The sequence below is a fragment of the Miscanthus floridulus genome, chromosome 6, assembly GCF_019320115.1.
Source record: "Miscanthus floridulus cultivar M001 chromosome 6, ASM1932011v1, whole genome shotgun sequence".
Lineage (NCBI taxonomy): Eukaryota > Viridiplantae > Streptophyta > Magnoliopsida > Poales > Poaceae > Miscanthus > Miscanthus floridulus.
Window position 1 is genome coordinate 126,548,231 of NC_089585.1, and position 143,057 is coordinate 126,691,287.

At 48.3% G+C, this 143,057-nt stretch overlaps 9 protein-coding genes and 2 pseudogenes across 9 annotated transcripts; 5 read left to right on the top strand and 6 right to left on the bottom strand.

The window, feature by feature from the left end:
- Nucleotides 1-4,128, bottom strand: part of LOC136461195 (serine carboxypeptidase-like 51) — a 6,557-nt pseudogene extending 2,429 nt beyond the window's left edge.
- A 28,789-nt stretch (nucleotides 4,129-32,917) lies between these two features.
- LOC136459513 (putative UDP-rhamnose:rhamnosyltransferase 1) lies at nucleotides 32,918-34,649 on the bottom strand. The gene has a single exon (XM_066459362.1). It carries the CDS (start codon nucleotides 34,556-34,558, stop codon nucleotides 33,128-33,130), a length of 1,431 nt encoding a protein of 476 aa, XP_066315459.1. The 5' UTR covers nucleotides 34,559-34,649; the 3' UTR covers nucleotides 32,918-33,127.
- A 7,279-nt stretch (nucleotides 34,650-41,928) lies between these two features.
- Nucleotides 41,929-44,210, bottom strand: LOC136461196 (zinc finger BED domain-containing protein RICESLEEPER 2-like; annotated as a pseudogene).
- A 9,956-nt stretch (nucleotides 44,211-54,166) lies between these two features.
- LOC136459514 (E3 ubiquitin-protein ligase PUB23-like) lies at nucleotides 54,167-55,448 on the bottom strand. The gene has a single exon (XM_066459363.1). It carries the CDS (start codon nucleotides 55,445-55,447, stop codon nucleotides 54,224-54,226), a length of 1,224 nt encoding a protein of 407 aa, XP_066315460.1. The 5' UTR covers nucleotide 55,448; the 3' UTR covers nucleotides 54,167-54,223.
- Nucleotides 55,449-61,891: 6,443 nt separating this feature from the next.
- On the bottom strand, nucleotides 61,892-63,328 carry LOC136459515 (E3 ubiquitin-protein ligase PUB23-like). Its single transcript, XM_066459364.1, has one exon. The coding sequence runs from the start codon at nucleotides 63,325-63,327 to the stop codon at nucleotides 62,104-62,106; it is 1,224 nt and encodes a 407-aa protein (XP_066315461.1). The 5' UTR covers nucleotide 63,328; the 3' UTR covers nucleotides 61,892-62,103.
- A 15,426-nt stretch (nucleotides 63,329-78,754) lies between these two features.
- On the bottom strand, nucleotides 78,755-80,413 carry LOC136459516 (uncharacterized). The gene has a single exon (XM_066459365.1). The coding sequence runs from the start codon at nucleotides 79,994-79,996 to the stop codon at nucleotides 79,001-79,003; it is 996 nt and encodes a 331-aa protein (XP_066315462.1). The 5' UTR covers nucleotides 79,997-80,413; the 3' UTR covers nucleotides 78,755-79,000.
- An 11,429-nt stretch (nucleotides 80,414-91,842) lies between these two features.
- LOC136459517 (RING-H2 finger protein ATL72-like) lies at nucleotides 91,843-92,812 on the top strand. The gene has a single exon (XM_066459366.1). It carries the CDS (start codon nucleotides 91,912-91,914, stop codon nucleotides 92,578-92,580), a length of 669 nt encoding a protein of 222 aa, XP_066315463.1. The 5' UTR covers nucleotides 91,843-91,911; the 3' UTR covers nucleotides 92,581-92,812.
- Nucleotides 92,813-97,891: 5,079 nt separating this feature from the next.
- Nucleotides 97,892-100,964, top strand: LOC136456899 (actin-7-like). The gene is made up of 5 exons (XM_066456900.1): nucleotides 97,892-98,045; nucleotides 99,022-99,091; nucleotides 99,208-99,601; nucleotides 99,678-100,291; nucleotides 100,387-100,964. The coding sequence occupies exons 2-5, from the start codon at nucleotides 99,035-99,037 to the stop codon at nucleotides 100,450-100,452; spliced, it is 1,131 nt and encodes a 376-aa protein (XP_066312997.1). The 5' UTR covers nucleotides 97,892-98,045; nucleotides 99,022-99,034; the 3' UTR covers nucleotides 100,453-100,964.
- Nucleotides 100,965-121,659: 20,695 nt separating this feature from the next.
- LOC136459519 (histone H3.2-like) lies at nucleotides 121,660-122,357 on the top strand. The gene has a single exon (XM_066459367.1). The coding sequence runs from the start codon at nucleotides 121,749-121,751 to the stop codon at nucleotides 122,157-122,159; it is 411 nt and encodes a 136-aa protein (XP_066315464.1). The 5' UTR covers nucleotides 121,660-121,748; the 3' UTR covers nucleotides 122,160-122,357.
- A 318-nt stretch (nucleotides 122,358-122,675) lies between these two features.
- Nucleotides 122,676-126,394, top strand: LOC136456901 (VAMP-like protein YKT61). The gene is made up of 6 exons (XM_066456902.1): nucleotides 122,676-123,026; nucleotides 123,422-123,519; nucleotides 123,992-124,096; nucleotides 124,625-124,690; nucleotides 125,214-125,300; nucleotides 126,316-126,394. The coding sequence occupies exons 1-6, from the start codon at nucleotides 122,801-122,803 to the stop codon at nucleotides 126,364-126,366; spliced, it is 633 nt and encodes a 210-aa protein (XP_066312999.1). The 5' UTR covers nucleotides 122,676-122,800; the 3' UTR covers nucleotides 126,367-126,394.
- Nucleotides 126,395-127,811: 1,417 nt separating this feature from the next.
- On the top strand, nucleotides 127,812-130,666 carry LOC136456900 (fructose-1,6-bisphosphatase, cytosolic-like). The gene is made up of 11 exons (XM_066456901.1): nucleotides 127,812-128,251; nucleotides 128,388-128,458; nucleotides 128,538-128,599; nucleotides 128,708-128,774; nucleotides 129,129-129,242; nucleotides 129,334-129,420; nucleotides 129,518-129,588; nucleotides 129,717-129,782; nucleotides 129,915-130,001; nucleotides 130,106-130,181; nucleotides 130,309-130,666. The coding sequence occupies exons 1-11, from the start codon at nucleotides 128,041-128,043 to the stop codon at nucleotides 130,426-130,428; spliced, it is 1,032 nt and encodes a 343-aa protein (XP_066312998.1). The 5' UTR covers nucleotides 127,812-128,040; the 3' UTR covers nucleotides 130,429-130,666.
- The last annotated feature ends 12,391 nt before the right edge of the window (nucleotides 130,667-143,057 follow it).

Genomic DNA, 143,057 nt, shown 5'->3' on the forward strand with positions numbered 1-143,057 from the left:
GAGTGCGAGATGGACCGCGTAGTTGACTGCCCGCCACCTGCGGTTGGAAGAGTTTCTCGTCAGGAACGGAAGATTCGTCACTGCCGCCGCGACGTCTGATTCCGAGCGGCGAGCTCAGCGAAATGGTGGCCAGCTCACTTGAGGTCCTTGGGGATTATCTTGAGCCTCTCCTTGACGACGCCGTTAAGGATGCCCTCGACGGTGTTATTGGAGCCCGACGTGGAGAGGTGCTCCGAGTACCCCGTCAGCTGGACACCAATCGTTGCCGATGGCTTCGCCGCCGCCGATGGAGCCACAGCCGTTGAGTCAAGTATCGAGCAAGAAATTGTACATATACTGCAACTGCAAGTGCGCGAAAAAGCCAGCCAATTGATTTGAGTTTGTAAATAAATAAATAAAAACTTACTCGAACGAAGGCATAGTATTTTAACTACCACATGGCTGCTGCTGCTGTCGAGCCAAATGTACAGATCGTTAAACGCCGCGTGTGCGGCGGCCCACTCCCCTGCTGCGATCAGGTCCTTCGCCGCCTCCGCTCTCCTGCTACGTACCGACGTACGGCACCACCGTGACAACATCGCCGACCGGAGGGATAGTAATCAGCTAGTAGATGCTGGATGGGATTACCTGTTTGCTTCGTTGGCGCCGGCGCTGTCCAGCCTCGAGATGTCTTGGAGAAGCCGGCCGTACGAGAGCTGCATCACCCCAAAAATCGATCGGTGACGAGATTTGGAACTCTAATTTTTCTTCCTTGGGAGTAGGGATGCAAGTGGGCGCGGGCTGACCTGCTAGCCTGCTAGGCTTACCTGCCAAAATAGCATGCCTGATGCGGGCTCAGCTGGCGCAACCTGCAAAGCCTGTTGGGTTTAAACACGAGAACCTGCAAGGTCTGCAATCGACGGCCAAGCCTGCAATGCCTGCAACTCCATAGCTCCTCGTCGTCGCCGTCCGCCGCAGCCGCGGGAACGGTGGCTTGCCACACGGTCTGGACATGCCGTCTCTCGACCGTAGCTGCACATGTACGCGCCTGTCGTGGTATGTGGGTGCAGGACCTCGTCTTCTCCGGTCGCGACGTCCCGGACGCCGGCCACCATCTTCTACAGAGGTCGGCGGAACATCGTCTAGGACCTTGTGTCCCCTACGGCTGTTGCGCGGGGCTTGTTAATTAATCAATTAGCAACACGCATCTGCACGGGAACGATGAGTCGATATCTTCTTTTCATCACCAACGACGGAAACGAGGAACCGGCAGCTGGGGCAAGAACTCGTCGCTGTACAAAGTGGGCTGTGGCAGGCATCCGCTAGTCTGCTAGTCTTCTCCTGCAAAAGCCTGGCAGGGGAAATGCAGGCAACTAACGCAGGTTTACGGGCGCCTGCAGGATAGTGGATTTCCGTATGCAGTTGATGCGGCGGCGTGGTGGGCGCCCGCAGGCTGGCCCGCTTGCATCCTTACTTGGGAGAGTCGCCTCACAGTGAAATCTTCCGGCGAGATCCAGCTGTCGCCGAGGACGACGCCTGTCGCTGAACAGTAAGAGCTGAGAGGAGTGGAGGACGGAACAGGAGAGAGAAAATTCATGCTTGCTTCGTTACTGGCTGTCTGACTGAATGGTCGAGATCTTTACCTCCGAGCGTGAGGTTGATCTCGCCGGCGCTGATGGCCCGGGCGACGGACACGCGCAGCGTCGCGGCGTATTTCCCGCCGTAGGACTCGGCGACTAGGAACAGCGGGCTGCTCTGCAGGGTGGGCAGTTCCTCTACTAGTGCCTTGAGCACCACCATCATGTCAGCCGCCGCCTGCCAGTCGGTCGTCACGAGCAGGCCGTCGTCCCCCACGTAGCTGTACCCCACGCCCACCGGGTTGTCCTGCCAGTGCCACAAGCATGGCAAATCTGCGCAAGTACGTACGTGTAATTTGCAAGGAAGAAACAGAGACATGAAGAAGATTGTCCCAGGAGCAGAGAAGAGGGAGGAGGCAGGTGATGGAATGTTTCTTCTGACCACGAAGATGCGGTCGGCCTTCTGGAGCCACGTCGAGTTGCGGGGTTGCATGTCGGCGTCCAGCGGCCCGATCTCCACGAAGTTCCCGGCACCAATCCCTGACACACCCTGAAACGACGCACGTCACGCGCGCACTCAAGCTAGTGAAGCGTTGGTTCTGAATCCTGAATTTCTCAAGCTATCGCTACACAGTTCTCGCCGGAGAGACCGGCTGCGGCTGACCAGTCACGACTCACGAGCTACGTACCGGGCCACCCTGCAGCCAGAGGACGGTCGGCCATGGCTTCTCCGGCGAGTTGCTCGCCTTCTGCCTCTCGGGGCTCTTGTAATACCACCAGAAGAGGTGCGCCTCTAGAAAGCATCAACAATAAAACGCAGACGAACAGACAGAAAAAAATACTCACGAACAAGCTAGCGAAGAGCATGGAGCATGGTGTGTCAGTTACGTACTCGGTCGGACCTCAACGTATCCCCACCGCTCCGTCGTCGTCCGTCCCGGCTGTGTGATCGTCGACAGTTCCACGGAGTGACTGATAGTTTCTGCCACATTTAATAAATATTTTTTTTTACGGGACTCGCTGCTCTCTTTTTTCTTAAGATTACACGGTATAATACATACCCTTACAATGCACGTACACTCGTTCCTATGAATACACACACGCAAATCTACCCCTATGAGCACCTTCAAAGACTGGGCCGACAAATTCTCAAGACGAGATGCGCCTCGCTATCGACGGAAACGTTGCCAACCACTAAAAACACGATGCCTTAAATCGTGGAATATTCGCTCTCACGAGGAGTTGAACTCAAAACCTCATATGCTACTTGTCGGTGTTTAGAACAGCCGACTAGTAAATTTATATAGTGCGCGTCTGATCCGGATGATGTGCTAAGAGGACGCAAGGATTATACTGGTTCGGGCCGAATGTCCCTACATTCAGTTTCGGGCTGCTCGTGTTACCAGCACTGAGTTTGTAGTAGGGAGTCACAAAATGGCGAGAGAGGGAGGAGCTCCCAAGTCTACGTGGTTCGATTGCTCGATGCTTCTACTGCTCGATCTATCGATCGATCGATCTCTCTTTTTGAACGGTGCCCTGCCTTCCCTTTTATAGACCAAGGGAAGAGAACAGGATACCCAAGACCGAGAGAAGGGAAAAGGAAAAAAGATAGAGAAATAAGGCTCCCGGAGGTGTGCCGTCCTCCTCTTCGCGTGGGTCCCGCTAACCCTGTAGATCGTGGTGGCAGCGGCGTCGCACCGGGGTCCTATTGGCCACTGCAGCATACGTGCGGGCATCGTGCGTCGTTCTTGTGTTCCATCCCATCCGAGCGAACAGAATGGTCAAAGGGTCCCCTGACAGAGGCCATACGGGGGGCTAGCGGTACAGTGCCAGTCAACTGACGCCGATCGACTAGCGTTGGACGGTGGTCAGGCAGGGTGTATACTTGGCCATCGGGCCGACCTGGCTCGGCACGGCACGGGCCCGTGCCAGGCACGGTCCGGAGGATGTCGGGCCGGCACGGTACGCGGGCCTCCCGGGCCGTGCCCAGCCGGGCGTCGTGCCTGACCAAGGGCCCAGGCACGGCCTGCCAAGCGTGCTAGGCTGGCCCGAGGCCCACAGAGAGAGGGAAGGGGAGAGCAGGAGGCAAGGGCAGCCACGGGGAGCGGCGTCCGCCGCCAACGCGCTCGCCCTGGAGGCTGGATGTGGGGCCGCGCGGGGAGGTAAGGAGGCGGCGGTTGCTGGCGTGCTTGAATCCACCCATCATTGTTCGAATCTAGCCGCGGATGTCATGCGGCGCGTGAGGGAGACGCCGCCGCGCGCGGGGAAGGCGGAAGAGGCACACGGGAAGCGGCGGCCGCCGCCGGCGCGCTCGCCCTGGTGGGGAGGGGGCTACGCGGGTGGAGGGGAGGCAGCCAGGGCGCTTGATGCCAGATCCGTCCGGGTGAGCGAAGAAGGGAGCAGGGCGGAGCTCGGGGTCGGAGTCCCCTAGGTCGGCACGCTTGCTCCCGAGGAAGCCACTGCGGTCAAGGCCGATTCCCCCCGCAGGTGGCAACGCTTCCAGGTGCGCCCACGCAGCGGTGAGGAGTCCCCCATGGGTGGCTGTGCTTCTAGCCTTCCAGGGCGCGGCCATAGCGAGGTGGCGTGGTGGCGAGCAGGTGGGAAACGAGACCGTGACTCTGAGTGTGGCGCGGGTACAGGGACGGGGCTGCGCCTACGCGTTGGGAGGGGGGATTTAGGGTGAGGGCGATAGGCCTTTTTAGCAGGCCATGGCTTGCATCGGGCCGTTGTCGGGCCGATTGACTCAGGCCAGGCCGTACCGTGCCAGCCCATGGGCCTAAGCAGTGGCCTAGGCAGCCCATGGGCCTAAGCAGTGGCCCAGGCACGGCCTGCTCCCTCGAGCCTGGCCAGCCCAGGCCCGCATGTCATCGAGCCATGCCGTGCTCGTGTCAGGCTAAAAAAGCGGGCTTCGTGCCATGCCGTCGTGCCTCGGGCTGCATGGCCAAGTATAGCAGGGAGTTGGCAGCACAGTGCTGGCCTATTGACGTGGTGAGCGATGTGAGTCTCCCAGCATGGCCTGATGCGATCGTCAATCACATCAGGACGTGCCCAAGACGTGCTCCCGGGCGTGCGCCTCCATGTCATAGTGGTTGAAGCGATTTGGGTCCCACCTTGGGGCCACTATTTTTGGCCGGTAGTAAATCCGACCCCCAAGGAACGGGCGTGGCAAAAATCTTGCCCTAGGGGCCAGGCGAGATGGAATCTGACCCTCGGGGGTTGGACGAGTCAGAGCCCACGCCCTAGGGTCAGAGGAGTCTTAGCCCACGCCTTGGGGTCGGATGAGGCGGAAACCTCGTCCTCGGAGTCGGAGCCCATGTCTTAGGGTCGGACGAGGCAGAAACCTTGTCCTCGGAGTCAGAGCCCATGCCTTGGGGTTGGACGAGGCAGAAACCTCATCCTTAGAGTCGAACAAGGCGTGGCCTAGCCCCTAGGGGTCGGACGAGGCCACAGTTGCGTCCTTCACCATCGAATGAGCTGTCATGATGCTTATTAATCCTTTGGCTCAGATACCTAGGATATAGATATCCAACAGTAGCCCCCGAGCCTTTGGAGGAGTGAAATACTCCTGCAAAGACTTTTTGCGATCCGTCGTTTGAGAGCACACGGGAGTACTGTTTGTTACTGTCACTTTGCAGTCTGTCTATGGTTTCCACAACCAGAGGTGACTCGTCGCTTGTCTGCGACCGCATGTTCAGTCTCTTTGCGATGTCGAGCCCCCACGCGTAGCAGGGGTCCGGTCGGGGGGTCGGTTCATCTTGTGATCATCGTCCCTCAAGCGTCCATTTGCTAGAACGGAGGGGCTAAGCCGTGCCGTGCTTTCCTCGCTGGATGGAGCACGGTGCTCGATGAGTTGTTAACGAGCTTGTTCGATTGGTGCCCTAGCATCGCCTTCGTGGGGGCCTAGATCAAGATTAGCTGGTGACTGACTCCATATTCTTGGTGGCCAGTTCATGTAGTTCTTGGATCTATTCGACCGGTCTGAGGGCTCGATGCCTTTCTTCGGAGGAAAACCATGGACCTTGCATCATCCAAGACTCGAAACGAGGGTCAGGACACCAGTGGCGCTTTGCGCGCCTTGGGTATTGGCCGCTAGCGGGCCTGTCCTTAACGTCCCCTCACTCTAGGGTGCCCTAGAGCGGCCATGAACCCACTGGTGGGCTAGCCTTCGAACTCCTAGGCATTAATGGGCCATGGGAGCTTTTTCAGCTCTGTATCCCACTTACCTATGGCGGCCCATAGCCTTTGAAGGTGAACCGTAGCCCAGCAGATCCTTCGTGGGGAAGATTTGGATAGGCATGCGCTCGTCTCTCGAGGCAGCGATGCGACTGATGCCGCATGGAGTAGTGAGGGCATGACCCCCGAAGGAAACAGGTCTGGCAAGGCATGGGGCACGCTAATTTAGGCGGATGGTTCACCCCTCACCCATTATGCCCTTACCTTATAAACAGCCGTTTCTCCCTAGCCTCCATACGAGCAGCCGCATCCTTGCCCTCCAGTCTTTCTGCCTTTCGCTCTCAAGTTTTGGCCTTCGTTCCCCTGTTTCTGCTCCGTCGCTGGCGAAGTTCTCGCTCTCTAGTCCTACGCCACCGTTGAATCTTCTACATCGCCATCCCTGTTCCTTGATGGAGCCGTGGCTTCGCTCCAACGTTCTCCACGCGTGCATGGAGGGTCTAGTTAAGAAGGGCCTTCTCCATGCAAGGACCACGGCAATGGAATGGATCGTACCTGGTGGCAAGGATGAGCCATCGCCGCCCAATGGCTATGTTGTCTCCTTCGTCCCCTTCCATGAGCGTGGGTTCATGACTCCTCCCCACCGATTCCTCCGAGGGCTGCTGCACTAATACAGACTTGAGCTACAGCATCTGAATCCCAATGGGATTCAGCACATCTCGGCCCTCGTCGTGCTGTGCGAGGGATATCTAGGGATCGAGCCCCACTTTGAGTTATGGAAGTATTTCTTCGCTGTCGAGCTACAGAGGAAGAAGGAGAGAAAGAAGCCAGACCTAGCGATGTCGATGGGACGTGCAAGCATCTGTCTTTAAGGCAATTGGTCATTGGAGTACATGTCCATCCTGTTGTTGAAGTTCAACAAGGGGTGGCATAAGCTCTGGTTCTACCTGAGGAACGACGCTGCCACCCCCCCTGTCGATCTTCACCGGTCGCCTGATCAAGGAGGCACTGGACGCGTGGAGATACGGGCCCATCGTGAAGGAGGAGAAGAGGCACGGTGACCTTCTTAGAGCCATTGCATCTCTTAAGGGCCATAGTCTTTGTGGGACCGGTGTTGTCAGAGCATACCATGTCAGGAGGCTAGCGCCGCTGATGGCGCGCGCTCTTCCGATGTATAAGATGACGCCGGATTCTGCGCCCAAAGGGACGGTGATGGTCACTGGTGAGACCCTTAGCGGTGATGAAATGGCACAATGCATCAAGGAGGCAATGGAGTGCCTGGCGGATCCGCCGGTGGATCTCGCCCTGGTGTACCCAGTCCTGGGGCATGCCGCGATGCGACTGGACATGGGTTTCGTCGAACTGGTAAGCCTTCTTCAAATTTCTTTCCTTAGCCGACCCTCCTCTATTCTCATATTCTAAGCGTCAGGATTTGCAGCCTGGCCTCTTCGCCCGTGAGTCCGACCCGCCACTGCCAGAGGACAAGGTTAGGAGGGCGACAAACCACGCTGTGGCTGAGGCGGTGAAGGCAAAGAAGGAGCGAGCAAGGCTACAGCGTGGAAAGCACCGGCAAGGCTCGGAGGAGAGCGACGGCGATGAGAAGGAAGAAGAGGAGTCTGACCCCATCCCCTGGGGTGCACTTGCGCATGAGGATGAGCTGACCGATGCAGGGCAGGCCAACCTGACCCCAATTTCGCAGCACGCCCTGGCGCAAACCGAAGAGGATGCGCCTCCAAGATCGACAGGGGAGGATGTGCCCCCGAGGACGGAGGAGCAAGTCCGCCCTACTCCAACCAACCCTACTAGGGGATGGAAATGACCAATTGCCGATGTGGTGGAGTCAAAGTCGAGCGACCAGCCCCCAAAACATTCTTGGATAATGGCATCGAGGTGAGTTAATGACTTCTTTGCCCTTTCGTTGCGTTCTCAGATTTCGTTGTGTGATGTTGGTGCTTTCTGCAGGACCAGCTCTAGCAACCACCTAGAGTTGGTGCTAGGGGCGCGCCATGATGGCGCCGAGGCGGACATGGTGCCGCCTGAGAAAGCGGGGAGGCGGAGGCGCCGATTGTGCTGGAGGAGGCGCTCATGGAATCAACGCCCGCGCCGATCGACGTGCCCAAGGTGGGGCAGATGAGAGGAGATGCGACCGAGGTGTCCCCTGTGGATGCGGCGATGGCTCAAACTTTAGAGCCTGAGCAGCCAGCCTCCTCTGCCATCGGAGGGTCTGCTCCCAAGGGAGCATCGGTGACGGAGGAGGTACCATCGACTCCTGTAGGGCCGACACCGACGGTTACGACGGTTGACCCCTCGGTTGGGGCTGGGCCCTCCCAGTCCATTATCCAGTCGAGCGACGATCCGCTCACATGGGAAAGAGACCAGCTCCATTGGGCTAGGCGGCTGGACCCAAGCAACTTGATGTTCTTCACCCTCGATGACCCGGCGGAGGTGAAAGACTAGACGTGCATGCGCTCGGGACTTGAGTCCACAGTCCGCTCTTTGACTGACGCATTGGGGGTGTTGAAGGATGACATTGCCCCGGTCGGCCTGGTTTGTCGTGTCTTCACATTTTCTACATTCGAGCCCTGTTTATATAATTCAAACTTGATTTTTTCATAGTCCCTTGTGATGCGCAGCCGGGAGAAGTCCCTATTCCTCCATTGTGAAAGGGAGGTCTGGGGGCTTGCTGCTGAAGCACCGTGGCTACAAAAGGAGGTGGTGAGCCTCTAGACTAAGGAACGGGAAGCCCGTCAATAGGCCGATGAGGCCAAGGACAAGCTCAAGGCTATGGTTGCCAAGGCTGGGGAAGATGCCGCGGAGCTTGGACGACTCCGCCCGACACTCGACCTTGCCCATCAAGAGAGCGCCGATGCTTGGCGTGCGCTTGAAAATGAGCAGGAGTTGAAGGAAGAAGCCGAGGGCCTAGCCGTCGCCTTGACAAGGGATGTTGACGTGCTCTAGAGGGAGAAGGCGGTGCTTGAGGAGCAAGTGAAAGGTGAGGCTCTGGTTATCTTTTTGCTTGACGTTTGCAGTCGATTTCTAATGCTCTTTGATGTTCGGCTTGGGCAGTCCTACAGAGGCAACTCTCCGAGGTGCGGGGTCAACTCCAGTCGGAGAGCGATAGCCACGACACCTTGCGCGCTGCTGTCGGGTTGGTCTTCAACGACCTCGGGGTTGCCTCGGCCGTGGAGATGAGCTTGCTCACAGTCTGGGTTGCCTAGATCCTAGATCGGGCGCGCGCACTTGTAAGGGAGGCCTTGTACACTGGTGTCCATCATGTGTTCGCCATCGCCCGCTCCCACTACATCAACATCGACCTACCAATTATCAGTGAGGGCTTTGCGCCTAGCTACACTGACGCTAAGCTAGACAAAATTGAGAAGGAAGCGGCTCCCTCGACGTAGGACCTAGCGGACATGGTCGGAGAAGAAATCCTACCCAAGGGTGTTTAGTTAGATATCTGAGTCCGGCGTCGATCTTTTTGTAAAGACTTTTATTATGGCCAGAAATGATATATATATATATATATATATATATATATATATATATATATATAAAGTTTGTTGTGATCTGGCCCTTATTTTATGTTAAGGCATTAGAAACTTAAGTTGCGAGCGACTAAGTAATGATCACGCTAGTGAGCAAGTGATGTCGTAGCCGTCGGGGCATAGGCTTTTTGCATTCCAACCAGTTTTACTCATCATTAGTTTTTGGCAACTCTTATTTTTAGGTCTTGTCATAAAAAGAAAGGGTCGGATGGGAAAATGTTCCTGAGTATATGTACTCTATAAAGTTTGTTGCGATCTGACCATTGTTTTATGTTAAGGCATTAGAAACTTAAGTTGCAAGTGACTAAGTAATGATCACGCTGGTGAGCAAGCGATGCCATAGCCGTTGGGGCGTAGGCTTTTTGCATTCCAACTAGTTTTACTCATCATTAGTTTTTGGCAACTCTTATTTCTAAGTCTTGTCATAAAAAGGAAGGGTCAGATGGGAAAATATTTCTGAGTATATGTACTCCTATCAGCCCTCAAGTAAAACCCGACCCCAGGTAGTTGCAGGGGTCGGGTGTTACTGAAGACCGATCATATCCGAAGCGAACCCGATAGGAGGTAACATTTTTTTTGGTTTTTGTAGAAACATTACTTAGTTTGATAAGCATATTGGAAGCTTTGGAACGGAAAGACTAAGGGTTAAAGTGACATAGCTGCTCGATGTTCTAGGCATTGGCGATGGCTTTGCCGTCATCAGTCTTGAGCTTGTAGGTGCCGGGTCGGAGTACTTCTGCGATGATGTATGGTCCTTCCCGCGGCGCTGAAAGCTTGTGGTGATTTTAGTTGCTCTAGATACGGCGAAGGACTAAATCGCCTATGCCGAAGGTGCGACCCCGCACGCGTTGGCTATGGTGCCGTCATAGCGCCTGCTGGTATTTGGCCGAACAGAGCAGGACGATGTTGTGTGCTTCGTCAAGTAGGTCCATGGCGTCTTCCAAAGACACTTTGTTTCCCTGCTTGTTGTAGGCCTTGACCCTTGGCGCTCCATAGTCAAGGTCGGTGTTGATGCAACGCTACGGGATTCCAGTGTGGCTATGCTTGTATAGCTCCCCTTTGATGACGACGAAGGACTTGGCGCGACGCATGAGCCATTAGGCCTTTGTCTTATCAGTAGGGAGCACCTCATGGAGGAGGCAATCGAGATAAGGTGTTCTCCAGTCGGTCGAAGGGTTAGGCTCTGCCACTGGGTCTTTGGCAAGTTCCATGACCTCAGGGTTAGATGGAACTGAGGGTTGGTTAGCCCTCGAGCCCAGAACTAGTGGCTCGTTGCCAATCACTAGCGAAGATGCCGGTGGGGACCAGCTCTCGGCTCGATGCCGTCTTTGCTAATTTGTCGGCTGCTTCGTTGAGCCGCCTCATAATATGGTTGAGCTCAAGGCCGTCGAACTTTTCCTCCAATTGTTTGACCTCATGACAATACGCAACCATCTTGGTGTTGTGGCGGCTTGACTCCTTCATGACCTGGTCGATGACTAGTTGCGAGTCGCCTCGAGCGTCAAGCCGTCGGATGTCCAACTCAATGGTGATGAACAAACCATTGACAAGTGCCTTGTACTCAGCCACATTATTTGAAATCGGAAAGTGGATGCGAATTGCATACCTCATGCGTACCCCAAGGGGGGAAACAAAAACTAGCCTGACCCTGACGCCCTTCTTCATCAGTGATCCATCGAAGTACATCGTCCAGTACTCCTGATCGATGGCTGCCGGTGGCATCTGGATCTCGATCCATTCGGCCACAAAGTTAGCCAGTACCTGAGACTTGATGGCCATTCATGGGGCGTACATGATGCCCTAATCCATCAGCTCGAGCGTCCATTTCATGATTCTCCCTATGGCCTCCCGGTTCTGGATAACCTCGCCGAGGGGGAAAGATGACACGATGGTCACCTTGTGTGAGTTGAAGTAGTAGCGTAGCTTCCTCTTGGTGATCAGGAAGGCGTATAGGAGCTTCTAGATCTGGGGGTAGCATGTCTTGGAGTCAGACAAGACTTCACTAACGAAGTACATGGGGCACTGTACCTTGAGGGTGTGTCCCTCTTCTCCCTATTCTACAACCAAGGCGGCGCTGACCACCTGAGTCATAGCTGTGACATAGAGTAGGAGCGGCTCTCCCTTAGCCGGTGGGACCAGAATTGGGGCCTTCGTTAGGAGCACTTTGAGCTTGTCAAGCGCCTCCTGAGCCTCAGGAGTCCACGCAAATCGGTTAGTTTTCTTTAGGAGCTAGTAAAGGGGGAGCCCCCATTTGTTGAGGCACGAAATGAAGTGACTAAGTGCTGCGAGGCACCCGGCAACCTTCTAAACTCCTTTTAGGTTTGGAATCGGGTCCATCTTCATGATGGCTGAGATTTTTACCGGGTTGGCTTTGATGCCATGCTCGGAGATGATGAATCTGAGCAGCATGCCCCTTAGGACCCCAAAGATGCATTTCTTAGGGTTGAGCTTGATGCCATTCTCCTAGAGCTTCCTAAAGGTCTGCTCTAGGTCAGCCACAAGGTGGTCGGTCTGCTTAGACTTGACTACGATGTCGTCCACGTAAGCCTCAATAGTCCACCCGATGAGGTCTCCAAAGCATTTGGTCATGCAACGCTGGTACATAGCCCTAGTGTTCTTGAGTCCAAACGGCATCGTAATCTAGCAGAATAATCTGAATGGGGTGATGAAAGAGGTCGTGAGCTAGTCGGACTCTTTCATCGTGATCTGATGGTACCCAGAGTACGCATCAAGGAAGCATAGGGTTTTGCACCCTAAGGTCGAGTCAACTACCTGATCTATGCATGGCAAAGGAAATGAATCCTTCAGGCACGCCTTATTGAGGCTCGTGTAGTCAACACATATTCTCCATTTCCCACTTTTCTTTTCTACTAGAATGGGATTGGACAACCACTCTGGGTGGTATACTTCCTTGATGAAATCGGGCGCCAAGAGCTTAGCGATTTCCTCGCCGATGAGCCTCTGCTTCTCCTCGTTGAAGCAGCACAGGCATTGTTTGACTGGCCTAGAACCTGGCCTGATCTTCAGGGCATGCTCGGTGACTTCCCTCGGAATTCTCGGCATATTCGTGGGTTTCCATGCAAAGATGTCTCGATTGGCATGGAGGAAGTCAACGAGTGCACCTTCCTACTTAGGGGAAAGGGCAGTGCTGATGCGCACCATCTTATTGGTAGAGTTGTTAGGGTCGATGAGGACCTCCTTAATGTTCTTCGTAGTCTCAAAGGATCTAGCTGTCCACTTCGCGTCGGGTGCTCCTTCAGCAATGCCCTTCTCGATGGCTGCGAGCTCCTCGAAAGCGAGCTCATAGCTCTCGAACTCACACTCGTAAGCCCTCTGGAAAGAAGTGCCGATGGTGATGACCCCACATGGGCCCAGCATCTTGAGCTTAGTTGGGGATGGTCATGAACTTCGTGTAGCATGGTCATCCCAGGATGGCGTGGTAGGTTTCATGGAACCCAACCACTTTGAAGGTGAGGGTCTCCTTCCTATAGTTGGATAGAGACCCGAAGGTGATAGGCAGATCAATCTACCCAAGTGGCATGGCCTGCTTTCCTGGCATGATGCCATGGAAAGGCGCTCCGGTCGGTCGGATGCGCGCTCGGTCGATGCCCATGGCGTTGAGCATCTCGGCGTACATGATGTTGAGGCCACTGCCTCCATCCATCAGTACCTTAGTGAGCCACTTCATGCTAATGATAGGGTCAACCATGAGTGGGTACCTGCCTAGGTGTGTGATGCTATCTAGGTGGTCAGATCAGTCGAAAGTTATGGGAGACCCTGACCATTTAAGGAAAGCGGGCATGGCGGGCTCGGCTTCGTAAACCTCTCAACGTGCGAGCTTCTGTTGGCACTTGGAGCCATATGCCCCTAGCCCACCAAAGATCATGAGACAGCCATCCGGCAATAGAAAGCCACCGTCCTTCTCTCTGATGTCATTAGCTTCTGCCTTGGGCTTCTTCTTCTGCTCCCATTTCTTGGAGCCACTGGTGAAGTAGCGCTTCATGAGGGAGCAGTCCTTGTACATGTGTTTGATGGGGAAGGCATGGTTTGGGCATGGCCCCTCGAGCAGCTTATCGAAGTGATCAGGGGTGCCCTCGACTGGCACTCGATTAGCTTTTTGGTTCTTCTTCTTTTTCAAACAGTCAGAGGGGCCTTCATCGGCATCCTTGTTCTGCTTCGTCTTGCCTCTGGAGCGATCGAAAATTGCTCCAACCGTCTCCTGATCGGAAGCATGGCTCGTCATGATGTCAAGGACTTCCTTGGTAGTCCGTGGGCTCTTATGTCCCAACTTATGGACCAAGGACTCACAGGTGGTCCCTGATAGGAAGGATCCGATGATGTCGTCATCGATGACATTGGGGAGCTCGTTGCACTGCCGGGAGAAACATCGGATGTACTTGCCGAGAGTCTCTCCTAACTTCTACCAGCAGTTCTTCAAGTCCTAGGGGTTCCTAGGGCATGTGTAAGTGACCTAGAAATTCCCCACGAAGATTTGTTTTAGGTCTGCCCAACTCTGAACGCGGTTGGGCGAAAGGTGCTCTAGCCATGTTCACGCCGAGTCGGCTAGGAACAGGGGGAGATTGTGGCTGATGAAGTCATCACTGACCACACTGCTGGCCTGGTAGGTAAGCCAGTAGTCCTCGAGCCACAAGCTAGGGTTTATTTCCCTGGAGTATTTTGGGATGTTAGTCAGCGGGCGGTATCGAGGTAGGAGCACCGCCTTGAGGATATACCAACAAAAGGCATGGGGCCCTGTTGGTTTGGGTTTATGACTCTAGTCCTCCTTGCAATCATAGTGTCTGCCCCATCGAGGGTGGTAACCATGGCTAGCTTCCTCCCCCACATCGCTGCGGGTACGCCAACGGGCGTCGAGGGTGTCGCGCGCGTCACGGTTGCACCCGAGATGCTCCTGCACCGGAATAGTGATGCGTGGCCTACCACCGTGCGGTGCCAGGTGGACTGATGCATCCTTGTTGAGTCGCATTGAGGGCATGCGCTGGCTAGCATCGAGCTCCAGTTGCTGAGACAGTAAGCTCTCGTCCTGCTGCGCAGTCGCACGCTCAAGCAGCATGCGAATTTTATGGTGGGCCCATTGATCCTTGGGCGTCGCAGGCACCGAAAGCCCCCTGAGCAAGGCTGCCATAGCAGCGATGTTCTTGCTTGCCTGGGTGAAGTGCAAGAGCACTTGATTGTCCTCGATGATCCTCCAGTTCATGTCATGGGCCATGGCTCGTGCGCGCCTCCCGTCTCCATAGCGCTCGATCTCATGATCGAGCTCCATGCATTCCTGCTCGAGCTAGAGTCACGCTTCCTCAAGCTCTAGGTGTCAGGCCTTTAGCTACTCCACTCGCAGGCATGGTGGGGCTCCTGTATCTCCCTTGACCTCATCGTCGAGGTCATTGGTCAGGGTAGCCTCCTCCTCGTGGATGCTTTCGACATGTCCCTCGGGGGTACCTGTCATGAAGCATTTACGAGAGGGGTGATGGCTCCTCTACATGGAGGTCATGGAATGACTCTGCGATGTGTTCGATCACCCCCATGAACTCATCGTTCATGGGGGATGGAATCATTCATTATGCCACAAGGTGGCCAATGGTCTCTGCAGCGTTGCAGAGACCAAACAGGAGCACTGTTGAGGCGGTCCGGATGAGGTATTCTAGGGAGAATGGCTCTCCCCTGGTAAGCTACACTATGACATTGGCAAACGAGAAGGTGAGGTGGCATAGGCCCTCCTAGGACAGTTAGGGTCTCAGGATGACGCTGAGCTGACGCTCCAACCTCCCGTAGTTGAAGTCGAGGAGCTAGCCGCTTCCGGGGGCGCGGGCCTCTAGTGCATGCAGCCGTAGCTCCTCAAGTGCCTTGGCGATCACATTGAGACCGGTGGAGTGGAGAGGCTGAATGATGATGGGTGCTCGTGCCAACTCTCCCTCCATCGTGATGATGAAGTCTAGGTCCCTAAAGCGCACATGCGTGCCCAGGACCTAGGTGATGCCATGACTAGCCATCCGAGGCCTAGTGTTGATGTCGAGATGCGCAAAAGGCCCCTACCTAGCATGCCAACTGTCGATGTTTGGAATAGCGAACTAGTAAATTTGTATATTGTACATCTAACCCAGATGGTGTGCTAAGAGGACACAAGGATTATACTAGTTCAAGCTAAATGTCCCTACGTCTAGTTTTGGACTGCTCGTGTTACCAGCACTGAGTTTGTAGTAGGGGGTCACATACTGGCGAGAGAGGGAGGAGCTCCCAAGTCTCTGTGGTTTGATTGCTTGATGCTTCTACTGCTCGATCTATTAGTCGATCAATCTCTCTTTCTAAATGGTGCCCTACCTTCCCTTTTATAGACCAAGGGGAGAGAACAAGATACTCGAGACCGAGAGAAGGGAAAAGGGAAAAAAGAAAGAGAAATAAGGCTCCCGGTGGTGTGCTATCCACCTCTTCGCATGGGTCCTGCTGACCCTGTAGATCGTGGTGGCAGCGGCGTCGCACTGGGGTCCTGTTGGCCACTGCAGCATACATGCGGGCGTCGTGCGTCATTCTTGTCTTCCATCCCATCCGAGCAGACAGAATGGTCAAAGGGTCCTCTGACAGAGGCCATACGGGCGCTAGCGGTATATTGCCAGTCAACTGGCGTCGGTCGACTGGTGTTGGATGGTGGTTAGGCAGAGAGTTGGTAGTACAGTGCTGGCCAGTTGATGTGGTGGACGACATGAGTCTCCCAGCATGGCCTAATGCGACCACCAGTCACATCAGGACACGGCCGAGACGTGCTCCTGGGCATGCGCCTCCACGCCGTAGTGGTTAAAGCGATTCAGGTCCCACCCTAGGGCCACTGCTTTTGTCCGATAGTAAATTCGACCCCTAAGGAACAAGCAAGGCAGAAATCTCGCCCTAGGGGCCAGGCAAGACAGAATTCAACCCTCGAGGGTCAGATGAATCAGAGCCCACCCCGTGGGACCGGACGAGTCGGAGCCTGTGCCCTAGGGTCAGAGGAGTCATAGCCCACGCCTTAGGGTCAGACGAGGCGGAAACCTCGTCCTTAGAGTCGAAGCCCATGCCTTGGGGTCGGACAAGGCAGAAACCTCATCCTCGAAGTCGAACGAGGCGTGGCCCGACCCCTGGGGGTCGAACGAGGCCGCAGTTACGTCCTTAACCATCGGATGAGCCATCATGACGCTTATTAATCCTTTAGCTCGGATACCTAGGATATAGATATCTGACACTACTAAGGTTGTTGTAACCACTTGATGGACCTCACGAGAAAGCGCCTCAATGCAAGCTCTCTGATGATGCCGCATCCTACCCAAAGATCCTCTCCTGGGTTTTGAGGCCCAAACCCAGCAAACCTGCCGTCCATGGTTTCGAGGCTGAAACCGCCAAATCCTGCTAGAGTCCCATATCCACTACGCCTCCTCCACGATCTTAGCACATGTCCTACTTGTCCTTGACCACCTGATCACCGAGTGCTTGTGCTCTCACCTTGACTTGGTCAATTGCCATCTTGACTTCGATCAACACTGTCTACACCTCCTCACATGCACACTTGCTCGTCGACGTCGCCAAGTGCTAGCCATCCAAGGTCCATCTTTGGCCCTCTATCCAAGCCTCCAAGTCCATCCTTCACTGTTCTTAGTCCATCTGCATGAACTCACTTTATCTTCTCCATTATCATCGACCATCTCAATGCTCAACAGTTGCACATCAAGAGACAAGAGACATATTGTACATACACCAACTCACGCAATGGTTAGTCTCAACACAGTAAACTCAAGTTCGATCACCTCTTGGCAACCACTCATCATTCTCACACATTGGCACATATTCACCATGTGTTCGCAACTAGTGAAAACCATTCCTCCTGTTCCACCTTCCAAAGGACCTTCTAAAGGCTAATTTCATTACTTTTTAGCACATTGTAGAAAGGGCAATTGCCTAGCCAAACATCGATCCAAAATCTTGCTTTCTTCCCATTATTTACCACATATATTAAACCTCTATTACAAGCCTATGAAATCTCATGCAGTCCTGTCCAAAATTGAGGTCCCCCTCTACTGCAAGAACAGTAAAAGCCTTTCTCTCCCAAATACTTAGGGTCTGTTTGGATCCCCTACTCTAAACTTTAGAGGTCTAAAAGTTTCAGAGCACTTTAGCTCACTTTTGAGCTTTAAAGCTCTAATGTGAGGTAGGCTAAAGTTTAGAGCTAATTTTAGTCTACTTGTTTGGAGCTTTTATCTCTAAAGTTTAGAGCTCTAAAGTTTATAAATCCATTTACATAGCAAACATTGATTCATAATCCTAGTGTTAGTGAATCCCAAACAATCTCCTTGTTTGGGTGAAGCTAGAACTTCCCATTTCATCATATGGTATTTCTTCTTTTGTCCAGGACCATGACAAAAGAAATTAGACCTTGTTGTCTCCATTTTGTGGTGAGCCTTCCCATTTCAATTGAAACATACCCATAATTAGGTTGGAATTGAACTTAGGCATAAGTCTGACTCAGTTAAAGACATCTTTCCTCCATATGACAAAAGACAACTCTGCAATGTAGGAACTCTCTTTTCTACTTTCGAGAAGTAGACATAAGAGAAATCAATTGAACTCATATAATATCTATAACATTATACCCAAATACTTTAAAGAGAAATCTCATGTGTTACATGTAAACATATCTGCCACTTTTCTCTCCTCCTTTACAGTTGCCTGTAGCACAAACACCTCACTTTTTTGGTAATTTATCAAACTAGGCATAGCTTCAAAACAGTACAGGTGGGGGGTACAACCCCGGATACCCACGGTAGACCACATGGGCTACGCCCCTAGGGGCGGCCCAGCCCATAAGACGAAGCCTTATAGGGCACGACTCTGCTCAGCACCTCCCGTAAGACACCGGGAAGATATCCTAAAGATACTACGAGATCTATTAGGATACGTATGATCCCATGATTTCTATATTTTGTTATTACTTTCTAGTTATCTCCCAGATCTAACCGACTTATAACTCTGCCCCCTAGACTATATAAGGCGGGTAGGGACCCCCTCCAAACTCACGCAATATCATACGATAGTCAATACAATCCAACAAACCAAAGGAGTAGGGTATTACGTTATACTGATGGCTTAAACCTGTCTAACTCGTGTGTCTCTGTTGCCTTCTTATTCTCGATTACACGCATCTTTGCCGATCAATCTACCTTCGTAGGATACCCCTCAAAGGACTGCCGATAATATTCTATCGATAATTGGCGTGCCAGGTAGGGGTGTGTGTGCTATTTCTATATTGAACAAGATGGTACATTCCACAGGCTCTTCGTCCCTCCCATAGCCTAGCTAGATCTTCATGGTCAGATCAATCTCGTGGATCATCAACGCTGATGGAGTTAGAGAGCTCAATGAGCTAGTGTAGATCAATGCTGTGCCAATCACCCCAACACTAGTGACTGCAGATACAATCTCAGAACTACCTCCAAGGTCATCTTCGCCGACAACTCGCTGCTCGCTTCTCGGCTACCAGAGGAGGCAAATCAACAACGATGATCTGATCGCATCTATCAATCAGGTTGGCCAGAAGCTCGCCGTTTGCCTCTCCATCACAGAATTGGCTCTGGACACTCTAGTTCAGTGTCGATCACCCTCCGATCTAGATCTATCGGAGGCTGCTTGGGAAACTCTAGGGCTATGGTGCTACCCTTTGGCTCACCGGCGTCGTCGCCACCTACCAAGATGCCCTAAGGGGCAAATTCACTGACTAGGTTAGAGATGCCCATCCTCTCACCGACCAGATCACCGACCAGTTCCCACTGACTGTCAACATGCTACATGTCGGCTGATGCCCTAGAGCATCCCTCCAAACCATCTTGGAGGAGAATCCAGACTTTGAGTCCTAGGGCTCTATGGAGACTGCCGCTAAAACCACCACCAAACAACTTCCTCTCCTTCCTTTCCGTGGTGGTGCAATCATCAATGTCAGCGTCGACAACCCCCAGCAGGAAGGGGAAACAGAGGAGGACGGCGCCACCCATGTCAATAGGAACATCAACTGTGCATAGTGTCAAGCAAATGAGACTGCCCTTGTGATGGCCGAGGCTCATCTTGACTCGCAAGGAAGGCCACAACAACTCCAATGCAACCTCAATGACGAGTTTGTCCGTGTTGACGACCACGACATCTATAAGACCCCAAGTGCCAACTTGGTCGTGGCCGCCAACGAGCTCGCCTAGCTCTCGTAGACACTAGAGGTCGCCAAGGTCGTCACCATGCTTAAAGCGGTGCACTGCTAGGTCAACAAGATCCGCCAGGATCAGAGACCTTCATACTCCACATGCTTAATTCACTAATCAGCCGCGCCGAGATCTGATCATCGCTCAAGTCGTTTCACTGACCAGCACCACGACGACAGACAACCCCTCCAGGGGGGAGTTAGGGGCAACCGCATCGAGCATCACCGCCAACACGACCAGGAGGTCAACCAGGACTTCCGAGTGCACCTCAACAATCTCTGAGATGTGCGACGATGTATCGATGAACACTGCTTCGGTGGCCATGAAGAAGAAGTACAGCACCGTCAAGAGTACGAGCAAGAGTTTGGTAACCCAGACTCAGCTCTCGAGCCGCTCAATGATAGCAACGCTATAGATCATGGCGCCGACAACCCTGAAGGCCCCCCAGCATTCATGAGGGAACTCCGAACACTTCAGTGGCCCCGTGGTTTCAAAATCACTAGGGTCGAGCCCTACAAGGGAAGGATGAACCCCACATAGTGACTATAGGCTTACTCCACTGCTCTCCATGCCGCTGGAGGAGACACCAGTGTCATAGCAAACTATCTTCCCGTCATTCTAATGCCAACCGCCATGAACAGGTTCACAAGCCTCGCTCTAGATTCCATTGGATCCTAGGAAGAGCAGAAGAAGGTCTTCACCGATAACTAAATGGCTACGTGTACTCGGCCGGGCACCAAGCATGATTTGAACCGCATCTATCAGAAGCCATCCGAGCTCCTTCGTAGCTACATCGGACGCTTTTTCGAGATGAGGAATTCTATTCCAAACATCACGGAAGCTGAGGTCATCATCACCTTCGTTCGAGGACTCCATCACCACGATCTTTGCTCCAAGTTCAACCGCAAGCCACCCACAGGGATTGGCGAGTTGATTACAACTGCCAACCAGTACATCGACGCCGAAGAAGCCGAAGTGCGCTTCAATGAGGATGCAGGCATTCATCGCCCAACTCGCCGCAGCGATGATCGCCTGATGACCGATGCCACAAGAATCGCTGCTACGACGACCGCAGTCACCATCAGGACAATGACCGTGATTGGCCAGAAGGGACCAAGTCTGGTCAATATCATCGCCGCTGACCAAACCATATCATTGCCGCTATCGACGAACTTTGCGCCAAGCGCAACTATGATGAGCAATACAAGAAGATCCTCGATGGCTCATTCCCTCTCCACAAGAACGCCAAGCATAAGATGAAGGATTGCCTCGGCTTGGCTAAGGAATTCTAGGCCAAAAAGCCAGACGACGACAACAATGATGGCGCTGGAGGCTGCTGACCACCTAGGGGCAATAACAATGCCTTCTAGGATCATGACAAGATGCTCGCCACCATCTTTGAGGGTCTCACCTCCACCAAGAGCAGAAGGGAACAGAAGCTCGCCGCCCGCCGGGTGCTCACCATCAACACAGAAGACGCCATCGCCAACCCCAGCTATTGCCCCTGGTCTGAGGTCCCTATCACCTTCAGTAGGGCCGACCAGTGGGTGGACATCCCCTACACAGGGCGTTTCCCCCTCATCCTTGATGCAACCGTCTAGAAAGTGCTTTTCAGAAAAGTGCTCGTCGACGGTGGAAGCGCTCTGAACCTCCTCTTCGCCGAAGCCCTAAAGGAGCTGAACCTCGAGATAACAGATCTCACACCCTCCGACTCCTCCTTCTAGGGTATGGTACCTGGCAGGGCATCCAAACCGCTTGGAAAGATCACTCTACCAGTACAGTTTGGCACGGCAAGCAACTACCACATCGAGCACATCAACTTCAACGTCACCGACTTCAACACTGCCTATCAAGCCATACTTGGTCGGCCAGCTCTGGTCAAGTTCGTGGTTGTACCACACTATGCCTATCTTTTGCTAAAGATGCCTTCGCCTGCAGGAGTCCTGGCCCTATGGGCCAACCTCTCCATCGCCTATGCCTGCGAGACAGATAGTCTCGCCCTCACCAAAGCCACTAACCTCTCCATCTAGATGGCTAGTGTGGTCACCAATGCTAAGATGGTGCCCGCCGACAACCTAGAGATCCCATCGTTGGAGCCTCCTCGTGCCTCCACCAAGTCCAAAGAAACCAAGGAAGTCGGCCTTGGCCTCGACGATCCTTCCAAAACCGTAAAGATTGGGGCTCACCTTGACCCCAAATAGGAAAGCACGCTCATCTCCTTCCTATGTGCCAATGCCAACGTGTTTGCTTAGAAACCTGTAGACATGCCGAGGGTACCACGGCAGAAGGTCGAGCACTCCTTGAATGTCTCACCAACCGCCAAACCGATCAAGCAAAAACTTCGATGATTCATGCCAGACAAGAAGGAGGCTATTAGGGTAGAAATAAAGTGGTTCCTAGTTGTCAGATTCATAAAAGAAGTGTACCATCCTGAGTGGTTAGCAAACCATGTTCTCGTTCAAAAAAAGAATAAAGAATGAAGAATGTGCGTTGATTACACTAATCTTAACAAACACTGCCCTAAAGACCCCTTTGGTCTACCTCAGATAGACGAGGTTGTAGACTCCACCATCGGCTATGAACTGCTCTCCTTCCTCGACTGTTACTTCGGCTATCACCAGATTTCCCTCAATGAAGAAGACCAGATCAAGACATCGTTCATCACGCCTTTCGGTGAGTACTACTATACCACTATGTTCTTCGGACTCAAGAACGCTGGGGCGACCTACCAAAGGGCCATCCAGATGTGCCTCGATCAACAAATCGGCCGCAACATCGAAGCTTACATCGATGATGTGGTCGTCAAGTCCAAGACTGCCAATGATCTTATTGCTAACCTCGAAGAAACGTTCGCCAATCTGAAAAGGCACCGATGGAAGCTGAACCCTTCAAAGTGCATCCTTGGAGTTCTATCCGGTATACTCCTAGGCTACATCATCTATGCCCGTGGCATTGAACCCAACCCCGACAAGGTCTCTGCCATCACCAACATGAAATGTCCGACCTGCGTAAAGGACATATAGAAGCTTATAGGCTGCATGGCTGCTCTAAGCCGCTTTATATCATCCCTCGGTGAAAAGGGACTATCATTCTTCAAACTCCTCAAGACCTCTGAGCGCTTTTCCTAGTCGAAGGAGGCAGATACAGCTTTTGAGTAGCTCAAGTTGTTTTTAACGAATCCTCCGATCATGATGGTGCCTTGGCCAGATGAAACTCTACTGATCTACATCGCCACCACCTCTCTCGTCATTAGCACAGCTATCTTCGTCGAACGCAATGAGGCCAGGCATGCCTACAAGGTGCAACATCCGGTCTAATTCATTAGCGAGGTCCTTAATGAGCCCAAAACTCATTATCCTTAGGTCCAAAAGCTGCTATATGCTATTCTAATCACGTCATGCAAGCTCCGCCATTACTTCGAGTATTACAAGATCGCCATGGTCACCGAGTCCCCTCTGGGGGACATTCTCCACAACAAAGAGGCCAATGGCCGTATCATCTAGTGGGCTGTCGAGCTCGGCACTTCATCAAATTCAGAAGTAGGCCTACCATCAAGTCTCAGGCGTTCGTTGATTTCATCACTGAGTGGACCGAGATCCAAGAGTCCATTGCCGCTACTTGCCCAAAGCATTGGGTGATGTACTTCGACGGCACCCTCAACATCAATGGTGCTGGTGCGAGCATTCTATTCATTTCACCGACCAAGGATAAGCTCTGATACATTCTCTGAATACATTTTCTAGCCTCCAACAACGCCGCCGAATATGAAGCATGTCTCTAGGGACTCCGTATAGCCGTTGAGCTCGACGTCAAATGCCTCATGGTATACAGAGACTCCGCGCTGGTCATCAACCAGCTCAACAAAGATTGGTCCTACTCCAGTGAAAAGATGGATGCATATTGCGCTGAAATCAGGAAGCTTGAAGGAAAATTCTATGATATCGAGTACCACCATGTGGTACGAGATCAAAACCAGCTCGTCGATAACCTATCCAAGATAGGCTCTTCTCGCATCGTGATTCCTCCTAGGGTCTTTGTTCAAGATCTTTTGGCGCCATCCATTAAGGAAGAGAAGGAAGTTCAAGAAGTTCCCCCCGTTGAGCAGCTGGTACTTACAGTACCTTCACCAGCCACCGATTGGTGGGAACAGTTCATCAAGTACCTCACCAGCGCCGAAGTACCCACCGACAAGACTGAAACCAAATGCCTAATCCATCAAAGCAAGCATTACGTGCTGGTGGATGGCAACTTGATGAGGAAAAGTGCTAAGGAAGGGATACTGTAGAAATACATCACCCAAGAAGAGGGAGTGAAACTACTTCTCGAAATTCACTCTAGTTCTTGCGACAACCACGCGACCTCAAGAAACCTGGTCGGCAAAGCTTTTCGAGCTAGTTTTTACTGGCCCACGGTCATCTCTGATGCAGAAGACCTCATCCGATGTTGTGAAGGATGTCAATTCTTCTCCAAGCAAATCCACGTGCCGGCACAAGAACTGCAGACCATCCTAGCTTCCTGACCTTTCGCATGCTGGAGACTGGACATGATCGGGCCTTTCAAGCCAGTGCCAGGTGGTTTCTGGTACATGTATGTCGCCATCAACAAGTTTTCCAAGTATATTGAGTACAAACCGCTTGTCTCAGCTACTGCAAGAAGGCAATCGAGCTTTTTAAAGATATCATCCATAGATTCGATCTCCCAAACAGTATTATCATCGACCTCGGAACCATATTCACTGGTCATAATTTTTGGGACTTCTACGAAGACCGATGCATCTCCGTCAAATACGTCTCTATTGCCTATCCTAGAGCTAATGGCCAGGTCGAACGGGCGAATGGCATGATCCTTGATGTCCTCAAAAAGAGGCTATATCAGAAAGAAGAAAAGCATCTGGGCAGATGGCTCAAAGAGTTACCAGCTATGGTCTGGGGACTGCGCACTCAAGCTAATCACAGCACCGATGTGTCTCCATATTTCTTGGTCTACGGCTCAGAAGCCATATTACTAGAGGATGTTGCCTTCCGAGCACCTAGGGTGGAAAATTATGATGAAGAGCAAGCCACAACTGTTCAGACAGAGGACGTCGATAGGGCCGAGGAAGAACGCCTAATCACCTGCGTCCGCATGGCCAAATACCTAGAAGGCTTGTGGAGATATTACAACCGCAACATCAAAGGTCGTTCATTTGCTATTGGCAACCTCGTTCTCTGTAGAAAACAGAAAACTAAAGGGATGCATAAGCTCTCCTCCCCTTGGGAAGGGCCCTACATAGTCAAAGAGGTTACCCGACTAGGGTCTTATCGGCTATGTAACTTGGACGGAATCGATATCCCCAATTCATGGCACATCGAGCACCTTATATGTTTCTATCCTTGAAACGCTCCAGATATGTATTCTCCACTCCATGATGAATAAAGTTTTGGTCACCATAGTTTGTCTCCATTATTTCTCCGTTATGATTTAATCCACACTTACGGTCGCCAGCTCTAAGCTACTTCTTAACGAACTCCAATACGAGATCTCCATAAATGCCCTACCATGTTTCTCCATATCTCCAATATGTGATCGCCATAAATGCTCCGCCGCGTCTCTCCATATCTCCAAGTTAATTCGCCAACCAACGAGCAGCACATGTTATGTTCTATGCTCTATGGAGAAGACCCAGTCTCCGATCTCTCCCTACACGTGCCACAGGCTCCATGCTCTACATTATGGGTGGTCGGCTAAGGTTCCTTGGTCACGCCTGTTCCTCCTACACATGCATGGGCTCCACGCTCAACGTTATGGACTATGGGCTAGCCAAGGCCAAGAGCTTAGTAAAAGAAATAACTGCTCGGACGCCACTTATACTATGTATATCTCTAAGTTATTTCGCCAACTACCGAACAGCACATGTTTCGGTCTATTCTCTATGGAGAAGACCTAGTCTCTGATCTCTCCCTATACGTGCCACGGGCTTCGCGCTCTATGTTATGGGTGGTCGGCTATGGTTCCTTGGTCACACCTGTTACTCCTACACGTGCATAGGCTCCACGCTTGACGTTATGGACTATGGGCTAGCCAAGGCCAAGAGCTCAGTAAAAGAACTAACTGCTCGGATGCCACTTATACTACGTATATCTCCAAGTTATTTCGCCAACCGCCGAACAACACATGTTCTGGTCTATTCTCTATGGAGAAGACCCAGTCTCCAATCTCTCCCTACACGTGCTACGGGCTCTGTGCTCTACGTTATGGGTGGTCGACTGCGGTTCCTTGGTCACGCCTGCTCCTCCTACACGTGCATGGGCTCCACGCTCAATGTTATGGACTATGGGCTAGCCAAGGCCAAAGAGTTCAGTAATGAACTAACTGCTCAGACGTTACTTATACTATGTATAATTGCGTTAGGGTTAACACTACAACGATTCTTCAATGAAGAACTGGGAAACTGCATAAACATGCACATAACATTTTACAACATTTATACATATATATAAATGATTGTCTGCGCCCTAGCACATTTTAACTACTCTCTCTAGTTATTATAGACTTTTCTCCGAGCAGATCATCGGGCTTCGCCATCGCCGTCCATCTCGCCAAACAGGTCGACGTCGCTGGCCAGCTTCTTCACCGCGTCTTCCACCTCATCTTCTAGCTGCTGGTGCTCCATTGCGCCTGTCCCTTTGGCGAATCCAGCCCCTATCGCTTGAAGGTCAATGGTAAGGTAATGGGATCGGACCACCGCTAGGTCATGTGTAATGGCAGTGGCGATGGCGTCGCAGTTGAAGCTTTTGAAGTTCTCCCACGCCGCCTTGCACCTCTCGATGATGGTGTTCAGACGTGGTGGCCTACCGTCGGGTTGAGGAGCCACCTCCAGGTCGACATAGTCAAGCACCAACATGATTCCAGCAACTATGGTGTTGAGCTTGCTCTGCTAGGTTCTGGCCTCCTGCTCTAGCACATCAAACTATGACTTGACCCTCCGATAGTAGTCTGTAGGCATTATAAGGGTCCATCAAGCAAAGAAATTACTCCACCAGTAACTCCGACCATGAAGTACTCACCTTTCAGCTCCTCAGCCAGTTTGTCCACTCGCCCTAACTCCTTTGCCTTCTCCTCTCGGAGTTGCTCGATAGTTTGGCACAGCTGGCCGAGCTCTGTATCTTGCTCTACAAGCACAATGGTCTTCAGTAACAATAATACTTCAGCAATGCCAAGCAAGTTCACCGATACGCTATACCTTTTCTCTGCTCAGAGACACTTCTGAGTTGCTCGGACTTGCGTTCTAGCTGCTCGGTAAGTCTCATCGCCTACTTAGAGCTCTATTCCAGCTGCTCGGACCTGCCCCATAGCTACTTGAACATGGTCGCCAGCTGTTCGGATAGGACACCCTTCTGGTGTTCTAGATCCCACGCGTTGGATTCGGCAAGATCCCTCTCGTGTTGGGCTCTATGGACATTTTTCTTCATGAGCTTCACCGCCTCCTTCAGTTATTCATTCTCCTTAGCGAGGGGCTCCATCCACTTGATCAGCTGGTGTTGTTGCTTGGTAGTCTGAGTTATCTCCTGCAAATGCACCAAGACTATGAAGAACTCTGATCTCCAACGTCAAAGATGAGCATGGCAGACGCAGTACTGACCTTCATCTGTTTCATGACTCCAGAAAGAGAGGACTCCAATCTCCTGAGCTCCCTAGTGGCGTCCTCCTCTTCAACAACCACCACTTCATCGCCCCGCTTGCGGAGGATTTGGACAACTTGGGGTCATGATTCCTCATGTTCGCTCTCCACCTCGTCCTCCTCCGCAGCTGGAGGCACCACCTGGGGGCTTAGTGGCCGGATAGAGAGTCCGACCACACCCTCTAACACTTTAGGGAGCGTCGTTTGCTCCCCTAGCATCGTAGGCTTCTCTGCTCTAGATGCCGATGTGGCATGGGATACTCTAGTCTCCGCTCTCAAGGAACTGGTGGCCTCCGTCATTGCTCTAGGCACTGCCGTCGACCCATCCACCATCGGCGCCAACCTTTCGTCACCACCAAGTCCACCAGTAGGGGTGGTAGACTCCTCCATAGGCCGCCGAGCACCTAGGGACTCCAAGACGGGAGCTACCGGCGTCGCCTCCACGTTGGGACCAGCCCTCGGCTGCTCGCCGGTCTGGACGGATGGATTCAAATCCCCCGTACGCTTTGCTCTGCATCAGATTTGCTCGTCACTCACCACTGTGACAAGGAATCCAACAACAAAAAAACTCCAAGGCAAGGATACTTACGTGTTGGCCTGTTGGTACACTTTTCTAAACTAGTGTTGCCTACACGAGCCCCCAAGCGTGGCCTTGGGGTCGATTCCCGTGCCTTGGGGTGGAGGTCTAGCAGTCTTCGCCGTTGGCCTCTCCTTCGCACGCCGCTCTAGGACTCCCCTCGCTTGCTGCTCGGGGACTCCCTTCGCCAGCTGCTCGGGGACTCCGTCCTTTCCTTTCGATTGCTCCTCCACACGCGTGTTATGCGGAGGCGCGTCAGTGCTTGATGGAGGAGCCACTAGAACTTTGTCGTCATCTGACCACTCAGACATCGTCGCACTCTACGTCCGAGTGGTCTGGTCGCCGCCAAGAGAGATGCCGCCCGGCTTGCGGGGGACAACACCCACTGTTTTCCTCTTTTTCTGGGTTGGCTCATCCGCAGCTGCCCTCTTCCCTATACTTTCTTCGACACTCAGGGGTACTCTCTGTTCGACCAGCGTACACGCCTCTAGATTTCGACGAGGCCCTGATGACACCCTTCTCAGGCTACGTTGGTGGCCGGGCATCTACTGCCTGCGACCAATCGCCCCTCGGTACGCCCGAGAAGTACACCGCTCTTTCCTACGAATGGATCTTTCCATAAGTGAATCAGTTCACTATTCGGCAATGACAAAGGATAAAAAGCATCAGGAACAAACAATTGAGATATTTACCTGATGATGTGGATTCTTGCAGTGAAAGGGTCTCGTCTGCCCGGACAAGTTGAACGAGACAAATGGAATGAATAGCTCTGTGGCCCGCTCTTGCGCATCATCCCTCGACAGCATCTCCATCCTCTCTCGGGTGTCATCGGTCTCCCCCTTGAAGTCAAAGGCTGTGTGCGCCCTCTCCTTATAGGACTGGACGCGGCGCACTATGAAGCTCACCGCCACCAATCCACCGTTGGTCTTCACTCCCATTATTAAGCCAAGGAGCTCCCTCGCCTGCTCCATATCAGCACTGCTCGGTTTTTCCGACCAACACTTCTAGCTCTCCAGGACGTGGTCGACGTCGCAAGGGATGGCAGGCTGGCTCTGCTTCATGTAGAACCACCTAGCGTTCTACCCCTTTAGCGACGTGTTCAGCGGTACAGTGAGGTACTCGCCTACCATCCCATCATGGAGTTGCAGATAAACACCGCTGACCACCATGGAACCACCGCCACCCTTTTTCTTTAGCTAGAACAGATGACGGAAGAGGTTGAAGTGGGGAAGGATTTTGAGATATGCCTCATAGAAATGGATAAAGATTGATATGTGCAATATGGTGTTTGGGTGGAGGTTGCACAGACTGACTCTCCAAAACTCCAACAAATCCCTCAAGAATGGATGAATAGGAAATTCTAACCCACGCTAGAAGTAATCCTCAAATACTACAGCTTCGTCGGTATGAGGCAATGGGTAGGGCTCACCGAGGGTCGATCGCCATCCGACGGTGACGCAGTCAGGAAGAACACCTGCCTCTACCAATCTATTGAGCTCCGCCTCCCCCGTGCATGACGAGACCCATTCTTCGTCACGACTGACTCCGGTGCTCGCCTTCTTCGGGTTACCAGCTCCCTTCTTCGGTGCCATTTCTCAGATCTAGTTTGGAGATTGGCAGTGGAAACGTATGTGAGTATGAATCTAGAAGCGTGAGGGCTAAGAAGGAAGATGAAATGGCAAAGTGGCAAAGATGGGAGCATGGGGTGTGGCGGCACAGTTACAAAGTGCTCCCCCCATGAAAGCTCTAGTTTGGTTTTGGTGAATTAATGAAACCCTAAGTGCTAACCTAGTGTATCAAAGTGATTATGAGATAGGTAGCACTACTCTACATGGTGAAGCAAATGAAGATCATGATATGATGATGGTGATGCCATAGTGATGATCAAGTGCTTGGACTTGAAAAGAAGAAAGAAAAACAAAAGGCTCAAGGCAAAGGTATAAGTGGTAGGAGCCATTTTGTTTCGGTGATCAAGACACTTAGTGAGTGTGATCACATTTAGGTTCGATAGCCGTACTATTAAGAGGGGTAAAACTCATATCGAAATGCGATTATCAAAGTGCCACTAGATGCTCTAACTCATTGCATATGCATTTAGGATCTAGTGGAGTACTAACACCCTTGAAAACATTTGTGAAAATATGCTAACACATATGCACAAGGTGATATACTTGGTGGTTGGCACATTTGAGCAAGGGTTAGAAACTTCATAGACGGAGTATCCGCCCGTAGAGTGTGGACAGTCCGACGGTATCACCGATGCCCTATACAGAAAAGATAGGATTTCACAGAGTGGACCGGATGATGGCCTCGATTGGACCGGCGTGTCCAGTCAGTGGAAAATGTGAAGACACTGGCATCAGTCTTTGACCGGATACTGGGTCACTTCGTGACTGGACGCTGATGGGGTGCATCCGGTCCTACTGACGTGGCAGCGCACAGAGGAGACAGAGAGTGACCAGACACTGGGTGAGTCTGATCGGGCATGACCGGACATGTCCGGTCGTGATTGGAGGCTTACTGGAAATAACTGAACATTGGGGTCCTGCGTCCGGTCGTGGCACTATGCTGCGTCTAGTCATCACTTGACTGTTGGGATTAGGCGCTCAGTATTTGAAGAAAGGAATGATGTGGCAGCCATCCGTTCATCGGACGCTGGCAGGGTGCGTCCGGTCGATCTGACCAGAGCGTCCGGTCACCCCGAGCAATGCCCAGTGAAGGGGTATAATGACTCTATTTCGTGGGGGCATCTATTTAAGCCCCATTGCTGGCTCTAGCTCACCCTCTTGTCCATTTGCATTGACATAACAACCTTATGAGCTTAGCCAAAGCCCTCCCACTCATCTCCATCATTGATTCATCATCTTTGTGAGATTGGGAGAGAATCCAAGTGCATTGCTTAAGTGTTTGCATCTAGAGACACTTGGTGTTCGTGTTTTGCTATGGGATTCGGTTGTTACTCTTGGTGGTTGCTGCCACCTAGATGGCTTGGAGCAGCGAGGATCGTCGAGCGGAGGTTGGTGATTGCCTCCGGCTTCGATCGTGGTGATTGTGAGGGGTTCTTGACCTTTCCCCGGCGGAGAGCCAAAAGGTACTCTAGTGGATTGCTCGTGGTTTGTATGATCCTCATCTTATGTTGGTTGTGTGGCACCTATTGAGGGTTTGGCGTGTGATGCCAATTAGCGCGTGAACCTCTAAGTGAGTGAATCGCCACAACGAGGACTAGCTTGTTGGCAAGCAAGTGAATCTCGGTAAAAAATCATTGTGTCATCATTTAATTCCGAGGTGATTGGTCTTCATTGGTATTCATCCTTGTGGTTGATTGGTTTACTCCTCGACACGACGGTATAACTATCTTGCTCTCTCTCTACATTACCGCAAACTAGTTATCAAGCTCTTTAGTGTAGCTAGTTGTGAGAGCTTGTTAGTTTGGTTAGTGTGGCCCTTTAGTTAGCCTTTGAGAGCACACTAACTTAGTTTAGTGACATAGCTATTGTGTGGATAAAAACTATACAAACTAGAATTGCGGTAGGTGGCTTACAATTTTAGTAGGCTAGCGCAACACTTACTTCGCCTTATAATTTTCTAACCAGTTTGCTAAGTGTTGTTGTAGAAATTTTTAATAGGCTATTCATCCCCCTATATCCATTAGGACCTTTCACCACACCTTTCCACATTCGAGGGTTTTTGGAAAACCGCTCCCACGATTTGCGCCTCTCCGAATTCTCCGCAACAGCGTGGTGGGCCGTTACCTGGGCTTTCGCGCAACTGCAGCCCGTGTCGCCCATTTATCGCCGCAATTTATTACTGCTCACCGAATATTCGCCGACTTCTCTGCCATCTATTACGACTCAGTAATAACTACTGTACAGCCATTACTCCGATTTTTTCTCTAGGATTTATTTTCTCCAAGGTTTCCTCTTGTGGCTCGGGGACTGCGTCGTCAATACGACTTGGTTCCTCACCGCACTGGGGACTTTCTTCTGTTGACTGTTGTTTCTAACCCTGGCACAACGTGACCACGTCACCTGCTGTCAGGCTCGAGGACTAAATGGGCACACTTCACCTTGCGGTGAATGTGTTTTTCCCATCTTGAGGCTACGTCCGGAGACTGGCTGCTTGCCTGGCTGGTCTTTTACTTTTCTCCTACTTTGGACCGTGGCACCACGTGACCATGTCACCTACTGTCAGGCTCGGAGACTAAGTGGGCACACTTCACCTTGCGGTGAGTATGTTTGCTTTAATCTGAAAGACTCCACGCCTCTTGAAGCTGAAGAAGATTATCTCCCTTTCTTGTGGTCGGACTAAGTGGGCACACTTAGTCCACTGCGAAGAAATTTTTGACTCTGAACTTGAGCTCCTTACACCTTTATGGCAAGCCGTACTTGGGTTCACACTGCTCGGCGACGGTTCACACTGCTCGGCGACGGCTCACAACAGCTCGACAACTCATTACGGTGGTCGGACCATGAGTTTGACTGCTCGGCTTTGTTCGCATCTGCTCAAACATGCTCAAGACGACGTTGCACAATGAATACAAGGCGCTCGGGGACTAGCTGTGGGGGTACAACCCCGGATACCCATGGCAGACCACATGGGCTGTGCCTCCAGGGGCGGCCCAGCCCATAAGACGAAGCCTTGCGGGGCACGACTCTGCTTGGCGCCTCCCGCAAGACAGCGGGAAGATATCCTGAAGATACTACGAGATCTGTTAGGATACGTATGATCCCATGATTCTTGTAATCTGTTATTACTTTTCAGTTATCTTCCAGATCTAATCGACTTGTAACCCTGTCCCCAGACTATATAAGGCGGACATGGACCCCCTCCAAACTCACGCAATATCATACGATAGCCAATACAATCCAACAGACCACAGGAGTAGGGTATTACGTCATATTGACGGTCTAAACCTGTCTAACTCGTGTGTCTTTATTGCCTTCTTGTTCTCGATTACACGCATCTCTGCCGATCAATCTACCTTCGTAGGATACCCCTCGAAGGACTGCCGATGTTATTCTGTCGACAATACATGATATATTTTGCATTAAATATTAGCTTATATGCTATGTCTTCTAAGATTGTAACCTTTGTTTGAGCATAGATTGATGAACTAGTTTTTAGCTATTTATGTGTCGTTAACAGCGAGGCAGTCATGCTAACTTCATCAATCTCAAAAACTAGGTGTACATCTGTTGGAGACATTATTTTTATTGGTAATAGATGTGCATACATAGGTATAAGGATCTATATACTTGTTCTATTCTTTAGGAGAAAATAAAGCAAGCATTTTTTATTACTTTTTTTTTTGTTTATTATCTGAGGGTGTGTTCTAGTTCTCACTCAGTCGTAGTGAACCTTTCAAAAGGACCCTTATCCAAAATTGGACATTACCAGCCCTATAATCCAACTACTGACTGTCGCTGCCTGGTGTATTCCGACAGGCACTTGAGAAAATCTCGCACGCACTGATCATTCATCTCGTCATTTCCAAACAACTTGGCGAGCTCTTTGGCCTTATCCCCGAACACCTCGCATTCTTCCTCCACCACGACCCTCCTCAAAGCAGCTGCAATATCTTTGGGCGCGAACGAGCCATCTTCCTCGTCTCGCGGCACCTCGACGCTTATCTTCTTCTCCGTCAGATGCCTCGCGTTGAGGCCCTGATCGAACATCAGCGGTAGCAACACCAGCCTGACGCCGCGGGCGAGGCCTTCGATGATGGAGTTCCAGCCGGCGTGGGTCAAGAACCCTCCGACAGATTCGTGGGCCAAAAACCTGGCCTGAGGCACCCAGCCGCGGCAGACGAGTCCGCGGCCGTCGACGCGTTCCTCGAAACCTTCCGGCAATCCGCTCTTGCCTTCGTTGGCATCGGCCGGTTGCCTGAATGCCCACAGGAACGGCAGGCCGGAAGCCTCGAGACCGAGCGCTATGGTCTGCAGCTGTGCGCTCGTCAGCTTCGCCTCGCTGCCGAACGCCGCGTACACAACGGAGCCCCGCGCCTGCCTGTCCAGCCATTGCAGCGCTGCCTTGTGGCTGCCGATGTCTTGTGTGGGTGGTGGAGGGAATAGGCCGACCGGGATTACCGGCTTACCGTATAGCCCGCCGAGCACCTGCAGCCACTCCGGCTCGAACTCCGCGCTGCTCCTGATGCCCACGAGCTGGCTCTCTTCGATACACTTGGCGAACCGGTAGCCTTCCGACACGCCAGATTCGTCCGGGACCAAGACTGGCGTGAAAAACTCGCGCGCCTCGAAGCCGCGGAAAGCGACGGTGGTCGGGAACGGCACGTAGTCGGGGACCACGGTTAGCTGCTCTGGCTTCGTCCTTGCGTACTTGCCGCGTCCCAAGAGCCCCTCCGCGGGGCCATAGAAACTGACCGCCGCGGCGCCGAACAGGCTCAGGAACGCGCATGGCACTCCGTGCCTCGCCGCGGCCGCGGGCGCCCAGTACGCGGCGTAGTCGATGATCACCCAGTCCGGCTTCCGCGGCCCCGGCTCCTGCAGGATGTCCGAAAGCTTGTCGGCGAAGGCCGCGTCGTAGGCCCGGCGCAGGTACGGTCGGAGGTCGTCGGAGGGTAGGTCGATGCTAGCCTCGGCGTCCTCCGGCAGGCGCTCCACGCGCGGCAGCTGTACGTCGACGGCGCGGACAAGGCCAGCCAGGTCCGGTGGGATGTGGATAAGCCGTCGAGTGTTTCTTGGCGTCGAAAGGATGGTGACCTGGTGGCCCTGCCGAGCTATGCGTTTGGCGAGCTCGGTGAACGGGAGGATGTGACCGAAGGCCAGCCATGGCAGCATCACAACGTGCATGCTCCCGCCGCCGGCGTCCATTCGAGTGGCTTTGTCAAACGCAAGGCAGAGGTTCTTTTTATGAGATTGGGGGAGATGGTCTGGCACTGTGCCACTCTCCCTGTTCTTATAGGTGCGTGAGTGTGTACCGTGTGTACAGTCGCACATTCAGATATGAAAAGTTCAGTTTGAGGACGATCACTTGGACTGTTCAAGATTGCTGTTCGAGCATAGAAAAATAGAGCCAAACAATCAGTCACAGCAGAGTCAGCTTATGTCATGGATGATGCACTACGCGCGCAGTACGCGCAGTACGCCACAGCTGACACAATCACCACAGCGGAGTTTCCATTATCTTTTTTTAGAGTTGGCTTAGCATCGCAAAGACCAAAACATTCGTACAGCATTCAGATGGGTTACATCCTGTATAAAACACATTCGAAGAGAAAACAGCAAAACAGACTTAGTCACTCTATAAGTCCAATTTTTTACAATTTAGTCTTTTTTTTTAAAAAAATTTAGGTTTGACTTCTCGGGAACGTAAACTCATCTTTGGACCCTGAGATCGACGTTAGGACCCATGGCTCAAGGTAACATGTCGTGGCGTCACAGATTTTGGCTGCGAGGTGCCTGACCGTGCACAGCAAGACATCCTAGATGATATTGACATGGTCGGAGCCACAGATCTCGGCTTTGAGCTCGAAGCCATAGATCCAAACGTTGAGCATTGATTCAAAATCTACGACCAAATTCAGAACAGTTAAACAAACGACGAGAGGATGACATCCAAGGCTCCGCCCGGTTTCTCAACGTTTCCCGGGGAGGCCGCTGTCTGCAGCGCCGGGCTCAGTGCCGGTCGCTCTCGCCCACGCAACCACGTGGGCAGCTGAGCGGATCGGCTGAGCAGAGCAGCGTGAGCCAGTGACAGTGAGCACTGACCACCTCGCTCGCTCTCGCTGAGACGCTGACGCTGTGACCCCGACCCCGGGGTCAAAAGACCGGAGGCCCGCCCGTGGCCAGCCAAGTTGGACGATGATGGGTGGGAGGACGGGACGACGAGAGGAGGCCTGCCTGCTGCCTGCATTATTGGCGTTATTTTACAGCGTGTGCGTTGTGCTTGTGGAGTTGTGGTGTGGAACCAATCATTCATGGCTGTCAGGTTCCGGCATGAATCGCCTCCGTCTTTGACCTGCTGTGCCTGTCAGGTGTAGTAGGTGGTTTGCTTTGCTTTCACTCCTGCGAGGCTGTGTTTAGGCTCCGTTTAGATACGAAAATTTTTAGCTTTTGGCTACTATAGCATTTTCGTTTGTATTTGACAAAAATTATTCAATTATGGACTATTTAGGCTTAAAAGATTCGTCTGGTCAATTACGGGCAAACTGTGCAATTAGTTATTCTTTTTACCTACATTTAATGTTCCATGCATGTGCCGCAATATTTGATGTGACGGGGAATCTTGAAAAATTTTGGATTTTGGGTGGCATCTAAACGGGCCCTAGTTTTCAAAAACTTTTCAAAAAAGTGCTACAGTAGCCATCACATTAAATCTTGTGATACGTGCATGGAGCATTAAATGTAGATGAAAAAAAACGTTTTAAGCCTAATTAATCTATGATTGAACACTAATTACCAAATAAAAATGAAAAATATTATAATAGCCAAATTTCCAAATTTTACGAACTAAACACAGCCTAAGATCAGCACTAACGCTGCCACGCTGCACTATCGGTGATATTTCTCGATGTTTATCCCTTCTTTTTGCAGCTTTGGGAGGGAGGGAGATATCAGTGAGGAGGATGGATCGATCTTCCTTCTTGGAGTATTTTCTTTCCTTCGAGGGGGGATGGATTCAGATTTGACAAAAGAGTACGCTCGCCGGATTTAGGCCACTGAGAAGAGATTCTATTGTGCTACTGAGGTCATGTTTAGTTTTAAAAAGTTTTTCTAAAAAGTACCATAGTATCTATCATATAGAATTTTATGATACGTGCATGTAGCATTAAATATAAACGAAAAAAAACTAATTACATAGTTTGATTGAAAATCACGAGACGAACGTTTTAAGTATAATTAGTCTATAATTAAATACAAATTATCAAATAAAAACAAAAATAGTACAATAGCTAAATTGTCAAATTTCGTCCGACTAAACCAGCCCTAAAGATGTTGAGGCCCGTCTGCCGAGGCCCGTCCCGTACGGACTCGAAAGAAAAAGATGGTGCATCAGATGCCGGCATATGCCTAGCCCCTGGCCCTAGTGCGATAGTATACTCCTATCGTGCTGCTGGTACGCTGATAGGGAAATTTCCCGTTGGAGCACGGCGCAATGTTCTCGACACCAGGCCAACTTTTCTAGCTTGATTTCCACGAATGCGTTGACATTTGACAGGGTACCTGTAAACAAGGAGACAGGAGATGCAGAATTCTATCGGAGAGCTGACTTTTTAATATGGCACTGTACTATAATACAGTACTTCAGTTTTCATGTAGCATCACATCAGGCTATCTCCAACCGAGCGGACCCAAATTTCACCGTTTGGGTCACGTACAGGAAACAAGGGAGCTACCCAAATTCTTTCGTCTCCGACAGCGAAGGCAAATCCTCTCTCCCACGCGGCTGCCTTTCTCTCTTCCTCTCTCCCACGCGGCACATGGCGACGGCGACGACGTGGGGCGACGGTGCGCGCTGGCGCTAGCGCGGCGCTCGGAGCTCACCCCCGCGGCCCGGATCCGGCCCCCTCCCTCCCCTTCTTCTTCCCCGACCCTCCCTCTCCCGGATCCGGCGGAGCTCGCGCCCGCGCCTCGGCGGAGCTCGCCCCCGCGGCCCGGATCCGGCCCCCTCCCTCCCCTTCTTCTTCCCCGACCCTCCCTCTCCCGGATCCGGCAGAGCTTGCGCCCGCGGCCCGGCGGAGCTCGCGCCCGCGCCTCGGCGGAGCTCGCCCCCGCGGCCCGGATCCAGCCCCCTCCCTCCCCTTCTTCTTCCCCGACCCTCCCTCTCCCGGATCCGGCGGAGCTCGCCCCCGCGGCCCGGATCAGGCCCCCCTCCCTCCCCTTCTTCTTCCCCGACCCTCCTTCTCCCGGATCCGGCGGAGCTCGCCCCCGCGGCCCGGATCCGCCCCCCCCCTCCCCTTCTTTTTCCCCGACCCTCCCTCTCCCGGATCCGGCGGAGCTCGCGCTCGAGCTCTTGCGTCGTCTTACGGCAGAGATTTGCGTCGTCCGCTGCCGAAGACGCTTATTTGCCTTTCCCTTCGGCTGCTACGCAAAATCGGTCGGCTGTCTGGGTCTTCCGTTGGACAGCATTTTCGACGATGCAAACCATTGTTGATGACGCATTTTGCGTTTGCGTTTCGTCGTTGGAGACAGTCTCACAAGGACCACTCGCAAGTCACCGAGACCACTCCCGTTCCCAGGCCCCCAACATCTTGGGAATGCCATCGCGGAAGACCATTTCAGAAGATCAGGAAGGGAAATCAACGTATTAGTGCCAACTCCTACACGGGTAATGGGTACTCCGTGCTTTACAACGGCAGTTGTAGAACCTCTGTACATCACAACCCTTGGCCAGCCATCGATTTCCAATCGAACTGTTGCCAGAGCTCACACACTGACACGTGTGGCGTCATCACGCCATAAACAGCCCCAGATAAAAATTCGAGGAAAAACATTAATAAACATAATAATAGTTCGGAAAAGGGGGGGGGAAAGGTGGGTCGAAAGCGATGCACAGTTAGACGCAGCGCCTGTTGGCCGCGGCGACAACGGCCGGCGTCCTCCGGCCGCAGCCTGCGCGGCCGCCTCCGCGCTCGACGCCTTCCACGCCCCCGCCGTCCAAGCCCAAGCCCAAGCCCATGTATCGATCTCATCCTCTCCTCGCTTGTTTAACTGTTCTGAACTTGGCCGTGGGTTTTGAATTTATGCTCGATGCCAGGATCTATGGCTCCGAGCTCGGTGTCGAGATCCACGGCTCCGAGGTCGGAGCCACAAATCTTAATGCCGAGCTCGGAGCCAAGATCTGTGGCTCTGAGGTATCGGCCACGTCAACGCCACCTAGGATGCCCTGCTGTGCATGGCCAGACACCTCGGAGCGAAGATTTGTGGCGCCGAGGCGTGTTACCTCGGAGCCATGAGTCCAGGCGCCGACCCCCAGGGTCCATTGATAAGTTTACGTCTCCCAGAAGACCAAACGTAAATTTTCTTAAAAAAAGACCAAATTGCAAAAAAAAAAGGCTCTATAAGCAACCCTTGCATCACTGTGAATAAGTGAAGCCCAAGCCGCCATATTTTGCAGCTTCCTCAAACGAGGTAGATGTTGATAGCATTGCCTGAGCTTTCAGGTGATCAAGTGGTAACTTCCTCCTTCCAGTTGCAAGCACTTTGGAACAGAAACTTTTCTATTCATCATCAACATGATTTATCCAGTCATACCTTTATGGGCATGTGGCCAATTTCTTCAGAGAGGTTTGCCTTGTATTGGACCCCTGAAGCTTGTCTGCAGGGCAGAGCGTCGGACTATCCCTCCAGACGGAGGATGATTTGGAGCCCAGCAAAAACAGTCAACAGTCCACAAATCTAGTGTTTATGCACCATTGATTTCGGTTGGAATCAATGATTGAGATCATTTCTTGAGAAGGGGTGAGAAACACAAAACCTCCTTTTCACCTGCTGCTGCACTTGGACAGTGAGAAAGCAGAACACATATAGAACGCAACGTGAGAGAAGAGAGGAAGAAAAAAGAGAAGCAAATCTATCTAGATTTGGTGGCTCTGAACCAGTCATGTTCAAGCTTGTGATTGGAGGCTCAAACATATTTGGATAGGCATCAAACTTGGTGAGCTCATTCTACACTTACTTCAATATGTTCAGTTGGTTTGAGGATTGGTTGAGTAGAACATCATATTTGAAAGGGGTTTTGTCAGTTGAAGTTACTATAGTTTTAGAACATAGTAGTTTTGGTAGATGATTGATTTGGGTGGTGAAACGGTGTTCGATTGAGCTGAAACTTGGTCAGTGATTAGGGACTCATGGATCTACCAGCCTACCAAAATTTGTGCACAATAGCGGAGCCTGTGAGTCCGTTAGGTGTTGTCATGCATCTTATTAGACGATTGTGGTTATAGTTAATGCCAAGTTTATAATTTGATAAATGTTTTGCTGTTGTTGTAAATCTCTAGATGCTTTAGAGAAGACTCATTGTATCCATTGTTGATTATAGTTAAAGTTTGGAGTGGACTGGTTGATCACGTGTTTTTTACTCCTCACCTACATCACACGATCGATCTGATGGTAGACCTCATTGTTTAACCTATCTCAGCAGTTTTCTAGACCATGTAAGGCTTCGTGGTGGGCTTCAAGCTAACAAGAAAAAAAACATGTCTGATAAGTCATGACTAAAAGTACTGTTGACTGATTTATTATGGGAGAAAAATACTATTCGTTGACTGAAAAAATACGGCTTATAAGCCAATCGAACAGGGCGATGGGCCGGCTAACGTGTAGGCTCAAAATCAGATGGACCAACTACTGCATATTCCCTAATGAAGAACGCAAAGTTCTCTAGTCCGTACTGCACTAGGCTTATAAATTAAAAGTAGCCCAAAATCACTCAGCTTGCCTTAGATGATCCCTGTTCATATTGCGCACTAAAGATTTCAAATGCTCCTTTCAAGCCAATGTTCTAGAAGGAAGGCAATCCAACGTTTATGATGCTCATAATGTAGCTATAAGTGGAAAGACACCAACACCAACACCAACTCACTCTGGGCGTTCGGTTTTAACTGATAATTCGGTTCGGTTAATTCGGTTATTTAAAACTTCGGTTTTCATATTTCAGCCCTCTGATCGGTTTTCCAGAAAACAGAAAACCGTAGAATTCGGTTTCGATTTTTTCTATTCGGTTTTCGATTTTAACCGAAATAACCGAAACTCCAGAAAACAAGCTTACATAAATTCAAGCACTCCAGAAAACAAGCTTACAAGCCTCAAGTGATATATTAGTACAGTGTATGAATTCAACAAATCAACAAACTTACAAGCTTACATAAATTCAAGGGTTAAGTCCAATTTACGCCCTCCAACTTGCAGCAAAGTTCGGATTTCAACCTCGAACTTCAAAACCGGACAACTTTGGCCCTCCAACTCTCGAAAAAGTTCAACTTTCAACCTTCTGGGCGGTTTTGTGGGTGAACAGTAACTTTTGATATTTTTGGGTGGCGCCGAAATTTTATATTATTTTTTCAAGCATCTTAACGTCCTCAAATGAAAAAACTCAAAACTACAAAGTTGTAGATCTCGTCGAGGTCTACAATTTACGTATAAAAATTATCTTCATCCGACATCGTATTGAAGGGTTTTCTATTTTTTGAAATTTGAGTCTCATCACGCGATAAAATATGGTGCTGAAATTTTATATTATTTTTTCGAGCATCTTACTGTCCTCAAATGAAAAAACTCAAAACTACAAAGTTGTAGATCTCATCGAGGTATACAATTTACATATAAAAATTATCTTCATCTGACATCGTATTGAAGGGTTTCTATTTTTTGAAATTTGAGTCTCATCACGCGATAAAATTGTTTCACGCGTGATGAGACTCAAACTTCAAAAAATAGAAAACCCTTCAATACGATGTTGGATGAAGATAATTTTTATATGTAAATTGTAGACCTCGATGAGATCTATAACTTTGTAGTTTTGAGTTTTTTCATTTGAGGAAAGTAAGATGCTCGAAAAAATAATATAAAATTTCAGCACCATATTTTATCGCGTGATGAGACTCAAATTTCAAAAAATAGAAAACCCTTCAATACGATGTCGGATAAAGGTAATTTTTATATGTCAATTGTAGACCTCGATGAGATCTACAACTTTGTAGTTTTGAGTTTTTTCATTTGAGGAAGTTAAGATGCTCGAAAAAATAATATAAAATTCTGACGCTCCTGAAAATATCAAAAGTTACTGTTCACCCGCAAAACCGCGCAGAAGGTTGAAAGTTGAACTTTTTCGAGAGTTGGAGGGCCAAAGTTGTCCGGTTTTGAAGTTCGAGGTTGAAATCCGAACTTTGCTGCAAGTTGGAGGGTGTAAATTGGACTTAACCCAATAAATTCAACAAATCAACAAGCTTACAAGCTTACAAGCCTCAAGACAACAGTACAGAATTACATAGATTCAAGAGTTCTTCATTATTCAAATAGAGAAGTAGCCGCAGGCCAGCAGCAGCATCATATGCTAGGATCCATTCCATACACCAAGACATCAAGTGGCGAGTGGGCAAGTACTGCTGTACTGGAGCATCAGCAGTCCTGCAGCCATCAAGTGATCTCAGTTAGTGAATCTCAGCAATCCAAGAAATATTAAACAGATGAATGTACTTATGTACAAAACCTGCAATATAAATTTACCTTTTACCAAGTGATCAGGACTCAGTAGCTGTAGTAGCTTCCTTAGAAATGGACAGGCCACCAAGTTCTAAAATAAATAAAGAATAGATGATCTAAGTTAGTACAGTGTATGAATCATGAAGCACATTAGAAGCAACTAATAATTTAATATGTTACCTTCCTCAAGCAAAAACATTTGTTCGCTGTCCTCTTCAACACTAACATAGTTTCCTCCACGAAGCCAATCATTTGCACAAACGAGGCGCTCAACCATTTTTGGGGTTAGTGAGGTCCGAAAGTCATCAAGAGTTCGGCCACCAGCACTGAAGGCTGACTCAGAGGCAACTGAGGTGATAGGAATCGTCAACAGATCACGAGTCATTCTAGATAATATTGGGAATCTTGTTGAATTAGCCTTCCACCACTTTAGAATGTCAAATCTTTTTGTGTCCGGCTCATTATCTTCTGATAGATACTTGTCTACCTCAGATTTGACAGTTCCACCCTCACTGTTAATCTGCTCAGTAATTACTGACATCCACCTACTCACTCTTGTGCTGGTTTCAGCTGATTCAGATTCAGTAGGTTGTGGTGCCTTATCTTTTGGTGCATACATTTCCTTGTACTCTTCAAACAAAGCACGAAAATAAGTGTTCACTGTATCCCACAGCTTTTCTCCTATTGTATCCCCAAACATTACCTTAATTCCCATTCTAATGCATTTTGAAAGTTTGTATCTAGGATCAATAGCAACACAGAAGAAAACAATGAAGTTGAGCAGCTGATCCCCCTTATCTTTCTCTCCTCTCTTCTCTCTGTCTCCCAACCTCTCACCATACTTATCTCCCCAGTACTTGTAGTACTTCACTAACATTCTCATACCCATTTCCTTACATAGGTTGTCTTCACTATGACACCATTCTCTCAGCAGAAGTAATACATCAGTAATCTCATGAAAATAAGTGTGAGATGTTGGACGACTTTGTACAGAAACACGGAGAGTGAGGTCATAAAAGTGTTCAAGAAACTCAGCCATCTTCCTAGCCTTCTCCCAATCTGTTTTTGTTGGTACCCCTGGACCATTCTCTCCTTCTATTTCTAATTTGTATTAGAGGGTCTTCATCACTATATCTTTCAAATGCTTTTTGGTACTTCTGTGCAGCATTTAACATAAGGTAGGTTGAGTTCCATCTAGTGCAAATATCTAAGTTAAGAAATGCTTTGCTCTGTACCTTGGCTAACTCAGCACATTTCTTAAATTTTACCAACCTAGATGTTCCACACCTGATAAACTTAACAGCAGCACGGACACGCTGAATTGATATATCAATTTCCTTCAACCCATCACCTACTATTAGGTTGATAATGTGAGCAGCACATCGCATATGCAGGTACTCTCCTTCAGCAAAACAACCTTTTGACTCATTCAAGATCCGCCTCACATACTTAATTGTGTTATTGTTTGCACTAGCATTGTCTACTGTTATTGTGAAAACCTTGTCAATGCCCCACTCAGCCAAACAATTCTCTAATGATTTCCCAATGTCCTCCCCTCTATGGCCCTTAACCAAGAAAAAACCAATAATTTTTTTCCTTAGGTTCCAGTCATTGTCAATAAAATGGGCTGTAACACACATGTAGTTTTGGCTATTCTTTGCAGTCCATGTGTCAGTTGTGAGGCAAACTCTTTCACAATTTTCCTTAAAAAATTTCTTAAGCTTTTCTTTCTCATCTTCATATACTTTAACACAAGCTCTAGTGATTGTTCTTCTAGATGGCAGAATAAACCGTGGACATGCTTCTGCCATTAATTTCCTAAGACCAGAACGTTCAGATAACACAAATGGTTGTTCATCTTCAATTATCATCTCAGCAAAAATCCTTCTAAGTTTATCAGGATCAAATTTCCAAGTGGTTACAATACCCATACTACTAGTGCCAGCACATGGTGTCAGTTGCAAAGTTGCTTGATTATCAACTACGGGTTTGTTTGGATTCTTTTTGCAAATCTTCAGATGAGCTTTCAAGGATGACGTACCATTTGTTCTTGAGCCACAATGAAACAGCTTTTGACACCACTTGCATTTGGCTCTCTCTTCCCCATTATCAAGTTTGACCTTGCTGAAACTATCCCATACATCAGATCTTAGAGCCATGGGTTTCCTTTTCCTGGATTCTTCATCCGCTTTCTCTCCATCCTTGCTCTCCTGCTGCTCCTTGCTTGCATCTACCACTCCAGTCGTTGACGCTCTAGCTTTAGTTTCTTGAGTTTGAGTCTGATTAATCTCACAAGCAACAGTTCATCTGTGTCCCCCATCTAGAAACGAAATGTTTCAAATCAGGAATTAACAACAGCAAGGAGAAGAGGAGAAGACCAGAAGAAGAATTGAAGCTCGATCTAAACTTACATTGGAGGACTGCTCTGTCCGTGCCGCCGTTGTCTTGGTCGGAGAACTTCACGAGGGTGTTGCCGAGCGCCTGGCCGCCTGCCGCGCCTCCTCCCTGGTCCCTGCGACTGCTGCTCTCAGCCTTCCGCCTCCTACCTCCCTTCTCCTCGTCGGCTCGCCGTGACCTGCTCCAGTCGCCCGTCGGCCGCCACTCGATGATTTAGGGTTAGGGAATGGCGAGCGTCCGAGAGAGCGGGATGAGCGGCTGTGGCGCTGCCTCTGCGCGCTGAGCTACGGGATGGGGGTTTCCTTTGCGTCTTGATGGGCCGTGGAACTATGGGCCGTGAGGGACTGAGGGCGTGAGGCGACGATCGGCGGAGTTGTTTCCAGTTTTCTGGTCTGCAGCATGCACTTCGGTTTGTTCGGTTCCTCGATTCGGTTTGAGTAAAAACCGAAGCCGAAGCCGAACACCGAACAGTGCAAAACCATAAACCGAACCGACAACAGAAAACCGAACAAACCGATATTTCGGTTCGGTGCGGTTCGGTTCGGTTCGGTTCGGTTTGCGGTTTACGGGTAAAAAGTGCCCAGGCTGAACACCAACTGCTCAACAGCCACCGTCGCTTAGGCCCTTCGCGTCGCCACCGTCTCAGTCCCCCTACTCTCTCCCTACAGACAACCTCACTAGCGGCTAGAGGAGCGAGGACCCGCTCCTTTTGTAGATTTTTTTTGTGCTTGTATCATTTAGGATTATTTTCTAGCACCATCGATGAGGTCCTGGCGATGATGGCGCATTAGGCCCTCTGCAGTGTGAGTGCTGCCTACTACTATTTGCATCTGCCATCACCAAAAAAGCAGCACCGCTCTTCATCAGCTGCAGTGGGCATGCAAACTGGGCATCACTCAGGCCCACCATGCGCAGGTGATGGGACTCCCACACAGACTTAAAAAGTACTACCGAACCTGTCACCTCCTATTTTTTTATCGAGTTAGCACCGGCGCAACTACGTGATACGCTCCCGGATTTCTTGACATCGGTAGAAGTTAGCACTATCTTTTGCAATGTGATAGAGTGACTCCTCAATCCTCTCTCTCCTCTTCAAGCTTCACTAAGGCGACACACTGCAGAAGGCCTTAGAATAAGATCTTTTTGGTCTCTTTCTACCTTGATGGTGTCCAATCTATGCTAGAAAGGGCCAGTGAGACTGTGAGAGCAGGGGCGAAACTAGCATGCAAGGCCGCCGGGTCAGTAGGCTTGGCCGACAAGTCAAATAGCATGATGCACAGTGCTAACAAGTGATTTCCCCTTGCTTTGGCCAAAAGTGGTCCGGTCTCGAACTCTCAAAATGTTTTGTTTGGAGCCTACCACTGACAACTGCACCTCCGCTTCGCTCTATGCCTGCTCCCTGCTACGTTCCACCTCTATCCCTTCATCATAGGGCCGGCTCTAGGGGAGGGGCAACCCGTTAGATCGTTGGGGCCCATCAAACAGAGGGGCCGTCAATATATATGTAATTAGTAGATATATTAGGCAGATTTGATTTGGAGGCCCAACAATTAGCCCAGTACGTTGTCGATGGTTCCTATTCCTATACGTACTATGCCAGTAAGCAGTGACTTTTCATCTTTCAGGCCACGACATCTAATCGCCCGAGTCCGATGCAGCTTGCGGTGACGCTCTACCCCGACACGACTCCTCTCGCCTTCACAGTTCTTGCCGTTGCCGACTACCGAGACCGTGAGACACCGACTCGGTTATGAGGACACGTCTACGATGCCCAAAATATTTTCCCACTTTCACGGTACAATCAAATTAAATAACCCACTTCTGGAATGCCAATCCCATCAATTCAATATTCAGATCAGTGATTGTAGTTACTCTGTTTATTTGATGGCTAGCCGCACTACAATAAACCAGCAGAAAAATCTGACGTACTTGATCAACTGAGTGGACTCAACTATCGGAGAGGGCAACAGCTAGTTTGAATTAGGGGCTATTGTGTTTTTGCTCCTACTTTAAACCTCAATTGTGATTTTATCTCTATTTTCTTCTACTTTGTATTTTTACCTCTAGTTTTCCAAAACGAAGGTTCAATTTACCCCTATTCCGTGAACAGCAGGTAACTATGTTAAAAAAGTTGAAAGATGACAAGTTTGCCCATCCGAATATTGCGTTTCCCCCTATTTTAAACCCCAATTGTGATTTTACACCCACTTTCTTTCACTTTGTGTTTTTACCCATACTTTCCCAAAACGAATGCTCCGTTTACCCCAATTCTTAACTTAGTTATCTATATCCGGATTAAAGCAATTAAAAATTAACAAAAGCCCTGTGAAAAGACAAACTTACCCCTTATCTCTCGGTCGTCTCTCTCAGGGTCGTCCATCTCAACGCTATCAGGCAGCGGGCGGCTGGGTGCGGCGGCGGTGACGGTGGAAGGACAGCGTTGGGCCGTCGGGCGAGCGGGCGCGTGCGGACAGGCGAAGGAAGCGGCGCGGGCGTGCGCAGCTTAGCCTGACGTGGGCGAGCAGCCAGGCACGCGGCTCTGCTTGGCGCGGGCGCGCATGGCTTGGGCGGCGTCGCGAGCGCGCGTCTCGTGAAAACAGCCGACCATGGAGCCAAAGACCCGCCTCTCGCTCTCAACTCTAGCGGATGGCTGGATGCGACGGCGGCGGAAGGCCAACAGCGGGCCCGTTGGGCGGTGTGAGGCGAGTGGGCGTGTGCGGCCAGGCAATGGAGCCGGAGAGTTGAGAGAGAGAGGCGGGTCTTTGGGTCCATGGTCGGCTGCTTTCACGAGACACGCGCTTGCAACGACGGCCAAGCCGCGCGCACCCACGTCGCTTCCTCTGCCTGGCCGCACGTGCCCGCTCACCGCGCCCGCCCGATGGCCCGACGCTGTCATTCCGCCGCCACCGTCGCCGCACCCAGCCACCCGCTGTTTGCTAGCGTTGAGAGGGGACGACCCTGAGAGAGACGACCGAGAGATAAGGGGTAAGTTTGTCTTTTCACAGGGCTTTTGTTAATTTTTAATTGTTTTGATCCAGATGTAGATAACTGAGTTAAGAATTGGGGTAACCGGAGCCTTCGTTTTGAAAAAATAGGGGTAAAAACATAAAGTGAAAAAAAGTGTGGGTAAAATCATAATTGGGGTTTGAAATAGGGGCAAAAATGTAATATTCAGAAGGGCAAACATGTCATCTTTCAACTTTTTTAACACCGTTACCTGCTGTTCACGGAGTAGGGGTAAATTGAACCTTCATTTTAGAAAAGCAGGTGTAAAAACATAAAATGAAAGAAAATAGAGGTAAAATCATAATTAGGGTTTAAAATAGGGGCAAGAACACAGTAGCCCTTTGAATTAAATAATCTCAGCAACACTAGTATATATATGCAGTCGGACTCTGATATATCCAAAGGAAATCACATCATCCCAGGCGAATTATTCCAGCAAATCAACTCAACGGATGGATCACAGACTAGTATACTAGTAGCGAGAGTAGCAGGAATAAAACAAGAATAAGCCTCACACCAATAGCAGCACCCATCAACACGCCAATATCTGACGCCCACGGGGAACCAGCAGAACAGTATTAAAAGGAGGGATCGGCCTACAGAAACTGGAATCCGAACCTCGATAGAAGTCTTCCACCCGCGATCACAACGAACCATGATCAGAGATAAGGAAATTCGAGAATTCCAAATGACAGCACCTGAGTTGTAGCAATCACGCACTCCACACAAATCCGTACAAGAATAAGCTTCAACTCTTGATAATAGATGGAGACACCAATTAGGGTTTTCGGAGCGACGGCTCAACAGGGATTAACTCTGAATAAAAATCCAATCTAATATATTACGGAAATGCTAGGGTCAGGACGTCCAATCGTCTGGGCTCCACCCACCCTCTGCGCCACTGCTGCCATGCCCACCAGCCCTCTGTGCCATCGCCGCACGTGCCGCCCCACCCCATCCTCTATGCGCCGCGGCCCAACTCCGCGTTGCCAGCGAGCTCCGCACCACCGGCGAGCACACCGGTGACTTCCACACGTCGACGAGCCTCCATTCGTCAAAGCAGCAAGAAGATGTTTGCGTTGAAAGAGTTTCAAGTGTTTCAGATAAATGTTGCAAGCGTTTTTTATTGATGTTGAAAAATAGACCGGGTTGTTGTAAAAGTAGATCAGTTGTAATGGCTATACACGTATGTTTTCAAGTGTATGTTCCAAATATTTTATCTATATCAGACATATGTTGCTAGTGTTTCATATGGATGTTGCAAAAGTAGATCTGGATGTTGCATATATATGCATGTTGCAAGCGTATGTTTCAAGTCTTTCAAGTGTTTCATACATATATTGCAAGTGTTTTTATCAGGATGTTGCATATGTTTGCAATGACTTTTAAGTGTTTTTCAGGTGTTTTGCAATTGTTTCAAACATATGTTACAAGTGTTTCAGCTATTTTAGACGTATGTTGCAAGTATTTCGTCTGGGTGTTGCAAAACTCGATCTGGGAGTTGCACATGTTGTAATGTGACCCACTTGCTGCAGCCACCTACTGTAGGTGTTGGCTGACGACCGAGCAGCGCGGGCCCACTGCTGGGGCCAGTGGCGGATCTATGTGGCCTCTCAAGTTTTTCTAACATGCCTTCAAACCCTATTATAAAATTACAACAATATATATATTAATTGTACTGATTAGCTTAAAGTCAATAAGTTTCGCCTCTTAGGTTTTGAATCCTAGACCCGTCATTGGCTGGGGCGCCATCGAGTAGGCGCAGACGGGGGCGTGAGAAACCGAGTGCAGGCATGAGGGCCCACGCGGTGGGGCGCGAGAAAATAGGCGGCACAGGCTCCATTTCTCTTGCGCACGTGGCGTCGTTCCATGCTAGCGCTTTAGATCGGATATCTGGGCGTTAGCAAGTCCGAAATCTATTACAAGGCCAAACCTTAGCCTTATATGTGGGCATAGTCACGGCGGTCCGACTCCAACTTGGGGCGCACAAAAGCACCCTGACTCGACCACATATGCAGTCAGGCCTGACCTGCCTCGACACAACCATGCGTGTCCGACTGCAGATCAAATAAAGAAAGGGCTAATTATGAAACCATCTCACACAACTGTTATCTATTACTTTCTCTATCCCAAATTATAAGATATTTTGGCATTTTTAGATTCATAGCATTTGCTATATATCTAGACATAATATATATTTAGGCGCATAGTAAAACGGCGCTCCTAGCGTCCGGACGCCCGGATTCAGGGGCGCGTCCGAACGCACCTCCGTCCCCGTCCGAGTGTCCCGCCCCCACGCACGAAACCATGCCCCCGCCACCCCCGGAACAACAGACTCGTTTTGATCCCCGACCAAAACAACGGAGCACCTAGCGCCCCGCCGCCCCATGGAACAGTAGACTCGTTCCGTCCTGCAGGCGCCGCCATCCCGCCCATCCCACCGCGCCGCCCGTCCCCCCCCCCCCCCCGCCATCCCATGCGCCGCCCATCCCCCGCCGCGCCCACGCTAGGTGCGTGGCATCCTCATCGAGCTCCCATCAAAAAGTATTATTACTTGTTTGCATCATCAAACAAAAAGCAATGCAAAATGCAACATCAGAACAAGTCTACTACAATATTAGAATAAAGCGACTGCAACAACAGAACAAAGCTACTGCAATACGAGATGCAACATTAGAAAAAAGAAACTAATGCAACAAAAAATATTACTTGTTGCAACACCGTAACAAGGCTACTGCAACAAAATCAGAACAAAAGCACAAATGCGAGAAATCAACATTAGAAAAAAAGATTAATGCAACAAAGAAAAAATATTTATTGCAACAGCAAAACAAAGCTACTGCAACAACAAGAAACAAAGCACAATGCGAGATGCAACATCAGGAAAAAAGACTAATGCAACAAAGAAAAAAATACTTGTTGCAATAGCAAAACAACGATACCGCGACAACAGAAACAAAGCGCAATGCGAGATCCAACATCAGAAAAAGGTTAATGCAACAAATGAATATTACTTGGTGCAACAGCAAAACAAGGCTACTGCAACAGAGCTCGCCGGAACCCTAGCCACCGCGGCGTCCATCAGATCCAGATCCAGAGGTGGAGGAGGAGGAGGAGGAGGAGGAGGAGGTGATCTTAGATGAAGAGGAGGAGGTGGAGGAGGAGGGCTCATATCCACCTACCTTGCCGAAAGCCGCTGCCATCGCCCTCCTCTCCGGTGACATGGAGGTCGCAGAGGGAGGGAGGGAGGGACGGCTCGTCGGAAGCCGCCGCCCTCCTCTCCGGTGGCATGGAAGTCGCGGAGGGAGGGAGGGGAGGCTCCCCGGAAGCCACCGTCGTTGCCCTACTCTCCGATGGCATGGAGGTTGCAGACGGAGGAAGGGAGGGAAGGAGGGAGGGGCGGCGGCGCACGAGCGCTGCGTGCCAGCAGCGGGAGAGTGGAGGAGCGGGAGGAGGTGCGGGCGAGCAGAGCGAGGCACGATCGGTCGTGCAGAGTGGAGAAGCGGGAGGAGGACGCGGGCGAGCACAGCGAGGCGCATCGGTCATGTCATGTGGGTCCGTCCGGACGGGACGGATGCCCGTACAGTAGCAATATCGATTGTAAAAACTATGAATCTAGAAAAACCAAAACATCTTCTAATTACGTCTTATAATTTGGAACACCACTTCCACTTAAAAATACACGGACGGGTTTCGTCCAACGGATTTTCCTGTGCGCGCCCGATGTCAAACTCCCTTCTTGTGCGCGCCCGAACTCCGAGTTTGATACAATTTCGAGCCTATCGATCAACACCACTAGGAATACGAAAGGTAACCGCATGCGCGTTCTCGCTTTGCCCCGCTCACCCCTTCGTCCCTCCCGCGCCCCTCGTGCGACGCCGCCCGCGCCTTGGCTTCCACCAGCAGTTGCAGCGCGTAGCGGAAGGGCCTCCGGCAGAGCTCCACGGCCGGCGCGGACGCCGCCGCAAAAGCGAATGCGTTGCATCTTAGCGCGGGGCACCAGCCGGCGGCTCCGGTTCCTGACGGGGGCGTTCACGAATATGTGGAGGCGGGACGCCGTCGTCGGGGTAGAACCAGGGGCGGATCCAACAATATGTTGAGCTCTGGCGGCCGCCAGACCTACCCTCCGGCATGGGCGGACCTGGTGTTGTGCCCGGGTATTCCCGGGCATACCCAACATTTTTACCGCAAAAACTAGTATATATAGGTATACATATATGCACAATATAGTTAAGCTTTAGTATCGCAGTTTTCTTTATCTTGTTCATCCAAAAACAGCCCACGAAACCACGTTGCAGCCCAATACCTATCTGCTCACCCGGCCATCAAGGCTGATTCTAGTCCATTCTCCTCCCTTGGTCAAGAAACTCGTGAGGCAAAGCGCAGGAGCCGCGGGCCCGACGGATGCTCCCGCGAGACGAAATCCTAGCGCCTGCCTAGCGAAGACGTTGGCCACGTCGCCCGGCAACATTAAAATAACCCGAGTGCGGTGTCGCCCTAAAACGCACAGTGTTGTAGCTGATCTACCACTATTGTGGCTCGAGCACTCGGCAAGCAGGCAGGTGTAGTTCAACCGCGGGCCGCCTCACACCCCGCTAGATACCAGCGGCTAGGATGGCACGTTGGTCGCCATCACAGACGCACACCCCGCTAGAGCCGTCTGGAAGCGCAGACAGATCTTGATTCGGTATCTTTCTTAACCAAATTCAGAGGCAACAACTCAAGTTCTCCTTTGATCTTTGCTCAATTTATAATATATTTTCTTTAGCATGGGGCTTGGGCATACCCAACTTTGAAATCCTGGGTCCGCCGCTGCCCTCCGGTGAACCCCCTGTCCCTGCGGACGGAGAGCTCTGCCATGGCCCGATGTCTGTTTGCGACGAAGAAGACGATGAGTCGTTGCAGTTTGCGGACGATGCGACGAGCGAACTGGACCGACTGGGCCTATTGGGCCATATGTTAAGCCCAGGCCCCAAAAGGACACACATGCTGATTTGGAAGACCATCTGCGTTGCGTTTGTGGCTGTCATTCAATTCCAGTATTCCACTGTTTCTGGCTTCTGCGGTTCCGACTTCCACCGAGCGCCGATCCTGATCGAGTGAAGGCTCCACCGGCTAGTGCGACTGCGAGTCTTGGTCACTTCGTGCAGCTCAAAAACAAGCACAGACATGTGCTGCTCATGAACTATAAGCCCAGGCTATTGGTGCTCAAGAACTAGAAACGACTGGAGAATGAAAATGCCACGGTCCTCCAATGACATAGTCTCCATTCACCATTAGTATAATCTTCCGGTGTTTAATTTCATATTTTAGTTATCTTTGTTTTTCCACATTAATATCTCTTATGTTCTATATGATCGTCAAGAGTGGAAAAAGAGGCAAATGATGCGGGGAAGTGCATAGAAAGGGAATATGGTTCGAATTGAAAAATAGTTTAGAGTTCCCAATACAAAATCGTTTATTACCTTTTTATTATCTTTAAATTGATCAAATTTGTCATCGGTGCAACGCAAGGGCATTTATCTAGTTATATTAAAATATTCCGGCTAGAAAACTAACCACACACAAGATAACGTGACGTCCATTGACTAATTTTGCATGCTTCGTGATAGCACAATCATATCAGGCCCAAAATTATTCAAGTGGCATATCTTCCATCTCAGTAAGCATAGAACCAGTATTGATATATTTATTTGATTTCTATGCTTTCTTGAACAGGTGAATTCCTTTAGAAATTAGAATGCATAACAGGATGCTATCATCCTCTTCCTTGTCACGTTTCACGTCAATATAAAAGGCACCAAGCTTGATAAAAGATGAATCTTTCATATTATTACCTGATAAATCAATTGGAGTTGCAATACTTGGATCCTTGTAATTATTTTCAGAAACAATACCTGAACTAACTTGAGGAAAACAACACATATATACTAGAAATCCGAATACATGTTTTGTGATAAAAAAGATCTAATAGCTAAATCTATCTTAACATATTATACATATAAATTCAACATTTCAGCGTTAGTACGACATGATTCTTTTCTTTTTGTATGTGTGTGTTATCATTTTTTGTAGTAGCAGCAATTTCGTTTCATCTTTGACCAGCTATTTCTATCTCCAATGAAAAATATTTAGTTCAAATTCAGTACATTGGCTTACGAATATTAATGGGATTTGCAATACCACACAATATGTAGCCTAATTAGCTTTAGTACCCGGTCATAGCAATCATCAATTAATAGCTTACGTGCTTATCTACTAATGCTTTTTTCTGAGTTAACTAATATAGTTTAATTCTCCCTAAACCATTTTAGTTCACATTTTGTATGTTAACCGAAGGACCAAACATATGGAATTTGCATCTTAGTTTAACAGAGCGATTATGTCGGAAGTGGAGAAGTCCACCTCAACGCAGGTCTTGGTGCAAATCAGGTCCATGGAAAATGGAGCATGGATCGCGCATGAAATGCTCGAGTATGATTTAGCTTTTCCATTTTCATCCTGCGACTCCTTTCTTGATTTTATCAGCACTTGATTCTTCGTTCAGTGAATACGAAACGTATTCTCCATCTCAACAACTTGGCACAAATCAGGTGCGCTGAACTGAACAGATGATCAAGAAGATTACATCATCCTACACTAATTCGGTAACCAAGCAAAAAGAAATCACCTCAGATGTGTCCCTCTTCCGCAGGCACCAGGGGCGGACACAGCGGTGGAGCGGAGGCTCAAGCCCCCCTATCCATCTCGAAGCAGTGGAACCCCTGTGGAGCCCCATGAATTTTTAGGCAAGTGTCTATAGTATAGGGGGCTAAGACTTAAGATCGAACAGCAGTGCTGTTCAGCCCCCTGAAATATTTTCTCCGCTGGCAGGCACAATCTGATGCCTAGATTGAAAGAATGAATCAACACGAAAAAGAAGCCCTATCGTCACGAAGGGTAGAGCTCCAAAAATTTTGGAGACAGGCAGGACGAGCTCCTCCAGGTCCTGGAATGCAGCTTGAGCACCTCATGCGCCCTCTCCTTGGTCCTCACCCCGCACTGCTCGGACCGCAGCGCCGCGCAGAGCTTGGCCACGACGCCGGACTGCGCCATCTCCTGCAGCACGGCAGGCGTCGCCGCGTGGCGCGCCACGGAGCGCAGCACGCGCACCGCCCGCTCGCTAGCGGCCTCCGACACCCGCAGCACCTTCTTGCCCACCACGGCCAGCCCCGCCGCGTGCACGACCAGCTCAGCGCGACCCTCGGCGCACGTGCACAGCCGGTCCAGCGCCACGAGCGCGATCTCGTTGACACGCCTCTCGGGGTCGTCGAGCAGGAGGTCCACGATCGCCGGCACCGCGCCAGTGCCCACGATCTTGACGCGGGTCCGGCCGTAGGGGCAGAGCGCCACGAGGGCGTGCAGCGCTGCCTTGGTCGCCTGCGTCGAGACACGGTCGCGGACCACGCGGACAACCTCGGCGAGAAGGTCCTGGCTCAGCCCGATGACCCAGGCCGGCCAGGCCGCTTCCGAGAGGGACCTAACGAGCATAGCGGCGTTCGCGCGCGGCTTCTGGTTCGGCGAGCGGAGGACGGCCGTGAGTGCCTCCCCCAGATTGTTGTGCCTGGCCACGACGGCGGCCAGCTCCAGCTCCGGGATCCGGAGCGACGCAAGGACCCCGACCGCCTCCTCGCGCGCCGTCGAGGAAGCATCGGCACTGCTCACGACGCGAGACAAGGCGTCAAACACACCGTCCTGGGACTCGAGAACCGCCCGGTTGTCCTCGCACTCGGCCACCAGCTCCCGCAGCCTCTTGAGCGCCTCAACCTTCGCCGCGGCCGCGTCGGACAGCAGCGCGGCCACCTCGGCGCCGGGCACGAGCCCCCGCAGCGCAGCTACGTCCTCGTCGACCTCCGCCTCGGGGGAGAGGGACACGAGCCAGGCGTGGATGAGGCGGCGGAGGGTGTGGTTGGGCGTCAGCTGGGGCTGCGCCTGGAGCGGCACGCGCGTGACCGGGCAGGTGCGGCCGCCGGCGGGCGCGGGCGCGGCCAGCCAGCGGGAGATAGCGGCGCGGTCGTAGGAGATGCCGGTTGGCAGCGTGACGGGTTCCCGCATGAGCTGCAGCGAGATGGGGCAGAGGAAGTGGGACGGCACCTCGCCGGGCGCGCTCGCCATTGTCCACGGATCGGGTTTGACGAGAAGATGTGAGGCGGAAGGAAACTTTTATACTGCGGGGAGGAGAGGAGGACGGTGAGGGCGCGTTGCGGTAGCGCGGGCGGTTGTCGTCGATTAGTTTAAAGGCGGAGTGCTTTTTTTATCTCTAAAGGCGGAGTGCTGGATTCGCTCTCGTCTTGGTGGTGTTCACATGCGTCACATCGCTGTGGTGCTCTTCCGGTTTAGACCCTTAGGACACTACAAATTAAGGTCTACTAGTCCTTAGTTCTCCTATAAAGGCTGAATTTGCTGCATAAACAGAGGTAGTGAAATGTGTGAAGGGAGCATACTCTGACTTCTCCTTGTTTTTATGAAAAGTTTGACTCGCAGCGCAATCTAGATAGTTCAATGAATACGTCTACGAAGAAAATCAAACATATGGCATTGTAGTTGTTTTGCAAGAGGGTCAGAGCTAAACTCGGGTTGATCTATGTAAAGTCTAGATGGCACGCCAAAACACAAAAAAAAAAACAGAAATGCTATACAACACACATGTGTTTTAGCATAGAAAAAATACATGGATTTTTTTTATCTCTCTCCCTCTCTCTTTCTCACCGGTGACCACCGGCGCTGGCGCCCGCGGTGGCGGTGGCGGCGGCGGCGGAGGCGGCGGATCTGTGATTTGTCCTTCCATAGAAAAAAAAAATTGTGATATGTGATCTGTGATCTGTGGAGACTGGAGGCTGGAGGTAGAAGAAGGGTGGAGACTGGTGCAAAAAATTTTATGTGTTGAAATTGCATAAAACACATGGTTATATAGTAGACAGACTAAAAAAATCACCATATATGCATCCATAATATACAAATTTATGAATCCATAACACCCGTTCCAATTTGTTCTAGCTCTGCTTCTGCAGCTAAAAGTCAAAGAACACCTTCCAACTTCTAGGTAGGAATGGTTTGTTCACGTATTGCTTTTAATTTTAATTGTTCACGTATATCTTTAACACAATAAGGGCCTTTCGCTATTAGTATTTCCTGTTAAAACTCCAGTTCACCAAATGCAAGCACATAGTCAAGTCATTGCTTTGAATCATAGTCCAGCAGTCGCTGTCCAAAGTACTGCTAACACTGTTTGCCGGTGCCATATGTGGCGGTTAACCAATGATCGGGTATCATTCCAATCTCGTTGGAACTTGGAAAGTCAACGACTCGTTCGCTTGGTTTATAAGCCGTATTTTTTCAGTCAATAAATAGTATTTTTCTCTCACAACAAATCAGCTAATAGTACCTTCAGCCAAGCGAACAGGGCATAAGTGGTCAACCATCAGGGGCTCTAAGCACAAATAAGCACAAGTTGAGGCGTCTATTCGTAAAGTTGCCTACATGGGGATGGATTATTGGACGAGTGGGGAGGCCCAACAAGTTGACCTGGGCAACGTTGGGATTAACAAAGCCGAGAAAGCCAGGCATAGCAATTGGCGCGCTGGCTCTCCTCTGTTAACGCTGTTGTTTATTCACAGGGTGTTTAGTCCGGTGAATTTTGGATTTTGGGCTACTGTAGCATTTTCGTTTTTATTTGATAATTAGTGTTCAATCATGGTCTAATTAGGCTCAAAACGTTCGTCTCGCGATTTCCAACCAAACTGTGCAATTAGTTTTTTTTTCGCCTACATTTAATGTTCCGTGCACGTATCGCAAGATTCGATGGGATGGGTACTGTAGCCTTGTTTAGTTCTACCCCAACTTCCAAAAAGTTGCTACAGTACCTGTCACATCGAATGTTTGCGGCCCGTGCATAGAGCATTAAATGTAGACGAAAAGAAAAACTAATTGCACAGTTTGGTGGGAAATTGCGATACGAACGTTTTGAGCCTAATTAGTCCATGTTTGAACACTATTTGCCAAATAAAAACGAACGTGCTACAGTATCCCCAAAATCCAAATTCACCCAACTAAACAAGGGCTAAACACGGGCTCAGATATATGAAACACTGCCATGTTCCAGCCCTACAGATGTGCGCAGCCTGCCCGCAGTTTGGATGAGGAGGGTATCCGCCGTGCTGGCGGTGTCTGCTTGACCTGCAAATTTTCTGTTCATTGTTTAATTGTTCACCTGACCGATCTGAACATCTGATCTGTTTATGCATGTCATTGCTTAATCTTTCGTTGGCTTCAGCCTTCCCTCTATCAATGGGCCATGGGCTATAGCTGCCTAGGATCTATCTCCCCTCCCTCCGAGTCATCGCTCAGATTTTATTTATTCCAAATCTAGGGGTGGATTAGTAGTCGTATCGTCAGAGTCATGTGCACGTACCACGTACCAACATGGTATCGTTGGAAGTTACCTATGCAACTTACCTCGTCCAGTCGTTCGTGCACTTTAGATCCACTAAACTAAACATACCTGATGTCAACGATATACTATTAAATCTGCAAGTTTCACGCGGGAAACTCGTACACAACGATCGATAAAGAACTGTTTGAATCGCAAAGCAAGAATAACCATCGATTATTCCGTCCTGCCCCAGCATTATTTAGCCAGATTTTTGTGGTGGGCAAGAGGGGTGGTGCCGACTGTTATTCTATCAAGTTGTGCCCCGTTCGTTTGGCTGATAAGACATGACTGAAAGTATTATTAGCTGATTTGTTGTGAGAGAAAAATATTATTCGTTTGTTGAAGAAGTACGGCTTATAAACCGAGCGAACACGGTGTTTGACCATTTTTTTTGGGTGCGACACAGAGAAGGATTCCTATAGTACGTACTGTATTTCCCTGTGGATCATCGGTTGATCGTAGTGCTCGTCAAACGCCGACATCACCGTTTACTTTTCGCCTTTTTTTTTTGCTTTATTCCTTGCTCCTTTTATTCTTACTCGTACACAGTAGCATTGATTCGTTTGGGAAATTGCATGGGGAATTTGCCTTTCTCAACGCTCCTGTGGGGGCGCACGCGGCGTTGACCTGGGTAGCTTTCACCATCACCGAGTTCAAGCATGTGAAGAACTCAGCTCGTGCTGATGACTTAGCGAGTTTTAGCTTGCAAAGTGCTGGGTGCTGACCGGTCCGAGTGCTCACTGCGAGTCACTGTCACGATGGCCGGTGCTGGTACACGTTGATGTTTGATGTTATGCTAATGGCGTAATTATGTTCGTGGTTTTCAGTCATATGATTTTTCAATAATGGTACAGTACGCCCGGTGAAAATTTCCTTCCTAGCCTACCCGGTGAAAATTTCCTCCCTAGCCTACCACACCGGTGGAGAGGTGGATCTAAGATTTTACCTAAGGTACGCCGCACAAAATTTTTCATATACAATTCAATAAACTCATTTACCAATTCGATAAAAGATCACAAAATTTGCAGCATAACTTGGTATACATTCACTAAATAATATGATAAGACTTAAATTTAAAGATTACGTTGGAAGCTTCCACGTATTACAATTTAAATAGTTAGACAAATAGCATTGTAAGTTTTTTATTCTCTTACGCTTTCTAAGAGATATCAAATATGATTGTCTCGATTATTAAAAATAGAAGCAATGTCTTCGCTTCTCTTCATATATAAGTAAACAATTCTAAAAAAAAGCAATGTAAATCCCATGCTATCGGGATGATAGGATTATACTGTTTGACTAACTTTTTAAGCCGATGCTTTCTAAGATATATCAAATATGATTGTCTCTCAATTATAAAAAAAATAGAAGCAATAATGTCTTCGCTTCTCTTCATATATAACTAGAAAATTCTAAAAAAGCAATGTAAATCATATGCGATCGGGACGATAGAATCATAGTTCATATAATCACATGATGCAGTCTGCTACGATTATAAAACATACATGACATGCATATCTGATACTGATGTTTGGTCATATACACAAATAATGATAAGTAATCTCGCTGGTCTCCATGACATACACAAACTAATGTAGGTAATTAATTAGGAAAATTTCTTAGAAAAGTAATAAGATCAAATCAAGAAACCCCAAAGTTGTTGCCTGTCAGATTTGCAAGCATATGCTTGCCGGAGTACTAGGAGTGGAATTATTTCAGCTTCTTGGTCTAGTTGTCAATTAAGTAGTTCTTCTACCCAAATCCCGATCTAGACCTAATTAACACCATTTAGCCTTTGTATTGTAAAGCTTGGTGTGGGGGATACACCCCGGGGTACCACAAGATGGTACATGGGCCGCACCATCCGAGGTGGCCCGGCCCATAAGATCAAGGCGTGCACATCAAGATTACAAGTTGTACTAGATATTGTAATAGTATCAAATTGGATACTTTACTTGTAACCTTGTCTCTTCGAAGTATATAAGGAGAGACAAGGGTCCCCTAGAGGACAGGTTAATCGGTATACATCTCAATACAATATACCAAAGACACAGAACGTAGGGTATTACGTCGATCAGACGGCCCGAACCTGTCTAAATCGCTGTCTCTGCGCCTTGCGTCACCATCTGGTTTCTGATTACACGCACCGTCTATCGATAATCTACCACCACGGGCACCCCCTCGGTGGACTGCCGATCATATTTCGTCGACAGTGGCGCGCCAGGTAGGGGTCCCCTTTAGGGGTTGTGCGTGCTGATCCATGGCGAACTAGATGGAACCTCAAGAACAACGCCGTTCGTGGCAACCTAACTTTCCGAGGCGGCGTTCTTCAACAGCCTTACGGTCTCGACGTTACGGCGATAACAACCGTCCGACTACCTGCGACGGGACTTCACCTCTCAAGCATCCAGCTCCGACTCACCTGGATGTTGGCCGGGACCAACACCAAGAAGCAAGTCGGCGAGAAGCCAGGCGACCTCAGCCGCAGCAAATTTTATCAGATCCGATCTTAAAACTCGCAACGAGATCTGTCCCGCGTGCATCTCGTGTTGGCGAATATGAAGTCAAAGCTTCAGCCACGGCATGAATCAACGACAAGACTTGAAAGCAGCGTTATGGCATCACGTCATGATCTACACCACCATGCAAGCTAATTATAGCTTCCATGTACGTCAGACAAGCAGCAAGGTCACGCTCGATCAGGAGCCCGTGGCCGCGATGCTCTCGCTCTCGCTCAACACTACGCCTCCGTCGGGTCACCTGGCCGTGCATGAGCGCGTGCCGCCCCATGACAAAAAGGTCGTGTCCGAGGCATACATCGCCATTGTCGACATGGTAGCCCGGCTCGGGATTGCCGCGGGTGCACGGGATTGCGTGGTAGAGAGAGCCGCTAGTCGGATAAGAGCCAATCAGCAAGCAAGCAAATTATGCGTGGCTTACATCACCATGACATGAACATGATCCAAGCAAGCTAGCCAAAAGTGATCGACGTATTAATCTTGGTTTTTGCATATACGTGCTTACGCATGCACCGGTCACGCCTGCAAAAATCCTCGTGACTTGCCTCTAACATGGGATCGACTATGCGGGTTCGCCTACGACTCCGCGCACCTGTTCAACTGCGTCAAGCCACCCGAGCCACCAAGCGAGCCGTAGAAGGATGACGTCGCCCGGACTACTTACTCCGACCACCTCGACCACCAGACCACGTCGACCACGTTCCGAGCGGCTCCGCCGAGCTCTGACCACCTCGACCACCAGACCACGTCGACCACGTCTCGAGCAGCTCCGCCGAGCTCCGACCACCTCGACCACCAGACCACGTCGACCACGTCCCGAGCGGCTCCGCCGAGCTCCGACCACCTCGACCACCAGACCACGTCACAATGATGATCGCCACGAAGAACGGCGCTATGACAACCGCGACCACCGTCACAACAGGCCGAAAAGTACGAGGATCAAACAACTTTATCGCCATCGACCAGATTTCTATCCAAAGATAAGTACACTTCTAATATTTCTATCTCCAATGAAAAATATTTAGTTCAAATTCAGTACATTGGCTTACGAATATTAATGGGATTTGCAATACCACACAATATGTAGCCTAATTAGCTTTAGTACCCGGTCATAGCAATCATCAATTAATAGCTTACGTGCTTATCTACTAATGCTTTTTTCTGAGTTAACTAATATAGTTTAATTCTCCCTAAACCATTTTAGTTCACATTTTGTATGTTAACCGAAGGACCAAACATATGGAATTTGCATCTTAGTTTAACAGAGCGATTATGTCGGAAGTGGAGAAGTCCACCTCAACGCAGGTCTTGGTGCAAATCAGGTCCATGGAAAATGGAGCATGGATCGCGCATGAAATGCTCGAGTATGATTTAGCTTTTCCATTTTCATCCTGCGACTCCTTTCTTGATTTTATCAGCACTTGATTCTTCGTTCAGTGAATACGAAACGTATTCTCCATCTCAACAACTTGGCACAAATCAGGTGCGCTGAACTGAACAGATGATCAAGAAGATTACATCATCCTACACTAATTCGGTAACCAAGCAAAAAGAAATCACCTCAGATGTGTCCCTCTTCCGCAGGCACCAGGGGCGGACACAGCGGTGGAGCGGAGGCTCAAGCCCCCCTATCCATCTCGAAGCAGTGGAACCCCTGTGGAGCCCCATAAATTTTTAGGCAAGTGTCTATAGTATAGGGGGCTGAGACTTAAGATCGAACAGCAGTGCTGTTCAGCCCCCTGAAATATTTTCTCCGCTGGCAGGCACAATCTGATGCCTAGATTGAAAGAATGAATCAACACGAAAAAGAAGCCCTATCGTCACGAAGGGTAGAGCTCCAAAAATTTTGGAGACAGGCAGGACGAGCTCCTCCAGGTCCTGGAATGCAGCTTGAGCACCTCATGCGCCCTCTCCTTGGTCCTCACCCCGCACTGCTCGGACCGCAGCGCCGCGCAGAGCTTGGCCACGACGCCGGACTGCGCCATCTCCTGCAGCACGGCAGGCGTCGCCGCGTGGCGCGCCACGGAGCGCAGCACGCGCACCGCCCGCTCGCTAGCGGCCTCCGACACCCGCAGCACCTTCTTGCCCACCACGGCCAGCCCCGCCGCGTGCACGACCAGCTCAGCGCGACCCTCGGCGCACGTGCACAGCCGGTCCAGCGCCACGAGCGCGATCTCGTTGACACGCCTCTCGGGGTCGTCGAGCAGGAGGTCCACGATCGCCGGCACCGCGCCAGTGCCCACGATCTTGACGCGGGTCCGGCCGTAGGGGCAGAGCGCCACGAGGGCGTGCAGCGCTGCCTTGGTCGCCTGCGTCGAGACACGGTCGCGGACCACGCGGACAACCTCGGCGAGAAGGTCCTGGCTCAGCCCGATGACCCAGGCCGGCCAGGCCGCTTCCGAGAGGGACCTAACGAGCATAGCGGCGTTCGCGCGCGGCTTCTGGTTCGGCGAGCGGAGGACGGCCGTGAGTGCCTCCCCCAGATTGTTGTGCCTGGCCACGACGGCGGCCAGCTCCAGCTCCGGGATCCGGAGCGACGCAAGGACCCCGACCGCCTCCTCGCGCGCCGTCGAGGAAGCATCGGCACTGCTCACGACGCGAGACAAGGCGTCAAACACACCGTCCTGGGACTCGAGAACCGCCCGGTTGTCCTCGCACTCGGCCACCAGCTCCCGCAGCCTCTTGAGCGCCTCAACCTTCGCCGCGGCCGCGTCGGACAGCAGCGCGGCCACCTCGGCGCCGGGCACGAGCCCCCGCAGCGCAGCTACGTCCTCGTCGACCTCCGCCTCGGGGGAGAGGGACACGAGCCAGGCGTGGATGAGGCGGCGGAGGGTGTGGTTGGGCGTCAGCTGGGGCTGCGCCTGGAGCGGCACGCGCGTGACCGGGCAGGTGCGGCCGCCGGCGGGCGCGGGCGCGGCCAGCCAGCGGGAGATAGCGGCGCGGTCGTAGGAGATGCCGGTTGGCAGCGTGACGGGTTCCCGCATGAGCTGCAGCGAGATGGGGCAGAGGAAGTGGGACGGCACCTCGCCGGGCGCGCTCGCCATTGTCCACGGATCGGGTTTGACGAGAAGATGTGAGGCGGAAGGAAACTTTTATACTGCGGGGAGGAGAGGAGGACGGTGAGGGCGCGTTGCGGTAGCGCGGGCGGTTGTCGTCGATTAGTTTAAAGGCGGAGTGCTTTTTTTTTTTTTATCTCTAAAGGCGGAGTGCTGGATTCGCTCTCGTCTTGGTGGTGTTCACATGCGTCACATCGCTGTGGTGCTCTTCCGGTTTAGACCCTTAGGACACTACAAATTAAGGTCTACTAGTCCTTAGTTCTCCTATAAAGGCTGAATTTGCTGCATAAACAGAGGTAGTGAAATGTGTGAAGGGAGCATACTCTGACTTCTCCTTGTTTTTATGAAAAGTTTGACTCGCAGCGCAATCTAGATAGTTCAATGAATACGTCTACGAAGAAAATCAAACATATGGCATTGTAGTTGTTTTGCAAGAGGGTCAGAGCTAAACTCGGGTTGATCTATGTAAAGTCTAGATGGCACGCCAAAACACAAAAAAAAAAAACAGAAATGCTATACAACACACATGTGTTTTAGCATAGAAAAAATACATGGATTTTTTTTATCTCTCTCCCTCTCTCTTTCTCACCGGTGACCACCGGCGCTGGCGCCCGCGGTGGCGGTGGCGGCGGCGGCGGAGGCGGCGGATCTGTGATTTGTCCTTCCATAGAAAAAAAATTGTGATATGTGATCTGTGATCTGTGGAGACTGGAGGCTGGAGGTAGAAGAAGGGTGGAGACTGGTGCAAAAAATTTTATGTGTTGAAATTACATAAAACACATGGTTGTATAGTAGACAGACTAAAAAAATCACCATATATGCATCCATAATATACAAATTTATGAATCCATAACACCCGTTCCAATTTGTTCTAGCTCTGCTTCTGCAGCTAAAAGTCAAAGAACACCTTCCAACTTCTAGGTAGGAATGGTTTGTTCACGTATTGCTTTTAATTTTAATTGTTCACGTATATCTTTAACACAATAAGGGCCTTTCGCTATTAGTATTTCCTGTTAAAACTCCAGTTCACCAAATGCAAGCACATAGTCAAGTCATTGCTTTGAATCATAGTCCAGCAGTCGCTGTCCAAAGTACTGCTAACACTGTTTGCCGGTGCCATATGTGGCGGTTAACCAATGATCGGGTATCATTCCAATCTCGTTGGAACTTGGAAAGTCAACGACTCGTTCGCTTGGTTTATAAACCGTATTTTTTCAGTCAATAAATAGTATTTTTCTCTCACAACAAATCAGCTAATAGTACCTTCAGCCAAGCGAACAGGGCATAAGTGGTCAACCATCAGGGGCTCTAAGCACAAATAAGCACAAGTTGAGGCGTCTATTCGTAAAGTTGCCTACATGGGGATGGATTATTGGACGAGTGGGGAGGCCCAACAAGTTGACCTGGGCAACGTTGGGATTAACAAAGCCGAGAAAGCCAGGCATAGCAATTGGCGCGCTGGCTCTCCTCTGTTAACGCTGTTGTTTATTCACAGGGTGTTTAGTCCGGTGAATTTTGGATTTTGGGCTACTGTAGCATTTTCGTTTTTATTTGACAATTAGTGTTCAATCATGGTCTAATTAGGCTCAAAACGTTCGTCTCGCGATTTCCAACCAAACTGTGCAATTAGTTTTTTTTTCGCCTACATTTAATGCTCCGTGCACGTATCGCAAGATTCGATGGGATGGGTACTGTAGCCTTGTTTAGTTCTACCCCAACTTCCAAAAAGTTGCTACAGTACCTGTCACATCGAATGTTTGCGGCCCGTGCATACAGCATTAAATGTAGACGAAAAGAAAAACTAATTGCACAGTTTGGTGGGAAATTGCGAGACGAACGTTTTGAGCCTAATTAGTCCATGTTTGAACACTATTTGCCAAATAAAAACGAACGTGCTACAGTATCCCCAAAATCCAAATTCACCCAACTAAACAAGGGCTAAACACGGGCTCAGATATATGAAACACTGCCATGTTCCAGCCCTACAGATGTGCGCAGCCTGCCCGCAGTTTGGATGAGGAGGGTATCCGCCGTGCTGGCGGTGTCTGCTTGACCTGCAAATTTTCTGTTCATTGTTTAATTGTTCACCTGACCGATCTGAACATCTGATCTGTTTATGCATGTCATTGCTTAATCTTTCGTTGGCTTCAGCCTTCCCTCTATCAATGGGCCATGGGCTATAGCTGCCTAGGATCTATCTCCCCTCCCTCCGAGTCATCGCTCAGATTTTATTTATTCCAAATCTAGGGGTGGATTAGTAGTCGTATCGTCAGAGTCATGTGCACGTACCACGTACCAACATGGTATCGTTGGAAGTTACCTATGCAACTTACCTCGTCCAGTCGTTCGTGCACTTTAGATCCACTAAACTAAACATACCTGATGTCAACGATATACTATTAAATCTGCAAGTTTCACGCGGGAAACTCGTACACAACGATCGATAAAGAACTGTTTGAATCGCAAAGCAAGAATAACCATCGATTATTCCGTCCTGCCCCAGCATTATTTAGCCAGATTTTTGTGGTGGGCAAGAGGGGTGGTGCCGACTGTTATTCTATCAAGTTGTGCCCCGTTCGTTTGGCTGATAAGACATGACTGAAAGTATTATTAGCTGATTTGTTGTGAGAGAAAAATATTATTCGTTTGTTGAAGAAGTACGGCTTATAAACCGAGCGAACACGGTGTTTGACCATTTTTTTTGGGTGCGACACAGAGAAGGATTCCTATAGTACGTACTGTATTTCCCTGTGGATCATCGGTTGATCGTAGTGCTCGTCAAACGCCGACATCACCGTTTACTTTTCGCCTTTTTTTTTTGCTTTATTCCTTGCTCCTTTTATTCTTACTCGTACACAGTAGCATTGATTCGTTTGGGAAATTGCATGGGGAATTTGCCTTTCTCAACGCTCCTGTGGGGGCGCACGCGGCGTTGACCTGGGTAGCTTTCACCATCACCGAGTTCAAGCATGTGAAGAACTCAGCTCGTGCTGATGACTTAGCGAGTTTTAGCTTGCAAAGTGCTGGGTGCTGACCGGTCCGAGTGCTCACTGCGAGTCACTGTCACGATGGCCGGTGCTGGTACACGTTGATGTTTGATGTTATGCTAATGGCGTAATTATGTTCGTGGTTTTCAGTCATATGATTTTTCAATAATGGTACAGTACGCCCGGTGAAAATTTCCTTCCTAGCCTACCCGGTGAAAATTTCCTCCCTAGCCTACCACACCGGTGGAGAGGTGGATCTAAGATTTTACCTAAGGTACGCCGCACAAAATTTTTCATATACAATTCAATAAACTCATTTACCAATTCGATAAAAGATCACAAAATTTGCAGCATAACTTGGTATACATTCACTAAATAATATGATAAGACTTAAATTTAAAGATTACGTTGGAAGCTTCCACGTATTACAATTTAAATAGTTAGACAAATAGCATTGTAAGTTTTTTATTCTCTTACGCTTTCTAAGAGATATCAAATATGATTGTCTCGATTATTAAAAATAGAAGCAATGTCTTCGCTTCTCTTCATATATAAGTAAACAATTCTAAAAAAAAGCAATGTAAATCCCATGCTATCGGGATGATAGGATTATACTGTTTGACTAACTTTTTAAGCCGATGCTTTCTAAGATATATCAAATATGATTGTCTCTCAATTATAAAAAAAATAGAAGCAATAATGTCTTCGCTTCTCTTCATATATAACTAGAAAATTCTAAAAAAGCAATGTAAATCATATGCGATCGGGACGATAGAATCATAGTTCATATAATCACATGATGCAGTCTGCTACGATTATAAAACATACATGACATGCATATCTGATACTGATGTTTGGTCATATACACAAATAATGATAAGTAATCTCGCTGGTCTCCATGACATACACAAACTAATGTAGGTAATTAATTAGGAAAATTTCTTAGAAAAGTAATAAGATCAAATCAAGAAACCCCAAAGTTGTTGCCTGTCAGATTTGCAAGCATATGCTTGCCGGAGTACTAGGAGTGGAATTATTTCAGCTTCTTGGTCTAGTTGTCAATTAAGTAGTTCTTCTACCCAAATCCCGATCTAGACCTAATTAACACCATTTAGCCTTTGTATTGTAAAGCTTGGTGTGGGGGATACACCCCGGGGTACCACAAGATGGTACATGGGCCGCACCATCCGAGGTGGCCCGGCCCATAAGATCAAGGCGTGCACATCAAGATTACAAGTTGTACTAGATATTGTAATAGTATCAAATTGGATACTTTACTTGTAACCTTGTCTCTTCGAAGTATATAAGGAGAGACAAGGGTCCCCTAGAGGACAGGTTAATCGGTATACATCTCAATACAATATACCAAAGACACAGAACGTAGGGTATTACGTCGATCAGACGGCCCGAACCTGTCTAAATCGCTGTCTCTGCGCCTTGCGTCACCATCTGGTTTCTGATTACACGCACCGTCTATCGATAATCTACCACCACGGGCACCCCCTCGGTGGACTGCCGATCATATTTCGTCGACAGTGGCGCGCCAGGTAGGGGTCCCCTTTAGGGGTTGTGCGTGCTGATCCATGGCGAACTAGATGGAACCTCAAGAACAACGCCGTTCGTGGCAACCTAACTTTCCGAGGCGGCGTTCTTCAACAGCCTTACGGTCTCGACGTTACGGCGATAACAACCGTCCGACTACCTGCGACGGGACTTCACCTCTCAAGCATCCAGCTCCGACTCACCTGGATGTTGGCCGGGACCAACACCAAGAAGCAAGTCGGCGAGAAGCCAGGCGACCTCAGCCGCAGCAAATTTTATCAGATCCGATCTTAAAACTCGCAACGAGATCTGTCCCGCGTGCATCTCGTGTTGGCGAATATGAAGTCAAAGCTTCAGCCACGGCATGAATCAACGACAAGACTTGAAAGCAGCGTTATGGCATCACGTCATGATCTACACCACCATGCAAGCTAATTATAGCTTCCATGTACGTCAGACAAGCAGCAAGGTCACGCTCGATCAGGAGCCCGTGGCCGCGATGCTCTCGCTCTCGCTCAACACTACGCCTCCGTCGGGTCACCTGGCCGTGCATGAGCGCGTGCCGCCCCATGACAAAAAGGTCGTGTCCGAGGCATACATCGCCATTGTCGACATGGTAGCCCGGCTCGGGATTGCCGCGGGTGCACGGGATTGCGTGGTAGAGAGAGCCGCTAGTCGGATAAGAGCCAATCAGCAAGCAAGCAAATTATGCGTGGCTTACATCACCATGACATGAACATGATCCAAGCAAGCTAGCCAAAAGTGATCGACGTATTAATCTTGGTTTTTGCATATACGTGCTTACGCATGCACCGGTCACGCCTGCAAAAATCCTCGTGACTTGCCTCTAACATGGGATCGACTATGCGGGTTCGCCTACGACTCCGCGCACCTGTTCAACTGCGTCAAGCCACCCGAGCCACCAAGCGAGCCGTAGAAGGATGACGTCGCCCGGACTACTTACTCCGACCACCTCGACCACCAGACCACGTCGACCACGTTCCGAGCGGCTCCGCCGAGCTCTGACCACCTCGACCACCAGACCACGTCGACCACGTCTCGAGCAGCTCCGCCGAGCTCCGACCACCTCGACCACCAGACCACGTCGACCACGTCCCGAGCGGCTCCGCCGAGCTCCGACCACCTCGACCACCAGACCACGTCACAATGATGATCGCCACGAAGAACGGCGCTATGACAACCGCGACCACCGTCACAACAGGCCGAAAAGTACGAGGATCAAACAACTTTATCGCCATCGACCAGATTTCTATCCAAAGATAAGTACACTTCTAATATTTATATTTCATATAATTTTCATTACGACGTTTCTCCACAACGTCATCGTCATGATTATTCTTCAAATAACGTTTGTCCATGTATACCATCTTAAATATAACATACATCTATACTTAATGCAAATCCTCGACCAGTCATGTTGACGCTCGATGCCTCTAGAGACGGCCCTGTCTCCGGCTTCTCCCTACACGTGCATGAGTGTCTGCCCTCTGCGTTATGGGTGGTTGGCAGCGGTTCCTTAGCGACGCTTTGTTCTTCCTACACGTGCACGGGCTCCGCGCCCTGCGTTATGGTTCACGGGCTAGCTAGGGCTGGAGACTCAGCTACATACTAACTGGTCGGATGATTTATATTAAGTATAAACACAAACTTCATATTAACACTGATGTTCACAAAGCGCCAACTGCTTTATCACATCATGCTCATTTGCAAATGACTGTTGATCGTATTTTCTTCACCGCTGATTTTTTCTTCATAATTTATTATTTTGTACATCATGTGCTACCATTCTACATATTTATCTACAGGAATTTCGAGCTATGCTCGGGAACTTCGTCGCTCGCCTCTCGACCTACGCTCGGGGACTGTCTCGATCACTCTCCGACCACGGCTCGGGGACTTCGTCGCTCGCTCCTCGACCTATGCTCAGGGACTGCCTCGATCACTCTCCGACCACGGCTCGAGGACTTCGTCGCTCGCTCCTCGACCTGTGCTCGAGGACTGCCTCGACCGCTCTCTGACCACGGCTCGGGGACTTCGTCGCTCGCTCCTCGACCTATGCTCAGGGACTGCCTCGACCGCTCTCCGACCACGGCTCGGGGACTTCGTCGCTCGCTCCTCGACCTGTGCTCGGGGACTGCCTCGATCACTCTCCGACCACGGCTCGGGGACTTCGTTGCTCACTCCTCGACCTGTGCTCGGGGACTGCCTCGATCACTCTCCGACCACGGCTCAGGGACTTCGTCGCTCGCTCCTCGACCTGTGCTCGGGGACTGCCTCGACCGCTCTCCGACCACGGCTCGGGGACTTCGTCGCTCGCTCCTCGACCTGTGCTCGGGGACTGCCTCGACCACTCTCCGACCATGGCTCGGGGACTTTGCGTCTCGACCACATGTGACTGGCAACTCGCATACAGTTGGGATATTTTTTCTCACTTGGACCTTGCTACAAGGCTCATACCTCGCCTTCCAACAAGCTCGGGGACTACATCGGTACGATGCACCTGCCGGTGCATCTCGTATCGCCTGTACGACGATTGGATTCTCAACTTAACTGGGAATTCTTTTTAGACCCTGGCACCACGTGCCTACGTCACCTACTATCAGGCTCGAGGACTAAGTGGGCACACTTCACCTTACGGTGAATGTGTTTGTTTTTCGACCTCTACGCCTCTGATGATCAAGGACGCTACGCTTCAAGATGCACTTACATTTCTTTTTAGAAATACAAGTGGGCACACTTCCCAGGACAGAAATCTTTTTCTTTCTTCTTAAGAGCACCATACATTCTTCGGACAACCTCCTTCTCCGGCGACAACAGTGGTCGGAGATGTCAAGAACTCAAGCCTCACTGTTCGAAGAAGGTTGAAACGGCGTGTCGCATAAGAATACATGGCGCTCAAGGACTAGCTGTGGGGGATATACCCCGGGGTACCACAAGATGGTACATGGGCCGCACCATCCGAGGTGGCCCGGCCCGTAAGATCAAGGCGTGCATATCAAGATTACAAGTTGTACTAGATATTGTAATAGTACCAAATTGGATACTTTACTTGTAACCTTGTCTCTTCGAAGTATATAAGGAGAGACAAGGGTCCCCTAGAGGACAGGTTAATCGGTATACATCTCAATACAATACACCAAAGACACAGAACGTAGGGTATTACGTCGATCAGACGGCCTGAACCTGTCTAAATCGCTGTCTCTGCGCCTTGCGTCACCATCTGGTTTCTGATTACACGCACCGTCTATCGATAATCTACCACCACGGGCACCCCCCTCGGTGGACTGCCAACCATATTTCGTCGACACTTGGTGAGACTCTGATCGAACTCCGCCTTTGCTGCCGGCATGGCCAAATCTGAGGCTGTCGGTGGGTGCTAGGCTGTTGACTTTGTTACCACGCTGACGACCGGACGATGAGGACAGTAGGCACGGGTGCGGCACTTGGCGGCTTGGATGGGATCGTGACTCGCAAGTCACGAGGTAGGGCAGGCGAAGCGGCGTGGGTCTGCGGCAGTGCGGTGCTTGGGATCGTCGTGACTCATGAGGCACAGATGGAGGCCGGTGAGGCGTCAAGATATTTTCACAAATAGGTCGAAGTAGATAGGTTGAACTGCAGGGTATGCTGGTGCATACCTAGCATACCATGTAGATCCGCCCCTGCCAGTGGTGGATCCAGGATTTTAAAGTTGGGCTGGCTGCTCGTCACACCATCACGTATATGTTCGTATGCATGTCATTGTGGTTGTCAGCTTTAGGTTCAAGTGTGGATTAAGATTTAAATGATACCTAAGGATTAGGTGTAGATAAGGGGTGATAGATGCACACGGTGCCCATACATGCACCTATGTGTGATTGAGGGACGAAGAAAGATCCTAGTTGATCGGTTGGCGAATAACAGTTTATATGGGCTTAAAGGAAGTTTGGGTGTAGTGTGTTAAGAGTAGGCCGATGTAAGACCCCGCTAAATGGGCTAAGTTGGGCCGGTCTGATGGGCTGGGCCAAATGGGCGAGTACTGTAGCGATAGGGTGATGCGAGTTACTGTACCACATCGGAAGCTAAAGCAGAGCCGAACCAACTTAAAAGCCTGAGCCTGGGAGTGAATTAACTCCGGTTCGAACCTTTTGCGCGAAGAGAGGACGAAAGCGCAAGAGAGTTAATTAGCAGGTGTGGTCCATTCAACATGTAGGTGGATCTTAGCCGTCTTCCCGGGCTGGGGCGTTACAGCCGATAAGTTGCATTGTTTCATATGTGAATAGCAAGAAGATGATAAAAAAAATTCAACTGATATATATATATATATATATATATATATATATATATATATATATATATATATATATATTTATATTTGTATACTTGATATATACGTGCATAATTGTTTGGCAAGTTCGTTGGGTATTCCTCACCAGTCGCAAAAAAAAGGAATACCTGGACACCTATACTGGATCCGCCCCTGTACGACGCAGGGACATTTGTCTTCTCTCTCTTCCTCTTCTCTGGCGTCTTCTGCAACTTCGGTGAGACAGCTTTGGTGAGGACCGAAGATCGCAGAGAGCAACTCAAAAACAAGAACTTAGTGGAGAGAGTGATGAGGAAGAAGGGGGAGTGTTGGCTTTTGCTGGAAGGAGAGGAGGCACGACCCTTTGGGATGAACTTGGATGGGTCCTGTGAGGGGTAGAAGTGTAAATGCGTGCCTGGCCTACTGGCAGTGTTAGGCCCACACGTTTTACTCATTTGTCCTTTTGCGCCCACCCATTTAACTGTTGTGCCATTGTTAACTATTGCTTTGACCATGTGAACGTTGTGCTGAGCTCCAAAAGGTGGCCAGCAACGTCACGTTGGGCCAAGGCTCGGCACGGCGGTGCACGAGTGTGGTCTCCCCTACTCATCTTTCAAATTGTCTATATGAGCACTAACTAGCTTCCTATTTAGATTGAACACCTTCCTATTGAGTATACCATGTGATACTAATCCCACTTTCACTTAGCACTTATTGTGGGTCTTTGGAATTCTTTGATTAATTGGTAGACTAATTGTGGACCGAACCCAATTAATCCAACAATATCTGGATGTCGAAAAACGTAGAGTAGAGAAGAAATAGACCCACCAGTAAAATTTAATATTAGGATTCAAAAATTCGAATATGGAAGGTTGTTGTTGCACTCAAGCTCAACGTAGAGTCTCCGGGGTTTTTTTTTTTTTTTTTTTTTTGCCCCTTTCCCTTTATAACACTTTTGATACACGGGAGGAAGGCCGGAGGCGTCTGCGTCGTGACTTGTTAGTTGGAGGGGGCGGCTAAGCTGCGAGAGAGATTGGAGTAAAATGTTTAGTGCCGCCCCCACAAAGAGGATGAGAAAAGAAGATGCACAATTAAAAAAAAAAACTTACATGTGGAACCCTAGATATGAAGTGGCGTGAAATACTAGCTAGCAGCTGCCTCTCAACATGAAAGTCGACAATGAACACTGGTCACTTAACAATACAGATGTCTCTGTACTACACTGAATACTGAACGGATCTCAAAACTGAATACTGAGCCATAAACTAAAATACTGAAAGGTTTTTGACACATGAACAACAATTTAGGACTAGACCTGAATGCTGAACCTTGATCTCTCTCCAATAACTAGATCTCTGAAATTGAAAGCTGAAACTGAATGAAAGCACCATTCCCCAACCCCGCACGTAACCTACGCGATTATTATGGAAATTATAGTGGAAATCAAAGCAACATATAACCTAGAGCAAAACACTTGACAGAGCAAAACAAGATATTCATGTATTCAATGATTCAGGCACTGCAGTTAGCCGGCAACACAGTCTGCCCACATGTGGCGTCTCTCTCCACAGGCACAACTGCACAAGGAACAACTCCGTCTCCTCCCGTCCTCCAGTCCGGGCAATAGCTATCGCCTGTCCGAAGCGCCCAAAAAACATTTTTGGAAAAAAAAAAGCTTATTTGAAACAGAACATGACGTGCCAGCCCAAATAAGTGAGCCAAAACGATATCAGTAAACAGCCCAATAACACAAATCTCGACAAGAACGGGACCCTCCAAAACCGAAAGAAAACAACAACACATAAAATCCCGTTCTGTTGTGGCCCGCTTGCCTCTTTGACCTCTAGCAGGCTGAAAAATCGGTGCTCCTTCATAATTTACCGGACAGAAGCGGGGTTTGCAGGCTTGCAGCCGTAAGTGGAGGACTAAGCCCGCTTCATCCGCCAAGCGGGCTTGAATTTGGTTCCAGCGACAGAATCTAACCAGAGCCCACTAGTAGCCTTCTTAGTTTTCCGGCTGGCCCATGAGCGCCTTTTTTTATATAGGGAAATTAGCCTCCAGCTTGTCGGCGATGAACAGTGAGTTGAAGCAATCGAATTCTCAGAGTCAAAGCCCCGCTTACAAACTACGACAGACCTAGCAAGAAAAGAGTCAAACGGTTGGGATCTTGCACCATAGCATCAGCTGTAATCATTCCACCCCAAACAAGTTGCTGCGCTAGCTCTGATTCCTTCGGTTTTCATGGCATTGCTAGAAAAGAGATTAAAACGAACGCCTGGCCGGAAGGCCCCCGTAAGACGAGCGAAATGTGGCGGAGCACGAGTTTAGTCAACACATAAGCTACTTTATTCCAGTCTCAGTAGCGCGGGAATAATGCAAGTGCGTGGCGTCGTTCTCGATGGGGGGGCTGCGGCGTGCGGCGAAGATAAGGCACCGTTTACGTGTGGGAATAAGCGACGCGCCAATGGCAATCGAAGAGAACATGCACGAGGCCCTCCGTTGCTCATGCCGAGGCACCATCTCGACGACGACGACGTGCTCACATAGAGTTGAACGAGCGGTGATCGATCGAGTTGACTGTGCAACAAGCAAGTGCTTTTATGTCCTCGGGTACGACCTGGTACGATCGAGTGCTCAGTCCCTCGCCGGTCATGCATCTTCCTCTAGCTCTAGCAGTATTTTTAGGTCCCTGATGATGAACATACACGCCAGTAAGGCCTATTGATCGGTTCACGTAGAAACGGCACGCGATTCTCTCTGGTGCCATAAAAGGACCGTACTAGGAACCAGCTGGACTCCGGGCATATATACTCCGGGCATTAGTACTGGCAATTTCTCTAGTGCCATAAAAGGACCGTACATGTGGCTCTCTCTCGATCTGCACTGCAGTAGATGACAATTTTGCAGAGTTCTGTATACTGAATTCGTAAATGGCAGAACACGTCCCGCAAAAGCCAAAACTATAGATGTTAGGTTCCCATGAGGTCGATGTCACTTATCTCCTCTCTAATTAAACCACAAAGCTCGTGCGCGCAACTGAAGATCAGCCCACTTGTTTACGGCGATCGAGTGCAATTTGGTTCTGACGGCAAGCTCCTCCATGATATCTTGCGCTGTTGATCGCCACCAATTCGCCGTGAGTGTTGCACCCATTGCTTCTTGGATCATGGGCCAGTGGTTTGTTCGTCATCCCTGATCTCTCTGGGATCCAAACCCATGTGCGTGCGGCCCTAGCTAGCTAGCAATGCCCTAGATGAGAGATTCAGAGGGGAGCTCCCAACGTTGATCGATCATTACTGTCTCAGCTCGGACGGACGAGCAGTGGATGCCATGCATAAGATGCAAAGGGAGGCGGACCGGACGCATGCCACACATATGCCATGCATGTAGAGCTCTAGCTCCTACGCTATCCGTCGTGAGCAGGCGTTGACCCTGTAAAATATTCCGCGCACGGGTAGTGCAGTGTGATCAGCCAGCGCTGGTCCCGATCTGCCTTGGTCAACCAAATTCTTTCTAGTATTCTTCTTCCCCATACCATTTTATTTCCCCGAGATCTTTTATCGATAACTGCAAAAAATGTATACTCGTATTTAAATATAATTATGCGTGATTCTTCTTGTAATTTTTTTGGCGATGTATTTGTTCTTCCTGAGGACATACTTTATATTCCTCGGGGAAAAAAAGGACATACTTTAGATACATAGTACCACCATCTTTCTTAAATTATAGTACGTTTTGATTTTTATAGGTACGTAACTTTTGTTATGCATCTAGATATGTGATGTGTCTACATATATAATAAAAGTTGTATGACTAAAAATGCCAAAAAAGACCTATAAATTAGAACAGAGGGGGTAGCCTAGAGGCACCGTAAGCGACCATATGGTCCAATGCAACAGAAGACTTGAAACATTTTTCAGTTATATATGCACATAGGACCCTAGGAGTATGCACGTAAGGTCTGCCAATCAAGATAGGGTGCGTTTAGATCCAAAAAATTTTGGATTTTGGCTCACTGTAGCATTTCGTTTGTATTTGGTAATTAGTGTCTAATTATGGACTAATTAGGTTCAAAAGTTTCGTCTCGCGATTTCTCGACCAACTGTGTAATTAGTTTTTTTTTCGTCTACATTTAGTACTCCATGCATGTGCCGCAAGATTCGATGTGACAGTTACTATGTAAAATTTTTTGGCAACAAAACGGGGCCATAGTTACTCTTATCTTTTGGTAATGGTAGGCATTAACAACTCTGTAATGGACAACTAAACGTTTACTAATTCAATAGGTATAACTGTCCATGCAGCCTGAGGCACGACGGCTCGGCACGAAGCATGTTTTTTAGCCCGACACGAGCACGGCACGACCGATGGTCAACGGGCCCAGGCTGGCCCGGCCCGAGGGAGCAGGCCGTGCTTGAGCCGCTGCTCAAGCCTGTGGGCTGGCACGGCACGGCCCAGCCTGCAACAGTCGGCCTGGCAGCGGCCCGGCCAGCCGGCCTGCTAAGAGCCCAACCCCCACCCTAACTCCCCAATCAAATATATACTCTTATCCTCATAACCCTAACTCCCTTCCCATTCCCATCCAAAAGACGCAGCCGCCGGTTCGCCGCCACCTCCCGTTCCCCGCACACGCGCGGACGCAACGCGACTCAGCACACGCGTGGCGTGGACGCGGCCTTCTCCTTCCCCGCCGTTCACCTGCTTCTCCGCCCTACAGCCACCCGCCTCCTCCTCGCGCACAAGCTGCAGAACGCCACGACGGCCATCCGCGACCTACCTCGGGCTCCTCTCCTCCCATCCCTCCACGAGGCCGCGCCTTGGGTGCGAACGCGGCGTGCTCGAGCTCCGCTCCGCCGGCCGCCGACGCTTTGAGCTTTTGCTTCCCCACGACTCACCGAATCCCCTCCATCCCCTTCTCTTCTCGTGGGATCCAACGTCGAGCGCCGCCATCGCCTCCCGCAGTCCCGCCTCGGCCGCCGCGGGAACGAGCGCGCTGGCCCCAAGCTCTGCCCCGACTCCAGATTCGGCCACGAGCTCCGCCCCGACGCCAGATCCAGCCACGAGCTCCACCCCGACACCACGATCTCCGGCTGCTCGCTCACGCTTCCTCCCCTTCCCCCTCTCTCTGGCTGCTCGCAATTCGTCGTGGGCCCCGAGCTAGCCCGGCACGCTGAATGGGTCATGCTTCTCGGACCGGCCCGGCCCGAAAAATGGCCCAGCAGGCTGTGCCTGGACCGTTGGTCAGGCACGATGACCGCCTCGGCACGGCCCGGGTGGCACGGCATGCCGTGCCGGCCCGACCCCCTTCGGTCCGTGCTGGGCCATACCGGGCCGGCCCGTTGGCCATCCATATCAACAGGGCACATGGCGCGATTGGTGAATTATTGTACTGCTGCAGTGCTGCCCGTTATTGTTCATATGAAGTGCAGGGTGTCAGCCAATTGCTACGAGGTTGTAATAGTGAATGACTCTATATTATTGGCAGGATCTAGCTAGCAGCTACAAATGTTTTTTATTACTTTATCTAAAAAATATGAAATGCCGTGTACCTTATTGATCTTTTTCCATTCAACCAGCAGGATTATGCTTACTAGCAACTGAATGAACACTTCGACTAAGGTCCCGTCTGGTGGACCTGTAGAAGTTGTCTTTTATCTTTCTTCAAAATGAACAAGGAAGTTGTGTAGCCTCTTGTTTCACTGGCTATGCTTCCTTGAAGTCATACCAAACGAGTCCTAAGAATAATGTTACTACAAACGTTACGCATACGAAACACAGTAAGCTAGCCAATTGCTAAGTTGTTGTAGTAGTAGTGAAGGGCTTTCTGTATCCTTGGTTGATCAAGCGGCTACAATAATTTTTTATTACTTTATCTAAATGAATATGAAGTGCAGTGTAGCTTACTGATCTTTTTCATATGTGCCCAAGGAGGAATATTCTTACTTGTATAGCTACTGAATGAACAGCTGGACTAACTACTAAGTACTGCCTTTAAATTACGTTAACCGTGGAGCATAAAAAACACTTGTAGATTATTGATGAAATAGGAGTAGTAAATAGAAATAAAAGAAGTCATCATGAAGGTGAATTGGATGGTTCTGTAGAAGCAATTCTCTAACAATTTAGGCAATGGCAGCTACTACTCCCCTCTCAGTTGATCACACTGCTTTTGTTTGACTAACCATTTTGGACGAGCAGACGGTAGACAAGGGACACATGCCCTGTTCAATACTTGGGATGCAAGGTATTATTTGCTTCGGAAGCTAAGCCTACTCTCCTAACTAGCATAACCAAGTCCATTCACACAGTGTGATGATTCTGACCAAGACTCCAAGCGAATCAGTTTGCAATGCATATGCTTTGCAATTCCAGTTTTCGTCAGTAAATAGTACGAGTACAATCAAATTTCCTGCAGATTATCTAGCATTTCCAGTAAGCAGTGAACATTTCAACTTTCATGCTATGCATTCATCAACGACCACATTCATGTAAAAACTGAAGATTGTAAATAAACTCTGCACTGGTGCAGTAGAAAGACTAATGTTAGTAACACCATGTTATGAGATACTTATAGCGACTAGTATTTCCAAGCTTCATTATTGTATTGCCTTAATCTATCTCACAAGTATACCGAATCCTTAATTCAATTACATGAGCGACTTGTCCCTCACTGCACCTCTCTTCAAAGCATACATATCTCTATATATATTTCTTCCAAACCGAATTGAATGAAAGAAAAGGAAAAGAGAAAAAAAATGTAGGAAACCAATCACAAGAACAACATCAAATTAGCAAAAAGAAGAAGAATTTTGATCATGCGTATGTGTAGTTACGGCATGTAGAGAGCCTCCAATCCTTGGCAATCCACGCTCCAATCATGATCAGTCCCGCTAATCATTCCCTCGTGAAGGCTCAGGGCGTCGTCAGGGAACGAATCCAACGAGTCATACTTGGCGCCCTCTAACGTCGACAAGCCTGGCACGATCGAACACCACGACGACGAGAGGTTGCCGACGACGTCGTCCGTGGGCAACCCTAGCGAGTCGAAGCAGCTCTGATCCATGGCGAAGTTGAGCTCACCGAACGCAGCTTGCACGCTCACGTCAGCGCACAGCATGGTGGTTGCGGCGGTAGTACTAGCCGTACTCGAGGGGCCAGCGCTGCTCACTGGCCCGCCCGACCACTCACCAAACCCGTCGTGGCACGGATCGAACTGCAGCGTTGCCAGAACGCCGGGGCTCAGGTTGCTGGACGCGCTGAACGTGTCGAACGCCTCGTCGACCTGCCCTGCCGACTCCGGCGTCACGGCACTGACACCTTCCTCCGCCGGCGGGTGGTTGAGAAACTTGGCGTACAGCATTGCGAGATCAATGGTGGAGCCATCGGCGGCAGCGGGCACGCCGCCGGGCATCGCCTGGCCAGCTGGGTTCGACGGGTTGCCGACCATGCCTTCCAGGACCAGGTCCGGCCGGACAGGGCCCGGGAACCGGTGGCCGAACGCCGCATCGCGGCCGCCGCCGCTCGCGATGGAGTCCGCCGCCGACCGCAAGGACGACTTGCCCCGTCGGTTCTTCCGGCACCCGCCGCCGACGGGCACGTTCCGGAGGGAGCCGCCCTTGGTCCAGTAGCGGCGGCAGCCCTTGCAGAAGTAGCGCGGCTGGCTGAGGCTGTAGTTGTTGTAGTAGCAGAACTTGGTGTTGGGCGAGTCGCAGCGCGGGCAGTTGGGCGCCGCCTCGCCTCCCAGCTTGTACCGCCGGTCCACCAGCAGCGACGGCGGCGGCCCCGACGCATACGGCAGCATGGCCTCGAGGTGTGAAGACAACATGTTAGCTAGCTAGACCACCACGTACGCGGTGGTGGTCAGAGCTGGAGCTTGGAGCGAGCAGCTGGGAGGATCTTCGCCAAGAATGTTGTGATGTGAGAGGGATCGTCGGAGGTGACCTTGGAGACGCCAGAGATTCGATGAGAGATGGAAGCGTGGGGCGATCGAGGGCGAGAGGGAGAGGAGGTGGTGGGGTTTTTATACGGTGGTCGTAGCTCTGGCGGGGAGGTTTTCCTGGTCCAGCTCCCGCCGTGCATGTGCATGTGAGTTTACGCCCGAGTCGAAGTGACGAGATGAGGCGGCTACGGGCCTGCTAGGCGTGGTCGGTGTGGCGGAGCCGTCCGTTGCGCCCAAGTGACCGCCGGCCGGGCCGGGCCGGAGCGGAACACGGGAGCGCGCGCCGTGGCCCAGGGCTCACGTGGCGGCGCCTCCGGACTGGTGGGGTGCGAGGGAAGCAAATCCCTCGGGATCGCCTACGACTTTGTTATTGGTTTCCCGAGGGAGAGCCCACCCGTCGGCCCTTCGGCTTCGACGGGTACGCTCCTGTGGGGGGCGGGATCTGCTCGATCACACACGGTTAATCCACCGGGACGCAACGCCATGCGCTGCCCCGGTCGACTCGTGTGCTGGCGCATAGGGCAGTGTGCCGCGGGTGGCCACTGCACTCGCATACTCGCTGGACTGTGCGGGTCAATTCTTACCCGTCTCCTGATCAGCGATTCCTACTGACACTTTCGTCGTATAGGATTGCTACTGTCGTAGCTGGGAAGGATCGGAGACAGAACAAGCTTTCGTCTGATCACGTAATTAATCGGTGGTTTTCAATAGGCCAGGGAGTAGTATTAGATACCAGTCATTATTACGCTGAGGTAGACCCGAGCTTCGAAACATATGCATGATGTAGAAAGAACAGGAACAGGATCGATGTGCTTGACTGGAGCAGACAGTTACGTGCGCTGCCGATCGCCTGGCGCCCGGCCAGGCCGTACGTCGGCGGGGCCTGCAGCTAGCCTGATACAGTAACCTGATACCACGACACGGCATCTAACAAGGGAAGGCTGCCGCGTACGTACGCGCACAGTGCAGAGCGAGCGAGCGAGCACGACGTGACAACTCACTGCTGCTCCGATCGATCCGTTGCGATCGTTTCCTGGTGATGGTTTGGTGCACGTACGGTGCACCCAACCGGCGCGCGGCACCGTGCCGGCAGTGTCCTGAGTCCTCGCGGCCGGCGTGGCTCGCGCACGCCCGCGCACACGGCTGTGACAGGTGAATGTGCGCACCCGTGGTCCGTGGGGCGTCGACCGATCGCCGGGCGGCCACCGTGCGGTGCGGACGGCTCCCGGGTCTCGGCAAGCCTGCCGCGCTGCCCAGCCCCGTGCATTTACCCGGCCGGGCCCGTGGCCTTTTGTTGCAATTGCAGTTGCAGCAGGTCGTCTCTGCTTTCGATGGGGATAGCCGGGACAGTACATTCCAACCCCACAGTACATTTTGGATGGACAGTCCCGGTTGCCGGCCGGCTGTGCGCATGGAAAAACCGCGGCCAGTCCCCCATGTGGCTCCGTGAGGTACACTAACCGCTACGCGATCCATCCCATCTCCCTCCAGCAGGTCCTAATCATGCGCCATTAAGGGCGTAAACCGAACCATCAACTGCAAATTTGACATGCTTGGGCGTGCGAGCAAGCCTGCTAGCTCTCCGGCTAGCCGCTAGCTAGCTAGCTGTGGGACTGGGACTGGGATGGGAGTGTGACAAGTCGACAAGGCCAAAGCGAGCCGGGGTTCGCAGCCAGAACTCCAGAAGCTAGCTAGCCTGCCACTGCCTGGATATGATACACGGCTGTGCGTTTCGTCCTGCTGTGTGCTGTCTAGCCGTAACCCGCAAGCACGCGAATTAATACTGGCGGATCCGCCGATCCATCGGCCTCGCACGACGAGAATGGATTGCTTGCACGGCCTCCGGCGGCCGTGCTATGATTGGGGGCCGCGCACTGTTACGGCTCGTGTACCGTGTCCCTGCGATGTTCTGTGAACGCCGCGCGCTGCTCAGCTCAGTCCGTCCCTAGTCCTGACGGCGACGCTGCCGGGATCGCGCGGCGACGACCCAGCGACGTACTGGCACGGTGGACAGGGATCCATTGGATGCTTCCAAACTTCATGTCATGATCGAACTGGTATATATGTTTATACTGTACATTGTACCATTCTGGCTGGATAGCACTTGATGACGATATACCGAATGCAAAGTTGCATTGCATTGCTGCAGAACTATACAGTATATTGTTTGTGCATCGAGTACTGGGTATAATGACCACTTACCAAATACATACTGATTTAGTCTCGTTTGGTGCACTCGTGTCATACTGCAGAAGTCGCAGTGATGCAGAAGCTGCTATCTGTCTTCCAAAAAAAAAGGAAAGAAAGAGATTAAGCTGCGTTCTCATGAGTAGCAGTCATTGGCAGACAGAAATACAAGCAATTCCCTGAACTACACCAAACGGTGATGATCGTAGGCTACGGCAATAGAAAAACTGTGATGTACGCACTGATTGAATTGGTAATCCTGGGCCAGATCAGCTCAAAAGGCAAGTGTTCGTGCAATCGACAGAAAGTTGAATGTTCTGTTCCGGGGAAGAAGCGTACCCAAGGACGCGCCAACAACAGTACTGTAGCCTAAGAGATTTCAGTCCGTTCATACAGCTAAAACATCGCCGAACGGTCGATGCACTACAATGTAAGGCACACACAACATGAATTATCTTAAGCAAACTTACTTTGCAGGCTTTTAGTGACGATCTAGTCTTCGATATAGTGCATAGAGCACTAAGCTCTCCTTCAATTTGTTGTTTTGGCACAAACCGAAGAAGGATTTCTAATTATTACAATAGTTACAAATTAATAGTAAAATAAAAACACAGCACATGAATTGGCGACAGGGCGACGAATCTACACAGGAGTGATATACTAACTTCATTGATTGTCTGATACAGTAGGCAGCAGAGTACATATACAGAGGACTTATCGTTCAATCGTGCTGTCGTCAGGCCGGGGAAGCCCGGTGTACTTTCTCTATACGATCACTTGACCAATGGTTCGTGCATTATTGATGTCCCACTAACGTTTTTTTTTTACAACAGAACTAGAGATGTCCCACTAACGTTGTCGGTATACGTACTCCTGTAGCTGTAGTAGTTTTCCATGGACCAAGTCTGACAGACGGCCGTATGTTGAGTTTTAAAAGATGACTGCTTTTAAGAATCTGTCCATGCAATCAGTAGCTTTAAAAATAATATGACTAGTAAGTTTTCCAAAAAAAGTGATTATTCGTCTAACCATCTTAGAGTTTGCAGTGACCATATAGAGGGTTGTAGCAAGAGTAGCGTCAGATCTACCTGATGATGGATGGATCGATTCAGCAACAGTGTTTCTTGTGTAGCTAAAAGGACTGCAGCTCTCACGCTGTTACACTACAGAGCACACATGCACAGATGGAGGCATGGAGCCATAGCTCAGTCGTCCAGTCTCACTGGTGGTTGCTTCCATGATTTTGTTCTCGGTCGCCTGGCTGTGACTGCGAGAGGCTACATCACTAGTAGCTTGCTTAAGCTACACTCCTCTGCAACAGCCCCCTTAACTGTTTTTGCACGCAGACGCAGATATAGAGCTAGCCTGAACAATCACGACTGAGCACACATTCCAATCGATTGCTCCGTGGGGATCGGAGGAAAAATGGGCAGGCAAAGCAGTAATGCAGGCCGGGATGGATCATGAGTGGCTATCTAGAGCGCAATGGTTGAACGACCACACGCATTGATTGGGCTGTTGAAGGACGTACGTGCATGGACGATGTCACGATGGATTGGTTGGAGCTAACAGGACAAGGGCGATGCGCTGGCATTCGTGCATGGCCGGTGGCCGGTGGCCGCAGTCCGCAGACGACGGAGCCCGGCCGGGCCAACTGATCATCGACGATTTGCAGCGAGGCGGCAGGTGCATAGGTGCAGTGCGTGGGCGCGCAAGCAACAAACCTGGCCTCTATATATTCATTTGTTCCCTAGCGTTGCATTGGCACGACAGATTAGGACGTGGAGGATGGAGGACTAACTTGTGCATGTTATTGTCTGCAATATATCGTTTTTAAAAAAATAATCGTTTCAAAAAACTGTGTACAATATATGTAGGGATCAAAGCATCATGCAGGCTCGAAAAATCGATTGTTCGCTGGTCGCTGAGACGCTGATGCTGTACTTTCAACGCCAGTGTCAGCATCGCCGTCGCTCTTATGCTTGGCAATCTGCTCATGATGAGGTCTAGCTGGGTGATACATAATTACATGCTAGTAAAATTATCATTTCCATGGAGGATCTGTCAATACATAAGACATTTTGTGATGATCTTGCACTAAGACTGAAAGTGACGTCTTTCTAGCTATGACACACTAGATATCCCCAAGGCTTAGCAAAGCAGAGTCTCCAACTTTGTCAATGTAGTAATCAGCACCTCTCCTACCGAATCCTTGCACGTTGATAGCAATGGAACAAAATAATTCTGCGCATTTGGTAGTAGGCAATCTTACACAACCTCTAAATTAATATATGCACGCAGCACGTGGATTCCATAGTGGGGACTTTTTCGGAATCTAGAATCTGGACCGATTCCTAGCTAGTAGATGGTTGTGCGTAGAGTTACAGATATGTTTCATGCATTTACTTTATCAAATAATAGAGCACTTACAATAATAGAGTCTCAACATTGATTCTAATAAGACGCACCGGAAAATCAGATAAATAAAATTTTAGAAATGCTCACAAAAGTCTTCACATTACTTCTACTGAGAGGCACTGAAAAATCAGATAAATATAATTCCAAATTCTCACAAATGTCTCTACATTAATTCTAATAAGACGCACTGAAAAAAAATAGATAAATATAATTCTATAAATTCTCAAAAAATTAGAAATTGCTCAGGAAGTCATGATGTTCAATTTACTTTATCAAATTCCTATAGTAGCATTTGTTTTACAAATAATAGAGCACTTACAATTATACTATAATGTATACATGTATAGACTTGTCTAAAGTAACAATTTATACAATATAATGTGCAATGAGTTGTTACTGTAACTAGTATTAGTACACCACTCTTGAAGGTAACATTTGTTTGGCAGCTAGATTTTCTGTTTTTATGAGAATTTTTAGAATTTATTTTTAAAACAACTCATAGAAATTGATGTTGAAAATGATAAAAATCTCCAATTAATAATGACACCCCCTCTGTCCTAAAAATAAGTGTACATCTCGTATTTCGAGGAGTCAAATAATCACAAGTTTATCTAGATTTATTGAAAATATAATTAACATTTGTATGGTATCATAAATATTATTTTTGTATATATTTAGTTAAATTTAAGATTGGCTGATTTTTCAAAGTGTAAGATGTGTAATTATTTTTGGATGGAGGGAGTATATAATTGTTCAATAGGTTAACCCGTGTGCCGCCGTACTATTTTATCAGTATTAGAGTATACTTTATGCTTCATGCATTTCAAAACCCAGCAAGCAGAAAAAAAAAGGACTGCCGTGATAGTGTGTAGGACGTCGTGCGCAATTTCTCGGTGCAACGGTACGGTACCAGATTTCCCCGGGACCTGCCATTAACCATACCGTGCCAGCACTGCAGGGACGTGACGGTCTGCGTTTTCCTTAAAACCCAATCAACAGAGACAAGCGAGCGCGACAGACCGGCGCTTTGCAGCAGGATCAATCACGAGCGCGTTGACAAACTTCGCGAACACATGGACATGCCACGTCCGACCTCGAGCCAGGAGCCCAGCCAGCCACCCAGCCGGGGGCACACGACGCGCCCATCTGCAGCCTGTTCTGTTGGCTGGTTCGTATCGTTGCTGGTTCGTGAAGAAGTACTGCTGACTGGTTTGTGTGAGAGAAAAATACTATTTTGGCTGAAAATTTACGATCGTTTACGATAAGCCACAGCCAAACGAACGGGCTGCTGGACCACGCTGCGACCGTGCAGGCGACGATGGAGCGAGCACCGGCCGCTGGGCGCTGGGTGCCCTACAGCTACAGGTACAGGATTGGCCGGGTGTTTGGCGTTGGCGACGCCGACGCGGGACGCTACGCCGGCACGACCCGCCGGCCCCGCGCGCGCGCGCGCGGGGTGGAGACTGGAGAGAGAGCGAGCTGGTGGCCTGGTGAGGATTGAGGAAGTACGGAGTACTAGTGCCGGGTGGTGCGGACGCGCCCCGCAGACCACGCTAGCTAGGGTCCGGCGCTCACATGGCCTGTGTTCGTGCAGTCGCGCCTCCGGCCCTGCCGCCTTCAATGCGCGATGGCGACGTTCTTGTTTGTTTGTTTTTGGGGCTAACGAACCGTGGCACCGCTCTAATCGCGGTCGCTCTCGACGTGGGCCGTGCCACTGTGCAAGGTTCCCGTAGCTGAGGTTGCAGACAACGGCTCTGATGGTTTCCGTTTAGAATCGTATGCACGTTAAAATAAAACGACAGACTCAATAGAAGCTTAATTATCTCTGCTTCTGCTAACAGCCGTTTCAACGCTTTGAAGTAGCAAAATTGAAAAACGAAAAAAAAAACTCGCGGTACGACAATTATGGACGAGTCGGTTATAAGCAGAAACAGCCAACTATGGTTCCTCTCAGCATGCATGCTTCCTCTCTTCTTCTTCTTCTTCTTCTTTTTTTTTTTTTTTTTTTGAGCAACTGCATGCTTCTTGCTTCCTAGTTCAGTAGTCCCTATATATACTACATGGATGGCAAAATTAATGATATGGCCCAGCCCAGTTAGCAGCCCAATAGAAATCCACTAAAGCCTAACAGGGCCCCCTTCCCTTTCATCCAGGCAGTGGAAGCTGTTTTCTAGTTTTTTTTACGTCTCAATAGTTGTGGAGCATCGTGCGCTTGAGGCTGTAAAGAAAATGACAAAAAAACAGTGCGAAAACCAGGCATGAGCAGCGCTCGAACCGAGGCTGCAGGCTCTCCACCAAGCGTCCCAACGATGGGACTAAAGGTTCGTTCGCGTTTTCTCGTTCTTACAGTTCCTAATATCGAACCAAAACACGTTCGGTCCGTCGGCCAGGAGGCGCACACAAACGGATCGAAAGCGTCTCCACAGTGTTGGACGGCGAAGCTGGAAAAGAGCAGCCGGATGGTTGGGCCGCTTTCCTTGGGCAGTAGGGCGTGGGCCGTGTCGGGACACATATGTCTGAGCGCCCGCGCTGCACTCCTGTGCGCGTGCCTGCACAGCTACACTCCACGCCCCGCGCTCACGCCAGCACGCCTAAGCCTGCGTTTCGCGCGCCCACACGGCCCTCCTGCTTTCTACACGCATGTCAACTTTTAAAATATTTAAATGCAACACTTACGACACACGTTTGAAGACATATGAAACAGCTGAAACATACTTCTAAAAAACTAGCAAAAAACATCTGAAAACGCTTGAATACCATTGCAAACATACACAACATCCAGAGCAAAACATATGCAATATCCAGGTAAACACGCTTGCAATATAGACCCGAAAACATAGATGAAACATTAGGAATAGACGCTTGCAACATACGTGTACAACCATTACAACATATGGAACATCTCGATCTACTTTTGCAATATCCATCTGAAACACTTGCAACATATCTCTAAAACATATGAAACACTAAATGTACGCTTACAACATGCGTTTTTCACCATTCTTCTTTTGTGCCACGCAGAGCAGAGCGGGGAACGATCGGTTCCGCCCAGCTGGCGACCGAGGATGGTGGTGTGGCCTGGTAGCGGCTAGTTGCGCCTGCGCCTGGCTTGGGCCCGGCCAGCGACGCCCCCCTCTCCTGGCTGCCTGGTCACACGCGACGTCCGGGCGCCTACGCGGCTGCTGCTAGGTTGGCCCAGCCAGCTAGCGGCATCGGCGAGTGGCCAGACCCCGATGGCGGCGAGGAGGCTCGTCGACTCGGTGGAGAACACCCTACCAGGCGGACTGGGGAAATGTCACGGCGTCTATTTTTTAGAAGCCGTCAAAGCATCCAGTTAATTTGATAGAAGAGAGTAAGCTTGTTGGACGGTCCGCCGGCCCGCCAAGAAGCGTCTAGGCGTAGATATGCAATACGGTGAATTGCTCCGGGTGGAAGGACCGGAACCGGAGTACCGGACCATGAGGTTGATGTCGTGATCCGCATCGCAGCCGCGTCCTGGTCACGAACAGGTGCCGACCGAGGTGGTCCGAGTTCGACCTGGAAAAAGCTACCAATCTTGATCGCATCATAATGGTGGGACGGGCAAACAAAAATCATCGGCACTACAGTACTTGCTCTGAAACCTTAGTTGTTTAGCGTATCAGCGGGCGTCAAGTTGCTGCTACTCTTGCCCGCCGCCCCTGCACCTCTGAAAGGATAGAGAATGAACTCGTAGCCCCTGCCCCTAGGGCCACAACCATCGAGGTCCAGCCCACTACAGTACTTGTTTACTACTGACGTACGTCCGTTACTTTGTTTAAGCTAATCGCTCTATACAACTTGAAGTAATGCTTGGACAGTGTGTTCTTGCTGTGCCTCAGCGGATTGGAACGAGTGACACGGCTGCTGGCCACTTCTTGGATGCCTCTGCGTTTATATACTAGTAGTAATCAGAGCACCTCGGGGGGCTAATCAATAGAGATTTAGAACAAATGTCGAAGATTAATGATAAAATCACGTTTTTTCTATAATAAATACAAAGCAAAATCACTCTCACGGGGGCTGCAGCCCCCCCCCCCCCCCCAGCTCCCCCCTGGATCCGCCACTGGTAGTACTAGTACTAGCAAACATGTCCGTACTTTGCAACGGGATCCAATACGTAGTGAGTTTTAGCATGGGTCATGAATTGGAGTCAAAAATTAAATTAACTTAGTGATAAAAATCTTTGTTTCTTAAGAAGTCAAAGATTAAAATGGCTTTGATCTCTTATTTATTGTTTGTTTTACTCTTATTATATTTATTAGAACACGAAAAAAACCAGGTGAACAAAATAATGAAAACAAAATCAGAAAAGTCGAGCTAGTGTCAAAAACATCCACGAAAAAAAAATCTAAGCATACTCGAAGCCAAGTAGAAAACAGCCATGACAAAAATTAAAATATACTCTAGAAAATAGCCACAGAAAAAAAAATCAGAACATATTTGGAAAAAGAACAGAAAAAAAATGAAACAAAGAAATTCTACCCTTCTTTTCTCTTTATTAGAGCAACTCCAAGGGAGATGCTATTTTTTATTTTAAGCCCATTTTAGATAATTTGTGATATAAAATAGTCTCCATCAGATATTGCAAACTATCCAGTAGGCTATCCCATCTTTTCCGCTACCTAGAAAAAGCAAGCCTGGGGCGCTTGCTATCAGCTATCTCGCCTGATTTCACGGGGCTCCGGCTAGTTGATTTGATTGGTGGAACCAAAACGAATAGTAGATGACGTGGCAAGTTTTAACTATGAAAATCGGAAATTTACCACGGCTATCGGGAATCCATGTTTCTTCGAGGAGATTTTATTTTAGAAGATGGCTAAATCATGGATATTGAAATCTATTTTTGGCTAATCTCTTGGAGTTCCTCCTAGATTTCTATTCTTATATTTTTGTATTTGGATTAAGATTCCTATTCCGGTTACTCAGAGTTGGAGAGATCTAATTGGGTTAAGATTCCTAATTGTCCATATTATTATATTTTTCTATTTGGATTAAGATTCATATTTATCCAAAATCGGAGAGAATTAATTGGATTATGATTCCTAGTTATTAAAGAAAATGGTTATATTTGATTTTTCATATTTACAAAGTTAGATAAGGGATGGCCGGACCAAAAAATAGGTGGAAAGAAATTTTGCCTCTGTATAGATATAGCTTGTTCGTTGGTTGATTTCTGGGCTGATAAGTCCGGCTGATGCTGGTTTATTGTGAGAGAAAAATATTATATCATGACTAATAAATCCCGGCTAAAACCAGTTATACTCGTATAGCTAAGCTACGCTCTTTCCAGTCCCTCGCATCGTCCAGTACGGCTCCGACTATTGAAGATGGCCAACCGATCCATCTGTGTGGACACTGCGGATGGATAACCTGCTTAAAATCCACTGCCCGGCCCCATTCTGGAAGTAGCCACGCAAGTTGCCTGGATCTGGCATTGAGCCACTCGATACAGTGTCTGGTGGATGGTGGTTATAGTCCTTTTATTTGTTTCCTCACAAATGGCAGTAGTCTTATAAACACAATTACACAAACAACACGTGAAATTCGTTACTTGAAAGATTGATTGGCCTTCTTATTCGATTGAGTTATGTGATGACTGACGACGTACGTGTAAAAGGGAGAAATAGTTACGGCGTTAAAAAGAAAAGGGAATCCAGGCCACTATTTGAAAGCGCTAATTTGAAGCTTAAACTGTACGTTCCCATTCAACTCTATTATTATTTTGAGCACATGAAATCCATCCATCTCCCCTTGAAAGAAAACATACTTCAGTTCATGGCAACTTTTTGCTAGCCCATACTGTTTTCTTAATATAGCCCAGCCCACAACTCCACAGCCATAGTAGTCTAAGGGTGTGTTTGGTTGAGCTGTGGCGGTGGAAAAAAGCTGTTGTGGGTTGTGAGCTGTGGAAAAGCTGCTGTAGGCTGTAGAAAAGCTGAAACCTATTTAGTTAAACAAGTATAAAATATACATTCTATCTTTATCACTCTTGAAACAACTATGGAAGAGCTTTTTATTCCACCAATTTCGAAAAATAGAAAGTCAAAAGCCAAAAACAGGGTCAAAATTAGCTTTCAAAAATGTACTACGAAAAAACAGTTACTTCTAAAAAAAAAACAACCTCTAAAAATAGTTCATTTACTTGAGTTTTTGACTTTTGGGGCTAAAAATCAAAGCAAAAGTCCAACCAAACGGACGCTGGTACTATGCTCACGCCCACAGAGCCCAAGTGAAGCCGACGCGAAGGAACGTTACAAACAGACACGTCGGACGGAGACAAGATCCAACGGGGCAGGGATGAACCAGCCGCGCATTGACAAGTCATCGACACCGTGGCACCTCCGCAGCCAGGTGTCCCTCTCCCGCGCGCCGACGGGTCGCAGTTAGTGGAGGCTCCACTGGGCCGCATCATGTCGACCATATTTTTGAACTTATATTATTTAGTCGCTAATGATGAGCGTGAGTGCGGTTTTGCGCCTGTCCGGCCTTCGTTTCAGCGAGTCGCTCCCAGCGCATTTTGGTCATACAAAAGTCTGCTTAAGCACGCAATTTGTGGGTGTTTGTTGAGCTCTCGTCTTCATCTTGTGTACTTAATAACTTTGTGCCCCCCACTTTGCATTGATCACTTACAACAGTGCTCGTTGTAGCCGTAGCTTCATCTAGTATACGCCCCCTGCTCTGATATACAACAGTGAGCATATTTATTGCTGAGGTTTTTACAGTTCAATCAGTCTGAAAAATAGAGACTATACTGTCAATCTAAATATGAAGCGGGTAAAAAAAATCGTGTGGGTATGAGGCACTTCCTGTTGCAATATCAGATTCTTAATTGTAGTCAAAGAAAAAGCTTTGTCAATCAATGAATTATGCCGCCCGAATGCATGATGGGTTCGTCAGGTATCTAGTGGGGTGTATCTTATCTCCATGACTCGATGTTATCGCCATTAACCCACGCTCCATTAGTTTAGAATTGATCAACTAGTCCATCAGGTTAAGCCAAACCTCATTTTGGATTTGCCGCTAATAAATAATCCACTGACTGTCTCCTCCCGTTCCTATATAAACCCCTTCCCACGCCGTGCCACGAGAGAACACTCTCCCACAGTCCCACTACACCACCACCACCAACGCGTTTTACGACACGCCTCTGCGTTACAGGCTTACAGCTCGACAAGATGAGCGTCGAACAGTTGCATGCAAGGAGGCTCCTGTCGGACGCCGCTGCCGCTGACGCGGCTGCCCCGTCGGCGGGGCCGCCGGCGATGCAGGTGTCTGCAGCGCACACGCACGCAGCAGCAGCGCCCTTCAGCTCGCTGAACACGACGGTGATCACGGTGCTGTCGCTACTCCTGTGTGGCCTGGTGGTCGTGCTCGCGGTGCACGCGGTCGTCCGGTGCGCGTTCCGCGTCACGCGCCGCGTGTGCTACGGCCAGGACGAGGAGCCCCCCGGCGGCGGCGGCGGGGATGCGTCGGCGGCCTCCTCCTCCCCCTCCTGCCAGGCTGGGCCCAGGAGGAAGCGCGGGCCGCGAACCGGGCTGCCCCCGTGGATAGTCTACTCCCGCGAAGTGGAGCTCACCGGGTGTGGCGCGGCGGAATGCGCCATCTGCCTCACGGAGTTCGTGCAGGGTGACCGCGTGCGCGCGCTGCCGCACTGCAACCACGGCTTCCACGTGCGGTGCATCGACCGCTGGCTCGCCGCGCGGCAGACGTGCCCCACGTGCAGGCGGGCGCCGTTCGCCGCTAAACCCTCCCCCTCCCTGCCGGACAGGGCGGAGGCGCCGGAGGTCGGGCAGCTTCAGGTGAACGTTGAAGCCGGGGCCCGGCAGCGGCCCGAGACTCAATAGCGTGAAACTATGAAGATTTAACTGTATAGTCATAGTGCTTGTGAGCAGTGGACCTTTTTTTTGTTTGTTTCTCGACGTTCACTCACCTGTGATACTGCGGTCATGATCGCTTTTTTGTACAAGACTGTAGAAGTGGCCCGTTCAGATGGTATGAGCTAAGAGTGATACCTTCAATTGCAAATATATATTGAAAGCCTGGAAGAAGAACGTAATAAGTACTAGCATAAGTATTACACATAAGTTTATTGCAAATTAGCACTTCCATAGCTGCAGCACAGTCTCTCTCCTTTTTTTTAGGGGAATCTCAGTCTTGGTGCGTTTTACAGTTACATCTTGGAACCGGGAGCTCGGAACTCGGAAGTGAGGTCCAACGCGTTCTGTTCTGCAAAGAACTTCTGCCCATCAAGCATGAAACGGCCCACTGCGAACATTCAGCCCATGAACTACTACTACACGTTCACCAATTGAACCCAAAATTTCCTATTAAAAAAACAATGGAACCCAAAAATCCCCTCCCTTCAAAAAAGAAAAAGAAAAAGAAAAACCAATTGAACCCAAAAGAAACTCCTCTAATAAGAACTTACAACAACTTTTGAAAAAAGAACTAAAAGTGTATTCACATAAAGAATTATTGTACGCAGTATGAACTCTTTTATATGTCGATTATTGACGTGATTAGTTATTAGCTCAGCGACCACAGAAAGATTATGAAAAAGAAGAACAGAACAGTTGCGTGGGACAATATTGGTGATCTGCAAGCTATATATGATGAGGGCCGATTAGCCTCTGCGAATCAGCGACTAGATTGCTGGTAGGCCACTCATCCAACAGGCAGAGATATACTTTGACTAGCGCTTTCAATTTTGGTATTAAAAAAAATTGGCCACCCCTAAAATTACAAAAATTTGGCCGAATTTTTTTAAGACTTACACATGAAGTATATATTTTTTCTTAAAAAATATATCTAAACAAATATTAGCATGACTTATGACTACACATCTATTGAGTAGAAGAATATGCAACATAAACAATAGAAAATACGAGTGTAGAGTTATACAGCACATGAATTAGTGTATTGCAAAATTTTTCTTTTTCTTTTGGCTACCACCAAAATTACTGAAATTCATGACCTGGCCATTGTTGTTGTTGTGTCTTGCACACACTCGTGTGAGAAGGAGGAGGGTCACACATGGGAAAGAAGGTACCATCATGGCTGCCGGAGGGCTCAAGGCCACCCTTGTCTGGCCTCGCCAGCATAAGGCGGACGCATAGTTATTAGGACCAACCAAAAATTTTAGCGCCAGAAGCTCTAGTTTACGGTTTTTGAGAAATGGACTCTGGTTTACGATTTGTTTGGTTTAATTGGTCGAATTGCCGATTGAAAACACTGATCAACTGATTGCACCGCTAAACCAAACATTCCTAGCAATTGGAGAGCTAAACCAAATATTCATCCGGCTAAACCACGATGCTGATCAACCAAATATAAGCACTGATAACGAGGTTCTTTCTTATCGGTGCTTATGTTTGGTTTATCAGAACCTACACCTATGGTCCCACGCCAACACTGATAAGGAGGTTCTTTTTTTTTAGCAATGTAGTTAGTATTGTTTGGTGAGATTGCTAGGAAATACAATATAGTATACATTTATAAAAATGGATATGTAGTGTTAGTTAGGGAATTGAGTATTGCTTGCTATTTGTATAAACTGGTAGGTAAACATAATTGAATTTAGTGGGAACTTGTCACTGAAATAGCATTATATTATAAAGGTAGTAATGAAAATAATATTTTGAATAATGTAGGGTTCCGCACACGACATTGCAAATCGTTGTGTTTTATTTTTATTTCTATTTTGATTAAATATGATGAGCAAAGATAATGTTATGCTTTGTACAGATATTTCTATACTCAATTCACACACCCACTTTGGTTTGTGGAAGTTCGCACCGGAGGCAACGCTCTATCTAGTTCCACAAACGTAGTGTTACATCTATGTGAATGCATTGCTGCCAAAAACCCTTAATATAAAAAAATCCCTATTCAGAAAGCCACTTTTCTCAATTATTTTTTTTATCATCAATACGACAAACTCAAGTTTGTCCCCGCTTCCGCAATCTGTAGTTTCTAATATGTTTTTTTTCATTAAAAATTAGAGAAATGGATGGGAGGGAATTTGCTTGTCGGCAAGAAGAAAGCCGTCAGGCCAATCGGCCAGCAAAATTCTTTTGCCAGCAAAACTCTCCGTGCCAGACAACAAAAGATTTGTCAGTTGAGCACTACATCTAATGAGAGAGAGAAACGTCCATCCGAAGGATCATAGACTTCCACCACCTCCGAATGGTGATGCTGCCACCGTTTCATGAAAAAGTCAGACTTACATACAATTGTTTTACTCGTAATACCATGTGCTATCTTCCATTGCTTGTTTGCTTGCAATTGCAAACCATCTTCTCGGTGCAGAGCTTTGCTTTGCTTAGCGCTGTTCATCGCAATAAACCGCTGAAATAATGCGGAAGCGTGAAGCACGCTTTTGACTCGGACCGTTGGAAACTTCTCCCCGCCCGTCGCCCGTCCAGAGTGGGAGCTGCCGGCTGGGCCGTCGCCCGTCGGCGAAATGAAATATTTCCCCGCGTAGTGGCTTCTCCCCGGGCCTTCCACTACCGGAAGCATCACAGCGACGCGTGTGCCGCAGCGCGTGTGGCTCGACGGAGTTGCAGGACACCAATAATGCAGCCACTGTTGTCTGTTGCTGAAAGCACCAGGCTTGGTGAGGCGTCAGGCGTATTTGCGTATCGCCTTATCATGCGGTCGAGTGCTGAAAGCACCGACGATGTATCACCACCCCCATTCACCCCGGCTCGCCTCGGTTCACCGGTGCACGTTGCTGTTCCGGCGTCTTAGGAAGGAAAGGAAGCCGATGGAGGAATCGCGTCAGATCTCCCGGAAAGAACGTGCGAATTATTGCCACCTTGAGGAGCTGGAAAAAAGTCAATGATTGGACTTGTTAACTACCGGGGAGTTTGGTTTCGCGCTTTTGCGGTTCCTAACGAGACTGATTCGGCGGTGGTGCGGGCAGTTTCGGCAACGGATAATCATCATGTTCGCCGGCCAGGGCTTATAAGCCAGCCAACAGTATTTTTCTCTCACAACAAACCAGCATTCGTCGGACTTATCAGCCTAGAGACCAACCAACGAACATGCTCAATATTGCCGTCGATCCCACGAGTCTCAAACTATCGCGTTTGATAAGTACCAAGGCTCCAATTGCTGCGCTCCTTGTTGCGCTCGCGAGTCACGAGGCATGAAACGGTTTACCACTCGGTAGTAGGTCTATCTTGAGGGTAAAATTGGCGTCGTAGCTTACCTCGTAGCTAGTCGTTTTTTAGGGCACAGGCACCAGACATGGGTGCTGGAAATCGCGATCATCTGATGAGGATTTGTTTGGAGGCGAGCAATGGTTGACGTTGAACTTGCCTGTCTCGTGGCCTCTGCATGCTGACTCTGCTCTGCTGTGAAAGATCTTTGAGCTCAGATCGCACTTGGTAATAAAGGGTGAAAAGAGTTATCTTGAAAGTGGAGCGTGATACACGGGTTCCTCCATAAACCTTCGAAAATATCGCATGTGAGCTATAGAAACGATAGTGCGACCTTGCACCAGTCCAGGAACAAGTACCTGTTACGCTTACGCCCCGACGACTATTGGACTGCGTCTGCATGGCATGGAGTCGAAAGCGAATAACAGGACTGCGTTGCTGTTATGGTAGGCACCATTATCCATTACTGTGTGTCCACTTGTGTTTACGCAGCCCGTTCGCGAGAGAAGTTTGGACACTGCTATGTTGAGGTATCCAAGCTACTTTTTTTGGTTAAAAAAAATCTTCATGTTTTGATTCGGTCTATTCGGGTGCGCTTGGTCTATGTGTAGGTGCTGCTGTGAACACTGTACATGTGCAATTTGGGATGTGTTTCTTTGCTATGTATTTTTTTTTCGAAACCGTGCGATCATCTGATGAAGATTTGGTCGGAGGTGAGTAATGGATGACGTTGAACTTGCATGTCTTGTCGCTCTGCTGTGAATTGTGATAGATCTTTGAGCTCAGATCGCACCTGGTAAAGGGTGAGGGAACTCGAGAGTGCAACGTGATACGGGCTCCTCTGAAAACCTCCTCCGAAGACATCCCATGTGATTCTGCTCGGAAAAACGATAGTGCGATCCTGTTGCTGCAGCCTGCAGCAACAAATCTGTGGGTCTGACCGGACTATTGAACTGGCCGGATGCGAAAGGAAATAACAACCATCGGCCCAGCTCTGTGGATCCTGGAGCCTTTGGGCCAGCGGAAACAAATCTGTGGGCCTGAGAAAGTTATACGGGCCTTTTGACCAGAAGTCTCGAGCCTACTTCTTCTCGAGCGGTTGGAGACGGTGACTGGGCCGGACCGGTATCGTTAGTTGGCACCTGCTACTGCCAGCGACGGCTGGGTCCACCAGCCCACGGAGCACCTGCCCCACCATCCGCCCTATCATCCGACGAGGACGTGCGCCGGATTCGGCACCGGCACCGAAAGCTTCGCGGTCCGGCGCCGTCCGCCTGCGCAGATTTTTATTTCGTGGGTGTTTGGTTCACTCGCCACCTTCAGTCTCATCTAATCCTATTTAGTCATTTTACTTAAATACTATGACTAAACGTGACTAAAAAATATATTAGCCAACTAGTCATCTAAGTGTTACTAAATAGGACTAAAGCCCACCTTTTAGTCAAGCTACATCACCTTTTAGTCACTTTAGATCAAACACCCTGATTAAAAAGAACTAAAACATCTATTTTAGTCTCTTTTAGTCAACAAATCAAATAGGGAGTCACTAAACTTTAGGAGCTGTTTAAGTAACTAAATTTTAGGAGGTGTAAACCCAACATGCCCTTCATCTTGTGGCCGCTGCGGTGCTGTGTCTCCATTGACCCGGCATGAGCAGTGACGAAGCCAGCGGTGGGGCTAGGGAGCGCTCTAGCCCCCCTACCGATCCTAGGCACGTGGAGCCTCTCTAAGTCTTTTCTTAGAATTTTATACATATATGTATTAGGTAGGAAAAGCTAAGATTAAGAAAAAATAAAAAATACTCTATTATTTTGTTCAGTCCCTTCTAAAATTTTTTATGTCTTCGTCGCTGGGCACGGGCGAGGTCAGAGAGAGCGAGCTGTTGGCCGGGTCGTCCCTGCGCTCGCCAGCGCTGCTGTCATGCCGTGCCGTGACACGGTGGCAGGCGGCTTCCCAACGACGCTGGGCATCCGCAACCAGCGCGCGCAGACCAGTCCAACCAGGCGGGCATATAAAGAGGTTCCCCCACTTTGGCTGCCGCTCTCCCATTTGTCTCGTCTCGCTCTCACGCTCGCGTCACCGAGCGAGCCCAACTGCCCAAGGGCGAGCGATCCGATCCCCTCCGCGGCCTCGTCAACGACGCCGAGGTATAGCCGTGTTTCCCCCTTGCTCTGGCACCGATTTGATCCGAGGAAGCGATCGGCTGTAGACTGTCGGTTCGATAGATCCCCGCTCAAGCTTCCCGTCGGTGTTAACTTCGGTTTTTCATGTCAATTTTGCTGTTTTTGTCATGTTTGTTTCGGCTCTGGAATTCGGATAGGCGGTCGGGTATGGTTTAAAGTGATCCAGCATAACGAGCAAAAACTATCGGCATAGTAGTCGTGTGCTCCTACTATGTGTTCTATGATTTCTACAGTACCTCTGTGCTGTTTGATTGAATTCTCTGTTTATGTGATGGAACTTAATGTCCAGTTACTAAGTCAGTTCATAGGTTTATATGTGATTCAGCATGTGCTAAGATGTGTGCTATGCTGATCTGTAACAGAGTAGCGGAACCCGCAAATTGCTTTCAGATCACTCTATGAAGAACTGGAGATGATCTCAAGTAGTGAAATCATACTGTTTCTGTCGATGATTTAAATGAAATGTATCCATTCAATTAACCATTTTCCTCAACCAAATTGCCACCGTGATCCTCCTACCCAAATAGGAGTGTGGTTTCAGCCGATTCATGTAACTGGTATACATACGTGGTATGTTTGTTGGCCATAAAAAAAATGAAACGTGCATGGTAAGATGGTTGCAGAGAAATTTACGGCCAATCAAGTATCAAGATAATGAATAATTTGTATTATCAGCTAGCACCAAAGTCTGGTCGTCTCTGCAAATTGCTTGAAAGCTTATACTTGTATGAGTCAAGTATCAGTTTTTTTTAACACAAAGTCAAGTTCAGTTTCTAAATCATGAACAATTGTGCACATTAGTTTTGACTGATGACTGGCATATTGCAATTTGGCGTCATCATACTTTTTTGTGGGGTTTACCTGACTCCATGGACACTTTAATGAGTAACACCGCTGCAGATAAATTCAAATACATTCTGAACATAGCATTCTGCTGCAGAACACTCTGAGGAATGGCTGAAGAGGATGTCCAGCCCCTTGTGTGTGACAATGGCACTGGAATGGTCAAGGTTGGTTCTTCTGTCCGGCTGTCAATCCTTTAGCTACCGTACATTTGTTTCAGTTTCCTTTTGCCTGTTTATTCATTTCTGATTTGATATACTGATGGGATCTTCATGCCAAACAGGCAGGTTTCGCTGGTGACGACGCACCGAGAGCTGTCTTTCCTAGCATTGTAGGCAGGCCACGCCACACTGGTGTGATGGTGGGCATGGGCCAAAAGGATGCATATGTGGGCGATGAAGCTCAGTCCAAAAGAGGTATTCTGACACTGAAGTACCCAATCGAGCACGGTATTGTTGGCAACTGGGATGACATGGAGAAGATCTGGCACCACACCTTCTACAATGAGCTTCGTGTGGCACCTGAGGAGCACCCTATACTGCTGACTGAGGCTCCTCTGAACCCCAAGGCAAACAGGGAGAAGATGACCCAGATTATGTTCGAGACATTCAACTGCCCAGCAATGTATGTGTCCATCCAGGCCGTTCTTTCCCTGTACGCCAGTGGTCGAACAACTGGTATGTTACTGCTTCAAACCTGTTTCGTGTCAGCATTCAGATAGCAGTGTAGTGAGTGACAACAATCTTTCTGCAGGTATTGTGCTCGACTCTGGTGATGGTGTGAGCCACACTGTCCCCATCTACGAAGGGTACACACTTCCTCATGCTATTCTTCGATTGGACCTTGCTGGTCGTGACCTTACCGACAACCTGATGAAGATCCTTACTGAGAGGGGTTACTCCTTCACAACGACCGCCGAGCGAGAAATTGTCAGGGACATCAAGGAAAAACTTGCCTACATTGCCCTTGATTATGAACAGGAGCTGGAGACTGCCCGGACCAGCTCCACCGTTGAGAAGAGTTACGAGCTGCCCGATGGCCAGGTTATCACAATCGGTGCAGAAAGGTTTAGGTGCCCTGAGGTGCTATTCCAGCCATCCTTCATTGGCATGGAATCTCCTGGCATCCATGAAGCCACGTACAACTCCATCATGAAGTGTGACGTCGATATCAGAAAGGATCTGTACGGTAATGTTGTCCTCAGTGGTGGCTCCACTATGTTCCCTGGTATCGGTGACCGCATGAGCAAGGAGCTCACTGCACTTGCCCCCAGCAGCATGAAGGTGAAGGTGGTTGCTCCCCCGGAGAGGAAGTACAGTGTTTGGATTGGTGGCTCCATTCTGGCCTCCCTCAGTACCTTCCAGCAGGTTGTTACTGTCTCAAAATCTAAATGCAACGTTTCTGCTTGCTTTGCAGTTCTATTGTATATGAAATTTGATTTATTCTTGTTATTATATTGTAGATGTGGATCTCCAAGGCAGAGTATGATGAATCTGGTCCAGGCATCGTCCACATGAAGTGCTTCTGAATTTCTGGAGCAGTATATCTGTTACTTGTATTTTCAGTTAATTGGGATGCAAGATTGCCCATGGTTTCTGTAGCATTTTGGTTCTTTCTGGATCATTGAAGGGTTGTTGGCCATGGAGCATTGTGAAAGGTGGTAAAGTCGATTGATGTACTACATGAAGAAACATGTGCAGTACTTCAGCAGTATAGATCGTCAGGTCAGTTTAGTTTTTTTTTTCAACAGCACCATATCAGGGCTTTCCTGATGTGCGCAGTTGATCTGGGTTTTTACACGACGCACGGGTATCGGCTGTCGCCCATGCAGTTTGAGTCTTTGAGAGCTTTCAGTTGGTTTCTGCGCTTCAGTACATGGAACAGAGTTCGCATTTGTTGGCCAGCGCCCCAGCGTGGCGTGAGTGTTGATGATTTGTACTTGGAGCTGTTTGTTTTATTCCTTTTCACGAAACAGATGTTATTGTTTGTACAGGGATAAATTGTTTATCCTTCAAATGTTTTAGATACTGTTGGAGCAAACTTCATTTATAATTTCTTGGATTTACTTCGAGTACCATGCGAGTTTCGGAGTTAGCCAAATGACAAGATTAGCACGCTTGCATGACGCGGTTAGACAATCTTGCATCCCTGAGAACTTTTTTTTATTGAGGCTCTATCTGGTTTAGCTACGAAGCAGATTGTAGATCCTATATTTGTGTAAAGACGAGGGTTGAAAAGCCGATGGCAGCTTAGCAGGATTCTAACTAATTGTCTCTGTTATCTTGTTCACATGTGAGCACAATGGCGAAGTTGGTAAATGTGTACTCCCTCTGTCCCAGATGTTTGTCGTTTTCGCTTCTCAAAAAAACAACTTTGACTAAATATATATTAAAAATATTAATATTTATGATTTATAATTAGTATCATTGGATAAATATTTGAATCTAGTTTTTCAACAAATTTATCTAGAGACGCAAATGTTACACGTATTTTTTATAAATCAAGTCAAACTTATCAACACGCAAACCGTGACGACACACATTTAGGGACAGAGAGAGTATGCCACAATCTCTTACAACTAAAAAGAACAAAAGTAAAATAATTTTTTCGTGCGACTTTTTTTGGGTCGTCTTCCGGTCCGCCTCCCCTGCGACCCCCCCCCCCCCCCGCCTACTTTCACCTCGCTTCCCCTGTGCGATAGCTGGCCCGGAAAAGGAAACCGCCATCCCGTCGCTCCCCTACGATTCGTCCGTGAGACCCGCTCCTGCTACCCATCTCCTCCAATCACTCTCTATCTCCTCCCAGGATCCCGTTCCAATCACGTAGGGCCGCCGCCGCGCACGCCGCCGCCGCGCACGCCGCTACCCATCCCCACACCCTGCGGCCGCACATGCCGCCGCTCCCCGTGTCCCTGCCGCAACACCAACCCCATTGCTCCTCGCCCAGGTCCAAATCCCACGGCTTGCCTTGCCGCGGATCCTGGTGGAACTAAGCGGAAGCAACGGAGGACGCACGTGGTGCGTGCTTGGTGGCCTCCATCTCGCCACACTTCTCGATGTCGGCGGTAAAGCGGAAGCATCGCTTAGGGTTCTTGACGACACTGCAGAAGCAGTGCCAGCGACGGAGCCTCCTTGCGGGAGTTCTTGGCCTGCAAGCCCCCGAACCACATCTCCAGGTGGCTCTCCATCCTCCTCTCTGTCCTGCAGGTTCTCTGGGTCCTCCCTCCGCTCCGCCTCGGGTCATCCGGTCAAGCACCAACCAGGCGTGCTCGTGTGGTGTACGACTGACTTGTAGCTGAGCCTTTTTCAACATCCCTGTATGTATTAGGCATTTTATATTCAGATCTATTTATGTGTGAACAAATGATTGCAGTGGAGTCTAGAAAATTAAACAGCAATTATTTCTTGGATATGCTTTGGTTAAACACTATGAACATCTAAATTTTTTTGTAGATTGACATAATGAATTTGATGTTGATAAAAAATCATTGATAAAAATGCATTGTACATTTTTTAAATATTTGCTAATTATTTCAGAGTCAGACATTTTTGTTTCCAGTCATGTACTATGCAATGATTCAATGGTTTGTCTCATCCATATTATATTCCTACTGCGTAAAACCAAAGAGAGTGATTTCAGTAGACGTTCTTTACTGGACTATACTTGTGCTCTACATTTTTTCTTTTCTTTTAGTATTTTTAGTGGCATTTACGCCTACAGTTTTCTTTCTTTTTTTGTGAACTGCCTGCAGTTTCCTTTCATGCTTGTCATCTTCTTAAGGTAATTATAAATTGAATCACTGATGGTGTTATTAGGCATCCCAATGCAGTATTGCTCATTGAATTATCAAAGAAAGAAAATTATTGTGAGGGAGTTATCGTATGATTTTAAGTAGCCTGTTTGATGTGTAGGGTCGGACTATTGTTAATGGGCGTGTTGAACAGGTAGCAATTAAAACTGGTGAAGATGTTGAGATCTTGGGTTTGACACAGGTTAGATCTTAATTTTTTAATGCATGTGATCGAATTTATGATACTATTAAATTGCTGCATGTTTATCCTACTTTCTAATGTTTGAAGTATGATATCTTAATTTCTTTAATTGAATGAGTTGTTGGTCTATCAAATTTGGCATGTTAGTAGTTAACAGGGACCAAGATGTCTTAAATTCTAGAGCTGCTCAGGTCACTGTTTTGGTTAATGGTCATGGCCCTCATGGTGCAAGTGCAAGACATGGAGCTCCAACTTAGTATACAACCCACTTTTTCTTGACTGTTTAGTTTTTTGGGTGATTTATTTGTAAATGTTAGACAATAACTAAGCACAAGACCAGTGCTATTATTAGTACCAACTTAGTATACAACCCACTTTTTCCTTGACTATTTAATTTTTGGGTGATTTATTTGTAAATGAAACCCATAGCTAAGCACAAGAGCAGAAAGTTCTAATTTTCTATTTTTCGCTTTTGTGATTTAATACCCACTGCAACGACATGTTATGATGAAATTTATTCTTGGTCGCACAGTGATCCCTGAAGACTACAGTTCAATGGTGGAGATGTTCAAAAAGATACTAGACTGTGGAGGTCCCTGAAAACTACAGTTACCTACAAAAGAGATGTTCAAAAACATACTAGGCCATAGAGAGATAATGATGGTGAAAGGAGATTGTGCCAGGTTTTTTATTGATCCAGAGTATCATACATGCAACTTGTGTGCAGGCTGGTAACACCATTTGTCTTCTTCTTCATGGTCTTAAGCATGGTGATGTCGAGCGTGGCCAAGTTAGCATTCCTAACTTTTTTTTTGATAAAAAACATTCCTAACTTCAAAGTGCTCTGAGAAGTTTTAAAAATATCCATTTGTCTGGAAACTGCCTTGCATCATGGTACATGGCTGCGTGATCACCAAAAGATCTATACGATTCTTTTATTCGTGATCTTTAGTCTTTGTTACACAATTTTTAGGTCTCCAATATCGAGATTGAACAATCTCTAATGTTGATGCACTGTCATTTTGTACTGTTTCAGGTGGTGTGCAAACCTGGTAGTCTGAAGACATACAAAAAAGTTTGAGGCAGAAATATACGTCCTAAGAAAAGGATGAAGGTGGCCGGCACACTTCCATGTATGTTGTAGTTTATAGATGGAATTTTAGAAAAGTCAAAACATCTTGTAGTTTGGAATGGAAGTTGTTGCTTATCACCAGTAACATATAGTTTTTCTTGATTGATAGAGCACACATGTAGCACGATTGATAGAGCACACATGTAGCACCAATAACATATGGAAAATTGTTTGATGATGTGAAAATTTCTAAACTGATTTGTGTTAGTTGATGCATATATTATTCAAAAGAGGACATTATGACTTCATTTATTGTAATCTTCTATATTTGTTCACATAAAAAATATGAACTATTATATTATATTCTAATTGTTCATGCTTTGTGAGAACTCATGTAATATTGATGATTAGCTAGGGTGTTGCGAATATCATGTTCAAATTATTGTTTTTAACAGTATATCACACATTTAAAATTGAATTATTGTGACATTGTTTTTCCCGTCACCCGCCAGGATCTTGCGCCGTCATCATCATCGCGGGCAGTCCTCGCCGTCGTCGCCCTCGCCATTGGCGTCCTTCATCTTTCTCACCAGCCGATCCATCCACTGTCGGCCATCGCGTGCTCAGATCCATGTGAGGTGCGCTGCAGGAACCGTCGCACCAACAGGGAGGGCGCCACCAGATGCCTAGCTCGGCATTGGTTTGGCTCGATCAGGAGGCACCGTGAGTGCTGGTGCGTGTCCTGATCCTGTTCATCCTATTTCTCAGGTCTTTTCCTAATGCAGTTGTTTAACCGAATCGAATCTTCTAATTAGATTGTTTTTGGAATTATGAGTTGACAAGGTTCTGAAAGCCATACCCTTCCCTTACGCCATCACCACCTACAAGTTCGCATCCGGATCACTCATGTGGCTGCTCAATCTGCATCTCAAACCGAGATTCCCTCAAACAGGTACTGTGTATAAACAAAAAGAAAGATTACTCACCTTTGTTGTGACCTACAGCTATAAAGATATTAGATATTAGTACAAGATAACTAGACGGTCCAATTGACTAAACTTCACCGATGTAAAACTCATTCACTCATATAACTGATGCGATGAATTATTATTTATTTGTTGATGCAGTATGCAAAGCTCCTCCCTTTGGCTTTGATCCACATGCTTGGAAATGAAAATAGCAAGACAATTCTCGATTATAAAGAGGTGAACTTTTTGCTCTTATAATGTTCCCTAACTATAGATTCATAGTTCAGCATGATATATGTTGTGCACACTGCACCCCAGCACAACCGATTCTTCCTCATCTACAAGGACCAATTCCGATTGGAGGCCAACCGGCCAATTCCTTGGCCCTAGGACATCACCTCCCTAGAAAGATGAACCCTCTTCAGGTATTATCCCCTCCCTTCAATGTTTATTCCCATGTAAACTTAGATCAGTGAATTATTTTTGGTAATATCAAGTTTCTTTCCACAATTTTGTGGGATCTATCAGGTTCGATTTTGTTTCTGACATTTTTTGTCATGCCATGGCAACACCTGCGAACATGCCTCCATGTTGTAATTCTTCTGATGCTCTCACAGTTTACCAAATTCACCATTAATCCTCAATTAACATGTTGTTCAGCTGCATCTCGAATTGGTTATTTTTTGCTATGTTCAATTGCAATATGGCTCAGTTGTGCCATTGGATAATAAATAAATTGGAAGCTATTTTGGTGAGCATAATCTTTTTTTATGATTTCACTAAATTCTGGTAGTTGTGCAGCAGTGTGTTGCCATGATATATATTAGAACAGTAGCTTAATTAGATGATTTCATATGTATCTCAATACGTGTCCTCTGAAAATTATATGTGTGGTTAACCCCATGACCTGGCTAGATGAAATTTCAACCTATTTTCTCATACTGACCAAAATATCATATATTCATACATGTGAGATCGAGCCTGTCTGTAAAGCTTAATTTTTTTGGTGTTCATTGTCAGTATCCACAAAGTCAGATTGTCAGATTGTCTCTAAATAAATTTTACATAATTGCTAAATTTACTGATCTGTTGTGGTCACTGACTGGGAATATGGCGTGGCCCTATAGGGTGAGGCTAAGATTCATGGATTTCCTTGGCCGGTTTGGCCAATGTTTATTCTTACTGCAAAAGTCATGGGATTCTCTTTCCCCACCTTGCAAGCTTAGTGAATATCATACTTCAACAAAAGTTAATATGTGGACTTAATACATAGGTTTGTCAATCTAAAAAAATAAGTTTGTCTTTGGCCAAACTCTTTACCAATCATGTGTTTATTTCCATATAACTTGGATGCTGGTGCCAGGTATTTAGCTAAAATACTTAAGAGAGATTAAATTTGGCATTGGATCATATGCATGGGATGCCTGCTTCATATGCAAGAAGAAGCGTTGCCCCTACAATTTTTGTTTTTAAGACTTAAATGGACTAATAACAACAATCCTCCAATAATATGGCAATGCTGACCAGAGGGTGTGCTGAGGTAAGCTCCTTTTTATACAGTTTTGTAATTGTAATATATTCTAAGCTTATTTGTTTATGGGAAGCTACATGGCGATATAGGCACAAACAACTTCTGAAGTTCTTCGCAAAGCCACTGCGGGCCTGGCAAGTCCTAATACAATGGACTAAAGAAGGGTCATGATACCACGATTATCTTCTCCTGTCATTGTTACAGCTGCAGACACATCATTGGTGATCTCTTTCCTCTGCCATTGCTTTGTGTGTGCTGTCATATGCTATGCTCAAAATGTTCTTAAAGGTATTTGTTAGATTCCATGCTTTTGCACTTGTATGCTATCATTTAAGTCCCCTGATATATATTGGTTGCAGAATGAACAAAATATTTTTCTTGCAGTCTTATTAGAGGGTGGAGGTTTGCATAGTGCACGTCAATTTAGGGTACCTGAGGCATTACACTATGTTGCAGTTGTCTTTCAAATTGTTGATGTCACATTTCCATCCATCACAGCTTATTCTCTTTGGAGCGTCAATGTGTGAGTGAAAATGGAATTAGCAAGTTATGGATAAATGTTGCAATTAGCAAGTTATTTAAACTACCAATGTATACCAAATAATCATTTGTCATACTTTTTCTTAATTGTTTTTGTTGGACTGCAGATTTCAGGGTCAACTGGGAAAGTGATATGTGGATGACTGGCAGTAGCTCAAATTATAATTACTTTTTTTAACTAAAAGCATTGAGCTTTGGAGGAAGAAGGCTTGAAGGGGGTGTTGTCGGAGAAACCAACAAGTAATTGTATCATGAACTTGCTTATGTCAATTTGAGCAACACACTTTACTAAGCGATTCATTTTTGCTGGACGTGACTCTTTGCTTTTTGGTAGATTGATTTTTATGGTATATCAATTAATTATTTTTCCAATAATGATATCAATTAATTATTGGACCACTGACCTGACTCAGATCATGTTTTTTTATATTGTCAAGATTGTTTTATCGTTACTATTATCATGGAAATTTCTTCATGTCAATATAAAATATTATCTTAGCCACATCACGGAAAGGTCTATATAGTAGAGTTTATGAGCTTGCGATGTCGTGCTCTCAGTGACTGTTAATTTTACAAACTTCATTTTTTGAATTAAATATCACTTTAACGTCGTATTTAATTTCACAGTATTGTTATCTTATCGTGCGGTCCATGTGTTTTTATTACAAGGATTTAGCTGTCCCGTAGCAACGCACGGGCACAAACCTAGTCAGGTAAGAAATCTGGGTTTGAGTGGATTATTGAACTATAGAATGTAAACTCACTAGATTGAGGGGCTATTTGGATTGCCCCCAGACAAAGTTGGGATGCCCCCGGACAAACTTGTGTGGCATGGGCGTCGCTCCCGGACAAACTTGTGTGGCATGGGCGTCGCTCCTGGACAAACTTGTGTGGCATAGGCGTCGTTCCCAGGCATTTGATTTTGAACGTCTACGTTTGATTTTGGACGTTTGGAGCTAGGATTAGTGCTTAGCAGGGAACTCATCTTGAAGGGCGAACCAAACAAACCATCTTGAAGGGTGTGAACCAAACAAGCCATATAGAATCTATGGTCAAAACGATGCTCTTGTTTCAGTTAAGAATTGTAATTAGAATCTGTAATCTCTAGCCAAAACAAACATGTCATAGAGGAGTTTGTCCCTATTTGGTAGAGCACCAGATGCAAGAGATATTGTATTTTTTATCCAGATATTTATTACTCCAAAAAATCTTGTATAACTGCAAGCACATCGAGAACATACGATGAATCATTTTGTTAGTACTTTAAATAATTATACAACTTTGATTTACTCTATAAAAACAAGTGTGTGTGTGTGTGTTTTGGAGAGATGTTTTTTATGTTAGGTCACAAACCTTGAAGTAAGTGACGTCAAAGGTTGATGACAAAAGGAATGGATGACAACTTGACATATGTGGCTACTGTATGCTTTGGAGAATCAAGTATAATGTTAGGCCATAATGCATGAAGGTGAAGACATCTCCAAGAGTTGATGACCTCAAAGGTTGACGACAAAAGGAATCGAGGACAACTTGGCATGTGTGGCTAATGTATGATTTGGAGAATCGAGTATAACTTTAGTCCATAATGCATGAAGATGAAGACATATCCAAGAGTCGATGACAAGAGGATCAAGAAGTCAAGATTGAAGATGAAGATCAATCGATGGTCAAACAAAGCAATCATGGACTCAAGATCAAGGGCAGTGATCTTGGGAGAGTGAAGTATTGCAAGCGAGGACTCGCAATTGAGATTTTTCAAGAGTTAGGCATCATCAAGAAGGGGGTGTCAATATGAGAAGCTCAATCAAATGTTCAGTACGCATGGTGGTGTAGTGTTGATGAACAAATGGTCCAATGAGCTTAGAAATGAAATAAGGATAATCAAGTTTCACCTCAATCAAAGCTCATTCGAAGAAATTGGAGATCACACATGAAGCATAAAAAGGGATAGCCTGATACTAAAGAAAACAAGTTTAGCGGATGAAGGAGAAGGTGTCTGGTTAGTGCCTCTGGGTGAAAGGAGTCAATGCCCTAGATGGTCTAGCTTGTGACGAATGAGGCCACTGATCAATCAGTGGATAGGAGAACAAAGCCTAGTTTTTTAGGACTATTCAAGTGACTATGATGGGCGGTCAAGCCAAGTGGTGTTGTGACCAGACATTTAGCGAGAGTGTTGGTTGTTGAAAACTCACTATGCAAATGTGTTTGAAGAATAGTATGCTCATGGGTGCAAGGTGAACACTTGGACAACCATCGGACGATGACATAAGCCACTTGTCGAAGTTTCATAATTAGCTGGTGGAGGTGCACTATGTAAATGTGCACACTAAGTCTTGTTTAGTTCTATCCCTAAAGTTTAGTCCCTATCACATCGGATGTTTAGATATATGCATGGAGTATTAAATATAGACTAAAAATAACTAATTGCACATATTGTGACTAATTTGCGAGACGATTTTTTAAGCCTAATTAGTCCATGATTTGACAACACGACGCTACAGTAAAGCTACAGAAAGTATGTGCTAATGACGGATTAATTAGGCTTAATAAATTCATCTCATGGATTACTGAGGACTTCTGTAATTTGCTTTATTATTACTATCTGAACACTCCCATGTGACACTCTGTTTACACCAAAATTTGGAAGGAGTCTCGCAGAGACTTAAAAGCTTCTAAGATCATGTCATCAAGGAAGCAATTACGTGCAGATCAGAATTAGCTGATTCAAATGCAGCACCGGAATCGGCTTTCTTCAGACAACGCTAGTAGATAATGACAAAGAATACGATCGGCGTCAGGATGAAACATGATGGACTCTATAAAAGAGGAAAGATTAGGGTCCAAGTTATCTTAAATTAGGAATATTTTCTCTAGAGTCAAAAATTGTAATGAGTCGTGTTTAGACAGGAGTCATGCACAGGGCTCGGGTATAAATATCAAACCCCAGCTATTGTAAGGAGAGCAATCAATCCAATATATAAGTTATTTACTTTTTCGGCTCCGGCCACCCCTTAGGAGTAGGAGTAGAGTAGATCTCATCGAGTTCTTCAGCAAGTACGGCTGCATCGATCCGATCATCCTCCACTGCTTGTTGTAAGTACCATCATGGCTTATACCCCTGTTCGTACGGTTGCATCGATCCGATCGACCTCCACTGCGACTCTGGTATAAGTTAGTTATCAATTCTTGCCTAGTTCAAGTATACCTACATCGGTCCGATCGACCCCCACTGCATGAACTAGATAAAGGTCAAGTCATTGGCTCTACCTTAGGATGACAGTCTTTGGTAGATTCATTAAGTTACCGATATTGCATATTGCTTTCATTATTCATCTAAATTACAGCAGTATCACTCTGCCCGATTGGGATTGATCTAGATCGGCCTTATATCCTGTTTAATCCATCATTTGTTAATCTAAAACTAATCTAATTTGTACATTAAACGATGAGTTACGTTTTATCGGATGTTTTACATCAATCTTGATCGTGCATAGCGTGCGGTTAAAGCATGTTGCGTCTTGAGTAGATTTATTGGCTAGCGAAAACCGTTCCATGGTCCGTTATTACGGCCTGTGTAATTCTACCTCACACCTCACTGTTAGCATCATAAAGTGAGGATCGTTATTCGGTAGATCTATTCCTGATAAGGCATGACTTTAACTGTGTGCTATGCCTGAATTGGCTATTTTAGCCAATATCGAGTGCTTTCATGAGTAGTTCGCATCATAAGACCGTTGAAGTAAAGATAGATTGAAAGATGTGTTAGCCCATGATCTTATTATTGTATTACAGCCTACATGATTCTACCTTATACCCCACTGATATTAGTAATGCGTTAGGGTTGTTGAGTCTATTGTTATTTCTACGGCCTGCATGATTCTGTCTCATGCCCCACTGGTCATAGCGATAGATGAGATCTAATATATTCATTAGATTTATCTTTATTAAACGGTTAAATGATGTTGAATTGTTTCTTTATATAAAAAGGGGTTCGGTTGCTTGTAATCATTGGCTCAGCATAAACCAATCATTGTTGATATCTTATTGCCATTGATTAATATATGCTCAAATAAAGACATTTATCTCGAATGATAACCGATTCTTCTTATACAATCCGATGAGCTTTAACCGATTTATTCTCATGAATATGCTGGAATTGACTGTTTAGTCGATCTCCTATCATATCGGCTCTCAGAGCCGCATATTCGGGACTATCTGACAACACCGGCAAGTTCTGCCCTTAATTAATGATAAGCTTTCTCTCATTGTCAATTACAAAGTTAAATTGACTGGCATGTCTCAGGAGGAGTGCGCAGGATTGACCATCCCTGCGCTAAAGCTATACGGATCTATAGTTTCATTGAGCAGACCCTTCTGGCTTGCTGCGTGTGTCCTCGGCACGGGACAAAAATTCTATGTCGACACATGTTTCTGGCACGTCCAGTGGGACCCCACAATCATCATGGCGGTTCACAACAACAATGACATCCTTATGCTGCCTTATGAAGATCTACCTGGTGGGGATAAGGGTATCATCAGCAAAGCTACAGAAGGGTTTCAGAACAAATGTTTATTGTCCTACACCAAAACACGTGACAACACAATTGTTCATAAATTTTCACTACCAAGAGTTCTATTACACGGGCAGACAGATACAACTGAAGATGAAGACAAGTGTTTCTTTAATAAAGTTGTAGACAAATCTGTTCGTGATGCCATATCAAGCCATAACGAAGCTTTTATGGACATATTCCACAACACCATGAGAGAGGCGATTCATGGATTTCTAGTTGGTCAAGGCGGATCGGCTTATTACAACATTCCAGATCCATCGACCTAAGGGACTAATCAAGTCGGTACCAGCCATCAAGAAGCAGCACCAGCTAGGAATGGTGATGTCCAGACAGTTCAGGGTTCATCTGAACAGGCTCAAGGAACTACTACAAATCAGATACAGTACAATCCTGAACCGTCAGTACAGCATGTGCAATAGCCGGTGGGGTAAAGTCAGAACCAGGTGATCAATTTTGGCACATCAGGCCACATACAGTCGTCGGCTCAAAAAATAGCACCATCAATTCAAAGGATCCGTAAAGATATAGATTCTTATATCTATAATCAGAGACTTCAAGCAACAAGCCAGCAAAGGGCCCAATAGATTAAGATTCCATAAGGGTATCACTATGGCATAGATTATAACACCCTTCATATGATGCCAAATCCAGGATACCAAGTCACACGAGATTTCAATCTACAGATGGGTTATTAAGTGCAAAGAAATCCAAATCCGCAAGCTGATGAATTATTGCTGAGGGTGACTGAGATGATGAAGAATTAGTTCGGTCTGAAGCCAAAAGGGTTGACTTTTTTGTACAAACGCTCATATCTAGAATGGTATGATTTGGTCGCCCTTTCCACAAATTATAGGCTCCCAGAGTTTGCTAAGTTTACTGACCAAGACAGTATAAGCACGATAGAACATGTCAGTCGATATCTTATACAATTAGGCGAAGCATCAGTTGAGGATGCCCATCGAGTTCATTTCTTCTCCTTGTCCTTATTAGGGCCAGCCTTCACTTGGTTTTCATCATTGCCAGTCAATTCCATTGTCAATTGGGCTGACCTAGAGAAGAAATTTCATACATATTTTTACACTAGGACTGGAGAAAAAGAAGATTACCGATCTAATAACTATAAAACAGAAGACTAATGAATCGGACACTGAATTTCTTTAGAGGTTCCGAGAAACTAGGAACTTGTGCTTCTCCTTAAACTTGGGCGATGATCAACTAGCTGCTTTAGCTATTCAAGAAATGATGCTGATGTGGAAAGAAAAGCTGCTGGGACAAGAATTTGATAACTTAGGTCAATTGGCTTAATGAGTAGCAGCGCTCAATAGCCAATTCAAGAGTATGCGTAGAGATACCCGGTTCCAGAAGAGTATCACAGTAGCCGAAGCTTATGATCCACACTCAGCCGATGACGGCTATGAATACAAAGAAGAAGAGGTTGCTATAGCTAAATGAAATTGGGGCAAGAAGACATTAATGGTGCCAAATCATCAGGGAAGAGGAGTCGAGGAGAGCTATGACTTTGATGTCACCAAATTAGATAAACTCTTCGATTTCTTTCTTGAAAAAGGGCAGATCAAGTTGCCCTATGGTCATGTCATGTTGCCCCCTGATCAATTAAAGAATAAGAAGTTCTGCAAATTCCATAATGCTACTTCTCATTCCACCAACGAATGCAGAATTTTCCGACAGCATATACAGAGGGCTATTTAGCAGGGGAGGCTCAAATTTGATACGCCTTAGAAATGAAAGTTGATGATAATCCTTTCCTAAGAGATCAAAACATGGTTGATGCTGGGCTATTCAAAGAAAAACTAAGGTCCTAACATCAACCAAATCAAAAGAAGCTAGAACAGTCGATCCCAAAATGCAAATATCGGCTGACAAGTACAGAGAGATTAGAAGACGTCGTGCCGAGCAAAAGAGCCGATACGAGCAGGGAGAGATGTCAAAAGTAGAGATGATAAAACCGTGGGTTACATCTCGGATTCTATTGAATAAGTGGAAGCGATAGAAAGAAAATGATTATCAGCGTTGGTTAAGGGATCAAGCATACCAGCATCAACTGAAAGAAGAGAGGTATGAAAGGAAACAAGCCGAATTACATTAGAATTGTCCTTTCTTCAGATATTGCTGGAATGAAGGTCTGAAGTTGCCTACCAGATATGTCTGTCCAGACTGTAGCAATCAATATCGGGAGTATAGGCAGTCTCAAACCAGCCGCCGATCTATCCATGCTCAAGATGCATATCATTATAATAACATGGATCAGCGCTTAAAAATAAAAGTGTTCATGGTCGGCTTAGAAAAAGAGTTGTTGACCAGGTCTGGGCTGATCATTAAGAGAAAGGCAACGAAAGAAAATATGTTTGGTAGGAGGGTCAATGGTGTCTAGGAGGTTTAACAAGAAGCCAGAAGAGAAGGGTGCAACACCTAAGGAATAAAGAGATGGAACAGGCTTAGGCATCCGGTAAACCTCAAGTATGGCGTACCAAGCAGACAACCGATAGAAAGCAACCATTGGCTAATATCTAAATGGCTTTTCTGTTGCCATCAGAATTCAGAGCTCTGGCAAATCAAGAAGTGTATTCTGATTTCGATGAATCAAAGTATGAGGAGATAGTTACCAAGTTAATGGTTGTACATCAAGCAATATTTGACAAACTAGTCAAACATCAGCACTTAAAAGCTTTATATATGAAAGGCCTTATTGATGGAAAGGCGATAAACAAGATGTTGGTGGATGGAGGTGCTTCTATCAATCTTATGCCTTACACTACTTTTCGTAAATTTGGCAAAGGACCAGAAAAATCTGATGGAGACTGACATGATGCTTAAAGACTTCGAAGGTAATACGTCTAAGACCCGAGGGGCAATAAACGTCGAATTAATAATCGAAAACAAGACTCTACTCACAATATTCTTCGTCATCGATGGAAAAGGGTCATACAGTTTGCTCCTCAGTCGCGATTGGATTCATGCGAACTGTTGTATACCATCGACCATGCATCAGTGTTTGATTCAATGGCATGGAGATGATGTCGAACTAGTTCATGCTGATGAGTCTGTGGGCATCGCAACAGCCGATCCAGTCTTTTGGAAACTAGGAGACTTTAAATGTTTTTTCTAGCAAGTCATGGGAAGGAGGCTTCATTAAGATCAGCAATGAAAGCCAACAGCCGATGCAAGCGATCGGCTCTGAGAGTTTGTTTTAGTAGAAAAGTCACGGCTTCACATTAGCCGTTGGATTAAAGGAAAAATAAACATTGAGTATGGGAGATGGATTTAGGCCGACGTATATGAATGTTGAGTCAAAGTGCAAGCGCGGTTCAGAGTTAATAGATTTCTTAAAGAAGTTCTATTTCGCTTAATAGGACACTTGACCTGGGTTGATTAATCGTTTGACCTTAGATATGAAAAGTTCTATGGGGTGTTATTCTAACATTTGATCAACACTTGATAGCCGATTCGTTCTCAGCTCTAATAGCCGATACCAAAAGGGTATCGCCTCTAGTTCAGAAAATAAAAATATTCAAAGACAATGAAAGCTGAGGCGATATGTATCGCCTATAGAGCAAAAACAAAAAGCAAAAAAAATAGTCATACACAAGGGCATTGCACTGAGGCGCATACATGAAAGAACAGGAGTCTTTGTTCATCAGATTACCCTAAGTACAGACTAATCAAAGACCTTGTTCACCACATCCTGAGCGGATGTGATGTCTACTATGGCCTCCGCTGCCATGATGAATTCTTCAAGCATGTCCTCATGCTCCTTAGGGCCGTCGTCCATTGGGAAACTAGTCTCCATGGTGTGGAGCTCATACCTAGTTTGGACTTGTATCACGATCAGTGCCACCGCTGCACCATGACGAATGCCATGAAGAGCAACTTCTCTGATGCGGTTTGGGATGTCATACAAGCGAACTACCAGAACAGCGCCCCTGGCATTGACGGATCCCGTCGCATGGTCCGCAACTAAACGGAGGCTTTCTAGCTAAGCCGATAGATCTAAAGGATTTAAGGAAGAGGTGATCAGGGTATTGGAGGCAAAAGTTAAGAAAAACAAAAAAATATGGTAAATGTCTTACCAGCGATTCTAGCTTCAGCCTTGGCCAGCCTCTCCCGCACTGGGTTAGCCTCAGGGGGTGATCGACCCTGAACTATGGCTAGAGCTAACTCCGCAATAGCAAGGCAGTCGGCAAGTTTCTTGCCGGTCCGGTCAATGGAAGCGATCAAGTCGTCGTTATCTCTTGGCCTCCTCAGATAGCGGGGAAGCTGGCGACAAATTGGTGCTAAGGATGACCCAAAGGCTGAGCAGAGTCAGCCCTCTGCTCTGATATGACAGGAGCATCACAAGGTGCACCCTCTTGATGATGGATGCACTGGCGCGATGATGTAGATCCATCAAGAGCCTCCTCAGCAGATCTATTGCTGTTCTCCATGATCTCAAGCCTACGGAAAAGCAGAAACTATACTAAGAATGTAGGAGGTTTGAGACGAAGCGGGTGGTTTTTTGATCCAGAGCCATGGCCCATATATATAGCCCAGGAAGGCAAGAAGATAGACTTCGCCGGGGGTGTAAAACTGAAATCAGGAACGGAAACGGATCAACACTCAAAAAATTTAGGGGACAGATAACGAAGAAATAATAAATTCGGACTTATTACTTCCCTGAATTACAAAATATCGTGGGTGGATACGAAGAATTTACATTGATCAGAGACCGACCCACCAAGACTTCTTTGGATTGAAGGGAGTCCGGATCCCCATAAGGCCGAAGGTCATCGTGAACCAAGTCACGTCGGCCCGTTGATAGAATTGTGCTAGGAAAAGGGAAAGGCCACCTAACAGATGCCCAACTGATTCTTGGTGGCTGGAAAACTATGAGAAAGAAGCCTGTGGCTTTCCCGGTGGGTATTTGGTGGAATGAACAAGGGGAAGGTGTCCACATATCTTAGCCCTTGCAAACACTAGAACAACTCTGCGAGCATGGTGAGAAGACATAGGTGATATCACAAGACTTCTTCTAGCCACAGTAGCGATCCCCTTGCTCGACAAGGCGCTAGAATGAGCGACACAATCACCCTATGCACAAAGATTCTTCTAACCACTCAAGATCTTCATAGTAAAAGAATGGACCATGGAGGGTCCGGTAGAGCTAGAAGCACTCGAGGGAGCAGATAGAAGAAAAATATGGCTGGATTATTGAGTTGCTCTCACCAGGGTTGGATAAACATTTTATAGCTGGCTCAGAAAGATAAATCCAAGTGCCCGTGAAGCATTGACGCTCTTGTAAAAGTTTTGAGGCATAGGCTCAAGAGCTGCGGATGGTGATAAATAGTAGACCCCAGATCAAGATTCTCTGCCCGTGACTGCGGACGAATCAGGGATACAAACATAATAATTTTGAAATAAAATTACTTTTATTCCAAAATTGGGGGCATGTGTTTACACTAAAATTTGAAAGGAGTCTCACAGAGACTTAAAAGCTCCTAAGATCATGTCATCAAAGAAGCAATTGCGTGTAGATCAGAATTAGCTGATTCGAATGCAACACCGGAATCGGCTTTCTTCAGGCAGCGCTGACAGATAATGACAAAGGCTAAGATCGGCGCTAGGACGAAACATGATGGACTCTACAAAAGGAGAAAGATTAGGGTCCAAGTTATCTTAAATTAGGAATATTTTCTCTAGGGTCAAAAATTGTAATGAGTCGTGTTTAGACAGGAGTCATGCATAGGGTCTGGGTATAAATATCAAACCCCGGCTATTGTAAGGAGAACAATCAATCCAATATACAAGTTATTTACTTTTTTTGCTCCGGCCACCCCTTAGGAGTAGGAGTAGAGTAGATCTCGTCGAGTTCTTCAGCAAGTACGGCTGCATCGATCCGATTGACCTCCATTGCTTGTTGTAAGTACCGTCATGGCTTATACCCCTGTTCGTACGGCTGCATTGATCCGGTCGACCTCCACTGCGACTCTGGTATAAGTTAGTTATCGATTCTTGCCTAGTTCAAGTATGGCTGCATCAATCCGGTCGACCCCCACTGCATGAACTAGATCAAGGTCAAGTTATCGGTTCTACCTTAGAATGTCGGTCTTTGGTAGATTCATGAAGTTACCGATATTGCTTATTGCTTTTATTATTCATCTAAATTACAACAATATCACTCTGCCCGATTAGGATTGATCTAGATCGGCCTTATATCATGTTTAGCCCATCGTTTGTTAATCTAAAACTGATCTAATCTGTATATTAAACGATGAGTTACGTTTTATCGGCTGTTTTACATCAATCTTGATCGCGCATAGCGTGCGTGTCAGGGACCTAACACCGGGGTACCCCAGGAGGTGAAACCAATAACCATCGAACGTTAAAAACTTCTGGACGGACAAGGGCGCCGCTACGTTCCTTACCCGAATGATGGGAGTTTGGTTCCGCCTCGCCCGATGCCTTTGGGCCAGCTCCGCCTCGCCCGAGGGCTGAGGGATAGACTCCGCCTCACCCGACCCCCGAAAGACGGGCTCGGTCTCACCCAAGGGATAAGGGCCCGCTCCGCCTCGCCCAAAAGCTTAGGGATTGACTCCGCCTCGCCCGACCCCTGAGGGACGGGCTTGGTCTTGCCCGAGGGACGCCCACATCACTGCTTCCTGCTCTAACCCCGCGACTCCGACCCCGCGACCAGGGCTCGCGGGAAGCCTGCTCATCGCTCTTCTCCGACCGGCGCACTGAGGGCCGACTGGAGCCATCCGACCGAGGGTTCCCCGTTCGGAGGGAACCAGAAGACGTGCGGAGAAAGACAAGGCATGGCTCATAAGTCAAAACCACTATACTAGAGTCCATACCCTGCACCCCGATAGGAAAGGTACTGCCAAGGAACGACGGGATGGATGCTTTAGACCCTTCCAGGTGTAGCAGAGCCTGAATAGTGTTGTGGGCACGTGCTCTTCGCCCTACAGAGTTGTGGGTGCCGCCTTCAGCCCTCGGGCACGGAACCCGACGTAAACATACGACAACCACTACGGTCCAGAAAAAGACTCGCGTCCTCCACAAATGACGGATGCGCTGTCACCACGTTATGACCCCAAGGGAGCGGCACCCGCTTCACGGCCCCTCAGGTCCACCAGATTGGAACACTCGCTTCGGCCTCCGGACGCCCTCTCCGATCGGAAGGCCTTGCCCCTAGCGCTACTTCAGACCCCGACCCCACGTCCCTCCGACGGGAACTCATAGGAACCAGAAGGCGTGCGGAGTAAGGCTGGGCAAGGCTCATAAGTCAAAACCACTGTACCAGAGTCCATACCCTGCGCGGGGCAGTACTCTGTAGCCATCCTGATATTCTACAGTGATATCGATAGTATTGTAGGCGCTTATCATCCTTTCGCACCCACCGGAATGGACTAAAAGGTTTGGTAGACGTGAACAACAAGGCTAGGTAGCGTGCGCATCCGAGCCCTCTCACTTGTAAAGCCGTCCCCATCATCTATAAAAGGGGATGCGCTTCCTCCAACAGACGGACCGACTCTGAACGAATAACACACATCACACACAGTCAAGCTGCTATCAGACTCTTGACATCCTTTCGACCCTTCCATCAGAGACTTGGGATCAGTCCCTCTCTTGACTGTTTATACCCCCTACTACGAACCATTTTCGATGCTAATAACACGAGCAGCAACAGACTGGACGTAGGGACATTCAGCCCGAACCAGTATAAATCTTATGTCCATTAGCGCACCATCCGGGCCTAACGCGCATAACTATAAATTTACTTGCCGGTGTTTATTCGAAACACCGACAGTGCGGTTAAAGCATGTTGCGTTTTGAGTAGATTTATTGGCTAACGAAAACCGTTTCATGGACCGTTATCACGGCCTGTATGATTCTGCCTCACACCCCACTGTTAGCATCATAAAGTGGGGATCGTTATTCGGTAGATCTATTCCTGATAAGGCATGACTTTAACTGTGCGCTATGCCTGAATCGGCTGTTTTAGCCGATATCGAGTGCTTTCACGAGCAGTTCGCATCATGATCTTATTATTGTATTACGGCCTGTATGATTCTGCCTCATGCCCCACTGATATTAGTAATGAGTTAGGATCGTCGGGTCTATTGTTATTTCTACGGCCTGCATGATTCTGCCTCATGCTCCACTGATCATAGCGATAGATGAGATCTAAAATGTTCATTAGATTTATCTTTATTAAATGGTTAAATGATGTTGAATTGTTTCTTTATATAAAAAGGGGTTCGGTTGCTCGTAATCATTAGCTCAGCATAAACCAACCATTGTTGACATTTTATTGTCATTGATTAATATCTGCTCAAATAAGGTCATTTATCTTGAATGATAACCGATTCTTCTTATACAATCCGATGAACTTTAACCGATTTATTCTCATAAATATGCTGGAATCGACTGTTTAGTCGATCTCTTTTCATATCGGCTCTTAGAGCTGCACATTCGGGATTATCTGGCAACACCGGCAAGTTCCGCCCTTAATTACTGATAAGTTTTTTCTCCTTGTCAATTACAGGGTCAAATTGACTGGCACGTCTCGGAAGGAGTGCGCAGGATCGACCATTCCTGCGTTGAAGCTAGGTGGATCTATAGCTCTATCGAACAGACCCTTCAGCTTGTTGCGTGTGTCCTCGATACGGGACGAAAATTCTACGTAGACATACCCCTAAACTTTAGTCCATAAATTTAATCACCACCTAAATTGTCTCACCAAGACTGCCCGGACATCCATTTTCCTAGTGGTCGTCGGAGCACTTTTTTCTAATAATTGGCATTGGCTATCTCTGAACTTGTGAGCTATAAATACCTCTCAAATGGGATCTTGTAGTGCCTTTTGGACATTGAATAGGCCAAGGAGCTTAGACGAGATAAGCTTATATAAGATCAGCAATGCGGACACTAGAATACTACATTTGTGCAAAAAAAAAAAAAAAAAAAAACCCTTAGCCACATGTGTGTTGTCAAACCTTCGTAATCGAGTCTGTGTAGTTCTCTTGTTGGCCAGTATTGCTGCACTTGATCTCCATTTGCTGCACTTAGACCATGTTTAGTTCCCTCAAAATTCAGAATTTGGCACTATGCAAAAAGAAGATTCCCCATCACATCAAATTTGCGGTACATGCATGGAGTACTAAATGTTGACGAAATCAAAAACTAATTGCACAGTTTGGTTGTACTTTACGAGACGAACGTTTTGAGCCTAATTAATCAACGATTGGACAATTATTACCAAATAAAAATAAAACGCTACAGTAGCTATAGTGCACCGACTGAATGCGGCGGCGCCGATTCAGTGGCCATCTAAACACGGCCTTAGCTGCGGTTGTGTGAATAGAATTCGCGTCAACATCTTTGTAGGGTTGTACCTAGGAGTCGATTAGGAAGGTTTGACGACACTTGGACACATGTGGCTAAGGTTTTTTTCGGCACAAATGTAGTATTCTCGTTTCCGCATTGGTAATCAGCTGTAGTGTATGTTTTTTTTTGTTTAGCTTCTGTGGTTTTTGCTAAAAGAGTTAGCAATATTTTGTAAGATTTTATGTCAATTCGTTGCAAATTATATATTTTTATTGAAAAGAGTTCCGAGACTATGGATGATTCTTAAAAAAAGTTGAAGACTGTGGATGGACTTTGTGAGGTTGCAAAATGATTTTTTTCTTGCGGAGTTGCAGGAGAAAGTTGAAACCAGGCTAGCCTTCGGCCTTGCACACCTCGCAGCAGAAGCAGACCCGCAGTCCGCGGAGCGCGTTAACCAACCAATCACAATGCAGGAATTCCTCCCCACGGATCGCCCCCATATCACCCTTCTCTTCGTATTCCAGCGAATCAGAACGCAGGAACCTCCTTCCCACGGATCGCTCTACCACGATCCGCGTGCTCACCCTCAAAACCAATCCAGACCGTCCGTCCTCCTCCAATCCAACGCTCGAAACCCCATTTCCCCCCACGAAGCCCCGCCGCTGCCCCCAAAATTTCCCACTCTCCCGCCCACACGTCCCCCTATTTAATCACCCCGCCGCTTCGCACTCCATCTCACCCAGCAATCTCAATCTCCCGAGCAATCCCTAGCAGAAGGATCCTCCCGCGAAGCAAAGCCCTAGCCTTCCTCCCCACTCCCCTGATGGCCCGCACGAAGCAGACGGCGAGGAAGTCCACCGGCGGCAAGGCGCCGAGGAAGCAGCTGGCGACGAAGGCGGCGCGTAAGTCTGCCCCGGCGACCGGCGGAGTGAAGAAGCCCCACCGCTTCCGCCCCGGTACCGTCGCGCTCCGTGAGATCCGCAAGTACCAGAAGAGCACGGAGCTGCTGATCCGCAAGCTTCCCTTCCAGCGCCTGGTGCGTGAGATCGCCCAGGACTTCAAGACCGACCTCCGCTTCCAGAGCACCGCCGTCGCCGCGCTGCAGGAGGCGGCCGAGTCCTACCTCGTTGGGCTCTTCGAGGACACCAACCTCTGCGCCATCCACGCCAAGCGCGTCACCATCATGCCCAAGGACATCCAGCTCGCCCGCCGCATCCGTGGGGAGAGGGCCTAGAGCGTCGTCGCCGTGGAGGTCGAAGTTGTAGTCGTAGTATCTATCATCACTGTCAGTTCAGAAGGTGTAGGGATGTGCTGGGTTCTGTAGTTTGTTGGGTTATCTGTCGAATCATGCAGTATTGGGTTGTTCACTGCTGTAATTTAACTATCATGATGCAATGGCAATGAAGTCCTCGGTCATCAGTTCTCAAATTTATCCATTTGCATCCTTTTTGTTTCCTGTGTGCAATGTATTTTATATTTTGTGGGATTAATTCGGAAGAATCTAGTAGTTGATCGACGTTTTAATGCAACTTAGCCATGGTTTTTTTTATGCGTTGATGTCCAGCGTTCCGTGTTAAGACTGAGTTGGTTGTGTATACATGACGTAGACAGTCTGCTCGTTTTGGCTTAAAGGATTGTAGATTAATAGTAATTTTCTCTCATACCAAAAACTAGTCAGCACTTAACTAGTCAGTGGTACTTGTCGTTTGAGCCGAAACGAACGGGCTAACTTCTGGGCTGTCAAGCTGGGCCCTTCTGTGGGAATCGTCTTGTTCTCGTGCTAGGTAGTGGGGTGAGACCGAATCCGTCCATCCATCCTGCCGTTTCGGGGGGAAGCCAAGAGGTCGTGTGCTCGCGGATCTCTGCGGGGAGGGGATGAAGATTACGGCGCTCCTGGTGCTGAAGCCGTCGACCTCCGGAGCCGGGAGCTCCTCGTCCGGCGGCGAGTCGGGCCCGGAGGCGGTGGTGCTCGCGAACGCGACGGACGTCAGCCACTTCGGCTACTTCCAGCGCTCCGCCGCCCGCGAGTTCATCGTCTTCGTTGCCCGCACCGTCGCTCAGCGCACCCAGCCTGGCCAGCGGCAGTCCGTCCAGCACGAAGGTAACCTCCTCAGATCTGATCGGCTTTCGGATCCCATGAGGAGATCCGGGGTTCGTACTAAATTGTCCATGGGCAGCCTTCGGCTATAGATCCACTGGTGGTTTGATGGCCGTAGCAAGGAGTATTGAAATTGTTTGTGCTGCGTGTGGGGAAAGAAGTGCTGTCTGTTGATGCATCTAATGTTGCAATTGATCTTATTACTGAAGTTGTGTTTGTGCTCACTGTTCATCATCTGAAGAAAATTCGAGCAACGCTCGAACCATTTGCACTTGCATCTTGTAGTGGCTAGGCGATCAAAACATTATGGCTGACCCTGTTTGCTTTAGCGATTTGGAATACATTTTTGTTGTTGATTCCCGCATGCTGTTGTGACGTACAATCTCTTTTCATTTCAGAATACAAGGTCCACTCCCACAACAGAAATGGGCTTTGTGCGGTGGCATTCATGGATGATCACTATCCTGTACGAAGTGCATTTTCTCTCCTGAATATGGTACCGACAATTATTCCCGAGACTCCCACTTGCCTTTACTTTTGGTTTAAGTTCTGTTTACCAATTGTAAGCTGTAGCCAGCCACTTTTCATCCAGTTCTGTTTAAAGTTTGTTAATCTGAACAGTGTCTCGTAACATTGTTAGTATAAAAACAGGTAAGTTGTATGAATGACGCTATTAGTTTGCTGCTTGTTAGCATACTACATACTCCGTAGTTACAGTTGCACTCAACACAGCTACAATGTTCTGTGCATTGGTCACCGGCAATGTCAAAACTGTGTGTTCCTTGCTAGTTCCTTAATTTTCATTATTGGTTGAAAACTAATGGCAGCCGGCTTTAATTGTCAAAATGCTGCGCTTCTTTTATGAGACTCAGTAACTTACTGAGCAGTCTTTATCTATTATCAAAATGCTGCACTTCTTTGTAGTCCCTTTATGAGATTCAGATGTTCATATGATGGATTTCATGAAGGTTCTTGATGAGTACCAGAAGGCTTTTGGGGACTCCTGGAAATCTGCTACTGCAGATGGAACTCAAGAGTGGGCTTTCCTGACAGATGCCTTGACAAAATTTCAGGTTCAAACCTTCATGTGACACACAAGTACTTTCTGCCCATGTATTGATTGATCTGACCTTGTATAAATTATCACCATCTATTGTTGGTGCTAATAACTTTGGGTTGTTTTCTATGAAAAGGTCAGATAAATGGATTGAATTCCAATATTTTTGTTTCTGGTATCTTCATTGCAAGTTTGCAACGTGACGTGTTTGTTTTGGATGCCACAAGATTGTTTTGGGATTGTCTTATTTGACACTATATTGTATGAGTTGAATGTATAAATATCTGGTTGTTCCAGATTGTCAAATCCACTGTGATAAAGAGTTAGTTGTCCAGCTGGACTGCTCTGATGACTGCCCAGAAGGAACATGCTAATTTTTTTGAAGTAATATTATATCATGTGATACATCTTGTGATGCTTGTGGTTGAATGATATTGGTTATTGTTGTGTGGCTGATACTGGATTATGCCTGTATTCCTTTACACCCTATCTGCCCACAAGGAAGCATATTCACATTACTCACGATATGTTCATCATTTTTTAGGACCCTGCGGAAGCTGACAAATTAATGAAAATCCAGAGGGACTTGGATGAAACAAAAATTATCCTTGTAAGTGTGATGTGATGTATTTAAATCTTTCATTGCTTACATATTTTCAGTTTTGCAGAATATGTCTCATGCACTAAGTACTGCTGGATTACTGTTCATTGCTATAACATAACATATACCTTTGAGTATTGTCTTTACATATCCGCTTTAGCTGTACATTAGGCCTTCTTCTGCTGGCACTATATATATATATAGATGAGCTTACATCCAAGCCACGGAGCATTAGGCCTTAGTCGCTTCATGATTGTGCTGACACTTGATCTAGAATGTTTTAGATCTAAAGCCAAGAGTGTCTTCGGTAGTGGTTCAAACTGAACTTAGTTTCATTGAAATTGGGTAACATAGTTGAGTATGAACAGCTCTACATCTTGTAAATAAGAAATGCAAGCTTGCTCAAGCATACGTGATGTTTCTTTTATGGCCTTATGTGCATACTTTAGTCTGTGTTAGCAAATCTTTGAATATATGCAAATCTGACAACAATTGCTAATTGTGGGTCCTTTATGCTTTAATATTTTAACAGCATAAAACTATTGAGAGTGTCCTTGCCAGAGGAGAGAGATTGGATAGCTTGGTTGAGAAAAGCTCTGATCTAAGTGCTGCTTCACAGGTAATCCTATCTTTACTTTGCTGAATGAATTATTTTCTTTTATGCTGTTAAAGCGTAAAATATGTTAAAGCTTTGCTATTTGCTGCTAATTTTCACTGTCATAAATGAAGTACTGAACAACTTACTTTACTAATTCACACAAAAAAAAAGATACTCTTGTACATAGTGGTTCGTCAGGTGTACATTCTCTGTTAGATGTATATGGCTGACTTCTCCAGGTAGCAATCATCATCTATGGGAGTTTTAGAAGAAAATTATCGACATGCCATCTTTTATGTCAGTCTCAGTATTCAGTAGTACTCCCTCCGTCCAAGTTTGATGAACTTATAAGGCCCAAAAAGGTTTTCAGAATTGATAAGTGCGTAATGCTCAACAGCTGTACCCAGGTGCTAGCTTTACTCGGGTCATCAATGAGGCGCTATTCTCCTAAGCGTCTAGCGTACTATTGCACGCATACATGAGTTAAAATCCCATGCGCCGACGCTTGGGGTGTAGTAGTCCAATCCCATGCGTGAAGCAAGCATTTATGGTTTATGCATGCATGAGTTAACGGATGACGGTGAGAATTTTCCTTCTCCCTGGTCTTGCTGCCAGCCCTAGGCCCCAGCAAATATTCTGATCATAGAATAGATGGACAGAGTGAGTTACTCTTAAGACATGCATCAGATAAATAAGCTAGTTTCCGGCACACTTTATTCACCCCGATCCTCACAACCATTCATGTCAGTCTAAAATCTCTAATTGAAGTGGTAGTGTTTGCCTGGAATATATTATGATCTCTCTATGGCTTTAGTGGAAGTGGAGTGTGGCTCATAGAGTCATAGGTTGTAATGTGGATTTCTTGAATCGCAATTCAGATTCCAGAGTAGTTGCAGTTTGCGGATATGCAGAGTATGTGACTTAGTCTTAAAAATTCTGAGTGCTCTTCAGCTTACTTTGTGTTTATAAGTATGCATTATGTCACAGTGTGTTCTTGTGTATTCACATTCTTGAGAAATGTTATTCTGTCTTTCAGATGTTCTACAAGCAGGCAAAGAAGACAAACTCATGCTGCACAATTCTTTAAACTTTGGTGCTTCAATCATGGTTGCAAGGTGGTTAATGCTGTTTTTTTGAGATCTTATTCCATCCATTCCAAATCATAAAATGTTTTGGGTTTTCTAGATACATAGTTTTGGCTATGTACTTAGATATACACTATGTCTAGATACGTAGCAAAAGCAATGTATCTAGAAAAACCCAAAAACCCCAAAACGTCTTAGAATCTGGAATAGAGGGAGTAATTATTATTAGGCCTTATCATCTCTTTTCATCTGATTAAATTCTCAGCAAGTTTTTCTATTCTCCTTTTTTTTTTCACAAACAAAAACGGTCGATATTGTGCTAATTTATTGTAAGTTAAGTCGCCCATGAAGCGTGGACACGTGGTTGCAAGGCTCGATCTCAGTGCTGTTGGTCTCAGTTTGGAAGGCTATAATTTTCTCCAAGACCTGCCAGAATTATACTGTTTTCTTGTGAGAATTCCTGCTCTCCAAACAGGCCATAGACTATCATTCTTTAGTGATGAAAACCTTGTAGCACCCGCTAACACCATTTATTGTACTATATAAAGCTTGCCTCAAACTGCAGAAATGACCAATATTCTTAAATTCTCAAAGTTTGCTGGAGCACATTTGATGTCCACAGATTAAAAAAAAACATTTGATGTCCACAGCATATGTCACATTCTTAAACAACTCTACCAAGTTTGGTGCACGCTTGTACTTGTTTCACTGGCACTTTGCTGATCTTGCTACTTGCGATTACCTGGCCATACGGACACTGTCAAATCGCCGACATGGATTTGTTCCCTCTGAAATCTTCCATGCTTTGGCTCTGTTCGGCTGTCATTATAAGCTGATTTATTAGTTATGGTATATTATTTTTCTTTCTCAACAAATTATTCTTACAACGGCTGCCGAAACATAAAAGCGAATCGGTACGTGGACGCAATTGTAAAGCAGGTCCCCGGATATTCTAAAAAAAAGCAGGTCGCCGGATGGACCGGAACCGGGCTAGCGTGCAGGTGAAGCGTCCAATCGGTAGGATGCTCTCGCGGCCCAGCCGTGCCACTCACTTGAAGTTGGACCAGGGAACCGCAGGCATATTCCACGCGTAAGGGCTAGGCCATTAGGCAGGGTAACCGCCCTGCCCGGCTGGCCGGCGGCCCCATCAGGAAAGCTCCGAGCTGCCATTCTGCCCTTTTTTCGCAACACCACACCATCGGAGCCGTCTCGCTTTCAGGCCGTTGCTAACGCCCTGCTTGGTCCTATCCTAATCCCCCCTGCCCGCGTTGGGGCCTCCCCCCGCCCGCGTCCTCGTCTGTACGCGCCACGACCACGACGGGACAAATTGCCTCGCTCTCGTCTCTGATGGCAATTGCCCTCCCCTACCTTCCTTCCTACTGTACGTCCTGCCGCGCGCTAGGTACGCCACCGCACCACCACCACAAGCGCTCGACGCGGGCTAGAGGGATAGGCCTCGGCCCCGATTGGCCGATTCCGTTGGAGCTCCGCGACCCTTGGCCCCCAGCCTCATTTCTAGTAGATATACCGTGCGCGCGGCAGCAGCAGCAGCTGGGGTTCTTCGTGCTCGCGCGCGCTCTGCACTGCGTGATCACCACTGGATAGCTAGCTAGCCGATCGAAGTGCCAGCAGGGGAGCGAGGGCGCGCGCGGCTGGGGCGGCGAAGCGGAGGCGAGATGGACCACGCGGCGGACGCGCACCGGACGGACCTGATGACCATCACGCGGCACGTGCTGAACGAGCAGAGCCGGAACCCCGAGTCCCGCGGCGACTTCACCATCCTGCTCTCCCACATCGTCCTCGGCTGCAAGTTCGTCGCCTCCGCCGTCAACAAGGCCGGACTCGCCCAGCTCATTGGGCTCGCCGGCGAGACCAACGTGCAGGCAAGTGCATGCGCCGGCCCGGCCGGCTTATTCTCACGACAAACGTCTACCTAGCTAGATCGCTCGCAGTCGCAGTTTTTTCTTCAGAGAGATTGATCGAGATGTGACGATGCCTTGGTTGTTCGACGTGCGACAGGGAGAGGAGCAGAAGAAGCTGGATGTCTTATCCAACGAGGTGTTCGTCAAGGCCCTCATCGGCAGCGGTCGCACCGTACGAAATCCTCCTTGTCCATTTGCGATTGTCCGTTTGAGTTCCGAGTGTTTTACTTTCTGACTCGGCGCCGGTGTAGTGCGTCCTTGTGTCCGAGGAGGACGAGGAAGCAACGTTCGTGGACCCTAAGCTACGTGGAAAGTGAGCAGACTGAACTTGAGCTGCCTATACGTATGCTCTTCTTGCTTGCTACCTTGGTGACCCGGCCGTTTCTGATGAAATGCATGTATGCATCGCTTTTCTATCCAGGTATTGTGTTTGCTTTGATCCCCTGGACGGCTCCTCCAACATCGACTGTGGCGTCTCCATCGGAACGGTATGAACACAAGAAATCTCTGGGTCCTTTTATGGAACGTTGAAATTTCATTACAAAAATCTCTGGATAGCGACATCAAAAGCAAGACTTCAGCAAACGAGCTGTTCATTTGCTAATATTTTCCACCTAGTTTTCTAGATTTATTTATGGGTCTGAAGTAACTGGAAATTTAATTAAGCTGACAGCACAACAACGTGCCTGCTGTATGTAACTTAATTTGTCATCGCGACTTGACCGTTCACAAATTTCGTATCAAACTGCACCTTTGTCAAGTAAATTCTTTTTGTTTTAATTGAGCAGGTTTCATGTTTCTTTACATGAGTTTCCTCCAAGTAAATTCCTTTTGTTTTGTAGATCTTTGGGATTTACATGATCAAGGACAAGGACAATGTCACTCTGTCCGACGTACTGCAACCTGGCAAGGACATGCTTGCCGCTGGATACTGCATGTATGGCAGTTCCTGCACGGTAATCAATTCTTCGCATCCATCTTCTCTGAAGACACTCATCTGTAATGTCCCATCTGAATATATTGACATGTGCAACTAATCTGATGCAGCTTGTTCTGAGCACTGGAAGTGGTGTCAATGGCTTCACACTTGATCCTTCACTTGGAGAGTTCATACTAACTCATCCAGACATCAAGGTTATTTTTTAGCTTCAGTCCTTTTTCTTGTTCAATTGTTCAGGCAAACAGAATACTGATTACTATCAGTCTACCACTCCTCTCTCTCTTTGTGCAGATACCTAAGAAGGGGAGGATTTATTCAGTCAATGAAGGGAACGCCAAAAATTGGGACGTGCCTGTTGCAAAGTAGGTCTCATTTGTGTTCTTCCTTACTTCATTATCTAAAGAAATAGTGCTTCCTTACTTGCTTAAGAATGCCCCGCCTTTTTTTTTGGAAACGAAGCTCCAGCTATAGCTTACACCATAAATCACAGGTTTGTGGAGAAGTGCAAATACCCCAAAGATGGTTCGCCACCAAAATCTTTGAGATACATTGGAAGGTGAGTCGATCGTTCAGTAATCAAGACTTTCACCGGTAAAATGAATGTATAGGCTCTTTACATGACGTAGGATGGTACTGTTTATACAGATACTAAAACACACTCGTTGCTGTTGATGGTTTACTTTTACAGTATGGTTGCTGATGTGCACCGTACCTTGCTATATGGAGGTGTATTTTTGTACCCTGCTGACCAGAAGAGCCCAAATGGAAAGCTCCGGTAAGCTGACGCCTACTCTCATTTGGCATCCGTTACCTCCAGTCTCCAGTTGCATACACACTCGTAACACTCCTGAACCTGTCTCGATTGGTTTGGTTTGGCAGTGTCCTGTATGAAGTTTTCCCCATGTCATTCCTAATGGAGCAGGCTGGAGGTCAGTCCTTCACAGGCAAAGAACGGGTAGGATTTTCGCCTCTCTATTTCTGTAGAAAAGAAAGCATTTCTGCCCCATTGTCAGAGCTCAGAACTGCTTGTTCAGTACGTGTATCTTGATATGGTGAGACATGTTGATACATTGGTACTGCAGGCTCTTGATCTGGTCCCAACCAAGATCCACGAGAGATCCCCGATATTCCTCGGTAGCTACGACGATGTGGAGGAAATCAAAGCGTTGTACGCCGAGCAGGCAAAGTCAAGCTCAGCTTGATCGGGGAACCCAAATGAGGTTCCTGGCTCTGCTGTGACCTGATTCAGAGTTTCAGACATTTCTTTCCTTGGTGTCGTCGAAAGTTTGTAACATTCAGTGTAATATATAGTATGGAGGCCCGGAACAGCTTCACAAGCAACTAAGGGCCTCCGAAAAAGTTACATACTCATAGTTTGATTCGAGTTATCCATACATTATATACATACATGCATGCGCATATGCATCTCTAGCACCTAAAGCTTTGTGTTATTACAATATTACCGGCCTAAGCATACTCATTGTTAGAAATTTAGTCATTTTCATTATCAGTTTAATCCAGAAAAGTAACATCAGCAGGTTCGTGACGGCATATATGTGCATGTGTATATCTCTAATGAACACATAAAAAAACACATAAAAAAATAGTGCTTCCTTACTTGCTTAACCATGGATCCGGCCGTCCTCCATCGGATCCAGTCGCCGGGTGGCACGCCCGCCATGGATCCAGCCGGATCCGAGGTGAGGGAGAGGGGTTGCGCCGCCCGCTGATGGAGGAGAGCCGCGCTCCTTTCCGCCGGTGGGGCCATGGAGGTAGGGGAGGAGGGCGGATCCGTGACACCACCCGCTGTTGCTGCTCCGTGCCGCCGGGAGGGGCCGAGCCGCCCTACGTCCTGCCCGACGCTGGATCCAGGAGGAGCCACCGCCGGGAGCTGGGCCCGCGCTCGCGGCAACCGCACACCACCACCGGGAGACGTTGTGGGGGAGAGTGGAGGAGAGAGGGAGGGTTGGGGAGGTGGTGCGTCGGGAGGGGAGGGGAGGGGGCGCGTCGCTGGGGAGAAGACCGGAGGGAGAGAGGATGGTAGAGGACGTGGGATTGAAAGGGTATGAGCGGATAAGGGTATTGTCGTCCTTTGGTCTTACTGTGATAGGATATAACTGACAGAGTTAAAAGTAAGGGTAAACTGAGCCTTAGTAGTTACAAAACAGGGGTAAAATCACAACGATGACAAAAATGAGGGTAAAATCACAATTGGACATCAAAGTAGGAGAAAGAACACAATATTCCCTTCTTCTTATTAATATAAAGCCGGGCAACAAAATCTTTCAAAAAAAAAGAAAATATATTCATCTCTGTACTTAAATAGATTAGAGTACTGAATAGATTACTACATAGTTTAGCTGAATCGTATCATGTCTTCAATGTTTTTTTCCTGAAAGATCGGGTTGTTATCCGGCTTATATATATTAATAAGAGAGAATTAGTGTAAGCAGGCTGCCAGTAAGGTGTAGGAAAGAAGATATTAGAGATTATTCGCTCAATGCATATCTACCAGAAGTTTGAGATCTTAATCTCCCGCGGCTCCCCAAAAGGATATGCTTCATCAAGGATTCAGGCCTTGTTTAGATTGCTTCAAAGTTCCAAGTTTTTTCACTCTTTCTCTATCACATCAATTTTTGGACGCATGTATGGAGTATTAAATGTAGGTAAAAAAAATAACTAATTGTACAGTTTGGTTGTAAATCACGAGACGAATCTTTTGAGCCTAGTTAGTCCATGATCGGATAAAGTTTATCAAATACAAACGAAACGTGCTACAGTATCCAGATTGCAAAAATTTGCAATCTAAACCAGGCCTCAAAGAAGATCGAGCCCGCTGACTCTTCCTTTCCCCAGAAAATTCTCTCATTCTTCTGTCAGAATCGTTAGGGAGTGAGCCGCCTGCTTCCATTCTTCACCGTGTCTGTAAACCAATTAACCAAGCCTGCAGGTTATGCTGTAGGCACTAGGCACCACAATTCAGGGATCAGGTGCGGTGAGCTGCTCCGAACACTTCACTTCCAAATACTTTGTGCAGAAGGGGCATTCAAAGATGAGATGCCTTTTCTAAGTTTCCGTCGGGTATCGATATTAGGGATATCCAAAGCAATCTCCGAATGGCTCGAGACATATTAAAAGGTCTCACTCGACTCTAAGGCCGCGGGCTCCGTCTCACCCGACTCCTTGGGTGCGGGCTCCATCTCGCCCAATCCCGAGGCCGCGGGCTCCATCTTGCCCGACCTCGAGGACGCAGGCTCCGTCTCGCCCGACCCCTTGGGTGCGGGCTCCGTCTCGCTCGACACCAAGGTCGCGGGCTCCGTCTCGCCCGACCTCAAGGCCGCGGGCTCCGTCTCGCCCGACCCCTTGGGTGCGGGCTCCGTCTCACCCAACCTAAGGACGCGGTTTCCGTCTCGTCCGAGGCCATGGGCTCCGTCTCTCCTGACCTCGAGGCCGCAGGCTCCGTCTCGCCTGACCCCTTGAGTACGGGCTTCGTCTCGCCCGACCCCAAGGACGCGGTTTCCGTCTCGCCCGACCTCGAGGCCGCGGGCTCCGTCTCGCCCGACCCCTTGGGTGCGGGCTCCGTCTCGCCCGACCCCAAGGACGTGGTTTTCGTCTCGCCCGGTGCTGTTCTGCCAAATCCACGACACCCAAGCATGGCGCCGGTGACGAACAGGGCCGCGACATGAAGTCGTCCCTGTTAACATCTACAGGATCGGCGGGACCCGCATGAAAGAGAAGAAGGACTCGGCGACCCTGGAAGCCTTCTTCTCTCTCTCGTTCTTCTTCTTTTCCTCCTCTGTAACCCGCGCTTTTCCTTTGCCTATAAAAGTGGAAGCAGGACGCTCCACGAGGGGAGGGAGATCGAAAAAACACAGGAGCACGATGTGGCATAACCGCCTAATCTAATACCTCTCAAGAGTACTTGTCTTCCATTAGACACTAAGTACTCAAGGGAGGACACTAAACTACGCAATTCTATCGGGCACACCCCAAGGAAGAACCCGAAAATCCATATTTTTCCATCAGGATCACAAATGAGAGAATAAAACTTACAACATTCTTAAATTATTTCTTACACCCCTTTCCATGCAACATCAGACTATAATATTTATTGTTTATAATAGCGGAATAGGATCATGTTATCAGAGTTATGAATAATTTAATTTAACTGCGGAATATAAACATGTGATCAGAGTTACAGCGGCAATAAATATCTATTCATGACATGATGAATATTGATATATAAGTTATGACAACATATTATAAAACTTCTATTTATAAAACATTTAGTGAGAGTTATAAATAAAAACTAAGATCGCAGCGTAAAGGAATCCTCTCTGAGTCCACCAGGAGGGATCCACACACAAGAGTCAGCTCTAGCATCCGCCTATCACCTACAACAGAGGAAAATAAAACCCTGAGTACTCAATTATACTCCGCAAGACTTACCCGTCAGGAGAAAAGAAAAGACTCTAAGGATATACAAGGCTATCTGACTTATGGGTTTATTGTATCTGTAGGAGAATTATTAAATGTGCGTCCTTATAATCAATTTTATTAGCAGACATCATTAGCTCATTAACTAGCCATTCTATGTAAGCACCTGTGCTATTTTCAAACAGGTGGTAAGCAATCAGAATCATTTTACCATATTTTATCTTCTAGTTTTTACTACGGTGCTAGACTGTAGACAAGTCGTACCGGATCACCCGGCGATTCGCGAACCAATGTATCCCAGCTGGGTACCCTGAAACACACTCCTCGCTTGTACCCTAGACACAAGCAAGACCAACCCACTACTCTCCTGTCACGGGGTCTAGGTCCTCGTCCAAACTTGGACTCCAAGCCTCCGCTCCTGAGTTCTAGACTCAGTGCGGTGCTTAGACCTCCACCATCCTCGCCTCCAATCAGTCGGTCCGTAAAGAGTCGGAACCCATGACAAGAGAGCAATGAGCCTCCCCGCGTCCATACATAAGTATGTGTTCAGGATAATAAGTCAATGACCTACCTAGAACCCAATGCAACGGTCGGTCCTTAACCGACACAGGCTTAACAAATGCAATCCGAGCCTCGCTCGAATGCCAAACCAAGTCCAGATCCAAAGTATCATTCCACCTGGTCTCCAATTACCATTCATATATATATATATATATATATATATATATATATATATATATTCTAGGTGATAATAATATAGTAACAACAATAATATATTTCCTTTCTCTTGCGAGTGACGGGCAATCACTCGACTTCTACCGGAGTCCTGTAGCATAGCAATCTACACGATCCTGTCATACTAGTAAGACTCATAGGATATATATATATATATATATAAACTTAATGCACAAACATAATATAAAGTGCAGAAAGGTAGGGGTTATGTATCGGGGCTTGCCTAGGTAACATATAACCAAAAGTTAGTATTCCATCTTTGTATCCTGATCCCTAGCACCATCTTTTCAGCTACTCCGTTTGATACCATCGATCCACCGTCGTTCCTATTATGATATATATTGATGCAAATGCAGGGATGGCGCAATCAATCAAAAGGCAACAACAATTCTTAAAATACGAGTTCACAAACCAAGCTAACAAGTTAACTCCTATGACTAATATTTTAGCAAAGTATTAACTTCACTAAACAAGGCATCCTTTTCATCAACAAGTACTAATTCTTACCGAATCAAGTCTCTTTTTGATTTATTAATGATTTAATATACTCGAAACTAGGGCACATTAACTACTCTAGAAAACTAATTATTATTGGGCTACAAAAATTACAGAGAACACCTGATAACACTTCTAACCTACTATAAAATTTTTAGAGCTAACACTATCACCGATTTATCATGAAAATTCCTAAAAGTTTATGTCTTAACAATATTAAGTATGCTAAAATAATTAGAGCAACCCTAAAAATATATAGAACCTATGCGAATAAAATACACTATCAGATAGATCATCACCCTGTTCGCTTGAGCTTGTTTGGCTTATAAGCAATACTTTTTCAGCCAATGAACAGTACTTTTCTCTCACGCTAAATCAGCCAACAGTACTTTCAGCCATGACTTATCAGCCAAACAAGCCCAAGTGAACAGGGCGCATGATTTTAAAAACTTAACAAAATTGATTTGGCATTTTTGTGATTTTCCTACATTTGATTATCAATTTTACAAGATCACTGCTTTGGAACAAAACACAAAACTCAAAAGGAAAAGCTTCGTGGGCTCGGCCTGGCCCAGCCCTGGCCGCTCGGCCAGCCACCGGCCCAGCGGCTGGAGGCCTAGGCAGGGGCGGGGGGCGCATGCGACCACAGGCCATGGCCTACAGCGCGACGAGCGCGGCCCAACGCGGCGCGGGCGTGAGTGGCCCAGACGGGGTAGGCGACGGCCCAGCAAGCCGGCCCACGCGACCAAGGCAAGGTGGTGGCGGCACTTTTCACTGAGCCCCCCCGCACTTTACATCTACAACCCTGACTTTCCCTTGAAATTAACCAAGCCCCGACTTGTAAATTTATGAGTCTAGCATTTTTGCAAAGTGAACACGGTAAATAGTTTCTATTTGCATTTGAGTCCTTCTTCTACCTTGAAACAGAGCAGCGAGCAAGGGAGGCAGTACGCCGGCCGATGGGGTGGCTCGCCGGCGGCGGTGCTATCACGGGGGCCGCGGCAGCCTCGCGTGCTCCTAGGTAGGACGTGGCTCGCCTAGAGGCAGCCCGCGGTGGTGTGACCGCGTGCACGTACAGCAGAGGCGGTGTCGGCTCGACGCCGGGGCGGCTCCGACGATCTCCGACTCGGTGCTCCAGACAGAGAGGAGGAATAGGCAGAGGCGGTGGTGGTGGCAGCTTGGCCGGGCGCAGTCGGTAGTGGCCTGGCCACGCGCGCGGTGGCCGTGGCGGGCGACTGCACGACGACGGCAGCGCAATCGGCGGCTCCCGGTCGACGGAGATGGCGGGGTAGCACGTGGGGGCATCGGTGGCTCCGGCCGCACGCGTGGGCGACAACAGCTTGGTCGGGCGCGGCCGGTGGAGCACCTGCCACGCGCGCAGTGGCAGGGCGGCGGCGGACTGGTACGGCGGCAGCGGCGGTGGTCGAGCTCGGGCTGGCGTCCAACGTCCACGGTGGACGTAAGCAGAGCAGCAAGGACGGCTGAGAGCACAATGACGATAAGAGCCCTAGCTGGTGGCGGCCATGGCGTGCTTGCGAGCAGCAAAACAAGGAGCTATGCGTGCACTCACCCTATCCTTAAGCCAGACACAGGAGCCAGAAGGGGGGTAGGTGCAACAACCCAGAAATTTCCTGAAAACAAAAAGAATCAAAAATCACAACTACAAATTTTTTTTCTAGAAATAGCCAATGGTTGGTGACTGTCTTGTAGGAAAACTACCCTAGTTGTATAAGTAGTACCTATTGTAGATGTTTATATCCTTGTAATTAATTAAATATTCATGAGTTGCTTCTTATGTTATTTTGTATTGATTAATAAAAGCAACAACCTTTATTTAAATATTTAAATAAATGTGTGGGTGATGCTACCAACCCTTGGTGGAACCCTAAGTGACCTCTAAAGGACCCCACTAGGGCATACATGAGTAGGCAACACATGTGTATGCAAGTAGGAACTATGGAGTAGCTAGAAAAATGAAGAGATAACAAAGAAGAGCTAATTCAATTAAACTAAAATAGAGAAACCCTTTTGGCCCAGAAACTCAAGCCAGCCTGGCTTCACAGCCTGCAAACAGGCTCCAGCCCAGCAGGCCGCACACCAGCAACTACAGGCCAGCCCAACCCCCGTCCCAACCGGCACAGCCATCTAGCAGCCCTATTCCCACCGTGATGAACCACGGATCCGGCGCGACCCGACAATGCCAAGCGGCCCAGCTAGGAGCTGCTCTCCCCTCTCTCCCGGTCACCGCTAGCTGGGACCCTGTTGTCATCGTCCTCCTCGCGCCTCTCCTCCTTTTCGCGCCCGAGTCAGGACAGAGGAGGGAGAATCTCCATCGCCAGCTGTTCTCTTCGTGTCGGGTGGCAGCGAACGTGTGGATGCGACGCCACCTCGCCCACCCGCACTACTACCGCCCCTAGTTGGAGCCATCCATGCCATGACGCCATCGCTATGGCCCGCGCTCTTGCAACCGCCTCCGACACCATCGTATGAAGCCTGAGCGGGTTGTTGCGCCAAAATGGAGGCGCCATGGTAACCCGCGACCGCGCCATGACCGCAACCCTAGCCTAAGCACGTCGATCACCTCCACGTGGCCCTAGGCCCCCTTCCCGCTGTTCACCTTGCCATGATCACCCCCCCTATAAGAGGACACCACCGAGGTGCCCTAGTCATTTCCCAACACCTCGCCGCCGCCCTGGTGGCCACCACTTTTCATCGTGACCAAGAGAGGGAGGGGAAGGGGGAAGAAAGGGGGGGATAGAGAAGAGAGGGCTGCTGAAGAGGAGCCACTAGAACGGAAGACGACGTATCGACCGACTACAGCGGAGCAGCTGCTCAGCACGGCATGGCCACGCCCCGACACTGCATTGACTCGCCCTACGTCGACATCCTTTCGCCATCGCCATTGCCACCTACGGTGAGCCCCAGCACCCTCCCGGCTCTCCATAGTAGAGTTCGCGGGCATCACTCGCCGTCACCGTACCAGAAACGAGCGAGAGAAGGCCCAGACCCCTGTACCCTGCTTACACACACGCACGCACATCTGCCGCCCCAACCATGGACCGCACTACGCACCGAGGGCCTGGGAACGCTGGAGGGCGACGCGCTACGGAGCATGCCCGCCATGGCTAGAGCTCTCCATGGTGAGGTCCCGTTCTTGCCGTGTCAGGCCAGTAGAAGCAAGGAGAGGAGGGTTACCTATTTCGCCGTGGCAAGGGACGCGCCGTGCGCAGCAAGGTGGAGGGAGAGAGCCCCGTGAGGGAGCTGCTCGTGTTTACCTCATCGGCGGAGCCGCGCTCCCGAGCGCCGTTGTGCCGAGGGCGTATCTAGTCACGCCGGCCATGTCACTAGGCAAGGACGGTCCGAGAAGTTTTTGGCCAAGCCTAAAGAAACGCTGCCGAGGAGCAGCCGTGGCTAGAAACGGCCGCTCGCCGCCGGTGGGCGCGCCACCGCGCGGTGAAGCAAAAGGAGGGGCCGGGACCATAGTTCGTGCACCAGGTGCACCATGAACCAAGAGGAGGGAAGAGAAGGTGAACGCGGTCTACCGTAGACCCCACGTACACCCATGAACCGCTGGTTCACGCTCACTGTGAGCCACGCCTACAAGTCTAGAGCCCCCTTTTTTTTGAATCCACAGGGCAACATGGCATCACGAGAAGCTGCCATGTGTCCGGGCCAGCCCGGCCCAGACCGGCCCAACCCGGCCCGTATCCAGCCCTAGCCGGCCCACTAGTGCCCGGCCTCGGCCCGATCAAGGTTGACCGTTGACCGCTGACCAGTCAACGGGCCCACCTGTTAGTGACTCACTCCGTTCCAGCCAATCGGGTGCTGCCACGTGTCACAGCCTGGAATTTCCAACTCTTTTTCTTTTTTAGAAATTCATTTAATCTTTGAAAATCCATAACTAATTCATTTTAGCTCAGAAAAATACCAAACCAGTGTCCAAATCTTTCTAAAATTGAGCCCTACATCGTAAGCTTGTGCTTGAGTGCCTTTGGATCTTTCGAATTTCTGTTGCTCCTTTGTGCATTTTTATAAGAGTCGCTCATGCGACCAAATGTTACGATTAACAGAGCCGGAGGACCTGCCGACTGAGGAGTACGACCCCGACTATAGCTAGGACTTAGGAGATGACCTACCAGGTGCCATGCCCCACCCAATCTCGTAGATCCTATTACGCATGCTATAACTAAAATTGCTAGCGCTTTATCTTTCATGCAATAATATGATGTTAGGTTGCATGGTAGTTTTACTTGAGCCTTATACCTTGTTGCAACCTTACTCCTGCACACCCACTGATAGGCTAGATGCTCGCTTGTTACATACTTACTGCTTTACTCTTACTTGCATTATATCTGTGATGTGATGTTGGTGAGGGAGAGACGTATGTGCGTAAGGCACGAGGTGCCGTAAGTATTGGTAAAAACTGGATAAAGAACATGGGGAGATCTTGGCGTGTGTTTTGGGTGTGTGGTGAGGGTTGAGTCGATCGGACAGGATCTTACGACGAGTCTTTGGGGCATGTCTTGCCGAAGGGATGCGACCTGGGCATCCCTTGCGAGAGTTACCTGTGGCGGGTATATGTGAGAGGTGGACCGGGGTGTTGGTTATCCCTGGTGAGGTGATGTCGTGGCACGGGGAGTTGGTGATCCCCTTTTGAGAAGATATCCTGTCCGGTCCCCCTAAGGACTGGTATGTCTTGAGAACCGGAACCATGGGACCTTCATGCACACCACTCTCTCCCGATGGGCGGGGAACGATTACCTGACTGACTAGGGCGGTACCACTACTACTAGGTTGGAAGGTGATAGTGTAGGGAGGTACGGGCATGGGGACCCACACCCTCCTAAGACAACGTGGTGACCTTGGGGGCCCGGTACTACGTTTCATAGTCTCAGCATTTCGGTGGACTCCGGGGTGGCCCAGGGCTGAGTGGTAGGGTGGTACTATACCGGTTGGGAGGCAGTCGAAATCAGCCTAGACGAGCCGGATCGTCGAGGATGGCGATCTTGTGGATTACCAGGTGTACACGCTCTGTAGAGTTGATCAAACTATACATATAGCCACGTCCGCGGATATGGACATCCCCATGACCTACGCTTCACTCGATTAGAGAGAGGAGTCCTTCTCTACCTTTCCCCCGGGTTTTGTGTTGGATTCTGGCTTTGGCCATTGAGGCGAGATCTGAGCGGGAGTCGATCCTGTCGCCTAGAGAGAGAGGGAGATGAGATGAGTTGTGTATGATGGGTGAGGAGAACGTGTGAATAAGATGGGTTAAGTAAAGAAAACCTGATGAACATATTATTATTAAAACATTAACTACTTGCATAGGAAACCCACAGCCTAAATAGGTCTCTTTCTACTTCCCCCAATGCATTCCACTCTCCACAAAGCAATGCAAGCATAGGGTGGGCGATGCGTGGCCAGTACCAAGTGTACTGATAGATTTTTGGCAGGTTCCGAGCCCGAGTACGACTACGAGGGCGATGACTGGGAGGACTAGAGGGTCTATCTGCGCTCGAGCTGGTTCCAGGAGATTGTTTTCCGCTGCTAATCCTTATCAGAGGCTGTTCAGGATGCTATGTGTGAGTGTGTTTCGCCCTGCGTGGCGAAGAGAATAATTTATGTAAAACTCTATATTGTACTCTGATAATTGTGTATGACTTGCTGTATCACTGAGATTTGGGTAAATTGACGGATCGTTTCATCATTTTACACTTCGTTTCTGTGGATTTCCCTTCGAGGAAATCAAGGACGTTTCAGTTGGTATCAGAGCCATGCTTGACCTTAGGACGGACCCATAGGTTTGGACAATAGGATTATGAAAGATCTTGACACTTTCGGTTATATTACCGATCGTGCTGCATTTTCGTGCATGGCTTACCTCAATTTCGCACTCTCTTACCTAAATTTCATTCTACCTTAACCATCACATCGCTCCGTTCCACCCTGGTTCACCCTGTATCACTCAGGATTCACCAAGTATCACCCTGATTTACCTTGTTTCGCCTTGTTTTACCAAGTTTCACTCTGTATTACTCAAGATACTTCATAAATAACAAGTACTGACTCCGTCTTATGGTTAAAATTGCAGATGGCTCCTGTTGTCGAGCTCCCTGTGGATGGACTGGCCTATCGTGGGTTTGCCACGATCCTGTATGATGTACTAGACTCGCTAGGCGTCCCCACAGAGAAGATCGAGTACGTGTGCCGGGGTGAGCTAGGACTCGAAATGTTCAAGGGCCACATCGTGGTCCACCTCAAGGTCCCCGCCAGCGAGTTCGTACCCGTGCTGCGTGCCTTCGAGACATTGGAGGTGGAGAACTCCATTGCTTCGTGCGTGCAGTCCATCTCGCGCACTGCTCTTCATGGTGTGATACGTGACGCACACGACTACCTCAAGACGGGACCGTACCGCCTGCTGCCTGCCGCTCTGGACCTCAACAGGTTCTCAGAGCCGTAGATCATTGCTGCAGAACATGCTGCGCGTGACGAGGTCAACCCCTGCCTGAGGGCCTCTGCACAGTACATCATCGCCCAGGATCGCTACATCATGGATGTGGAGATGCAGAACCGCCGCTACCGAGACTTCCTGTTTCGTTGCGACGAGGAGTTCCTCAAGGTGGAGCACAAGGAGGAGGAGATGGTCGGCAAGCTCGAGGAGGAGCGCATGGGCTATGACAGAATGAAGACCTTCTACGAGACCCATGAGAAGTCACTTCGGGAGGAGATCGCCAACCTCAAGGACAAAGTTGGGGAGGCTGAGCTTCGCCACGACTATCTTGAGTCCAAGGTGCTTGAGTGCGAGGATCAGATTGAGCGTCAGAGGCTTACCCTGAGGGAGTTCCATGAGAAGGAGAAGCACCGTGGCATCAGGAAGCTTGCCCTGGAGGGTCGTTGCAACACGATGGAGAAGCTGGCTATGGAGGCTGCCATCACCACCACCTACAACATGCAACATCTGGTTCACTACATCAAGTGCACCGAGTACCTTTAGGACAAGGTGAACCGCATCAGCCAGGCTTGGATCGACACTGATCGCAAGCGCGTCCAGGAGATCGGGAAGGTCTAGGGTGTCCTCTTACCTGGGATGCGCAAGAAGCCACGTAGACAGCCCTTCCACGTTGAGGCCACCAAGCTCAACTTCAAGGCTTGCCCGATGGAGGATTACTCAGAGGTTCCGAGGATAGAGATGCTGGACTATGCTCTCACCAATGTCGCGAGGATCCACCGCTCCGACGACGAGCTCCGTGCCATGGAGGGCACTCCCGAGGCTTCCACTTCCGGTCCTTCTACACCACCCGTCACTCCCAGTCAGGAGTAGTTAATGTAGTAGTAGACATGTTGAGCCCTACATGGCCAGAGATATGACGCACCTATGAAGTAAAGTAGGATGTCCCACTTTTGGAGCTGCCTACGAGTAGCACGATTCCTGCGAATCTGTCAGTGTAGCTACTGGAGATGTCGCTATGTAATAAATTAATGTAATGGATGTTTTGGATCTTATTGCATCTTATGGTTCCTATTTGCATCTTTGTATGAGTGTTGGATAGAAATCTCATTTTAAATTGATAAACCACTGAACAATGAATCTAACAAAAAATGTTAAATAATGACCTAACCCTGTAGAGAGATGTCTTGCCGTCGTTCTGCTCGTCTGAACAACCGCTCGCTTTCCCCCGTGCCCATGGCCCGTGGTCATGGCCGTGGCCATGGAGGGGGCAAGGGAGCCCTCTTTAGTGCCGGGGAGGAGCCCGCATTGGGGGTGGGTGCCGCTCAACAGCTTGGAGGAGGAGCACCACCGCCGCCACCACCACAGTTGGCGGAGGTGATGGACCACCAAACCCGCCTCTTGGAGGTGCTGGCTCAGGGGATGCTTCACCACCACGGGGGTCCTCCCAATGACTTCCAGTGGAAGTTAGAGGGTTTCCTCAAGCTGAGGCCTCCTACTTTCGACACCGCCGACGATGATCCCATCACCGCCGAGGACTGGCTCCGTGATGGAGAAGAAGCTAGACCTCACCACCTGCACTGATGAGGAGTGCATGGGGGTCACCGCCCACCAGCTCACTGGCGCTGCACGCACATGGTGGGACAGTTACTGCGACACCCACGAGGACCCGGGGAGAATCTCTTGGGAGGAGTTTGCAGAGGCCTTCCGTGAGCA

Bases quoted from the DNA above. Each gene is read 5' to 3' on its own strand.
- LOC136459513 (XM_066459362.1), bottom strand. From the start codon at position 34,558: ATGGACGCCGGCGGCGGGAGCATGCACGTTGTGATGCTGCCATGGCTG.
- LOC136459514 (XM_066459363.1), bottom strand. From the start codon at position 55,447: ATGGCGAGCGCGCCCGGCGAGGTGCCGTCCCACTTCCTCTGCCCCATC.
- LOC136459516 (XM_066459365.1), bottom strand. From the start codon at position 79,996: ATGTTGTCTTCACACCTCGAGGCCATGCTGCCGTATGCGTCGGGGCCG.
- LOC136459519 (XM_066459367.1), top strand. From the start codon at position 121,749: ATGGCCCGCACGAAGCAGACGGCGAGGAAGTCCACCGGCGGCAAGGCG.
- LOC136456899 (XM_066456900.1), top strand. From the start codon at position 99,035: ATGGCTGAAGAGGATGTCCAGCCCCTTGTGTGTGACAATGGCACTGGA. The intron at 99,092-99,207 runs GTTGGTTCTTCT...CATGCCAAACAG, and splicing joins ATGGCACTGGAATGGTCAAG to GCAGGTTTCGCTGGTGACGA. The intron at 100,292-100,386 runs GTTGTTACTGTC...ATTATATTGTAG, and splicing joins CCCTCAGTACCTTCCAGCAG to ATGTGGATCTCCAAGGCAGA.
- LOC136459515 (XM_066459364.1), bottom strand. From the start codon at position 63,327: ATGGCGAGCGCGCCCGGCGAGGTGCCGTCCCACTTCCTCTGCCCCATC.
- LOC136456901 (XM_066456902.1), top strand. From the start codon at position 122,801: ATGAAGATTACGGCGCTCCTGGTGCTGAAGCCGTCGACCTCCGGAGCC. The intron at 123,520-123,991 runs GTACCGACAATT...GATTTCATGAAG, and splicing joins CATTTTCTCTCCTGAATATG to GTTCTTGATGAGTACCAGAA. The intron at 124,097-124,624 runs GTTCAAACCTTC...ATCATTTTTTAG, and splicing joins ATGCCTTGACAAAATTTCAG to GACCCTGCGGAAGCTGACAA.
- LOC136456900 (XM_066456901.1), top strand. From the start codon at position 128,041: ATGGACCACGCGGCGGACGCGCACCGGACGGACCTGATGACCATCACG. The intron at 129,589-129,716 runs GTAGGTCTCATT...CATAAATCACAG, and splicing joins TGGGACGTGCCTGTTGCAAA to GTTTGTGGAGAAGTGCAAAT. The intron at 130,002-130,105 runs GTAAGCTGACGC...TTGGTTTGGCAG, and splicing joins AGCCCAAATGGAAAGCTCCG to TGTCCTGTATGAAGTTTTCC.
- LOC136459517 (XM_066459366.1), top strand. From the start codon at position 91,912: ATGAGCGTCGAACAGTTGCATGCAAGGAGGCTCCTGTCGGACGCCGCT.